The 144,179-nt window shown below is 43.6% G+C and overlaps 1 protein-coding gene across 1 annotated transcript; it reads right to left on the minus strand.

Annotated features, from left to right (window-relative positions):
* Positions 1-9,901: 9,901 nt before the first annotated feature.
* cab39l (calcium binding protein 39-like) lies at positions 9,902-104,802 on the minus strand. Its single transcript, XM_068040301.1, has 10 exons — positions 104,619-104,802; positions 97,632-97,759; positions 86,252-86,387; positions 62,274-62,438; positions 49,540-49,658; positions 41,366-41,534; positions 38,515-38,574; positions 38,316-38,381; positions 27,263-27,406; positions 9,902-11,432 (listed from the first exon to the last, which is right to left on the minus strand). The coding sequence occupies exons 3-10, from the start codon at positions 86,357-86,359 to the stop codon at positions 11,244-11,246; spliced, it is 1,020 nt and encodes a 339-aa protein (XP_067896402.1). The 5' UTR covers positions 86,360-86,387; positions 97,632-97,759; positions 104,619-104,802; the 3' UTR covers positions 9,902-11,243.
* Between the last annotated feature and the right edge of the window lie 39,377 nt (positions 104,803-144,179).

A 144,179-nucleotide genomic window follows, 5' to 3' on the forward strand; every position in this document is an offset into this window, starting at 1 on the left:
AAAGAAGAAACCATACCGGAGGTGGAGACTAAGGCTAGATTAAGAATAAAGCAGAAAAAGATCCATTTAGGGACTTCAAGACAAAGAAGCCATTGGTAATAAAAAGGTGTATACAGCCATTCATAATAATTGTTCTAAGTGTTACCATTGCTAATCTCATCAAAACCACCATTACTGTAAAGCAGCTGCACTGTTGTAGGAAATGCAGCAGCCAATTTGTGTCTTCTCATTATCTCAGTGCTATTGTGGGATTTTGCTGTGTGTATTTTGGTCACCAGGTTTCATGGAGGCACCCAAGATCACGTCGTTGGCACCAGCTAGACCTCATTGTCACAAGGCGAGCCGCCTTAAACAGTGTTCAAATCACACGCAGCTTCCACAGTGCGGACTGCGACACCGACCACTCCCTGGTGTGCAGCAAGGTTAGACTCAGACCAAAGAAGTTGCATCATTCCAAGCAGAAGGGCCACCCGCGCATCAACACGAGCAGAATTTCTCACCCACAGCTGTTACAAAAATTTCTAAATTCACTTGTAACAGCCCTTCAAAACACTCCCACAGGGGATGCTGAGACCAAGTGGGCCCACATCAGAGACGCCATCTATGAGTCAGCTTTGACCACCTACGGCAAAAGTGCGAAGAGAAATGCAGACTGGTTTCAATCTCATAATGAAGAGCTGGAACCTGTCATAGCCGCTAAGCGCATTGCACTTTTGAACTACAAGAAAGCCCCCAGCGATTTAACATCCGCAGCACTTAAAGCAGCCAGAAGTACTGCACAAAGAACAGCTAGGCGTTGCGCAAACGACTACTGGCAACACCTATGCAGTCATATTCAGCTGGCCTCAGACACCGGAAACATCAGAGGAATGTATGATGGCATGAAGAGAGCTCTTGGGCCAACCATCAAGAAGATCACCCCCCTCAAATCTAAATCGGGGGACATAATCACTGACCAACGCAAACAGATGGACCGCTGGGTTGAGCACTACCTAGAACTGTACTCCAGGGAGAATGCTGTCACTGAGACTGCCCTCAATGCAGCCCAGCCTCTATCAGTCATGGATGAGCTGGACATACAGCCAACCAAATCGGAACTCAGTGATGCCATTGATTCCCTAGCCAGCGGAAAAGCCCCTGGGAAGGACAGCATTACCCCTGAAATAATCAAGAGTGCCAAGCCTGCTATACTCTCAGCACTACATGAACTGCTATGCCTGTGCTGGGACGAGGGAGCAGTACCCCAGGACATGCGCGATGCCAACATCATCACCCTCTATAAAAACAAAGGTGACCGCGGTGACTGCAACAACTACCGTGGAATCTCCCTGCTCAGCATAGTGGGGAAAGTCTTTGCTCGAGTCGCTCTGAACAGGCTCCAGAAGCTGGCCGAGCGCGTCTACCCTGAGGCACAGTGTGGCTTTCGTGCAGAGAGATCGACTATTGACATGCTGTTCTCCCTTCGTCAGATACAGGAGAAATGCCGTGAACAACAGATGCCCCTCTACATTGCTTTCATTGATCTCACCAAAGCCTTTGACCTCGTCAGCAGACGTGGTCTCTTCAGACTACTAGAAAAGATCGGATGTCCACCAAAGCTACTAAGTATCATCACCTCATTCCATGACAATATGAAAGGCACAATTCAACATGGTGGCTCCTCATCAGAGCCCTTTCCTATCCTGAGTGGTGTGAAACAGGGCTGTGTTCTCGCACCCACACTTTTTGGGATTTTCTTCTCCCTGCTGCTTTCACATGCGTTCAAATCCTCTGAAGAAGGAATTTTCCTCCACACAAGATCAGGGGGCAGGTTGTTCAACCTTGCCCGTCTAAGAGCGAAGTCCAAAGTACGGAAAGTCCTCATCAGAGAACTCCTCTTTGCTGACGATGCTGCTTTAACATCTCACACTGAAGAATGCCTGCAGAGTCTCATCGACAGGTTTGCGTCTGCCTGCAATGAATTTGGCCTAACCATCAGCCTCAAGAAAACGAACATCATGGGGCAGGATGTCAGAAATGCTCCATCCATCAATATTGGCGACCACGCTCTGGAAGTGGTTCAAGAGTTCACCTACCTAGGCTCAACTATCACCAGTAACCTGTCTCTAGATGCAGAAATCAACAAGCGCATGGGTAAGGCTTCCACTGCTATGTCCAGACTGGCCAAGAGAGTGTGGGAAAATGGCGCACTGACACGGAACACAAAAGTCCGAGTGTATCAGGCCTGTGTCCTCAGTACCTTGCTCTACGGCAGCGAGGCCTGGACAACGTATGCCAGCCAAGAGCGACGTCTCAATTCATTCCATCTTCGCTGCCTTCGGAGAATACTTGGCATCAGGTGGCAGGACTATATCTCCAACACAGAAGTCCTTGAAGCGGCCAACATCCCCAGCTTATACACACTACTGAGTCAGCGGCGCTTGAGATGGCTTGGCCATGTGAGCCGCATGGAAGATGGCAGGATCCCCAAAGACACATTGTACAGCGAGCTCGCCACTGGTATCAGACCCACCGGCCGTCCATGTCTCCGTTATAAAGACGTCTGCAAACGCGACATGAAATCGTGTGACATTGATCACAAGTCGTGGGAGTCAGTTGCCAGCATTCGCCAGAGCTGGCGGGCAGCCATAAAGACAGGGCTAAATTGTGGCGAGTCGAAGAGACTTAGTAGTTGGCAGGAAAAAAGACAGAGGCGCAAGGGGAGAGCCAACTGTGCAACAGCCCCAACAAACAAATTTCTCTGCAGCACCTGTGGAAGAGCCTGTCACTCCAGAATTGGCCTTTATAGCCACTCCAGGCGCTGCTTCACAAACCACTGACCACCTCCAGGCGCGTATCCATTGTCTCTCGAGATAAGGAGGCCCAAAAGAAAAAGAAAGAAATTTTGGCCACCTCGTTTCCTACGTTACAACTGTGACCAACTACACTTCAAAGGAATTCATTGACTGTAAACTGCTTTGGGACGTCAAGTTGTGAAGGTGTTATATAAATGCAGGTTTGACTTTATTCATGATTTGTGCTGATCTAGTTAATCTCAATGAAGAGGGGAGAGGGTAGCAAAACAGTACAACAGGCCAGAGTGAATCTGAGCCGTCCACTTCCTCGTGAAATAAAAACAAGAAATGCTGGAACCACTCAGCAGGTCTGGCAGCATCTGTGGAAAGAGAAGCAGAGTTAACGTTTCGGATCACTGCCACGTTTCCTACATTATGAAAGTACATCATTGACTGTGTAGGGCTGTGGGATGTTCTGACGGAGTGAAAGTCACTAAATGCATTTTTTTTTAACTAGGGGTAAATGCACAAAGATGCTCTTTTAAATCAGTCTTTCAATAATACAGCATTCAATGCAGATTTCTTTCTAGTTCTCAGAGAAGCCACTAGAGGGAACTCCAGCAGCAGCAATATTCTATCACAAGCACAGAAATTTAGTAGAAATGTATACATTACCCCCAGAGTGGAAAATAGAAATAGGGCAGATGCACCTTGTGTGTGAGGTTATTGTATTTTGTGTATGAATGGCACACAGCAAGGAAGATTTTCCTATGAAATTGCACAAGTTTCCTGGCATACCTCAGGCAGGGGAAGGTAGAAAATTGCATGTTATTTCTGCAGGGAAGTGCCCAATACAAAATGGGACGGATGTAATGAAAGATGGTGTTAATGCCAAAGTGACACCACCTGTTGCACTTTCTATCGACATTGTCACTGGAAATACGTGGAATGAAGATGTGGAAATGCACTGAAGTCACAAGTAATTTAGCCCAACTAGTCCGTGTCGCATTAAACACACACTCAGTAACTGGAAAGTAATCAAGTCCCTCATGCACTGCCAGAATTTACCATGATGGGTATTTTTGTTTATTCATTCATGGGATGTGGGCATCACTGGCTAGGCCAGCAGTTATTGACCTTGAGAAGGTGATGGTGAACTGCCTTCTTGAACCACTACAGTCCTTGTGGTGTAGGTACACCCACAGTGCTGTTAGGAAGGGAGTTCCAGGATTTTGACCCAGCAACAGTGAAGGAACGGCGATATATAGTTCCAAGTCAAGATGGTGTGTGGCTTGGAGGAGAACTTGCAGGTGGTGTTCCCATGCATCTGCTGCCCTTGTCCTTCTAGGTGGTAGAGTCGCAGGTTTGCAAGGTGCTTTCGAAGGAGCCTTGGTGAGTTGCTGCAGTGCATCTTGTAGATGGTACACACTGCTGCCACTGTGTGCTGATGGTGGATGGGGTGCCAATCAAGCGGGCTGCTTTGTCCTGGATGGTGTTGAGCTTCTTGAGTATCGTTGGAGCTGCACCCATCCAGGCAAGTGGAGAGTATTCCATCACCCTCCTGACTTGTGCCTTGTAGATGGTGGATAGGCATTGGGAAGACAGGAGGTGAGTTACTTGCCACAGAATCCCCAGCCTCTGACCTGCTGTTGTAGCCACAGCATTTATATGGCCGGTCCAATTCAATGGTAACCCCAGGATGTTGCTAGTGTGGGATTCAGTAATGGTAATGCCATTGAACATCAAGGGGAGATGGTTAGATTCTCTGTAGTTTGAGATGGTCATTGCCTGGCACTTGTGTGGCGCAAATGTTATGTGCCGCTTGTCAGCCCAAGCCTGAATGTTGTCCAGATCTCGCTGCATTTAGACATGGGCTGCTTCAGTATCTGAGAAGTTGCGAATGGTACTGAACATTGTGCAATCAGCAGCAACCATCCCCACTACTGAGCTTATGATGGAGGGAAGGTCATTGATGAAGCAGCTGAAGATGGTTGGGCCTCGGACACTACCCTGAGGAACTCCTGCAGTGATATCCTGGGACTGATATGATTGACCGCAAATAACCACAACCATCTTCCTTTGTGCTAGTTATGACTCCAACCCGTGGAGAGTTTTCCCCCCAATTCCCATTGATTCCAGTTTTGCTTGAGCTCCTTGATGCCATACTTGGTCAAATGCTGCCTTGATTTCAAGGGCAGTCACTCTCACCTCACCTCTGGAGTTCAGCTCTTTTGTCCATATTTGGACAAAATATGGTATGGTCCTATATAGAGCACAGCCAATTTGTGCCAGCTCCAATATTGGTCAAAAACAATATGGGTTGGGTTCAATACGGGGCAGGGTCAATAAGAAAGACTTGCATTTATGTTATGCCTTTTACAAACAACCTCACAAGGTCTCAAAAGCAATGAAGTAACTTTGAAGTGTTATCAGTGTTGTAGGAAACACAGCAGCCAATTTGCACACAAGGTCTCACAAACAACAATATGATAATGGCCAGATAATCTGTTCCAATGAAAGTAATTGAGGGATAAATATTGGCCAGGACGCCAGGTGAGCTCACCTGCATTTCTTCAAATCCTTGGGATCTTTTACATCCACCAGAGAGTAGATATGGGGACTTGATTTACTGCATCTCATCTGAAAGACAGAACCCCACCCCCCCCCCCCCCCCCAAAAAAAGCATAGCACTCCCTCAATACTGTACCGTGAGCCTTGATTTTTGTGCTGAGGTCTCTGGAGTGCGTCTTGAACCTACAATTGTCTGAAACAGAGGGGAGAATGCTACCACTGAGCCATAGCTCACTGTTAATCAGGGTCAAGTCCAATCCCAGGCAGGGCCAATATGGGTCAGATCTGATATGGATCAGGGCCAATATGGATTAGGTCCAATATGAGTGAGGGCTGATATGGATCATGTCTGACATGGGCCAGGGCAGATATGAGGCATGTCTGATATGGGTTAGGGTGGATATGAGTCACATCTGATTTGAGTCAGGCCTAATGTGGATCAGGGCCATTATAGGTAAAGTCGAATATCAGTCATGTCAGCTATGGGTCAGGGCCAATATGGGTCATGTCTGTTACTGGTCAGATCGATATGGGCTTGCTATGAATAAATTATTAGATCCCACCTCAGGAAATCTAGTGAGTTCAGCCCTGTGCAGTATTGGTAAGTAATAAGCTCACTACTCCAGGCCCTTGCCGCTCCCACTCAATTTTCTCCCAGTCAAACCTCTATAAAAGAAGGGCTGCGATAGGTGCTCTGTGTGAAATAGTTTTTCATACTTACCAGCAGATATTACAAAGAACATTTTTGTCTTTCGTGCTTCCTTCACACAGTAATTTGAATGGAGGGAAAATCACAGGCCTGGAATTTAACTTGAATTCCTGATTCGTCCTCCCAGCAGGACAGCTGCATTGCTATAGATATTTTTAAAACCTTTATATTTCTAAACACTTGCAGAGAGGAGCTGTAAGGACTTGAACACTATCATTTTTAAAACAGCCAACTCAGTTTTGATATTGTCCATATTGCTAATCTTTGTGCTTTTGTACATTTCTTTTACCTGTAAATAAATACTGACCAAATAGTTTAGGTCTGTGTCCCTTGATCCAGAGGTATGGAATTTCTCACCTTCTGAAATGACAGAAGAACTTGGTGAGCAACCGACATATTCTCCAGAAAGCAATTCATCATGACCCTCAGTTATGGATTAGACCTGGCCTACGCTAACCCATATACACTGAAGACTATTAAAAAAAAATTCAGCCTGCTTATGTTGCCACAACATAAAACATGAAAAAATTGCTGGGAAAAAGCCCAAACTGTAATGCTCAGTTAAGAGTACAATCCTGTTGACCAGTCCAATTAAATGATTGGAAAAGTATTATCCAACCAACTCAATTGCAGAGGAATTCATATCACATGCAAATAAAAAAGCAGCTGATTCTAATCAAAACTTGGATGTATTCCCATAAGACAAGTTCTGACCTTATGTCACTAGCAATATCCCATCTAACTACTATTTTCCCATATAACAATATCAAAATGACAAAGATGGGTAACTGCTGGAAGGTTGCTATCTCTTATTTTTCAGATATCTTCTAGCCAACTGCCAACCAATGGCTTCCTTTCGCTCTTCAGTTTAAAAAAAAACATTTTCAGGCTTGGGACACCACTAGCAAGGCTAGCATTTATTGCCCATCTATTGCCACAACTGTGTGGCTTGCTGGGTCCCTTCCGAAGGGTCAACGACATTGGTGTGGAACTGGAGTCAAATGTAAACCAGATCAGGCAAAGACGCTAGGTTTCCATCCCAGAGGACATTAGGGAACCAGTTGGGTTTTTACTACAATCCAGAAGTTCCATGGCCATTTTTGCTAATAACAGATTTTTATTTCCAAATTCATAAACTGAATTCAATTTATCAAACTGCTGGGGGATGGAGAGTATAGAATCATTTTCCAGATCATCGGTGATTTCTCGTCCAGAAACACTGCTCTACTGCACCCACAGTAGATGGATCGGTGCAGCCAAATATATAGGTGAATTCCACATCAATGTGTACTTCAGAAATAATCAGAAACTGAAAGGCAGCTGGGAGATAAAGCTCTCTAGTTCATTCTTTGTACCTGCTTTTTGTTTTTCACTTTGTTGAAGTTAGGTGATCTCAGTGCGAGGAAAGAGAAGACTCTTTGCATTTTAATCACCCAGTGTCAGCACTGAGCACTCCTAGAGTAGAATCCGAAACAGCAATAAGCTCTCATCACTCTAACTCAATAAAGGTGGTTAAAGTACAAAGTTCAGAAAACCTGACCACCACATTACTGCAAATCTTTCTATTTTCTACATCAGCCATTCTTGTGAATGCCATTTTAGTACCAATTCGTAGACACATTTGTGCCATTGGTCCTCTCCCACTACAAATTGGGTTCAGATTGTCAAACTCATTTCACACAAGACATTTAAAAACCAGCTGACAGAGAAGATTTTCATCCCATTATTCTGGGTTGGATTCAAACTCAGGTCCCAGAGTTGAAAGGTGTTAACTCATTCTGCCACATAGTCCTCCTCTATAATTGCTTTGACCTTTTTATTTGAACCATATCATTTGCAACCATGGCATTACATTTGACCCAGAGCTGAGCTTCCAATCCCCTATCTTCTCCATCACCTAGAATGCTCCAAAACATTGGCAATCTCTACCCTGCCTCAGCTCATCTGCTACTATTCTAGTCTAGTCTGGAGGTAACCAAGACGTGGTTTGTTACCTCTAGGCTTGACTAGAATAGCTGAAATGCAAGAGAAAATTGGAAAAAGACACAAAGATAGGCACAAAGAAAAGAGATCATTCCTGAAAGTACTATCCAAGATACAGCAGATAGCTTTGAAGCAGGATTGTTACCACTGCAGAACACCAGCATGTCCAGCTTGAAGAAAACAATGCTGTAAAATGAAGTTTTCTTCTAGATACATAAAGCCCTATCTGCTGTCACAGTGCCATTTATTATAGGTGAGGTTGTCACGTCATGGTGCCCCACTCAGAAAAAGAAACTCAATCCACTGATCACTCATGCTTCAAGACTCAGTGCTGGAATTTCCTCACTGATGAATATTAAAAAATAAAAATAAATTGACACAGGTCAATCAGAACAGCTCAGTTGGTAAATGGACTGCAAAGGGGGAGGGGAATTGGAGATGGTGAGGCAGGGGGCGGAGAATAAATTGGGTGGAACAGACAGGGCTCCGACTGCTGATTACCATCCAGTGATCCCTGCTGGGATCACTGAGTGTGTTTTGTGAAGTGCACTTGCGTGGATATGATACCTTCCCTTGTTGAATAGGTTGTTTAAAAAGAATTTCCTAATATCACACCTTTAAGAATGGCTAAGTAAGGAAGGGCACTCAAGCACACATCACTATCTTCAGGGGAAGAGAAATCTTTTACCCTCTGCTCAAAAGCAAAGATCTTGGATCCTCAAAAGTTCAAAGAAATTTCATTTTTCCACATTAGGTTTTGAAAACAGAGCAAAGTCAGACTAGCAATTCAGTGTTGATGGATGGGCAGTTTTGAGTTTACTGATTTGCACCTACTGGGAACTGGGTTGGGGTCAATAACCTCATTGCACATGGAGCTTCACAAAAGACACTTCCTTCAACCCATAGGGCTGGACTATGTTTGAACTTTGGCCCAAAAAATGTGAAAGGGATCTAATCCACAGTAACGCCCAGTCTGAACACATTTGTAGTTTGCAACACATGTTAGTGACAAACTAGTATAAGCATTTTTGAATAGAATAGGATTTCTGAGGACCTTCACAACTAGTATGTTCATTATTTTCTCAGAATATTGCTGTTCGAGATTCACACATTTTGTTGCTGCGCTGCTCAGTTGCATTTCCTGGGATTTGGTCCATGGCAAAACACACTATTTTAAAAATAAACTTTGTGACATCTAGAGACTGATTATAAAAGAATGAATAGTTGTGTCATTCATTGGTGCCAGCTGTCAACAAGACAACTTGCTTACAGCGACTCTCCTTGAGGACTTTGCAATGTCTCAGTCACTAAAACTCAACCATAGTTGTACCAACACTTCCTTAGGAGTAGGTAGCACATAGTCGACACTGACCAGAAGATCCCAGGTTTAATTCATAGGCCATATCCAACTTAAAGAGTGTGATGGTAGGGATAACACAAAATCAGTTGAGGTTCCTGCTCCCCATTGCTATCTGGTTATCCTGGCTGGAAATACACACATGTGGACATCAGACCAGAACAGGATCCACTGATTCCCTCCATCCAAACAACCTGTATCATATAAGAAGTCACTTGAATGAGGCACTGGAGGATGGCTGCTACCCATGGAACTGTAACCTAACATAAGTCAGTGCCTTGAGAGGATAGCTGAATTTGTTTTTAAGACTGAGAGCAACTTGCCAATATACTTAGCTTCTGTGAGGAATGGGGTGGGGAAGGGGGATAAAACGAGGGGAACAAAGGAGTTGGAAAAGGATAAGTGACAAAAGATTAAGCAATGCCTTAAATTTAAAAGTGAAATACTACACTGCTTGCAGAATTACACATTCTCATACAACATAAACACACCATAATGGAACAGAACTGTAGTCTTAATAGGCAAGTTTTCTTTTTAATTTTTAACTATGTCCACACAAATGTTGTATAGCTATTCACTAGTGGAACAAACAATTTATCAATTTAATCTGAAGTATTCTCTAGATAATTTTCTTCAGTAATAATTGCCATTGCCTTAGTAAGGCTGGTACAATGTTTCACAACTTCATAGTTGCAGTACAGAAAGAATTCTCCCAATGATTGAAATGTAAAAAAAATTAACATGATTAGCAATTTATAGAATTAATGACCTCTCAAAATAATACAGAATCCATATTACATCTTTAAAAGTGAAATTGAGTGAAACAGTTTTGGCAAAAAATACAGCACAAATCATTTAAAACAAAAAAAGCAAATTAAGCTTTTTGTAAGTTCAATATCTTTATTTAAAAAGTACTCCAATTAGGTTATATCTGTGATTGTGAAAAGCTAACCATCAGAGCAGTTACTTCCAAATGCAGTCGTACAGTGTAACAAGTATTCATTGAATGCAACCACGTATGTACAATTACACATTTTGGAAAGAAAAACAATATGTGCAACCACAAAATTAAATTACCCCTTCCAAGTAATAAAAACAAAAATGACTGGGACATGGTTTCGCTTTTATGCGTAAAGAAAATATTCACCAATCATTCTTTATCTGCTTTATGCTGACCTGTTCACAATAAAAATTGTGTACCAATATAAATGAGTAGGTTTACATGGATAGACTTAGGGTGTCTGCTCTTGATATTTAGCAAGGTTAAATAACTCCGTCTCTAGTTAATCTAATGCAGGGCAACATGGTGGGTGCTTTTCAGTGGGATCATGCCAGGGAGACTCAGGAAACCCATTCTTAAAGCTAATTAGAATCATTTCAAAAGTAGCAAGTTCTGCGCACTCATCATTGTGAGCAGATAGTATTGCAGACTTTCCCTAATCCATAGTGATAAACATACTCAAAATAAAAAATAACCTAATTTACATAGTAGTACAGTAGCAAACAAGATTAAACCCAGAGGCCAAAGCCTACTCACCAACAGCACACTAACCCCAGCCATGGTTACTTAAAAATTTAAAACTAGCAGGGCAAAAAAAAAAACACTGCTACTGTACAAGTATGTAAACTCCTAAACCCACATACAACCGTAGATCTAGGAGGGGAAGAAACTAATATACAGGCATTCAGACAATATGCATGAATAAAATTAGTTTTATTATATATAAATATTAGAAGTGAGTTACTGTTACTACACAAGCCCTTCCCTACAAAGAAATGTAATCAAATTGTATACAGGTGCGGCAAATAGTTAAAGCTCCATCCATAGACTCGCTTCTAACCAAATATGTTAGGACTGTTGAGGCGCTGGTCTTTTCAAATCCCTGATTTGTTTGATCAAATAGGACTTTTCATCATTAAACTGGTCATCATCTGTTCTGTCTGCCTGAAACTGACTGAGGAACTCTATCAGTTTGGTCTGGTTTTTCAACAGGATGTCCAGGATGGGTTGTGTTTTATTGGGATTTGCCACAAAAACCTAGAGAGGGCAAAGAGAGAGAAATAAATGTGTAAGTTATTCATAAATTAGGCAAATGCAGCTTTCCCTGTGATGTCCAGATGTCATGTATACCATTTCAATATTCCTCTGCTGTGGCATCAAATCCATGCCCACTTTACCTCGCCTCACCAATTCAATTCTAAATTTTTTAATACACGTTTGACCAAATCTTGATTTGCTGTACTAACTGGGAATTTAATATGCTAAACATGGGGACTTACTTGTCTAGCTGCTTGCAGCTTCCTTAACTCATTACATCTCTAGCTCTCTTGTGGTTCAGCGCAAACTGTTCACAGTCACTTGGTTCATTTCCTTCATTACTTTAAAACTTTGGATGAGAATGGCAATGCAATAAAGCTCAAGGCTATAGGAAGACAAAGGAATTTTGTTTCCACTGGTAGGACACTGGGCCATGGATACATTCAGTAGAACTTTATACCAACATTTTAACCAGTGGACCAGTGCAGAAAATCAAACCCTCACATCACACTCTACAACACGCCAGGACTGCAGAATAAAGTTCCAGCTAGAAAGAGAATTACTTTCAGCTGTCTGGTTACCACAAGGGTTTCCTGCTTTGTTACAGCAGACTTGCAGTGGTATTTATGTGAGATCATAGTCAATTCTAATTAAAAGACAATTTTTTTCAGTTTCTCTGCTATAGTTATTTTTAATAAAGACACTTTGCAGTTCAGAATATAAAACTAAGCAAGATAGTTTAAGAAAAAATCTTACATTGACACTAACTGGTTGTTCTCAGCAGCTGAAATATCTGGATTGTAAATGTATTATCCTTTCACAAGATAGTTAGATTTCAGTTAGTTACGTCAAGCACAAAAAACTCAATTGTCTCGAGACACTATACCAGATGTTGTGGACCAGTCTCCAGTCACACTTCCTATCTCAGAGGGAAACAAAACTGGCAGATGCAGCATTTCTCCAAAGGAATGCACCTCCTTTGATGCCTCAGAGAATGCTGCACCGATGACACTAGCTCAGACCTCCTAATCCCGTTGTCAAACTGAGGCAATGGGTGACAAAACTTGGAGGGCGGGTGAGTGAGAAGCACAGGAGGAAAAAATAACTGAGGAATCTGTAAGTAATTACCTCTAACTAATTGGAGGGCCTTACAAAAATACTTCTGAAGTAACATACCAAATTATCAATAATTGGAATGAAAAGGCAAAAGATTTTCAAATGAGTGCAAGAGTTTCAAAAAGAACACAAAATGCCTTGAACTCCCAGGCAGTATACAGCCAAATCCTGATAGACAACTAATTTACCAGGAAGAGTCATTATGTAATGAGTGGGATTGGGATTTCTACAAGTTTTTGTTTTGTGCCTCAATGCTTAAAGAAATCATTTGCATTGCCATAGCACCATTTCACCACCTCAGGATGCCTGACAGCACTTTACAGTCAGTAAAGTACAAAGTTAGAAATTTATTGCACAATGAATCAATCACAAAAGACAACAGCCATGTATTAACTACAGTGAACAATTCATTGGTAGAAATTTCTATCAGGACCAGTATTATATATGTACAGTTATTTCTATATGAAGGAATAAATGAGAAATGGACTCGTATTAAAATTCTACAGTTAGTATAAAAGGTACAGAGATAACGGTACAGTGCTGCTAAATCAAGGCTTCCAATTTTAACTTTAAACATCAGCAGAAATAAACACCATCCTCTGAAGTACACATACAAGTTTCATATCCCACATTATCCTTCAATTTGTAATTTTAAATCCAAGAGCACACCTTGACTAGAATAACTGTGCAATTTTGTAGATGTATATTAAAATATGCATTAAGTTAGTTTAGCAGAGAGAATGACCTGACTTCCCAGCCAGGCATCAGCTTTGCTGCACTGCAGAAAGAAACAAAAATTCATACTGTCCACATCAATGGAATACAACTGCAAATTCTGTCATTTAGGGGACTACAGTGGGGCTTTGGCAGAACAGCCTTGGTAGGCCTTGCCTCTCACCACTAGAAGTTAAGAAAAGATTGTGCATGCTGCGTTTTAATTGAATTTTGATTGGGAGTGAGCGCAAATATTATGTTGCCCTCTTCCTTAAGCTCTCTGCTAGCATGGACTTGATTTACCATTTGTAGCCCGGTTGTACACAAAAATTTGGATTTATATAGCACCTTTAGTGTAATAAAAGCATCTCAAGGTGCTTCACAGAAGTGTTCTGACAAAATTTGACACTGAAAAACAGATATTAACACAGGTGACCAAAGGCTTAGTCAAAGAGATAGGTTTTAATGAATGACCTAAAGGAGAATAGTTTCAGAAGGGAGGTCCAGAGCTTCAAGATGGGGATTTGAACATAGGGATACTGGTCATCATCCATGATCGATTAAAATGTAAAACAATCTCAGGTAAGCTACGCCCACAATTCTCTTTGACCCGAGTCAATAGTGCTGTGGTGACTTGCTTAATTTCATCTCCCCACCATCCCCCGCAAACCCCAACTAGAGAACAGTTGATGTCATGGCCCCCTTTTGCTCGGGGTGAACAGTATCTGGAACACTGACCATCCACGCAAAAAGCAGATGGTTGGCAGCTACATGTCAGCTAACACAGCAGCCAATTTGTATACAAGCTCCCACAAACAGCAAATGCATGTCCGACTAGTGACCAGGTTAACTCCACCATAAAAATGCAAACAAAACACTGGGATTCATTTATAGAGGAATCCAAAACTGCGAGCCATAAATATAAGATAGTCACTACTAAATCTACTAAGTAATTTAGGAGAAGTTCTTTCCTCAGAGTGTGGTCAGAATGCGGAACTTGCTACCACATGCAAATTGGTTTTTTTTTTAAATTCACTGATGGGATGTGGGCATCACTGGCATGACCAGCATTTATTGCCCAGCCCCCACTGCCCTTGAGAAGGTGGTGGTGAGACACCTTCTTGAACTGCTGCAGTCCATGTGAAGGTTGTGGTGGTTTTGATGCAACTTAGTGACCTGCTAGGCCATTTCAAAGGGCAGTTAAGTGTTAACCACATTGCTGTGGGTCTGGAGTCACATATAGGCCAGATCGGGCAAGGATGGCAGATTTTCTTCTCAAGGACAGATTTTTTTTTTTAATGATAATCATAATTACTGATACTGACTTTTTATTCCAGATTTATTTAATTAACTGAATTTAATTCCCCCAGCTGCCACGATGGGATTTGAACTCAGGCCTCTGGATTATTAGTCCACAAACATCATTACTATGCTACCATATCCCTTATTTGAGACAAACAGCATAGATGTATTTAAGAGGAAACTAGATAAGCACATGAGGGAGAAAGGAAGAAGGATATGCTGAATGGGTTAGATGAAGTACAGTGGGGTGGGAAGAAGCTCATGTGGAACGTTAATTATGGCATGGACTTAAATAAAAACAGAAAATGCTGGCAACACACAGCAGGACTGGCAGCATCTGTGGAGAGAGAAACCAAGCTAATGTTTTAGGTCTGTGACCTTTCGTCATGGACTTGTTGGATGAATAGCCCATTTCAGTGCTGTAAATTCTATTGATGATCATCTGTTTGGTGACATTGGTTGAGGGATTGGGGGGTGGTGGGGGGGGGGGGGGGGGAGGGGGAGGTGTGGAGAAGAGGGAATTCCCTGTTCAATTTTGTCATGGGAGCATATACATCGTAAGGAGAGAGACATGGCCTTGACTGAAAATTTAATTCAAAATGTTGCATTTTAAAAAATTCAAATAAGAAAATGAAACGGGTGCTTTTGTTTTTTTTAAAAAAATGTACTTCTAAACAAAATTTTCAGGACATGGGCTACACCTTCAAGACTGAATTTATTGCCCATCCCCAGTTGCCCCGAGTTGGTGGTGGGCAAAACAATTGCTTTAAAACTTAGGCAATTGCTGGCCTACTTCAGAGGGCATTAAGAATAAACCACACACTGTGGACTAGTCATGTGTAGGCCAGACTGAGTAGGGCTGGTCAGTTACCTCCTTTATAGGTCACTTTGTTTTCCGATACAAGTGCAAGGAGAGAACCAACTGTGTAACAGCCCCGACAACCAATTTTATCTGCAGTGCCTGTGGAAGAGTCTGTCACTCTAGAATTGGCCTTTATAGCCACTCCAAATGATGCTCCACAAAGCACTGACCACCTCTAGGCCCTTACCCATTGTCTCTCAAGAAAAGGAGGCCAAAGTAAGAAAGAACGAAAGAAGGCAGACCAGCCAACAAACTGCCAAAATTATAATTTCAATTTCACAACTTACCGTGGTGGGATTTGAACTTGCACCCTAGGGTTGCTAGTCCAGTACCAAAGAACACCACAAAAAATGTCCGTGAAACTTTTAACAGGGAGTAGTTTTGCATTTTGCTAATTTTAAGAACGGCTTTTAAGAACTACCAAAATGTCATGACTTCCTCCTAAAATTTACTTCTACCATTCAACTAATGACTCAGCATGCTTGAGGAATGACTGCACTTCAGCATAAAACTGCAGCAATGGGCACATTAGACTCTCCAAATCACTTCCACAGCTTAACAGATTCCAAATGGCAATTGTACAACTCTAACGTATCTACATATCCTCCTCAGTATAAAGGAACTCATCACTGTATTCCAAATAAATCAGTTTTACTTATGACAGAAGATCATTGGGATTTGCAAACTCCTCAGCCTTAGATATAAATTTTTTTTAAAATCAGAAACTCAGTGCCTTAGCTCATTAAGATAAAAATCACACTGGTTCGTGCTTAGTGACAAACAAGGCTTGCCTCAGTCCACTGGCTGTTACATCATTTCCACTACATTCTGTAGAACTCATTCCAATCACTGATTAATTGCAAGATAGAAGAAAGGTTTCTTTCCAGTACAGTGCAGGTATACCACCACTTTCTATTTGCTGATTAAAAACAGAAACAGGAAGCAGCATCTTCATATAGCTCAGTTTTACCCCTGCAAAATAAACATTTGTGAAACCATTTTTACAAGTATTAATTATAATGAAGCAAGTGACTTTTTTTGCACTAACCGCTCCTACATGAACTGGGATGTTGGGTGCACTGACCCATTTAATGTGAGCAACACTGACAGAATTGACTCAGCCTCAACTGGATAAAGGATATGCAGACTTGTATTACACAAAAAAAGTGAACTAAATGAGAAACTCCTGAAAGATCATACGCTCAGAGATTTTATCTCTGTAAAGGAGATTGGGTGAAGAGGATTTTGTTGCTTGTTTTACCAATGCTTTGGTTTTAAATTTTGCAACTTTTCTCAGAAACCTTCGGGGCTTCAAAACAAAAATGTACCTAAATATAACTCCAATCGAGTTAGCTCCTGCATCAAAGTGGGGTTGTTTAAATAACGATCTGAAAAAAACTCCCATTGTAGGATTTTTACATGCTAATTAATGTAAAATGAACACAAAGTGACAAAATAATGAATGCACACTCTACCCTCATTGTGTAGACAACACACACATTACCACCCCCCACAACTATTGTTTGCTGCAAGCATTTAATACACTCAGGAACTGAACATTAAGCTGAGTGTGGAACTTTATTTAAATACAATTAAAGCTAGAGATTGATTATAGCTTAAATACGTTTATTCATACAGTAGAAAACTAGATTAATAAAAACTGATTGTCAGCATGTCCAGAAAACACGTCTTGATTCGCTAAAAGCCCCGTTTACCCATCACCCCGTGCTCACAGATCCATATTGACTCCTGGTCAAACGGCTCTATCTTGAATCCCTCCATGGCCTCACTCCTTCCTATCTCTAACCTCCTTCAGCCCTACAACTCTCATATCTGCGCTCCTCTAATTCTGGCCTCTTGAGCATCGCCAATTTTAATTCGCTCCACCAATGGCAGCTGTGCCTTCAGCTGCCAAGGTGCTAAGCTCTGGAATTCCCTCTTTAAACCACTTCATCTTGCTACCTTCTCTTTCCTCCTTTTAAGATGCTTCACAACACCTACTTCTGACCAAGCTTTTGGTCATTTGCCCCAATATTTCCGTATGCGGCTCAGTGTAGATTTTGTTGGATAACTCTCTTGAAGCACGCTGGGACATTTTACTGCATTGAGGATGCTATACAAATAAAAGCTGTTGTTTCTAGGTTTTAAAAAAATTCCAACTCACAAACATTGAAATAAACCCTAATATTACAGGTTAAAAAAAGTTCCATTGATGCCAACAAATAAAATAAGCAGCAAGACAATTCCATATGAAACACAAATTTCAAACAAAAGCAGCAGCTCTTCAGTCATACCTGACTTGAAACATCAATGCTGTTTCTCTTTCCACAGATGCTGCCAGACCGGCTGGGTATTTCCAGCACACTCTTTCAGATTTTCAGCATCCGCAATATTTTGCTTTTATTAAATTTCAAACATTTCACTCCTGATCATCCCATCTCCCCTTTGCCCTTTTCAAAAAAAAAAAATCCTATTTTATGCCTCCGTTTTTTTATAAATCTTAGGAAGGAAGCAGGGAAAAGATCTGCATTAGAAGAACTAGCTTCTGATTAGCAGAAATCCTGTTCTTCAGGTAATCTAGGCCCGAGTCATAATAAGCATAATCCAATAAACTTTTAAATACATTTCTAATGCAGAATGGGTTGTCTCATTAGGAGCACAAGCAGCCCAATCATATTCTGACAGTACAACTCTTCAATCGTACTATAGAGGTTACATCAGTGCTGCAAACAATGGGAAAACCCTGCTGTATGTATCTTGTCAGTATTAAATTCTGTTTGCCCAACATCTGGGTGAGTTCTGGTAGAGAATATGGGGAGAAAGAGATTTCATTGGCAGGAAGGTCAGTAGCCAGAGGACTCAGAGTTAAGATAACTGGCTAAGAATCCAAGGGGAAATTATGACTTCAATATAAATGTACGTACAACCTGAAAGGGTGGTGGAAGTAGATTCAAAAGTACTTTCAAAATGGAAATTGGATATATACTTGAAAGGAAACATTTGCAGGGCTCTGAGAAGAGAGCAGGGGTGTGGCAGTAATTGAATAACTTTCAAAAAGCTAGCACAATGGGCTATATGCTATGATTCTCTCTCATATCCTTGCTGAACTATCATGGTTCCCCAGTACCCAGTGCCTCATGTTTAAATCCCTCCACCCTACCACCACATTCTCCTCCGGCCCAATATCCTGACCCAAACATTCCAATCCTGACTCCAGCCTTTTGTGCATCACCACCATACATTTTCTCTGCCTGATCACTGGCAGCAAAGCCTTCAGTCACCTGTCTCCTACTCGCTGGAATTCCTACCTAAATCCCCCTGCCTCTCCACATTTTCTCCTTTTAAAAAAAAATCTCCTTGGGACCCATCTTTTTCATCAAACCACTGGTCACCTCTCTAATAAGTACAGAAATAGGAGAATAGTGCAGATCAATGTGTGGCTAGAGAAGGTGCAGGAAGGGGAGCTTTAGATTCCTGGGACATTGGGACCTGTACAAGCCAGGCAGGTTGCACCTCAAGAGCCGGGAGCAATATCCTGGCAGAGTCCTGCTAGTGCTGCTGGGGAGGGTTGAAACTAGTTTGGCAGGGGGATGGGAACCTGAGCCTACATTGAGAGAGAGCAACAAAGCTGGAAATGGAAGGCATTAAATTAAATGAGTATGGAAGGCAGAGAAAACAAAGGCTCGAAAATAGACAACAGAGGAGTAGTTCAATGATTAGTGGCATTTTTCTTTCTATCAAAATGCATGGAGTCTAGTGAATAAAATAGATGAACTGAGGGCACAGGTGGACACTCGGAAGTATATCACAGCTATTTTTGAAACATGGCTTAAAGGGCAGGAATGGCATCTCAATATTCCTGCTTAGAATTTTCTGATGGGATGGAGGGCAATAAAAAAAGAGGTAGGATCGCAATATTGGTTAAAGAAACAATCACAGCAGTAGAGAGATGATATTCTAGAGGGATCATCAAATGATGCCCTACGGGTTGAACTGAGGAACAGAAAAGCGACAATCATGCTGTGGGAGTACATTGTAGACCCACCAAAAAAAATCAAAGAGTCACAGAGAGATACAGCACTGAAACAGGCCCTTCGGCCCACCGAGTCTGTGCCGACCATCAACCACCTATTTATACTAATCCTACATTAATCCCATATTCCCTACCACATCTCCACCTCCCTCAAATCTCCTGCCACCTACCTACATTAGGGGCAAACTACAATGGACAATTTACCTATCAATCTGCAAGTCTCTGGCTGAGGGAGGAAACCGGAGCACCCGGCAGAAACCCACACGGTCACAGGGAGATCTTGCAAACTCCGCACAGGCAGTACCCAGAACCGAACCCAGGTCGCTGGAGCTGTGAGGCTGTGATGCTAACCACTGTGCCGCCCATAGGGAACAGAATGGGGATAGGAGGGAAAATATGGAGGCAAATGTTTAAGAAGTGCAGCGACAATAGGGCTGTGGGGAATTTCAATTAACTGGGATAAAATTAGTACAAGCGGTATAGAGGGTGCAGAATTCTTAAAATGCTTTCAGGAGAATTTGTAGCCAGTACGTAGCAAGCCCAAAAAGAGGACACTTAGTTTTAGGAAACAAAGCTGGGCAGGTGGAAGAGGTCTCAGTGGGAGAGCATTTTGGTGGTAGTGGTCATAATTCATTTAGATTTAGCATAATTATGGAAAAGGACAAAGACAGATCAAAAGCATATGTTCTAAATTGGAGAAAGGCCAACTTTGCTAAGCTTAGATGTGTACTGGAAACAGTTACTTGATGGCAAATCAGTGTCAGAGCAGTGGAAGGCATTAAATGACGAGACAGTGAGGGTTCAGACAATTAAAATTCCCAGAAAGGGAAAAAAGGGTGGGTCACCCAACTCTAGACGGCCTTGCATATCAAACAGCAAGCAGAGTAGGATAAGGCAAACAAAAGGGAACTTATATCGGACACTGAAAGCTCAATACTGCAGAAAGCCTAGAGGAACACAGAAAGTGCAAGGGTGGAATTAAAAAGGAAAGTTAGGAAAGCAAAAAGGCATGAAAAAAATATTGGCAAGTAAAATCAAAAGATGTTTTATAAATACATAGAAAGCAAGAGCTTAACTAAGGGAAGAGTTGGGCCAGTTACAGACCAAAGAGGTAACTTGTGCATGGAGGTATAACACGTGGGCATAGTTCTTAATACTTTGTTCCCCTCTTGTGAAGACATGCAATGTAAAACTTGCAGTTAAGGAGGAGTGTGTAATATTGGATGGAATAAACATCGTGATAGGGGAAGTATTAAGGGGTTTAAGCATCTTTGAAAGTTGATAAATCACCAGGCCCAGATGATAGGTTAATTGGCCATTATAAATTGCCCCTAGTATAGGTAGGTGGTAGGGAAATATATAGGGACAGGTGGGGATATGATAGGAATATGGGATTAGTGTAGGATTAGTATAAATGGGTGGTTGATGGTCGGCACAGACTCGGTGGGCCAAAGGGCCTGTTTCAGTGCTGTATCTCTAAACTAAACTAAACTAAGAAATGTATCCCAGGCAGTTAAGAGAAGCAAGGGAGGAAATAGCGGAAGCTCTGACCATCATTTTCCACTCCTCTCTAGCTACAGGCGTATTGCCAGAGAACTGCTAATGTACCATTGTTAAAAAGGGAGGAAGGGATGTTCCAAGCAACTGCAGGCCAGTCAGTCTAATCCAAGTAGTGGGCAAATTATTGGAGAAAATTCTAAGGGACAGTCTAAATCATTTAGAAAAGCATAACTTAATCAAGGTCAGTCAGTATGGATTTGTTAAGGAAAGGTTGTGCCTGACTAACGAGATTGAATATTTCTTGGAGGTAACAAGGAGGGCTGATGAGGGTAGCATGTTTGGTGTAGCCTATATGGATTTTAACAACGCTTTTGATAAGATCCCACATGGCAGACAGATAGACCCAGCAGAGGTGGCGGGACAGTGGTATACAGTCGGCAGGGAGTTGCCCTGGGAGTCCTCAACATCAACTCCGGACCCCATGAAGTCTCATGGCATCAGGTCAAACATGGGCAAGGAAACCTCCTGCTGATTACCACTTACTGCCCCTCTTCAGCTGATGTATCAGTACTCCATGTTGAACACCACTTGGAGGAAGTACTGAGGGTAGCAAGGGCACAGAATGTACTCTGGGTGGGGGACTTCAATGTCCATCCCCAAGAGTGGCTCAGTAGCACCACGACTGACTGAGCCCTAAAGGACATAGCTGCTAGACTGGGTCTGCAGCAGGTGGCGGGGAAAAAAAATACTTGACCTTGTCCTCACCAATCTGCCTGCCGCAGATGCATCTGTCCATGACACTATTGGTAGGAGTGACCAGCGCACCCCTGTGAGACCAAGTCCCATCTTCACATTGAGAATACCCTCCATAGTGTTGTGTGGCACTACCACTGGGATAGATTTAGAACAGATCCAGCAATGCAAAACTGGGCATCCATGAGGTGCTGTGGGCCATTAGCAGCAGCAGAGTTGTACTCAACTACTATTTGTAACCTCATGGCCCAGCATATTCTCCCACTCTACCATTACCATCAAGCAGGGGGATCAACCCTGGTTCAATGAAGAGAGCAGGAGGGCACGCCAGGAGCTGCACCAGGAATACCGAAAAAATAAGGTGTCAATCTGGTGAAGCTACAAGTCAGGACTATTTGCATGTCAAACAGTGGAAGGAGCATGCGATAGACAGAGCTAAGCGATCCCATAACCAACGGATCAGATCCAAGCTCTGCAGTCCTGCCACATCCAGTCGTGAACGGTGATGGACAATTAAACAACTAACTGGAGGAGGTGGCTCCACAAATATCCCCATCCTCAAATGATGAGGGAGCCCAGCACATCAGTGCAAAAGATAAGGCTGAAACGTTTGCAACAATCTTCAGCCAGAAGTGCCGAGTTGATGATCCATCTCGGCCTCCTCCTGAAGACCCCAGCATCACAGATGCCAGTCTTCAGCCAATTCGATTGACTCCACATGATATTAAGAAACGACTAAAGGCACTGGATACTGCAAAGGCTATAGGCCCTGACAATATTCCGGCAATAGTTGCGAAGACCTGTGCTCCAGAACTTGCCGCACCCCTAGCCAAGCTGTGCCAGTACAGCTACAACACTGGCATCTACCTGGCAATGTGGAAAATTGCCCAGATATGTCCTGTACACAAAAAGCAGGACAAATCCAACTTGTCCAATTACTGCCCCATCAGTCTACTCTCAGTCATCAGTAAAGTGATGGAAGGTGTCGTTGACAGTGCTATCAAGCGGCACTTGCTTAGCAATAACCTGCTCAGTGATGCTCAGTTTGGGTTCCGTCATGGCCACTCAGCTCCTGACCTCATTACAGCCTTGGTTCAAACATGGACAAATGAGCTGAACTCAAGAGGTGAAGTGAGAGTGACTGCCCTTGACACCAAGGCAGCATTTGACCGAGTATGGCATCAAGGAGCCCGAGCAAAACTGAGGTCAATGGGAATCAGGGGGAAAAGTCTCAGGTGGAGATCATACCTAGAGCAAAGGAAGATGGTTGTGGTTGTTGGAGGTCAATCAGGTCAGCTCCAGGACATCACTGCAGGAGTTCCTCAGGGTACAGTCCTAGGCCCAACCATCTTCAGCTGCTTCATCAATGACCTTCCTTCAATCATAAGATCAGAAGTGGGGATATTCTCTGACGATTGCACAATGTTTAGCACCATTCACGATTCCTCAGATACCGAAGCAGTCAATGTAGAAATGCAGCAAGTCCTGGACAACATTCAGGCTTGGGCTGATAAGCGGCAAGTAACATTCATACCACACAAGTGCCAGGCAATGACCATATCCAACAAGAGAGAATCTAACCATCTCCCCTTGACATTCAATGGTATTAACAATCACTGAATCCCCCACTATCAACATCTTGGGAGTTACTGTTGACCAGAAACTGAAATAGAGTAGCCATACAAATAACATGGCCACAAGAGCAGGTCAGAGGCTAGGAACCCTGCGGCCAGTAACTCACCTCCTGACTCCCCAAAGCAGGTCCACCATCTATAAGACACGTCAGGAGTGCGATAGAATACTCTCCACTTGCCTGGATGGCTGCAGCTCCAACACCACTCAAGAAGCATGGCACCATCCAGGACAAAGCAGCCCGCTTGATTGGTACCTCATCTACAAACATTCACTGCAGCCACACACCAAGGCTCCTTCGACAGCACCTTCTAAACCCACGACCTCTACCACCTAGAAGGAGAACGGCAGCAGATGCATTGTAATTGCTAACACCTCGAAAGAAAGGTTGTGTTTGACTAGATTGAATTTTTTGAGAAAGTAACAAAGATGATTGATGGGGGTGGTGCAGTTGATGAGGTCTACATGGATTTTAGCAAGGCTTTTGACGAGGTCCCACATGGTAGACCGGTTAAAAAAAAAGCCCAAGGGATCCAGGGGAATGTAGCAAGCTGCATACAAAATTGGCTCAGTGGCAGGAAACAAAGGATAATTATTGATGGTTGTTTTGCGACTGGAAGGCTGTTTCCAGTGGCGTTCTGCAGGGTTCAATACTGGACACTTGCGTTTTGCGGTAAATATTAACGATTTGGACGTAAGTGTAGGGGGAATGATCAAGAAGTTTGCAGACGACACAAAAATTGGCCGTGTAGTTGGCAGCGAGGAGGATAGCTATAGATTACAGCAAGATATCAATGGACTGGTCAGGTAGGCAGAAAAGTGGCAAATGGAATTTAACCCAGAGAAATGTGATGTGATATATTTGGGGAGGTCAAACAAGCAAAGGAATACACAATAAATGAGAGGATACGGAGAGGGGTAGAGGAAGTGATGGACCTTGGAGTGTGTGTCCATAGATCCCTGAAGGTAGGAGGACAGGTCAATAAGGTGGTTAAAAAGACATATGGAGTCCTTTACTTATTCACCGAGGCATAGAATACAAGAGTAGTGATGTTATGTTGGAACTATATAAAACACTAAATTAGGCCACAACCCGAGTAGTGCATGCAGTTCTGGTCACCTCATTACAAAAGGGATGAAACTGCATGAGAGAGGGTACAGAGGAGATTTACGAGGATGTTGCCAGGACTGGAAAATTGCTGCAATGAGGAAAGATTGGGCAGGCTGGGGTTGTCCTCCCTTGGAACAGAGGAGGCCGAGGGGAGATTTGATTGAGTTGCACAAAATTGTGTGGGGCCTGAATAGAGTGGATGGGAAGGGCCTATTTACCTTAGCAGAGGGGTCAGTGATGAGGGGGCATAGATTTAAAGTGATTGGGAGAAGGGTTAGAGGGAAGGGGGAGATGAGGAAACTTTATTTCACCAGAGGGTGGCGGGGGTCTGGAACTCACTGCCTGAAAGGATGGTCGAGGCAGAAAACCTCATCTCACTTAAAAGGTGCCTGGATATGCACCTGAAGTTCAGTAATTTGCAGGGTATTGGACCAAATGCTGGAAAGTGGGATTAGGCTGGGTGACTTTTTTTTTTCCAGCTGGTGCAGACATGATGGGCCAAGTGACCTCTTTCTGTGCTGTAAACTTTCTATGATTCTATGATAAAGGAAGCCCAAGTGGTTTGGCTATAACCAAACTTGCAGGCTCTGCATACTGAAAAAGAAAAATGACAATTAACCTTTTGATTCTGGATAAATTCTGCAGACTGAGAAAGCTCTGTGAGGAAGACCAGAAGATAACGACCAGCAGTGGCAGCATCAGGAGGGAGAGAGAGGGAACGTCAGCCCTCAGAACACTGATACAGTGAAAGGCCGTTAGACTTGAACCCGATTTGAAATTTGAAGTTTGTGGAGCAGGAAAAGACCGACAGGATCACCAGAGATTGCCTTATTCACAGAAGTCCAGGTCGAAAATGCTCAGAAGTAGTAGTCAGAAAGGATATTAACATTGAGGAGGTATGGAAGATCCAAACCATTGCAGCTGGGAGGTGTTTGGGACTTTTAGCTGCAAAGATTTTGCTTCAAGGAGGACTGTGCAACGTATAAATGTGGTGTGAAGTTTTCATAAGTGAAGGAAAAATATCTTTCTCTGTCATTTGGAGAATTAGCTACTTACAAAGTACTATTTAGTTAAAATGTGAAATCCTGTCATGTAATTCTTCCAATTGATCTGGGGAGTTCATATCCAGTGTTTTAACATTAACGGTCTCACGTATAAAACACAAGTTAGGCCACGGCTAGAGGACAGTTCTGGTCACTACATTACAGAACGATGTGATCGCACTAGAGACGTACAAAGGAGCTTTATGAGGATGTTGCCAGGAATAGGAAATTCGAGCTATGAGGAAAGATTCGACAGGCTGAGGTTTTCTTCTTTGGAAGAGAGGAAGCTGAGGAGAGATATAAATGAGGTGTATAAGATGAGGGATCTAGATAGAGTGGATAGGAAGGACCTATTTCCCTGAACAGAGAGGTCAGTAACCAGGTAGTAGGTGGCAAAAGGATGAGACGGGTGTTGAGGAAAGGGTGGTGGGATTCACCGCCTGAAAGGGTGGTAGAAGCAGAAAACCTCATTGCATTTAAAAAATTCTTTTTCAGCTTCAGACAGGGACCAAATGGCTACCTTCTGTGCCGTATATTCTACTTCTCTACTGCTTTCCCCTCTCCTGATTTGTTGCCCATTTCTCTGAGCGCATTCGTGAAGCATTTTAATGAGCTTTTTACATTAAAGCACAGTATAAATGGAAGAGCAGGAAGAAACTCACTCAATTCACGTACTAGCCAGCAGAATTGACAGTGTGAAAACCAAACCCCATTTCTCTAAGGATATTTGGAACAGCAGAGCTGGTCAAAGCTAAAACCTGTCAATAGTTTCTTTTTAAAACTGGTTTCAATTAAGGTATTGACTATTACTAGGGTGTGGCTCTAAAGCATCGTTCCAATGTCTCACCATTATGCATCCCAAGGCAATGAGTGTCAGCTGGTTACTTGACTTGGAGAAATAGCATACACATCACAGCCAAGTCCAATCTTGATGACACAATGTCCACAACTGCCTTTTCAGCTTCATACTCAGTGTAAACTCGGATTGCCCCCTCTGTTCCAGGCCACACGGACAATTGTAGACACCCTCCCCAATTTAAGGTGACTCAGCACTGACTGTGAATTAAGTCCTTGACTTTCTGGTCTGTATGACACAATGCAACATCAGACTATAGCTTTGTCTTTTACATCAGAAAATCCCAGTAATCCATTACCAGTCCACTTAACGACGTGTATTTATATTGTGCCTTTTATGTAGTAAAGCATCCAAAGGTGTTTCAGAGCAGCGTTATAAGACAAAAACTGACCATCAAAGGAGGAGACGTTAAGACAGGTGACTAGGCATTAAGACAGGTGACTAAACACTTGGTCAAAGAGGCTTTAGGAAGCAACTTAAAAGGAGGAGAGGGGTTAGCTGCAGGAATTTCAGAACTTCAGGCCTTGGCAACCATAAAGCAATTGGTTGGAATCATTACAAATGTTACTGGTGGCAAAACTACAATATCCTGTAACTAGTAACCCTCTGCGGCAGTTGCAAACCTAGAGTGGGTGGATAGTTGAATGCTCGTTACATCTCACCTGTATGAACATAATAGCATTCAAGTGATAGAGTCTCTGACTCAATTTAAAGCAAAAAAAACACAGGGATTTAGGTTAATTATTTATGACAACCTGCTCCAAAGTTATACTCAACTTGGATTGAAAGGGATGAATTTATCCAAGAGAGAGTTTTTAATACAACAAGTAATTATCAAATTAAAAATCTAAACTGGATTCATTTTTTGGCCAGCTTATCTTTAAGAAATAAATATCATAGCCACTCACCTTGAATACATGAAATGCCTCAAACTGGATATTCCTACTTTGGTCCCTTAAGAGATTCATCATGAGCTTGAGATTTTCAGGTTTACTGATGTACCTTGTCATAACTGTAAAATTGTGTCTGTCCAAAAGCAGCTCTCCCACAAGCTTGACAAGTAACAGATAAAACAAATGTCAAAGAACAAAAGTGCATTCAAAACAAATTCAAAAGTTTATAGAACCACAGTTTAACTTTCTCACTCTTTCTCTCCCGCACCCACCCCACCCCCCGCCCCCACAATAAAACATTTTTAGCAATAGTTCAGGCCAAATGATATGCGGGTGCCATTTGGGATTAAAAAAAGACAAGCGTCACAGCAAGTGATAAAAGTTTATACAAAGCAGTGGCCTGCTCCCTTGAGTTGTGCGCGCAGTTCTGGGCAGCATATCATATTTGGGGCGTGTAGGAGGGCTTCTTGGCCTTGGAGGGTCTACAAAGGAGCACAACTAAGTTTATGACTGGAATTGGTTACCTGTGCTATGAGAAAAGAATAAAAAAGGTACCAAGGATGTGGTTTATAGATGATCTTATTGAGACATTTAAACTCAAAGGCTGATGGTACAAGGACTAGGGGACACATTGGGCAAGAGATGCTGGGGCATGTGAGGAAGAACTTTCTGCGGTAATGACTTGAACTTGCTGCCTACAAAGGTGGTGGAGGAAGTGGAGACAATGAAACAAACTAGATTGCAGAGTTGTGCGCAATATGAAAAGAAGCTCTAGGCCAAAGGGTCATGAATTCATGTCAAGATGATAAAAGACAAACACAAACTAAGACATAACTAACTTCCTTACATAAAAGGGTGTTGATTTTGTGGAATAGCATCACCACGGAGACAGTGAGAGAAGTGGACGTTATAGATTACAAGATTACAAATGTGTACATTTTAGGCAGACAGGGCTGTTTTAGAGCATACTTGGTAAGAAGTCTGATTTTGAACCAATCTGACGGATGGAAGCAGTCTTTTTCAAGACCGTACGATTCTATGCTTTAGGGAGATTATGACAATGCATCAGTAATGAGGAAGAAAATATAGGTGTGGCTGACTGAATGCATCATGGGATCCTCGTAGCTTGCTTAACTGTCAGAAAGTCGGAGAATTTCCCAGAGTTTTTCCTGCAATTGCTCAGTTTCCTCCTTTGCCCCAGCAATTAGCATTAGTACCAGAGATGGTGGTCCAAGGGTAACAGATAGGGAGAGCATCTATAGGCCCAATGAATGATGTTCAGTCTTTTTGTGGGTAGTATAAATGCATGTTGATTCCTTCATGCATGTATTCAATGAATGAATGGAGAGAGTACCAGTTATTGTACGTGTAGCCTACAAACAGAATGGCACTTGGCTCTCAATACAATTCAGGCTCCTCAAATACCACCTTCTGTCAGTGGCTCAATGTCCCTCATCATCTCCAATCTGTACCTTTCATTTGCTGCTCCAGACAAAATTGACATTTCAGGTCTAGTAATGAATCTCTATTGTGGCAAGTTATTTGCCAGAACTCAGGGTTTCCACTACATCTAGCAGAAAGAATTTCACACACTGATTTCAGAAGGGAATTGGATGGGCACTTAAGGAAATTAATCTTGCAGGGCTACAGGGATTACAGTGGAGGAATGTGACTAATTGGAATTTTTTTTTTCATTCATGGAATGTGGGCGTCGCTGGCCAGGCCAGCATTTATTGCCCATCCCCAATTGCCCTCGAGAAGGTGGTGGTGACCTGCCTTCTTGAACCGCTGCAGTCCATGTGAGGTAGGTACACCCACAGTGCTGTTAGGAAGAGAGTTCCAGGATTTTGACCTAGCGACAGTGAAGGAACAGTGATATAGTTCCAAGTCAGGGTGGTGTGTGACTTGAAGGGGAACTTGGAGGTCAATGGACCAAATGGCCTCCTCCTATGCCATAATTTCTCATTGTGCTGAACGTTTGGGTCTCGCCAGGGGTGAGAACGGAGGCAGGTGGGGCTCCAAAATACTGGCACTGCCAGCATGCCTGATCCCAGTGTCAACCATGTTCACCTGTTTTTTTGGGGCGGGGGGGGCGGAAAGAGGGTGGTCGAGAGGGCAGCATCACGATCCCACCCAATCCCGGATTATGGCCAATTAGAACCATAGAATTAAGCCCGTTAATTAAGCCGGTTGAGGAGGTGATTAAGAGCTAAATGAACGAGAGGTTTAGATTTTCAAGGGGCACACTGGTTGCATGCGCTGTCATGTGAATGGAGGCGGGTAAACAGTGGGAGCTCCAGGAAATGATCTGGGCCCCATAGAAGCATGAACAGCACAAAGGTGGACTCGGCCATTGACAAATAGGTGCCCTGGGCGCAGCACAGGTGACAGGGAGAGTGGGCAGTCAGCACATGGACAGTGCCAGGAGCTGTCACCTTTCTGGCATCGCAGCCCCATAACAGTGGGGTAATGCTGCCAAGCATAATTGGGGGACCACCTGAGCACAAGGAAGGGAGCCAAACCTCTGGCTTTGCTGAGATATTGTGCAAATCAAGTGTTCTGAGATCTCTCATTCTGCAGGATCAGTCCTCAAACGGGAGCCACAGCAATGGCTGCCACAGTCAGTTTAAATCGGGCCCACACTTGGGTAGTCCTGTCTCTGTTCCTGCCCCTGCAGCTGTTAATTGGCTGCCAAACCCGTCTCCAAATCAATTAGCTGGTTGTCACTGTGAAACTCGAGGCTCATTTCTCTGTTTCCCTCCGGGGGCAGGTTTAGGACCCTGAAACACTCCCGACTTCTGTTTCCCACCCCGAAGCGAAAATCCAGCCCTATGACTAAGATATTGACAGAAGGATAGTGTAGCATTTACACAGACAGCTTCCTCTATAAATGTGGACACAGAAATTTATAATGGAATTATATAAACAAGGACAGAAGCCCGATTTTAAAATGGGAACTGAATTAAGCTGTGTGCCTTGATGTAATTATCCCATGGCCTGTAACCCTGCTTCATAGAATAAAATCATAAAATGGTATAGCATAGAAAAGGGCCATCTGGCCTATCGTGTCAGCTCTTTGAAAGAGCTATCCAACTAGTCCCATTCTCCTGTCCTTCCCCCATAGCCCTGAAAAATTTTCCTTTTTGCGTATTCATCCAATTTCCTTTTGAAATTTATTATTGAATCTACTTCTACCACCCTCTCAGGCAGCACATTCCAGATTACAACTCCACTGTGTAAATTGTTTTCCCTCGCAGATTGACACTGATGTTTTTTGCCTATTACCTGAAATCTGTGCTCTGGTTACAGACCTGTCTGCTGCTGGAAACAATTTCTTCTAATTTACCCATCAAACCCTTCATGATTTTGAACACCTCTATCAATCTCCTCAATCTTCTGTGCTCTAAGAAAAACAACCCCAATTTCTCTAGATGCTTAACTAAAGATGACACATGATCTTAACTTCTCATATGCAATGCCATACAAGCCATGACAGAGGATTGTCTAGAATCAAGTCACAATTTAGAGTACACAATCTAATTAACCCTACATAAACTCCAATTCATTCACACTCAGCTTAAAATCAAAAATCAGGGCAAAGACAAGGAAAAGTAATGCACCATGGCCACAGTCACGGAGGATATCACTGAATGACTTTGACAGGACTAGTCTCAACAGTCATCTGCACCCTATCCCTCACAAATCCCCATTCACGTATCATTGCTGCCTTTATCAACCTGCACTAGCTCATCATTTCTCTGCAAAACATCAATAACTTTGTCTACACATCCATCATTGACCTCACCCACCACTGCAATAGCCCTGAATTTCTGTTTGCACCCCATTTCTCATCAGGTTTCTAAATGATCAGCTTGCTCCAGTAGATAGCGCTCACCTTCAAGGCAGACGGATATGGATTCAAGCCATCTCTAATACTTATCCTAGGCTAACACTTCAATGCAGTATTGAGGGAGTGCTGCTTTGTCAGAGGCACCATCTTTAAAATAAGATGTTAAATAGAGGCCCAATCTGTTCGTTCCAGCAATTGTTAAAGATCCAATGACACCATTTGAAGAGAAACATGAAGTTCTCCGTGTCCTGGCCAACATTCATTCCTCAACCTCCAAACGTCAATCATTTCTTTTGCTGCAGATAAACAGGCAGCTGGCTTCCCTACAGAAGGGAGGAGAGCTGTTACATAATGCACATTCCAGCTTTCCCAATTTTGGTTTGCTGTGCTTTTCTCCCCATCTTCACTAGGTCATCAGTGCTCAAATTTTCATCTTGCCCTCACAATCAGAAACATTCACAGTAATCCTCACCACTTGCTACATTGATCACCACCTCCTCAAAACTTCTCTCTTTAATCACATTTTGTCAACCTACTCTTAGTAGCCCCTTGCTGCTGCTTGAGCCTGCCTCCAACAGTGGAACTTGTTTGTCAGTTGCTAAAGTTGCAATCCCACCTTTGCACGGAAATAAAAGGTACTGAATTGGGGGAAGGCCGACTTCAATATGATAAAACAGGATCTGGCCAAAGTGAACTGGGAGCAGCTACTTGTAGGAAAGTCTACATCAGACCAGTGGGAGTCAAAGAGGAAATAGTGAGTGTTCAGGGCCAACATGTTCCCATTAAAGTGAAGGGTAGGACCAACAAGTCCAGGGAACGCTGGATGTCAAGGGATATAGAGGATTGGATAAGGGGAAAAAAAAAGGAGGCTTATGGTAGATTCAGAGCGCTGAAAACAATGGAGGCACTAAGAATATAGAAAGTGTAGGGGGTACTTAAAATAATTAGGAGCGCGAAGAGGGGACATAAAAAACACTGGCAGGCAAGATAAAGGAAAATCCTACGGTGTTTTACAAGTATATTAAGGGCAAGAGGATAACCAGGGAAAGAGTAGGGACCAAAGTGGTAATCTTTGTGTGGAGCCAGAGGACATAGGCGAGGTATTAAATGATTACTTTTTATCTTTGTTCCCTATGGAAAAGGACGATGTAGGTGTAGAGATCAGGGAGGGTGATTGTGATATATTGAACAGATTAGCATTGAAAGGGAGGAAGTATTAGCTGTTTTAGCAGGCTTAAAAGTGGATAAATCCCCAGGCCCAGATAAGATGTATCCCAGGCTGTTATGTGAGGCAAGGGAGGAGATAGCAGAGGCTCTGATACAAATTTTCAAATCCTCTCTGGCCACAGGAGAGGTACCAGAGGACTGGAGGACAGCAAACATAGTACCATTATTCAAGAAGGGTAGCAGGGATAAACCAGGTAACTATATGCCCGTGAGTCAAATGTCAGTGGTAGGGGAACTACTGGAAAAGATTCTGAGGGAAAGGATTAATCTCCACTTGGAGAGGCAGGGATTAATCACAGATAGTCAGCATAGTTGTGTCAGGGGAAGATCGTGTCCAACTAACTTGATTGAATTTTTCAAGGAGGTGACTAGATGTGTAGATGAGGGTAAAGCAGTTGATGTAGTCTACATGGACTTCAGTAAGGCTTTTTATAAGGTCCCGCATGGGAGATTGGTTAAGGTGGAAAGAGCCCATGGGATCCAGAGCAATTTGGCAAACTGGATCCAAAATTGGCTTAGTGGCAGGAGGCAGAGGGTGATGGTCGAGGGTTGTTTTTACGATTGGAAGGCTGTAACCAGTGGTGTACCGCAGGGATCAGTGCTGGGACCCTTGCTGTTTGTAATGTACATTAATGATTTAGACGTGAATATAGGAGGTATGATCAGTAAGTTCGCAGATGACACGAAAATTGGCGATGTCGTAAATAGCGAGGAGGAAAGCCTTAGATTACAGGACGATATAGATGGGCTGGTAAGATGGGCGGAGCAGTGGCAAAATGGAATTTAATCCTGAGAAGTATGAGGTGATGCATCTTGGGAGGACTAACAAGACAAGGGAATATACAATGGATGGTAGGACCCTAGGAAGTAGAGAGGGTCAGAGGGACCTTGATGTACTTGTCCGTAGATCACTGAAGGCAGCAGCACAGGTAGATAAAGGTGGTTAGGAAGGCATATGGGATACTTGCCTTTATTAGCCGAGGCACAGAATAAGAGCAGGGAGGTTATGATGGAGCTGTACAAAACACTAGTTAGGCCACAGCTGGAGTACTGTGTACAGTTCTGGGCACTACACAAGGATGTGATTGCACTGGAGAGGGTGCAGAAGAGATTCACCAGGACATTGCCTAGTCTGGAGCATTTCAGCTATGAAGAGAGATTGGAAAGGCTAGGGTTGTTTTCCTTAGAGCAGAGAAGGCTGAGGGGGGACTGATTGAGGTGTACAAAATTATGAGGGGCATTGATGGGATAGATGGGAAGAAACCTTTTCCCTTAGTGGAGGGGTCAATAACCAGAGGGCATAGATTTAAGGTAAGGGGCAGGTGGATTTGAGGGAAATTTTTTCACCCAGAGGGTGGTTGAAATCTGGAATGCACTGCCTGAAGGGGTGGTAGAGGCAGGAACCCTCACGACATTTAAGAAGTATTTAGATGAGTACTTGAAACGGCATAGCATACAAGGCTACGGGCCAAGTGCTGGAAAATGGGATTAGAATAGATAGGTGCTTGATGGCCGGCACAGACACGATGGGCTGAAGGGCCTGTTTCTGTGCTATATAACACTATGACTTGTGGAAAATTCCTGCATATGCATTGGCACAGTAACCTGCATTTATTTATTTATTTTTTAAATTTTATTTAGAGATACAACACTGAAACAGGCCCTTCGGCCCACCAAGTCTGTGCCGACCATCAACCACCCATTTATACTAATCCTACATTAATCCCATATTACCTACCACACCCCACCTTCCCTCAATTCCCCTACCACCTACCTATACTAGAGGCAATTTACAATGGCCAATTTACCTATCAATCTGCAAGTCTTTGGTTGTGGGAGGAAACCGGAGCACCCGGCGGAAACCCACACGGTCAGAGGGAGAACTTGCAAACTCCACACAGGCAATACCCAGAATCGAACCCGGGTTGCTGGAGCTGTGAGGCTGCGGTGCTAACCACTACGCCACTGTGCCGCCCATCATTTGTATGACCCCTTAATATAATTACATATCCCAAGGTGCTTCATGTAGGGGAGCCACAAACTGAACGGTAGAGTTGGCTGATTGAATCCAAAAGGATATATGTGTTTAAAAAAACAGGGAAGGAAGTAGCTGCGGAATCCCAGAGAGTGGGGTCAAGACTGCTGCAAGCTTTGACATGAGGAAAGGAATTTCAGAAGTAGGGGATGGGCACAGATTCAGAGGACAATAGGAAATGGGCTGAAATGTAGAGCTGATGAAGACTGCAGAGAAGAATGGGAAAGAAGATGGAGATTGGTAAACAAACTACAATTGAGACTTGTATATAAAAAAGGGCATAAATTACTACAGAAAACAAGAGAAGGAATTCAGATTCTCTACATCTGGACTTCTTTAACAGCAATATGCTGGGAGGGAGTACTGCAAAATATCTTCAGATAACACACTTAAAAAGGTACAACATGTCAACTAAAATGCCCAACTGTGTACAGACAAAAAAGTCATCTTGAGAACAGGTTTAACCTTACAAAGACCATTACATCTTATTTTACCCCCAACTATTATTTTCATGATCTTATCGTATGCATTCTTCAGGAGAGTTTTCACCAGACATCTGCAATCTCCAAACGCACAGCAAGAAACAATGCTCAGCTATTATCCTACATGCTGCATTAGATAACATTATCTTCTAGTAACTCCTTAACATCCCTTCCCCCATCACATTCAGCTATTTATGCTAATGTCTTTATATTCTATTACTTATGGTTTTTTTAAAAATCCTTAATCAAACTGGATAAATATTTCAGTGCTCAGTGTCTTCTTTACACTGTAGCCTTTCTTTTGACCCAATTCAACTGGTGATAGCTCTGCTTAGATTTAACTTTCTACAGATCTCAATGCAAACTTGAAATCAATAAGAGTTTAAAACGTACCCTTTATTTTCTGAGGTACTTACAATTTTCTCCCTCCACCCCACTCATTACCACTTCAGTTTCCCACCAGGCAGCACTTTTGAAGGTGGCAACCAAGCAACTCATTCCAAAACATTCTGCAAAAAATCACTATCCTTAACAGTTTACAACCCCATCAAGAATGGGAGCTTCTCATTTGGTGAGCAGTACTATGGCTACGTCTGTAGGCTTCCACTATCTATTTCCTGTGTGCCTGACACTGAAGACCATAAGACTGAAGACGTAAATGAGCATTCACTGCCTCTGAACTACAGTGTGACTTTATATACAGAACTTGCATTTATACAAGTATCTCTGACATAGCACAACGTCCTGAGGCGCTTAACGTTATGAATAAAAGCATTTTTGACATTGAGCCACAGAAAAAGATATCAGGATAGGTAAGCAAAAGCTTGGTCAAAGAGATAGGTTTTAAGGAGCATCTTAAAAGGAAAGAGAAGTAAAAAGGTTTAAGGAGAGGAACCGGAGTTTAGGGCCAAAGCAGCCAATGGTGGGGTGTTTAAAATCAGGAGTGCTTCAGGCGTCAGAATTGGAGGAGCCCAGATATTGCAAAGGCTTGTAGGACAGGAGGAACAAAACTCGGAGAGAGTTAAGATACAACCAGCAGAGTTTTGGATGAGCACAGGTTTAGGTAGGGTGGAAGATGAGAGGCCAGTCAAAAGAGCACTGAAAGAGTCAAATCTTTGGATTGTGAATCTTTGGAATTCTCTATCCCAGAAGGTTGTGGATGCTCCATCATTGAATACATTTAAGGCTGGGATAGGCAGATTTTTGGTCTCTCAGGGAATCAAGGGATATGGCGAGTGGGCAGGAAAATGGAGTTGAAGCCCAAGATCAGCCGTGATCATACTGAATGGCACAGCAGGCTTGATGGGCCATATGGTCTACTCCTGCTCCTATTACTTGTGCGCTCTTGTGCGTGTGTTCAAAAGAGGCAGCAAAGGCATTGGTGAGGATTTCAGCGGATGAGCTGAGACAAGGTTGGAGTCGGACAATACTACGTACAGTATCTGGTCCAGAGATTGAACAGAAACCTTCATTTCTGTGGTTAATTTACTGCATTGTAGAATAACCATCAGATCATGGAACTTAGGCTATAAACTACAAGCCAGATTTATTTTTAATATAAAAAAAGACAGAAAATGAGTACAACAGATTTCACTTGATTACAAAATTTAGGTGCAACAGCAAGATCACAGAATTGTTACAGCACAGGAGGCCGCCATTCGGCCAGTCGTGTCTGTGCTGGCTCTCCAAAAGAGCAACTTACCTCGTGCCACTCCTCCACCTTCTTGTATCCCTGCACATTCTTCCTTTTTAGATAACAATCCAATTCACTCTTGAATGCCTCGATTGAATTTGCCTCCACCACACTCTCAGCTAGTCCAGACCCTAACCACTCGCTGGATGAACATGTCGCCATTGCTTCATTTGCCAATTACCTCAAATCTGTGCCTCTTGTTCTCGATCCCTCCACCAATGGGAACAGTTTTCCTTATCTACTCTATCCAGACCCCTCATGATTTTGAACACCTCTATCAAATCTCTTCTCAACCTGCTACACGGTTAACTCAGTAATACTAAATTGTAACAATGTGCAATTTTTCAGCCACCATGGAGACTCCAATGGATTAAGAACTGGAAAACTCACTAAGCAAGCCATACCTCTGATATCCTTTAATGCTTTATCTGGATAAAAGAAATCTAATGGCATCCTGCACAGTTGAATTAAGGCCATTAAGTTAAAATGATTCTTGAACCAAGACTTGCATATATTACTTAGCTCCTTTACATTAATTCTTTCCAGAACAAAGCAGGCACTGTGTTAACTGAAACTTAGCAGCATACAATGTGTTGTCTCTGAATGCTCTCATGAACATGGCATTTTCTAGGCATTCATTGATTCTACCTCCATCCCAGCAAAATTAAGTCTGAAGTACCCAGCCACATCTCTAATAGATATTAAAAATTGAAATTAGGTTTTAAAATGCATGTCTTGCCTATTGCAACCAAATCAGTGTCACTGTACAACAGTAGACCAATTCTCACAAAGAGTGGTGCTTTAGTGGTAACTGCTTTTAAGCATTACAGATGTGCAATAAAATGTTCAACTTCTGTAAGCAATATTTTATTGCAAACGTGGATACAGGTTTATTTTGAACCAACTAGATGAAGCTGATACTTTGACAGTTAGTAGACAATCAATTGTGCTGCTAGCTGTGGTCACATACTACAGAAGAATTGCTTGCTGACGTTGGACAGGGAAAGTTAATGTTTTCCTATTACATATAGTTTACAGCACAGAATCAGGCTACTTGGCTATGCTGGTGTGTATGCACCACACAAGCCTCCTCCTACTCAATTTAATTAATCTCAACCCTATCGACTTATCCTTCTCTTCTTTTCTCCCTCATGTATTTATCTAGCTTCCGCTTAAATGTATCTATGTTCATTGCCTCAACTGCTCCATGTGATAGTGAGCTTCACATTCTCACCACTGAGTGAATAAGTTCTCCTGAATGTTTTATTGGATTTATTAACGACTGTCTTATACTTATAGCCAATAGTTTTGGACTCCCCCACAAGCAGAAACATCTTCTCTACATCGGCCCCATCAAACCCCTTCATAATTTTAAAGACGTCCATCAGGTCCCCACTTAGACTTCTCATTTCCAGAGAAAAGAGGCTCTGTCAGTTTAGTCTTTCCAGTTATACCCTCAAATCTTTTTTTGCACTTTCTCCAGTCCTTCTATAAGCTTTTATAATATGAAGATCAGAACGCCACATAGTACTCCAAGTGTGGTCTCAAGTTCCTACCCAAGTTTAAAATAATTTCTGCTTTTGAATTCTATTCCTATGATAACTTATTCACATGTATCTTTTCAAACGAATATCCAGATAGTCTGCCAATTTAAAGGCAAAATATTCTGATTTCCTTTAAAAGGAAGGAAATCTAAATGAAGCAAGCAATTTGATAAACGTTGGCACTTGGTATACTTGTTGGTAAATATTAAGCGCAGTACAAAATTAAACAAAAATTACCTTCAAAGACTGCCTTTTTGTCACATAGTTTTCAGAATGCAACAACTTCTCATAGTCATTAAATACCTTGAAAGAAAAAATAAATTTGACCGAATCAGAAATTCAGTTCTTGTTTAGAAGTTCATTAAACACTTAAAGAAAACATTAAAATGCAGAAGAATTTCAAAGCCAAGTACCAGAATTGTTTTTGCTTACTTACCAGATCATAGTTCTGTTCTAAAAACTGTCCACACATTACTTTATGTCTGGTGAGTAAGTCCTGGAACAAAATATTGTACAAGTTAAATTTAAACCTGGGAGAAAATATAATTCAGTTCTGAAAAAGCGTATCCAACTGGTGGGTTACTGCTCTTCAATCCAAATTCTTTCAAAGATGAAGTCTCAGGATGTGTGGGGAATTTGGCTCTTAGTTGACATATTCAAGTACAGAACATTACTACAACTATAACAACTTGCATTTACATAGCACCTTGAATGCAGTAAAACATCCCAAGATTATGTTGTGACCAAGGCGGGAAAGGTGCACTGTTTATACTATTACCACTTCTCCACGGGTCACAACATATAATTAAATTTTTTTCCCACTTACCAATACGGTCAACCATAGACTCTATTTTTATCCCAAAATAAAACACACCAACCGAATTTCTTTAATAAACACGATAATTATCAGTTTATTATAAAACAAGTCTTAACCAGTAATGAAGTAAAGGATAAATACACAGATTGAAATATTAGAGTCCCTTTTTACCTTAACCGGTGTGTGTGTGGGGCTAACTGAAAAAAATAAAAGGGATCTTTGTTTTTAAAGCTCTATGACAGACAAAAAAACACTTGGGCTGAATACTTGCTCATTCTTGAAGAAACAGCAGTTGAGATGTTGTGTTCCAAAACTGGCATACAGTCTGGTCTCGGAGTACACAGACAGGTCACTGGGATCTTTTAGAACAGTTCTTTTCAGGTGGCATTGAGAATTAATTTAGAAGGCTTTTGTTCAAAGACAGGAGACGAAATGATTTGACACAGTGGACTTCTCAGGGTCTGTTAGAGGTGTGCTGGAAAGCTGAGCTGGGTTATGTTCTTCTCCCCTCTTCCCGGAAGTTCTCCCCTAACTCTAAACAATTCAAAGGCTAAACAAGTTCATTAGGGGTAGTTGAAACCTTCCATGATCATAATAGTTTTATTTTTACTCATTTCATATATTTCCTGACATTCTTCTCTCTATTTCCCTTCCGGTATTTGGTGGTCTTTACTACATCCAAATAGAGCAACTGATCCTTTCGGTGTTGGAGGAGAATGATGTGGTCAACTGTGTTAGAGGCTGCAGACAGGTCGAAAAGCAAGAGGAGGAACAGTTTATCTTTGTCACAATCACACGGTGTCATTTGTGACTTTGATAATAGCCGTTTTCTGTACTATGGCGCGTCAGAAACCTGATTAGAGGGACTCAAACATGGAGTTGCAGGGAAGATGGGCATGGGAAGCGACAATACGTTCAAGGACTTGACAGGAAAGGGAAGTTGGAGATGGGGTACTAGTCTGCAAAAGACATAGGTGGTCATCGATTGGTTTTTCAGGGAGAGGGGTGATGGCAGATTTGAAAGAGATGGGGGCACAGTACCCGAGGAGAGTGTAAACAGTTAACAATATCAGTGAGCATGGGACCCAGGAAAGAAAGTCGGACGGGTTGGTGGGGGGGGGGGGGGGATAAGCAGTTTAGTGTGAATAGGGTCAAGGGAGCAAGAGGTGGATCTCTTTACCAAGATGAGCCTAGTAGAGGGCATGAGGGGAGATAGGAGAGAAACTAAAAGAAGATGGGAGTTCAGGGTTAGGGCACTGTGGAATCTTTGAGGAAGTTTGGCCCAGTAGGCTAGGGGAAGAGGGGGAAGTAGCAAAGGCAGCTGATTGGATGGTCTAAATTTTAGTGACAATGTAGTCACACATGTTGTGGGGTGGAGGAGATGGCGACAGGGACTCACGAAGACAGTTTGCAGTAGAGAAAGGTGGTCAGGTATTATCTTTGCTTTCCAGATGATCCATCAGTCTTGGCAACTAATAAGTAAGCTAGCTGTCCACCATGTCCATTCAAGTCTGCATTGCTTGGACTTAAGGGAGCGGAGATGATGGTCATACAAGAGGAAGCAGCCAGGGTGAAAGAGTGTAACAGTTTTAATAGGAACTAGGGCACCGAAGGAGGTGGTGAGGGTGCGGTTGAGCAGATTGGTGGCTGCAGATGGTTGTGATGAAAGCTATTTCCACAGGCAGAGGAAGTAGGGTTAGGAGGGGGAATGTAAGGGAAAGCGAAACAAGGGAGTGATCTGAGATGGCTTAGAAGTCTAACACCAAAGAGTACTGACATGACATTCAGATCAAAGAATAGTTCACAATACACGATAATCCAGAGAATGAATGCTCAAATCTTAAACAGGATTTGAGAACTTGAATTCAGCCTAAAAAGTCTGAAAATAAAAAGTTGGTATCAGTAAAAATGACCACGAGGCTGTCGGATTATTGTAAAATTCCAAGTGGTTAACTCGGTCCTTGAAAAGAGGAAACCTAGTCTAGCCTATATACCACTCTAGTCCGAGACAATGTGGCTGACTCTTAACTGCCCTCTGAAGTAGCTGAGCTAGCTGCTTAATTGTAACAAATCACGACAAAGAATAACTGGAATAAAACTGGACAACTCCCAACAGCTTCAAGTGAATACTTCACCACACTAACTAGGTTGGTTCAAGAAAAAGACTCTTGGTCAAACTTTTTAAAAATTCCAACTCAGTAAATGAGCATTTTAGAGATGTACAAATCCAATTAGATGCCTCCATTCTACAAGGGTTACATTGTGATCACACTGAAATTTATTTCAACTATGCCAGAAGGCACAGAGAATCTAGCAACATAAATGGGAATTCATAATCCCATGCAAGTAGGAGCATGAAGGATAGATAGCATGCAAAACATCAGTGATGCATCAGAAAGCATATCTGCACTACAGAAGAATCTACAGTTAAAACACAACATGAATGAAGTCGTTAAGTGAAACAATTTACCTTAAATGTCGCAAAGGCATCTGAAGCAATGTCAAATGTTGACATTTCCACATATTTGAAGAAATCTCTAAAATGTTCTGAATAAAGGATTATTTTGGCAAGTGGTTCGTGTCTGATGCATTCTCTCAGCATGATTCCACAGTTCAAGGCAATCTCTGTTGTTTCATACCTGAAGAGAAAAATACTTAGGAAGATGCTCAAAGTGCAAACATCAAAGTCTATCATCATCATCAGCATCACAGACTAAAGCACAAACTTTTAACATTTAAAAACCAGGCTTGGAAGTCTATTCAACTTTCAGCAACAAACAGCACTCAATGACTATATCCCTTCCTGTCTAATTTTCCCTCGGGAACCATCCCTAATAATTTTCTCAAAATATACAGAGTAGCAGCAAACATCATTTATAGTAGGACTATTACAGATTTTTATGGCTTCCACAGAATAAAGCTTGCCCATAAGGCCTGAAGTAAAATGCACAGAACAGCTAACCTTACTCTGCATCTAACCATCTTAAGTTTTCTCCCATCAATAAGCTATAAATAATCCCCATTAGCACAGTAGTTTTCTCTCTATTACTATATTTCTCATTCTTCAAAGTACTGTATTAATACAGTATCTAGCAGTCACAGTTGTGTGTTCTAACAACTATTTTGACGAAAAAGAAATTAATCTTCATAACATTTTACGTCACTTTCCATCCCTCATTTTACTCCCCTGCCCTCTTTCACTTTGGTCAAGCCTGAAAAAAAAAGACTACTGATCTTTCCTTTCAAAACACTCAACATTTGCAGATTTTGACAGATCTGCTGTGTGTTTCCTGGACTTCGTTTTTACTTGCAGGTGGAAGCTATAGTACAAGAGTTGCAGGTTAGTATCTTGCATTATGTCAATCCTGTATTCATAGCACAAGAGCTATGAAACACTTATGTATTGCACCCAGAATGGGTCAGAAGATGAAATGAAGAAGAGTGAAGTGCAGTATCTGCTTGACAAGGTTAAAGATGCACACATTCAACAGAAGGACCATAGCCACAGATTTTAGTATGCTGAAAATATTTCTACACAAAACAAACTAAAAACCAAAGTTTTCTTTGGCCTCCTTATCTCGAGAGACAATGGGTAAGCGCCTGGAGGTGGTCAGTGGTGTGCGGAGCAGCGCCTGGAGTGGCTATAAATGCCAATTCTAGAGTGACAGGCTCTTCCACAGGTGCTGCAGAAAAATTTGTTTGTCGGGGCTGTTACACAGTTGGCTCTCCCCTTGCGCTTTTGTCTTTTTTCCTGCCAACTGCTAAGTCTCTTCGACTCGCCACACTTTAGCCCCGCCTTTATGACTGCCCGCCAGCTCTGGCGAACGCTGGCAACTGACTCCCACGACTTGTGATCAATGTCACAGGACTTCATGTCGCGTTTGCAGACGTCTTTAAAGCGGAGACATGGACGGCCGGTGGGTCTGATACCAGTGGCGAGCTCGCTGTACAATGTGTCTTTGGGGATCCTGCCATCTTCCATGCGGCTCACATGGCCAAGCCATCTCAAGCGCCGCTGACTCAGTAGTGTGTATAAGCTGGGGATGTTGGCTGCCTCGAAGACTTCTGTGTTGGAGATACGGTCCTGCCACCTGATGCCAAGGATTCTCCAGAGGCAGCGAAGATGGAATGAATTGAGATGTCACTCTTGGCTGATGTACGTTGTCCAGGCCTCGCTGCCATAGAGCAAGGTACTGAGGACACGGGCTTGATACACTCGGACTTGTGTGTTCCGTGTCAGTGCGCCATTTTCCCACACTCTCTTGGCCAGTCTGGACATAGCAGTGGAAGCCTTTCCCATGCGCTTGTTGATTTCTGCATCTAGAGACAGGTTACTGGTGATAGTTGAGCCTAGGTAGGTGAACTCTTGAACCACTTCCAGAGCGTGGTCGCCAATATTGATGGATGGAGCATTTCTGACGTCCTGCCCCATGATGTTCGTTTTCTTGAGGCTGATGGTTAGGCCAAATTCATTGCAGGCAGCCGCAAACCTGTCGATGAAACACTGCAGGCACTCTTCAGTGTGAGATGTTAAAGCAGCATCGTCAGCATCGTCCCTGATGAGGACTTTCCGTACTTTGGTCTTCGCTCTTAGACGGGCAAGGTTGAACAACCTGCCCCCTGATCCTGTGTGGAGGAAAATTCCTTCTTCAGAAGACTTGAACGCATGTGAAAGCAGCAGGGAGAAGAAAATCCCAAACAGTGTGGGTGCGAGAACACAGCCCTGTTTCACGCCACTCAGGATAGGAAAGAGGTCTGATGAGGTGCCGCCATGTTGAATTGCGCCTTTCATATTGTCATGGAATGAGGTGATGATACTTAGTAGCTTTGGTGGACATCCAATCTTTTCTAGTAGTCTGAAGTGACCACGTCTGCTGACGAGGTCAAAGGCTTTGGTGAGATCAATGAAAGCAATGTAGAGGGGCATCTGTTGTTCGCGGCCCCCCTCCCCCTCACAAAAACCACAGTACTGCAGTACTAATATTGCTACAATAGCAGGGATACAAACAATTAAAACTGGTTGGTGAGGTTCAGTGTTTGAAATGCTTGGAACAGTGTTCATCCACAGAATTTTTTTTCTTCTTGAATATATTTAATGACTTGTCCTCCACTGCCTTCTGCGGTAGAGAATTCCACAGGTTCACCACCCTCTGAGTGAAGAAATGTCTCTTCATCTGGTTTCTAAATGGCATACCCCATATCCTGAGACTGTGACCCCTGGTTCTGGACTCCCCAGCCATCGGGAACATCCTCCCTGCAACTAGCCTGTCTAGTTCTGTTAGAATTTTATAGGTTTCTAGGAGATCGCCTCTCATTCTTCTAAATTCGAGTGAATATAGGCCTAGTCGACCCAATCTCTCTTCATACATCAATCCTGCCATCCCAAGAATCAGCCTAGCAAATGTTTTGTGCACTCCCTCCACAGCAAGAATATCCTTCCTCAGATAAGGAGACCAAAACTGCACACAGTACTCCAGATGTGGTCTCACCAAGGCGCTGTACAACTGCAGTAAGACATCCTTGCTCCTGTACTCAAATCCTCTTGCCTTCCCAATTGCTTGCTGCACCTAAATGCTTGCTTTCAGCGACTGGTATACAACGACACCCAGGTCTCGTTGCACCTACTCCTTTCCCAATCTATCACCATTCAGATAATAATCTGCCTTTTTGTTTTTACAACCAAAGTGGATAACCTCATATTTATCCACATTATACTGCAGCTGCCATGCATTTGCCCACTCACCCAACTTGTCCGAATCACACTGGAGCCTCTTTGCATCCTCCTCACAGCTCACTTTCCTCCCCAGCTTTGTGTCATCTGTAAACTTGGAAGTGTTACATTTAGTTCCCTCACCCAAGTCATTAATATATATTGTGAATAGCTGGGGCCCCAAGCACTGATCCCTGTGGTACCCCACTAGTCACTGCCTGCCACCTGGAAAAAAAACCCATTTATTCCTACTCTGTTTCCCAATTGGTCTGTCAACCAATTCTCAATCCATGCCAGTATATTACACCCCCCACCTCCCCAATCCCATGTGCTTTAATTTTGTACACTACCCTCTTATGTGGGACCTTATGAGAAGCCTTCTGAAAATCCAAATACACCATATCCACTGGTTTTCCCTCATCTATTCTACTAGTTACATCCTCAAAAAACTCCAGGAGATTTGTCAAGCATGATTTCCCTTTCGTAAATCCAGCTTTGCCCGATCCCGTTTATGCTTTCCAGGTGTTCTACTATCACATCCTTTATAATAGATGCTAGTATTTTCCCCACTACTGATGTAAGGCTAACTGGTCTGTAATTGCCTGTTTTTTCTCTCCCTCCTTTTTTTTAAATAGTGGGGTTACATTTGTCACCCTCCAATCTGTAGGAACAGCTCCAGAGTCTATAGAATTTTGGAAGATGACCACCAATGCATCCATTATTTCCAGAGCCACTTCCTTTAGTATTCTGGGATGTAGATTATCAGGCCCTGGGGATTTGTCAGCCTTTAACCCCATTAATTTCCCTAGCACTATTTTTTTTTTACTAATACTGTTTTCCTTCAGTTCCTCCTCATTAGACCCTTGGTTCCCTAACATTTCTGGGAGGTTATTTGTGTCCTCCTTTGTGAAGACAGAACCGAAGGACATGTTTAATTGTTTTGCCATTTCTTTCTTCCCCCATTATAATTTCCCCCGTTTCTGACTGTAAGGGACCTACATTTGTCTTCACTAATCTTTTTCTCTTCACATATTTATAGAAGCTTTTACAGTCAGTTTTTATGTTCCCAAGTTTACTCACAGACTCTATTTTCCCCTGCTTAATCATCCTCTTTGGCCTCCTTTGCTGAATTCTAAACTGCTCCCAATCCTCAGACTTGCTGCTTTTCCTGGCAATTTTATATGCCTCACCTTTGGATCTAATACTATCCCTAATTTCATTTGTAAGCCACAGTTGAGTCACCTTTCCAGTTTTATTTTTGTGCCAGACAGGAATGAATAATTGTTGTAAATCATGCACACGTTCTTTAAAATGTTATCCATTGCCTATCCACCATCAACCCTTTTAGTAAAGTTCCCCAATCTACCATAGCCAATTCATGCCTCATACCTTCGTAATTTCCTTTATTTAGACTCAGGACCCTAGTTTTGGATTCAACTACTTCACTCTCCATCTTAATAAAGAATTCTATCATGTTATGGTTGCTCCTCCCCAAGGAACCCTGCACACGATTGTTAATTAATCCTTTCGCATTGCACAATACCCAGTCTAGGATAACCTGTTCTCTAGTTGGTTCCTCAACGTATTGGTCTAAACTGTCACGTACACACTCCAGGAAATCCTCCTCCACAATATTACTGCTAATTTGGTTTGACCAATCTATATTTAGATTAAAGTCACCCATTATTACATGCGTCTCTAATTTCCTGTTTAATGCCATCCCTTACATCTCCACTACTGTTTGGGGGCCTAGAGACAACCCCCACCAACGTTTCCTGCTCCTTGGTGTTTTTTAGCTCCACCCATACAGATTCCCCATCATGATTTTCCGAGCCAATATCCTTCCTCACTATTGCATTGACTTCCTCCTTTACCTTTTTGCCTGTCCTTCCTAAACTTTGAACACTCCTGGAAGTTCAGTTCCCATCCTTGGTCACCCTGCAGCCAGACGGTAGGGGAGTAAAATGAGGGATGGAAAGTGACTTAAAATGTTACGAAGATTAATTTTGTTTTAGTCAAAATACAAAGAATTTGAGCAAAATTCTAACCAACAATGGCTGATGTTTGGGCATCTATGGGCACAGTGCAAAGAAACTGGTTCAGTGATAACCAAAATATCACAACCAAAATTGTGTGCAAACCACGGGTCATGTAAAGAACCTTAAGATGGTGCAGTCTGGTGAAACAACTGAGAGCACAGCTGTTAGGGGCGGCACAGTGGCGCAGTGGTTAGCACCGCAGTCTCACAGCTCCAGCGACCCGGGTTCAATTCTGGGTACTGCCTGTGTGGAGTTTGCAAGTTCTCCCTGTGTCTGCATGGGTTTCCTCCGGGTGCTCCGGTTTCCTCCCACCACCAAAAGACTTGCAGGTTGATCGGTAAATTGGCCATTATAAATTGCCCCTAGTATAGGTAGGTGGTAGGAGAATATAGGGACAGGTGAGGATGTGGTAGGAATATGGGATTAGTGTAGCATTAGTATAAATGGGTGGTTGATGGTCAGCACAGACTCGGTGGGCCGAAGGGCCTGTTTCAGTGCTGTATCTCTAAATAAAAAAACAAAAAAAAAATTTTTTTAAATAGTCTATTTGCTAAACATTAAACAATGAAATACATAAATGAAATCAATAGGATACTGAAAATCCCATTCCTGTTGAAAATTAAGAGGTGGGGGTGAGACAAAGAGAGACACTCACACCCATCAGTATAAGAGAAACATTGAAAGATGCAGACCTGAATTAGGTGGCAAGAACCAGGTCAGACAAGTATCAATTTTTTTTTTTTTAATTGTTGAAGTTTAAAAAATGTGTCTCTGGTCTCATTACTTACATAATAAAGCAAGGACCTCTGCGATATTCTATTATAATGCACCAGATTACAATAGAAAGGTAAAACCTACAAGCACAAGATGCCACTGTTATTCCATTTACATTGTGTATTTAAAACGACTCACTATGGGGGCGAGACACTCTGCTATCAGCAGTTAATCTGCCTCAGTTCCATCCTAAAAAATCCAAATCAAAACTGAAATCCATGCCATGTATACTATTCTGCACACAACCATCTCCATGTTCAATCTTAAGTGGCTCTTCTCCACCTTCTCCATGATGCATGCCATGTATTCCATCTAACAAATGACCACCATGTTCCCCAATCTTGATGGACACTTGTACATCCACCCACCTTATGATCCATGCATTGATTGGAAAAATACTTGTCTCCATCTATAAATTCCTCCATGGACTTGCTCCTCCCCAACATCTAGAAAATCCTGCCCATCAAGCATTCCCTGGCTCTGCTCCACTATGTGTGGCTAGAGCTTTCAGTCATCTTGTCCCCACACTGGAATTTCCTTCGTAAACCCCTCCACCATCCTATATCTCTCTCCACCTTCAAATGCCAGAAATCTTTCCCTTTTTCCCTATTACTTGAACCCATGGCCCCATTTAGGTCCTGATCCCCAACTGTGAAGTGCCAAGGAACACTTACCATGTTGAAAAGCATTAAGTGAAATGCAAGCTATTGAATGTTGCCCAGAAAGTGTAGTATATTTTTCATGACCCACAGCCCTGAAATACATTGTGAGGATAATACATGTGAAATAAAAGGTTCTAGATTTATACTGAAGCTTACAGTCAAGTAAATGACACAAGGAAAGATGCTTGCTTGCTTAAAAATATAAACTTAAGGATTTAACTCTGATCAGAAATGGTGACCCAAGATCATCTGATACCTTTAGCATTACAGGCCCCTTTCACTTGTGCCCTCACTGCTTCTCTCAAACAGCAGCCTATAATTGGGCAAATGGCACTAACCAGTTGCCAATACATTAAGGGTAATTATAGAGGCGACACTTAAACGGTATCAAGCAGGTTGACTATTTTGGGCAGTTCAAGCAGATGTACGCACCTCATTGAAGCGTGATTACCTGTCATAAGGCATTTCTGGCAGGCCTACTGCTTCAGTCACCCCCCACCCCGAACCTTGCAGCCTCTAAGACTCCTGCAATTGTTGCTTACAAACAAGTGACGAAGGTGAAAGATTTCTGTCACATCTGCTGAACCTCCAACTGCATTTATCTGCTGAAAAGTTGGTGCAGAGTAGTTTCCTCTGCAATGTCATTTCAACCCTAAACTGGAGGTGAAAATGACTAGTCTGCTGTATATTTCAGCCCTGTTAAGTTCCTCTTGGTGGCTAAGCATTGCTCTTGCATCTCAACACTTAGGCTCTAGCACTTTCTTCTCGTCAGGTCAGTCATTTTCCATTTGAGTAACAAACTGGGGCATTTGTACACAGTGGGAAATGGAGATGGAGGATGAAGATTCCCTACGTATGATGTTAAATTTCCTTGGTTACACCAGGAAAATTGCATCGACACCAAAATGCCTATTTATAAGCAGTGAGGATTCACTTCGAGGTCAAAAGTCAAAGTATACAAATGTGTCATCATTTAGGAGACAATATTTGTGTGTTACAAAACAGAGCAGCACAAAAGCTGTGCCATAAACAATAGCAGTAGTTAAAAGGTTTTGACTCAGATGGAATATGGACTTGAATTCAATTATAAATGGTTGTTAAAGATACAAAAGTATGAATTTTCACTTCAAATGTTTTTTTAAAAAAATGATTAGACAGGTCATCCAGTATGATTTGATTCAAACAAGATTGCCACACAATACGAAACAAAGGATATTCCACATTCTGAAATGCAAGATCCGCAAGCACAATTCATCACTGACAAGACCTGCATCACCAGTACCTGCCAGTGAATTTTCCAGTAATATCAGGTAGCAGATTCAAACCTTACCTTCAAGGTTTCAAAATTCCACATTGAATTTCAAGACTACTTTACATATGATCTCTAACTTTGAAACATGTGGGTGCACCATTTATATTACATTAAATCTTTTTAGAAAGCTCTTGGATAAATACTTACCCCTTCAACAGCATGAACAAGATTTGCTCGTGAGAGGATATATATTCCACTGTTGGAGTGCGAGTACCAATCTGTCTCCGCAAAATGTTGTTGAAGATCTGGGTAACATCCTTTTTCCCCTATTGCATGAAATATGTAACAAAGTCAAAAGTCTGACATTAGTACAGGACTATTTTTAAAACAATAACTGCATAAAAAGATAGTCACTAGACTGGATAGCTCAAGATTTCAAAATAATCAACTGACTGGTCAAAACCAAGGAATTGGGGGGAGGGGGGGGGCAAGGGGTGGGAAAAAAGAGAGAGAGAAGTGGGGGAGGGAAGCGCAGGAAAAAGAGACCAACTCACCCAGGACAAAAAACATTCTAACAGCTAGTCTTCCATCCAAGCCAGGAAGCACATGCCCTGCTGAAAAATCCAACAATCCAAAAATCTACATCGTAAAGCAATGAGAGCTTGAAGTAACCCACTGTCTTCAATAGGACCTTCAATCAAGAGAGAAATTGACACAGATCTCAGGCCTGCATCCATCTCAAACTTGATTCTCAAGAGAGTTCAACAGATTTATCATAACCTTTCCCACCAATGAAAACCACCTTCCTTTTCCCCTTCTTTGTTTATTCTTGTGTGAGTGAGTGGATGCGGTTGTGACAATCTTGGGATAAGGCGAATTGGTCAATAAACAATTGATTTTCTGTTTTTTAAAAACCTACAAGTAAACCAGTTGTTGTTTGTTTATTTGAAAAATAAAACACCAAAGGGGCTAAGCTCTATTACAAATACACTCGCTGTGGTCAGGTAGGAAGTTGAACAGGGGGAAACATCCATGTCACACCATGTGGTTAACACATGCCTAAACTTCCAATATCATCTTGGAAGCTCGATCAACTGTGATATATATAATGGATCCACCGTATCAACACAAAACCTACTAACTGAATGTGGAAAAGCAAATTGTATTGCAGTCTTAACACTTTGAGTTCAACAATCAAAAACTTGTGAAGAACCAGATTAAAATCCCAGGTGCATGAAACTAATTAGACAAATGTTTTAAATTTTCTAAATGCATTTCAGAAGTTTGGATATGAGGTATTGAACTGAATTTTCCAAAAAGATATGGCTGACAAGCTGCTACATTAGCCATAAATCTTAAAGTAACAATGACAGTGAATAAGTGAGGACTGCCAGGATGCAGCAACACTAAGTTCGTTCCCACCTACAACTGTAAACTTTCCATGATGCCAATTATCAACTGCAACTAAAGCCAGAAACTGTTGCATAACTGAGCCAGTCCTCTCAAGAGCCATGCTGACAAATAAAAGTTTTTGTTGGACTCGTGCCAGATCTAATCCACTGCTTACAAGAGATCCCATTCACAAGGAATCACTAAGGACCTGTTAAGTTCCAACACTGCATTCACTTCTACCAATATGCAGTTACAAAATCAATGTTGCCTCCCTTACCGAATTCTTTGAATAAGGAAGTTTTAGCTGCAGCAACTTCATTCTTTAATCTGTAACCACAAATATGGTCACTTCCCATTCATCCCAGGACCTACCTGTCCTGGAACAAACGGCCTCCATAGTGGTATTGAACATAGCGGTCAGGACTAGATGAAGTGCGGCCTTTGGAGAATTTTAAGGAACTCAAACAAGCATGTCTTTTGAACATAATCGACATGACGGATTGACAGCGCAGATGACTGCTCAACAGTCTCCTAGGCTTTCTGCACTACAAGAGTTTTAAGAATTTAGTCTCCCACGCGTAAAAATGTTTGGGACAAAAAAAGTGAAAATAAAATCCTAAGTTACCCTGGCCAAATAGAACCTTTCCTTCTCATTACTCCACTCATCCCCGACCCATTCTCCCTCCACCCACCATAAGGCAAGCTCATGTTTGATGACAGTTTCGTCCTTAGTGTGTGCACGTGCATCACAGCAGAGTCAGCCCGTTTACAACTTATGCGTAGCACCAGTAAGGGTATCACAATCAATAATTGGAGTCCTGGCTTTGTGTCTCCCTCACCCCTAGGACACCAACGACAAATGCAGCATCCTCAATACCACCATCCTTGAAACTGGCTAACTCTGCAGAGAAAAAGGAATCAAACATGGGGCCTTTTTGGCTTACATAACCTAATAGTGACCAATTCAAGGAAACTTTTATGACAAGAATTTAAGCTTCTCCACCTCTGGTACCAAGATAACCTCTGAGGCACTCTGCTTTGAGAATGTTAGAATTACATTGAATATACAGCACAGAATCCAAACCATTCAACCCAACTCGTCTGTGCTAGTGTTTAAATCCCACATTAGCCTCTTCCCATTCCATCTACCACATCTCAGCCTTTCAGCATATCTTTTCTCTCATGTGCTCATCTAGTTTCCTTTTGAAGCCAAAGCTATTTGCCTCACCCACTTACTGTGGTAGCGAGTTCCATATTCTAACCACTGAGTAAAGAATTTTCTCATTTTCCTATTGGATTTATTAGTGACTGTCTTGCATTTATGACCTAGTTTTGGATGCTCCCACATGTAATCATTCTCTCCACATCTACCCTGCCAAACCCATTCATAATTTTAAAAGATCTCTAAGATCACCTCCGAGTCTCCTCTTCTCCAAAAAGTTAAAAGCCCCAAAATGTTCAATCTTTCCTGATGGCCGTAGTCTCTCAGTTCTGGTACCATCCTTGTAAATCTTTTTTTTGCACTTTCTTCAGAGCTTCCATGTCTTTATTAGTACGGAGACCAGATCTGTGCACAGTGCTAAACGTGCAGCTGACTAGGGTCCTATACAAGTTTAACATAACTTCACTATTTTTGAATTCTATATCCCCAGAATTAAACCCCAGTGCTTTGTCAGCATTTTTAATGCTTTGCTGACCTGTGATGTTGCTTTTAATGATTCGTTCTCCCCGTTATGACCGAGGTGGGAGGAGTGCACTGTTAATTCAGTCCCACTTCTCCATGGGTCACAGCATACTGTCACGGGAATATTTTTTTTTATCCTGTAAAAACTAAGGGCGGCTGTGTACCTTTAAGACTGAGAGAAGCTTTTATATTCTCTGAGCAGAGTGTGTGCAAGCAGCAAGCCTATTTCCTAGGTAACGACAGCTGAGATGAGGTCACATGCCATAATGCATCAGTTGAATGTGGGTAAAGACTGGCTAGAACCGGTCTGATCTGGTAGGCCAGTGAAGCATGCACTCCATGAAGGAAAGATTTGTCTTTCAGCAGAAAATCTACATTGGCCTACCGGCTGTGTTTAGTTTAGTTTAGTTTTATGGCTGAAGAGGAAATAAAACCCTTGAAAAGGAATCTTTGCATTGTTGGAAGTAACATATTCCTTTTTTACTTCCAATCTCCAAGAAGTGTCTGCTTCAGGAGTGCCTTTCTGCTGCCTTTTTCTGTTTCTGGGAGTTCTGGAATTCTCAGTAAAGTTTCTACTGATAGAATGCCAATTTAAAAATCCAAATAGACCTGTTGCTATACTCTTTGCTGAAAGAACTGTGTGATGCCTGCTGCAGCTGAAGTACTTTGAATGCCTATCCATTATTGACAGTGCATAAAATTCACCTGGCGATTGAGTGGCATCTGACTATTCAACTCTGGGACACCTCACCAATTTTGGAATGTAAATCACCAGGATTTACAACCCAGCTACTTAGTTATTCCTAAGAAACAGCTCTAATTTAAAACATCATTTTGAGATTGGTTAAACAGTTGGTTTTTGAATGCATGTGTGTGCGCATGAGGGTTAGGAGGAATAAGAAGTTATAAGGTCTTTAGACATAGATTTATCTCAATATTGTTTAAGATTTAGTTTATTAATAAATAGTTAATTTGTTATTGTTTAAAGATACCTGGTTTGGTGCATTTTATTCTGGGGGTTAGTAAAGTGTTTAATTTGGCTAATTTCCAGATGGTGGGAAACTTTAGTATGCTGTGTCCTGTGGAGTAATGGGACTGAATTGGCCGCTACTGGGTTCACTCGTCTGAGGAGTTTTTCAGCGCCCATTAGCCTGTGGGGTATCACTAGACACTGGAAAAACCCATCCAGTGTGACAAAAGCTGATATTTCTTTAGTTCAGGGGGTTAAAGGAACTTGCCAGTACCCCTTTAACAAATCTATCTAAGAAAGATGGCACTGCCCACTCTGTCAAAACAGTCTTCCAAGCGAGGAATTGGGTAGGAGTCTGCCTTTGTTACTGCATTGACTTTTCTGTAGTCTATGTAAAATCTGGTTGACATATCGGTTTAGGCACTAATACTATTGGTGAACTCCAACTACTTTGACTAGGTTCAATTAAGTTGTTTTCCAGTATGTATTGGATTTCTGCTTTTATCTGGACTTAAGAGGCAAGGATGCTGCTTTATAGGAACAGATTCCCCTACATCCACATCATGTGTGGCTAAGGTTGTACATCCTGGCTTATCCCTACAGATTCTTTAAATGCTGTGAGTAGTCTTGCTAGGTCTTCTAGTTGTTCTTCAGCTAAATACGAAAGCATGGTGTCCAATATTCCGAGTCATTCTGTATTAGCTAACCTTCCAGCACCTGGTCTATAGCCTTACAGGTTACAGCACATCAGATGCAGGTCCAGGTACCTTTTAAATCAGTTGAGGGTTTCTGCCACCACTACCAAATCTGGGCAGCGAATTCCAGACACCCACCACCCTCTGGGTCAAAAGGTTTTGCCTCAGATCCCCTCTGATCCTTCTAACAATCACCTGAAATCTGTGCCCCCTGGTAATTGACCCCTCTGCTAGAGAAAATAGGTCCTTCCTGTCTACTCTATCGAGGCCCCTCATAATTTTGTACACCTCAATCAAGTCACCCCTGAGCCTCCTCTGTTCTATGGACAACATCCTTGGCCTATCCATTCTTTCCTCATAGATGCAATTTTCAAGCCCTGGCAACATTCTTGTAAATCTCCACTGCACCCTCTCCAAAGCAATTATATCCTTCCTGTAATGTGGTGACCAGAATTGTACGCAATACTCCAGCTGTGGCCTAACCAGCTTTTGATACAGTTCCAGCATTACATCCCTGCTTTTGTATTCTATAGCTCGGCCAATAAGCATTCCATATGCCTTCTTCACCACTTCATCTACCTGTCCTGCCAACTTCAGGGACCTGCGGACTTGCACTCCGAGGTCTCTCACTTCCTCGTCTCTCAATATTCTCCTGTTTATTGTGTATTCCTTTGCTTTGTTTGCCCTCCCCAAATGCATTACCTCACACTTCTCCGGATTGAATTCCATTTGCTACTTCTCCGCCCACTCAACCAAACCATTGAAATCATTCTGGAGTCTACAGCTATCCTCTTCACTATCAACTACATGGCCAATTTATTTTACTTTTATTGATCTGTTTGTTGCTACCAACAACAGTTTGTTCTGTTCTACAAACTGATTGGTTTACTCGGTGAAGTCAATGCTGAAGTCCAATTATCAGCCCTAAATGGAGAAGACATAATGCAAAGCACTGTATTCTGGATTTATTCAGCACAGCTGCATTTCATTTTCTGTCACCAAGCTCTCTCTCTCATTTCACCTATACACATCTGTTAAATCTGGTCCACCACAGCCAGTATAAATCCTGTACATGCATTACTCTGCAGTACTTATCTGCCTCTGTCACACTCCAACTCTCTGCTAGAATGGTCAACATGAGACAGAGACTCAATCAACATTACTCCCGTTTATTCCCCTGGGTTAGTGTATTTAAATTTAGTGGGGGGGGGGGGGGGGGCCCAGACACATACGGTGTTTGGCCTCAGCAGGCATTCAGTAGAATCCTGCACTAGTTCTGCAGACAAAAAAAAAAAGTTCATCTCCGCATATTTCAGGCTATCTCTGAATTCTCCATTACTTCTGATTCTTATCCCCGCCGAAATGGTCTCAGCAGAAATATATGCAAGTGCAGACAGAGGACCACCTTCCTTCTCTTCTGCCCCTGCCCAAGAGTAAAAACAGATGACCTCGGTTAAGTGTCCAAACTGAAACTGCAGTTAGAAAATGTGGCCCATTGCTTAGGCCTTCAAATCCTAATTTACGAACTGCAGCAAATAAATGACTGTAGTGCAGCAGGCTATATCCCAGTCTTCAGACACACTGGAGAGTGTGAATTGTTAAATTTTCATCCCTAAAGCATTGCAATAAGAAACACAAACTTCATGTTCAGAATAGGTGCAAAAATAGGATGCAAATTCACTCATTTTGTACAGATATGAAATCATACCAAATTTATGAGCAAAATAATAATGGAATAAATAGCTCAGTGGGTTATAACAAGGTCACTTTATTCCTGGAGGCATGAGCTAAAATCTGCTGTAGAATGATGGAATGAAAATTTCTTTTCTGCTAGCTTTAAAAGGGACCCAAGTTAAAATGAAAACACACACCAGCAATTAGATTATTATTCTACAGCACAAAACTATTCACACCATAACTCATACTAGCTTACACTCTCCCTCAGACCACAGGGACAAGTTAACATGAGAGATGGAAATGGCACATTATCACAGTTGGGGATTGTTCTCGGGTGTAGGCTTCCAAAGCTGAGGCAGAGCTTTACATGTGGCACGCCACATACATGGGAGTGCTCAATGTTGATAAATGGAGAAAGTTCTCTATTCCCAACAAACATCTGGAATAAAAATCTGAATTTCTCAGCTTTACAAAGAAACTTTCTGAAGCTTTACATTAAAAGTACTCCTCCCTTCAGCAGGGTAATCTGCCACTTGAAGGTCCCAGACTTTATCCAGTTTGTAAAGACCCCAGTCCTCACCTTAGCTTGTTCATAAGTCCAGCCCCTCCACTCACAATCTAGAAGCAAACTGAAGTTGACAACAAACTTGGGCTTTATCTTCAAAGGTCACAAAGATATGCTTGGGTTACTTAGGAAACCAAAGCACTATTTAAAAAAACTAAATATCTATAAACTGGGATTATTTGACACAGTATAAGCCCCAAAACAAGGAGGTGCCCTATACATATCCAAAACATCTCATTGTCCATCATGTTTTTTCTTTTATCTTTTCACTTGTGAGGGCACAAGTCTGCGGCAGGTCAAGATGACTAAACTGTCCGGTCAAGGAGGCAGTCAGTACAATGAACAATGTGCAAATGATAACACAGATACTAGAGGTACAAATTTTCAGAGAAATAATCTGGTGTTTTAGGGTAATCAAACTTCAGAAGGAACAAAGTAACTGGTGTGTGAAATAAAATAAAATATGAAACAAAATTCAGCAGGAGCAGCAATATCCTTATTTTATCTTAATTGTTACAAACTACATCTAGAGCTCTTTCAGCAAGTTATGCTCATCTGACTGAATTTTTTCACTTATTCACTCACTGGTGTTAAACATAGGCCTTGCAATTTAAACTGAGACGTCCTAAACATAAACCCAAATTTTAAGCATTTTCCCCTCCATCTCAAATAAAATCCAATGTCTAAGACAATGAAAACTGTAAATTAATTTTGCCTTAAAGTGGGTGCAGGAGCAGAGGGACCTGGGTTCATATGTCATTGAAGGTGGCAGGACAGGTTGCGAGAGCAGTTAATAAAGCATACAGTATCCTGGGCTTTATTAATAGGGGCATAGAGTACCAGAGTGAGTAAGTAAGTTACATTGAACGTGTAAAAGACACTAGTTCAGCCTCAGCTGGAGTATTGCGTCCAATTTTGGGCGCCGCACTTGAGGAAAGACGTGAGGGCATTGGAGAGAGTACAGAGGAGATTCACAAGAATGGTTCCAGGGTGAGGAATTTCAGTTATGAAGATAGATTGGAGAAATTAGGATGGTTTTCCTTGGAAAAGAGAAGGCTGAGAGGTGATTTGATAGAGGTATTTAAAATCATGAGGGGTTTGGACAGAGTAGAGAGAAACTGTTCCCACTCGTGAAAGGATCGAGAATGAGACTGCACAGATTTAAAGTATTTGGTAACAGAAGCAAAAATGACATGAGAAAAAACTTTTTCATGCAGTGAGTGGTTAAGGTCTGGAATGCGCTGCCTGAGAGCGTGATAGAGGCAGGTTCAATTGAATATTCAAAAGGGAAGACAGTATATGAAAAGGAAGAATGTGCAGGGTTATGGGGAGAAGGCAGGGGAATGGGACTGGGGGAATTTCTCTTCCAGAGAGCCAGTGCAGACATGGGCCGAATGGCCTCCTTCTGTGTTGTAACTATTCTGTCTTCTTCCGCCTCCCTGTCTCGGGAGACAATGGGTAAGCGCCTGGAGGTGGTCAGTGGAGCAGCGCCTGGAGTGCCTATAAAAGGCCAATACTAGAGTGACAGACTCTTCCACAGGTGCTGCAGATAAAATTGGTTGTCAGGGCTGTTTCGCAGTTGGATCTCCCCTTGCGCTTCTGCCTTTTTTCCTGCCAACTGCTAAGTCTCTTCGACTCGCCACACTTTAGCCCCGCCTTTATGGCTGCCCGCCAGCTCTGGCAATCGCTGGCGACTGACTCCCATGACTTGTGATCAATGTCACAGGACTTCATGTCGCGTTTACAGACGTCTTTAAAGCAGAGACATGGACGCCGGTGGGTCTGATACCAGTGACAAGCTCGCTGTACAATGTGTCTTTGGGGATCCTGCCATCTTCCATGCGGCTCACATGGCCAAGCCATCTCAAGCGCCGCTGACTCAGTAGTGTGTATAAGCTGGGGATGTTGGCCGCCTCGAGGACCTCTGCGTTGGAGATATGGTCCTGCCACCTGATGCCAAGGATTCTCCGGAGGCAGCGAAGATGGAATGAATTGAGACGTCGCTCTTGGCTGACATACGTTGTCCAGGCCTCACTGCCGTACAGCAAGGTACTGAGGACACGGGCTTGATACACTCGGACGTTTGTGTTCCGTGTCAGTGCACCATTTTCCCACACTCTCTTGGCCAGTCTGGACATAGCAGTGGAAGCCTTTCCCATGCGCTTGTTGATTTCTGCATCGAGAGACAGGTTACTGGTGATAGTTGAGCCTAGGTAGGTGAACTCTTGAACCACTTCCAGAGCGTGGTCGCCGATATTGATGGATGGAGCATTTCGGACGTCCTGTCCCATGATGTTCATTTTCTTGAGGCTGATGGTTCGGCCAAATTCAGTGCAGGCAGCCGCAAACCTGTCGATGAGATTCTGCAGACACTCATCAGTGTGAGATGTTAATGCAGCACCGTCAGCAAAGAGAAGTCCCCTGATGAGGACTTTCCATACTTTGGTCTTCGCTCTAAGACGGACAAGGTTGAACAACCTGCCACCTGATCCTGTGTGGAGGAAAAATCCTTCTTCTGAAGACTTGAATGCATGTGAGAGCAGCAGGGAGAAGAAAATCCCAAACAGTGTATGTGCGAGAACACAGCCCTGTTTCACGCCACTCAGGATAGGAAAGGGGTCTGATGAGGCACCGCTATGCTGAATTGTGCCTTTCATATTGGCATGGAATGCGGTGATGATACTTAGTAGCTTTGGTGGACATCCGATCTTTTCTAGTAGTCTGAAGAGACCACATCTGCTGACGCGGTCAAAGGCTTTGGTGAGATCAATGAAAGCAATGTAGAGGGGCATCTGTCGTTCGCGGCATTTCTCCTGTAGCTGGCGAAGGGAGAACAGCATGTCAATGGTCGATCTCTGCTCGAAAGCCACACTGTGCCTCAGGGTAGACACGCTCGGCCAGTTTCTGGAGCCTGTTTAAAGCGACTGAGCGAAGACTTTCCCCACTATTCTGAGCAGGGAGATTCCACAGTTGCTGTTGCAGTCACCGCGGTCACCTTTGTTTTTGTAGAGGGTGATGATATTGGCATCGCGCATGTCCTGTGGTCCTGCTCCCTCATCCCAGCACAGGCAAAGCAGTTCATAGAGTGCTGAGTGTATAGCAGGCTTAAGCACTCAATTATTTCAGGGGTAATGCTGTCCTTCCCAGGGGCTTTTCCGCTGGCTAGAGAATCAATGGCATTACTGAGTTCCGAATTTGTTGGCTGTACGTCCAGCTCATCCATGACTGGCAGACGCTGGGCTGCATTGAGGGCAGTATCAGTGACAACATTCTCCCTGGAGTACAGTTCTAGGTAGTGCTCAACCCAGCGGTCCATTTGCTTGCGTTGGTCAGTGATTGTGTCCCCTGATTTAGATTTGAGGGGGGCGATCTTCTTGATGGTTGGCCTAAAAGCTCTCTTAATGCCATCATACATTTCTCTGATGTTTCCGGTGTCTGAGGCCAGCTGAATACGACTGCATAGGTGTTGCCAGTAGTCATTTGCACAGCGCCTGGCTGTTCTTTGTGCAGCGCTTCTGGCTGTTTTAAGTGCTACGGATGTTAACTCGCTGGGGGCTTTCTTGTAGTTCAGCAGTGCAATGCACTTAGCGGCTCTGACAGGTTCCAGCTCTTCAAAGTGAGATTGAAACCAGTCTGCATTCCGCTTCACGTGTTTGCCATAGGTGGTCATAGCTGACTCATAGATGGCGTCTCTGACGTGGGCCCACTTGGTCTCTGCATCCCCTGTGGGAGTGTTTTGAAGGGCTTTTTCAAGTGAATTTTGAAATTTTTGTAACAGTTGTGGATAAGAAATTCTGCTCGTGTTGATGCGCGGTTGGCCCTTCTGCTTGGAGTGATGCAGCTTCTTTGGTTTGAGTCTAACCTTGCTACACACCAGGGAGTGGTCACTGTCACAGTCTGCACTGTGGAAGCTGCATGTGGTTTGAACACTGTTTAAAGAGGCTTGCCTTGTAACGATGAGGTCCAGCTGGTGCCAACGACGTGATCTTGGGTGCCTCCAAGAAACCTGGCTTATTGTGAAAGAACGAGTTGGTGATGCATAGGTTATGATAGGTACACAACTCAAGTAGTCTCTGTCCATTCTCATTCATCCTTCCAATGCCATAGTGCCCAAGGCAGGAGGGCCATGAGTCATGGTCGGCCCCAACCCTGGCATTAGAGTCCCCCAGCAGAAACAGATGTTCGGTATTGGGGATGCTACTAGTATTATGGAGTTCTGCGTAGAGCTAGTCTTTAACTTCAGGTGGGGAGCAAAGTGTTGGAGCATAGATGCTGTGTAGGTGTACTGGACCAGAGGCGGTGAGCAGTCGGATGGACAGTATGCATTCTGAGCCATTTGAAGGTGGCTCTATCATGCTGATGGCGAAGCCTACTCCATGCTGTATTGGTTCTTCAGGATCCCTACCCTGCCAGAAGAAGGCGTAGTCTTGCTCTCTTAGAGATCCGCTCGCAGGGAGGCGTGTCTCCTGAAGTGCTGCAATGTCCACATTGAGTCTACGGAGCTCGTTGTTAATGATGGCGGTCTTCTGAGAATCGTTGATTTGTGTAAGGTCTTCCGACAGGCCAGGACACATAGTTCTGACGTTCCAGCTTGCAAAACGAAGGGCTGGTACCTTCTTTCCTTTTTTTATCGTGCTGTTTGGTGCGGTGTTGCAGTCCGCTTTTCGGGCAATGGCCCTGAGCTCCAAGTACCCATTGAAGCTGGTGGACTGTGGCGGGACAGAACCTTATTGACCGGGGGCTGCCCAGTTTGAGGCGGGCGGTAGCTGTCCAGTGAGGTGCGATGACCTCTCCCACCGACAAAGGCAACCTGTGACGCCCAATCTCTACGCCAATTGAGCTGGACTTATAACCCGTAACTGCTGCCTTCCGCTGTGAGGCGACTATGGAGTGACCTCTCCATGGCGCGTGCCTGGGCAAATGTATGGGAGTTGTGAGTTGCTGAAGCATCAAAACCCCCCCCCTCGGCTTTCTGGTGGGGTCCAAAGGAGTGTAGAGCACGACGTTTGGCAGCGGTATGGCTGCAGGAACTGCCGGAAACATGCCAAAGGTGACACATGACCGCCTACGGGGTTCTGCTCTGGGTTTTCTGTTAGGGTTTACTCCCTTAGCCTTGGACTCTTGAGACGCCCACAGGGCAGTGGGGTTGTTAGGGCCCCTGCTCAGGCATAGGTGGATGCCGATGGGAGGAGGAGGTGCAAGGGGGAGGGGTGGAGGGAAGGGGGTGCAAGGGGGAGCTGGGAAGGGGGCTGCAGGGGGAAGGGGTCGCAGGTAATAATACATTTCATCAGTTCCCACCATCCCAGAAGACCTCGCTGTGCCTGGTGTGTTGGTTGCTGCTGTGTTGAACAGGATTCCTCATAAGGATTACTAATGGAGATGACAAAGGGGAATGGTTCATAACCCAGCACAAAACCACTGCCGCACATCAATCATCAGCCTGGGAGAATGTTACCAGTGGAGTCCCACAGGGGTCTGTTTTGCAACCTGTTTCATATCTTCATAAAAGCTTTGCAGTTAGGAGTCACAGCTCATCTGCGTCCTCCGGGAGGTGGGCGACAGTATCAGCAGAAATTTGCCGACATTGCGCTGCTGATGCACTACGAGCCGCACATCTCCCGCGGGCGCTTTGAAGTTGTGGCCGAGGAGCCGTTCCGCGATGGAGTCAACTGGGGCCGGGTCGTGGCTTTTTACGTGTTCGGGGGCACCTTTTTCTCAATGCTTCCCCTCTGTATTAGGTCTTATTACCCTAGGGTTCCGCTGCTCCTGCCTCTCTGCACTGGACTTACCGCACACCGTGGCCGCGGACGCTCTGGACGATGAAGACTATTCTGTAATTCTGTGATAAATAGCAAAACAACAGACTAGCCTTTTAAACTTCAGCTACCTGAAACATCTCTTTCATTGCAGCACAGCTATCATAGGGGCAAAATACACTGCTGCTCCAGGATTACTTACCTCAAAGTCTATCAGTTGCAAATGCGCAATTAACGAGATCAGCAATCCACTGTTGTACAGTTCCTGTGCCAACTGTGCAACTGTTTCAGTCTGAGGCTCCTTATCATTTGTACCACATAGTATCTCTTTCATGGTTAGCAGACATTTTGACACTTCTTCGGAGGCCTAAGGTCAAAGGAAGAAGAAAGATAAAGATAAATTAAGCTGGTTTCCAAAGTACAACTGGGGGAGAAGAGTAAAGGTAGCAACATATGGATAGAGATCAATTAGGTCAAAATATAAAAATCAGCAAAACATCAAATTAGGAAACTGGTGGAGAACTCTCTGGTAATGCATCTATCCTAATGTGCAGCTGTAAGATTAATTTCAGACAATAAATCACGAAAATCATGAAGTTAAGTGACTAATTTAGGATATAAAATGTATTGCAGTATCACTTCCAAATATTTAATATTGACACCATACTGTCAAGCTTACTCAAGTATTGAAGTATTATATTGGAAATACTTATATTGTATGGGATACAAAAGTCCAAGTGTATCAAGCCCGTGTCCTCAGTACCTTGCTCTATGGCAGCGAGGCCTGGACAACGTACATCAGCCAAGAGCAACGTCTCAATTCATTCCATCTTCGCTGCCTCCGGAGAATACTTGGCATCAGGTGGCAGGACTGTATCGCCAACACAGAAGTCCTCGAGGCGGCCAACATCCCCAGCTTATACACACTACTGAGTCAGCGGCGCTTGAGATGGCTTGGCCATGTGAGCCGCATGGAAGATGGCAGGATCCCCAAAGACACATTGTACAGCGAGCTCGCCACTGGTATCAGACCCACCGGCCGTCCATGTCTCCACTTCAAAGACGTCTGCAAACGCGACATGAAGTCCTGTGACATTGATCACAAGTCATGAGAGAGTCAGTTGCCAGTGATCGCCAGAGCTGGTGGGCAGCCATAAAGGCGGGGCTAAAGTGTGGCGAGTCGAAGAGACTTAGCAGTTGGCAGGAAAAAAGACAGAGGCGCAAGGGGAGAACCAACTGTAACAGCCCCGACAAACAAATTTTATCTGCAGCACCTGTGGAAGAGTCTGTCACTCTAGAATTGGCGTTGATAGCCACTCCAGGCGCTGCTCCACACACCACTGACCACCTCCAGGCGCTTACCCATTGTCTCTCGAGATAAGGAGGCCAAAGAATGGGATACCCTCACCAAATGAGCTGGAAAAGTGATCAGCTGCCAAGCCTTTGTGAACGTTACTCTCGATGCTTTAGATGCAGTGTGGCACGATTCCACTTCTAGTGGGAGAAGGCATCTCATCTCTGCCAGGTGCAACAAAAAGATCTAGTTTGTATTGTCTCTATATCAATGGCATGTACCTTCCCCATTCCACAGGAGAATCAGCTTGCTTAAAAGGATAAGGAAATCATGCACATTGCATGCAAAGAAAAACACAGTGATGTTGAATTTAGGTGCTGTCACATGGTCCAATCATACGCCACCAGTGCTTTGTCCTGAAATTAGCTACCACTTGACATTTGCACCACCCTCTTCAAAAAGAAAAACGTAACCACCTAATCCTCCACATACTACAGAAACATACCAAAGTCATACATATTTAGGAGGAAGTGGTGGGTAGCGTTTTTGCAGGGCCCAAAACAACCAAATCTGCCAAAGAGGAGGTCTTATGCAGCAATTAAATCTAGATAGTAACGCTTAATAAACAAGACAATTTCTTGTAGTGGTCTTGATTATGTTTTCAATATTATGACAATATGAATGATTCATTTTCCTCAGGCAAAGGCCCCTTCTCTTTCAAAATTGCTGCTTCTCAAACTACCGACCCATCTCCAAACTCTCTTTCAAAGTTTCTGAACATTTCGTTGCTTCACAAATCTGTACCCATTTCATCCACAACTCCATGTTGAAGGTCTACCATCAGATTTCTGCATTGCCATATCATTGAAATGGTTTTCACTAAAATGCAAACCACATTCTCAGTGACTGTGTCCAGGCTGCATTATCCCTCCTGAAGCTATCTGCATCTTTTGGCATGATCAACCACATCCACAAGATGCACTGCAGCAACGCACCAAGGCTCCTTAGACAGCACCTTCCAAACCTGCGACCTCCAGCACCTAGAAGAACAAGGGCAGCAAATGTATGGGAACACCACCGCCTGCAAGTTCCACTCCAAGCCACACACCATCCTGACTTGGAACTATATCACCGTTCTTCACCATCACTGGGTCAAAATCCTGGAACTCCCTTCCTAACAGCACTGTAGGTGTACCTATCCCACATGGACTGCAGCAGTTCAAGAAGACAGCTCACCACCACCTTCTCAAAGGCAATTAGGGATGGGCAATAAATGCTGGCCTGGTCAGCAATGCCCACATCCCATGAATGAATAAAAAAACCCTCCAAAACCTTTCTTTCGAGGTCGAGTTTGGTGGGACTGGGCACACTTGGTTCCACTATTACCAATCGAATCACAGACAGAGCATCTCCAGCAATGGCTTCTCCTTGCCCCTCCAGAGTCCTTCACATCCTTGGACCCCCCCCTCCCCCCACACTTACTCACCCACATGTGGGTAGTTGCAACATCTATAAGCACGGGATCAGCTTCCGGATGCTCAAGAAGGGCCACCCTCCCTTCCCCAGCTTGGCCACTCCACCACCTTTGCTTCTATGTGGTCAGATTACTCCTCTAATATGCCAATCTGGATGGAGGTTCAACTTCCTTCAGCTAAGCATCAAGACTGAAGCCCCTGTCACAAACTCTGTACCCTTGCCGCCAACCCCATTCCCCACACCAACTATCATCTCAGCCAACTGTTCAGAATCAAGGCATCCTATACAACTCTTAATAACTCTTAGGACTTCAGTAAAGCCTTTGACAAGGTCCCTCATGGCAGACTGGTACAAAAGGTGAAGTCAAACGGGATCAGAGGTGAGCTGGCAAGATGGATACAGAACTGGATTGGTCATAGAAGACAGAGGGTAGCAGTGGAAGGGTGCTTTTCTGAACGGAGGGATGTGACTAGTGGTGTTCCGCAGGGATCAGTGCTGGGACCTTTGCGGTTTGTAGTATAAATAAATGATTTGGAGGAAAATGTAGCTGGTCTGATTAGTAAGTTTGCAGACGACACAAAGGTTGGTGGAGTTGCGGACAGTGATGAGGATTGTCAGAGGATACAGCAGGATATAGATTGGTTGGAGACTTGGGCGGAGAAATGGCAGATGGAGTTTAATCTGGACAAATGTGAGGGAATGCATTTTGGAAGATCTAATGCAGGTGGGAAGTATACAGTAAATGGCAGAACCCTTAGGAGTATTGACAGGCAGAGAGATCTGGGCATACAGGTCCACAGGTCACTGAAAGTGGCAACGCAGGTGGATAAGGTAGTCAAGAAGGCATACGGCATGCTTGCCTTTATCGGTCGGGGCATAGAGTATAAAAATTGGCAAGTTATGCTGCAACTGTACAGAACTTTACTTAGGCCACACTTAGAATATTGCATGCAATTCTGGTCGCCACACTACCAGAGGACGTGGAGGCTTTGGTGAGGGTACAGAAGAGGTTTACCAGAATGTTGCCTGGTCTGGAGGGCATTAGCTATGAGGAGAGGTTGGATAAACTCGGATTGTTTTCACTGGAACAACGGAGGTGGAGGGGCGACATGAAAGAGGTTTACAAAGTTATGAGCGGCATGGACAGAGTGAATAGTCAGAAGCTTTTTCCCAGGGTGGAAGAGTCAGTTACTAGGGGACATAGGTTTAAAGTGAGAGGGGCAAAGTTTAGAGGGGATGTGCAAGGCAAGTTCTTTACACAGAGGGTGGCGAGTGCCTGGAACTTGCTGCCGGGGGAGGTGGTGAAAGCAGGTACGATAGCGACGTTTAAGAGGTATCTTGACAAATACATGAATAGGATGGGAATAGAGGGATACGGTCCCCGGAAGTGCAGGTGGTTTTAGTTTAGGCAGGCATCAAGATCAGCGCAGGCTTGGAGGGCCGAATGGCCTGTTCCTGTGCTGTTCTTTGTTCTTAATCTAAGCTCATGACTCCATATGCTCCCCATCACAAAGACTGCCCACCTCTACCTCCGAAACATCCATCTGCTGCCAAAATCTTCAGTCTTGACTGTTCCAATGCTGGTCTCCCATCCTCTGTAAATGACAGCTCATTGTAAAATCCACTGCTCGCACCTACCCTATCCCAAATCCTTGTAAGTTATCACTCATCCTTACTGACTTACATTGGCTCCCAGTCCCTCTTAAATTGAAAAATTTCACCATCTTTTTTAAATCTCTTCCTAGCCTTGCCCCTCTAAGAATGCTTTACAGTACAAGAGACAGGCACTCAGCCAGTCAAGTTTGTGCTGGCTCTCTGCATGAGCTATCTAGCTAGTCCAACTCCCCTGCCCTTTCCTTGTAACCCTGCAAATGTTTTCTGTTCTAGGACTTGTCTAATTCCCCTTCAAAAGCAAAGATTGAAACTGCCCCCGCCACCCTTTCAGACAGTGCATTCCAGATTATAACCACTCACTACAAAAAAAAGGTTTTTCCTCACGTCACCTTGGATTGTTTTGCCAATCGCCTTAAATCGGTGTTCTCTGGTTCTCAACCCTCCCACCAATGGAAACAGTTTATCTCCATCTACTCTGTCTAGACCCATGATTTTGAACACCTCTATCAAATCTACTCTCAACCAACTCTGCTCCCAGAACCACCACCTCCGCTGCTCCAATCTAACCACATAACTGATGTCTCATTCCAGGAAACGTCTTTTCTGCCCCCTCTTTAAAGCCTTCACATCCTTCCTAAGTGCAGTGCCCAGAATTGGACAATACTCCAATTATAGCTGAATCAGTGCTTTATAAAGGTTCATCATAAATTCCTTGTTTTTGTACTCTATGCCTCCACTTATAAAGCCCAGGATCCCACATGCCTTTTAAATCACTTCTCCAACCTGCCCTGCCACCTTCAACGATTTGTGTAGATATTGCCCCAGGGTCCCTCTGCTCCAGCACCTCCTTTAGAATTGTACCCTTTAACTTGTATTGCCTCTCTTCAATCTTCCTCCCAAAACGCATCACTTTGCACTTCTCTGCAACAGCTTTCATCTGCCACGTGTCCACCCATTCGACTAGCCTATGCCCTTTTAGCATCTAATCACTATCCACCTCACTGTTCACTACACTTCCAAGTTTTGTCATCTGCAAATTTTGAAATTGTGCCCTGTAACTCAAGTTCAAGTGATTAATATACATCACAAAAAGCAGTAGTCCTAGTACCAACCCCTGGGAACCCCAGTGTATACTTTCCTCCAATCCGAAAAACAACTATTTGCCACTACTCTGTTTCCTCTCTTTTAGCCAGCTGCATATCTATGCTGCCACTGCTCCTTTTATTCTAGGGGGTTCAACTTCGTTGACAAGCCTATTATGTGGCACTTTATCAAATACCTTTTGGTAGTCCAGGTACACCACATCAATCACATTACCCTCATCAACCCCCTCTGTTACCTCATCAAAAAACTCAATCAAGTTAGTTAAACACGACTTGCCTTTAACAAATTCAAGCTGGCTTTCCTTCATTAATCCACACTTTTGTCCCAGATTATCATTTCTAAAAGTTTTCCCAGCACTGAGGTTAAACTGACTGGCCTGTAATTGCTGGGTTTTTTGAACAAGGGTGTAAACATTTGCAATTTTCCAGTCCTTTGGTACCACACTGATATCTAGAGGACAGGAAAATTATGGCCATTACCTCCTCAATTTCCATCCTTACTTCTCTCAGAAACCTTGGATGCATCACATCCAGACCTGGTGACTTAACTTTAAGTACAACCAGCTTTCCCAGTACCTCCCCTTTATTAATTTTTAGCCCATCCAGTGTCTCATCTCCCTCCTCTTTTACTGTGACTTTTGCAGGGTCTTCTTCCTTGGTGAAAACCAATGTAAAGTACTCATTTAGTTATTTAGCCATGCCCTCTGCTTCCATGCATAGGTCTCCTTTTTGGGCCCTAATTAGCCCCACCCTCCTCTTAATTATATTTATATGCCAAGAGAAGATTTTTCCACTTTTTTTGTTGGCTGCTAGTCTCTTATACTCTCTCATTGCCCATCTTATTTTCCTTTTCACTTCCCCTCTGAACGGTCTATATTCAGCCTGGTTCAACCTGACTGACATTTGTCATTCATCTCCTTTTTCTGCTTCATCTTACTCTCACTTTTGTCAGAAGCAATCCTGGTTTTAGTTGTCCTATCGTTCCTCCTCGTGGGAATGTACTTGGACTGTACCTGAACCATCTCCTCTGTAAAGGCTGCCCATCGTTTGACTATATTTTTGCCTGCCAACCTTTGATTCTAATGCACCCAGAAAAAATCTGTTCTCACTCCACTGAAATTGGCCCTCCCCAATTACTTATTTTTACTCTAGATTGCTCCTTGTCCTTTGCCATAGCTAATCAAAGCTGATGATCACTGTTCCCCAAATGTTTCCCTACTGACACTTGCTCCACTTGACTCACCTCATTCCCACAGCCAGATTCAGCAAAGCCTTCTACCTTGTTGGGCCAGAAATATACTGATCAAGAAAGCTCTTCTGAACGCTTCAGAAATTCTTGCCCCCCACCGCCCCCCCTGCCCTTTGCACTATTGTCCCAGTCTATATTAGGATAATTGAAGTCCCCCATTATCACTCCTCTATAGTTCTTGCAACTCTCTAATCTCCTGCAAATTTACTCCGCCAGATCCTTTCCACTAGTTAATGACCTAAGGGATACACCCAGTAGTGCAACATCACCTCTTTTGTTCCTTAACTCTAACCAAATAGATTCTGTCCTTGACTGCTACAGGATGTCCGCTCCCTCCAGCGCACACTACAATATTCTCCCTGATTAATATTGCCTCCCCCCTCCTTTCTTTCCTGAACACCTTGTATCCAGGAATATTTAGTATGCAATTTTTGGAGCCAGGCCTCCATTATTACCACATCATATTCCCATGTGGCTATTAGCACCGACAGCTCACCAACCTTATTTACCATGCTTTGCACATTTATACATGCGCTGCAAACCCATCTAACCTTCCTATGTTCTCTTTTAGTCTGATCCTACCCAATACCATACTACTTCCTACTTTAGTCCCATGTCTCTCCAAATCCTTTGTGCACCTGTTTTGCCTTTCTAACGCTACATCCTGATGCTCACCCCCCTGCCAAATTAGTTTAAACCCTTGCCCACAGCACTAATCAACCTATCCACAAAGGACACGGGTGCCAGCTCAGAGTTGCAACCCACCTGGCCTGTACAGGCCCCACTTGCCCCAGAACCTAAAACCTTCCTCCCTGCTAATCTTTATAACTTCATCCAGCTCTACAAGACCCCTCCTTGAACACTGCATCCCTCAGACTTTGATTCCATGTGCATGCTCCTCCCTTCACCCCACCACTGCGGGCAGGTTGTGGAGGGGTGGGGGGGGGGCGTGGCAGGGACAATCGTGTCTTTAGTCATTTAGCCCAATGTTCTGGAAATCCCTCCTGAAGTTCCTCTGCCCTTCCACCTCCCTTATGACTGTTTATATAACTCATCTGACACTTTTGGTCACCGCCCCCCTCCCCCCCAATATTTATGGCTTGGCATAATTTCCCCACCACCACCACTCCCATCCCAATTTTGGCAAGGGAATGATTTTCTACATTGGGCACTGTATAAACGAAAGTAATAGCTGTTGATATCTGTGATACAACCATGGAACAGATTGAATGACATTAACCTGCTACTTATGAAATGGTGGCAGTGTAGGTTGCATTCAGGCAATGTAATCTGCTGCAGCATTCAGTTTGGTATTGGTCAATGTACCACTGGGAATCAAATGGTGAGACTGCCTAAAATTGTTGTGCGTGATACACAAAATAATTCTGCGGTCTGCAGGAACAATGCTGCACTAACTTATGACAGATATAATGACGAGACAATATCTTCACCCAAAAGAACTAGAAGGCGACTTTGGGCTCATTACACTGCAAACTGAAATTAAACAGCAGTGCTTTCTAGGTAAAAATGTAACTCATATGACTATGATGGGTATTTTAATGTGAAGAATTAACCTGAAATTCCAGTTGGAAACCAGTCAACACAGCTGAGAACAATTTCAAAATAGTATACATTCAAAAAGAATACCAACTGGTGGTCCAAACAGAAGTGTGTACTGAAAAACTTAAGTAGCCCAAACCTGGTGAGAAGAACAGAACTCAGTTTTAACCATATGATCAAAAGATGTTGAAGATACTCCAGAAGATGTCATTTTTTTTCTTCTTCGTAAATGATTTAGGAATGAGTTGTTTCACAAAAAAGCAAAATTGCAGAGATTTTTTAAAAGCCACAGGTTGCAGGCATTGTATATGTGTATTAAAGCTGGACAAGGCAATTAGTGGAATGTCACACATCAGTTAATTTCAAAACAGGGATAGCGTGACTCAATTAAATTTGTTGCAGTCTCAAAGCCGCAATCTGCCCTGTTTGTTATTGCACCAAATTAACTGCACCGATAGCAGCTTTGAACGCAACTGGCCACTTCACTTTTTCTCAAGAAAAGTAAGAGATCAAGTGAAGAGCGACTCAAGTTCGGCTGTGACAACCATATCGTCAAATAGCTTGCGAACACTCAGTCTTGGCTCACAGATGATGAACAATGGTCACTTTGGTGAGGTGCTATGGAGAGCTGCCAATGCTGTGAAACTATACCTAAATAGGGATCAGTGCTTGCAGGAGAGGAGGGGGAATCAAACAGTTACATCAAAAATATTCTCAGGGTACTTTGTTAGACTCACCACTTTCACTATAGTCAGCATCACAGTTATAAGGAGGAAACCTTGTTGCTCTATAAATTTCATTTTAAATGTGGGTGGAGTGCATAGAGTTTTATTGCTTAGACTTGAGCTTGTTCAAAGTTTAAAATGTGAAAATTTAATATAGATTATCACCCATGTTTCTCCTCATTCTCGCCCCCCAAATGTCACTGAACATCGTTATCATTTGGGATTAATTAATAGTCAGCTTCCCATGGCACCAAAAATTCATTCTGCAATGTTTTATCAGGCAGCTGTAAATTAGTATGTGATACAGCACACTCATGCTATTTTAAACAAGATTATGCAAAGACGACTGGAGTAGATGAGACACACCCTAAATAGAAGGCATTTTAGGCTAACAATATAAAGCTGACCAACCCTCCTTCAGTTTTGCTGCAACATTACAGCTAAAAAAGAAATTAGAAAAAAATTTCTCCGACAATTAAACATTGAATTGTAAAATAAACTAATCGGTGCAGCTTGTATCAGAGGTACCATGATCTTATATATGTTTCTACCAGCACCAGTTTCTCTGGTTAGTCAGTGTTTGACAACCAGAAACTTCACAAAACTGCTAGGAAATCCACACAGGTAGATTGTGCAAAAAAAAAACCTACACAATTTTTCTACAGAAACTCCCTTTCTACAGCATCTGAAATAATTCAATATCTCCCTTTACAGAGACGACTCCACCCAGATAAACTTTCCGTGCCCAAACCACTTTCTTGGCTCATTGCCGTACCACTCAGAAAGCCCTCTGGCAATTTTCTGGTCAAATCTCTTTCCCATTCTCCTCCTCTAGCAGCCTGCACATAGAATGACTCATCCACAGACTTCACCCTACAAATTCCTACTCCCCTCCCCCCACCACTTCTTTGATTTCAACACCCTGATTCAACCCCCCACCCTAACCAGATTAAACCATTAGTAACAAGACCACATCCAATCATTTCCTTGCCTCCTTCACCAACAATTTCCTGTCTGTCTCCAATCTCTATTCTCACCATCTGTTCTGGCAGGGGAGGGGAGGGGGGGGGGGGGGGGGGGAAAAGAGAAACCTGCACACATCCGACCTCCCACAAGCACTGCCTCTAATGTCCAACTCTATCTGTCCCACCACAACATTGTTGATTCCATTGCTCTGCTAAACAGCTGCCTTGCTTCACCTTTCGAAGCCTTCGTCGCTGCTAGAACCCTCACAGCCTCTCAACCCTGCCATTAACCTTTGTGACATCAAGCCACAGCCTAGGCTTGAGCACGCAAGTTTCTTAACCCACCAGCAAAATATTGTGGATGCTGGAAAGCTGAAATATTAAACAGAAAATGCTGGAAATACTCAGCCAGCATCTGTGGATACAGAAACACTCCTCTCTCCACACATGCTGTCTGACCCAGAGTATTTCCAGCATTTTCTGTTTATTTTCTGTAATCTACCACCTGGCAGGTCCAACCTCACTTCAAGCATGATCAGCTCTCGCCTTCTGCTGCCAAGTTAATACAAGACTCCAGGATCAGATAAAGACAATCCTAAGCTTCTCTTCATCAACTGCATCCTGCTTCTCTCTCCTTACCTCTAAGGTCCTATGGGAGGAGTTCATCGAATATTTTGTTCCCAAAACTAGACCAAAATGGCTGGGTCAATCCTTCTTCCCACTATCTTCCCATCTCACCCCTTTCTAGGCATCGTGTCTCTACGATTCAACTTCCCCAACCTCAGCTTTACTCATTTCAAAGCCATTGTAATCACCCATCTCCAAAAATAACCTCAACCCCCAATTTACAAACCATCTCCTACTTCAATTTTCTCTTCAAGATCCTTGAAATGAGTCAGCCAACTCCAACTGGTTTAAATTCCCTCATCCTGGTTTCCATCCCACCATCTGAGATCATATTCAAAATCATCAATGATATCCTTGTAAGCGTGACATGCTACTGCTCCTTGACCTCTCTGCAATCTTTTGACATGGTTGATTTGTTCATCCTCCACCACCTCTCATCAGTAATCCACCAATGTGGACCACAGGTTGTTGCTTCCATCCCTATCTGTCCTAACATAGCCAGCTCAACATTTGCAATAGCTTTTGCGCCTTTGCAGTTTTCTCCCAGTTTCCTCAAGCTTCCATATTCCTCATTTATGTGCTGCCTTTTGTCATTATCATCTGTAAATACAGGATCAACTTGCAAATATATACTGGCAACACCCAACCTGTCAACATTCTCAACTCTAAAGTTGTTGCTATGCAGGGAAACATTGTTAACTGCACCCATTCCTCAGGCATGGATTCCTCTCCCTGCCCAATGGCTAAATGGGTATGTACGCCATGTACAATGACATCAACCACACTTAATTAGAATCAGAGAAAGTTTAAGGTACAGAAAGAGGCCACTTGGCCCATTGTGCCTGTGTCAGCCAAAAAACAATCCACCCATTCTAATCCCACATTCCAGAATTTGGTCTGTAACCCTGCAGATTACAGCACTTGAGGTGCATATCCAGACTAGTTTTGAATGAGTTGAGGGTTTCTGCCTCAACAACCCTTTCAGGCAGTGAGCTCACCCTTTGGGTGAAAAAGTTCTTCATCTCCCCTCTAATTTTTCTACCAATCACTTTAAATCTATGCCCCCTTGTCACTGACCTCTCTGCGAAGACAAACCGGTCTTTCGCCTCCACTCTATCCAGGTCACTCACAATTTTGTACATTTCAACCAAATCTCCCCTCAGCTTTCTCTGTTCCAAGGAAAACAACCCCAGCCGATCCAATCTTTCCTCATAGCTGCATTTCTCCAGTCCTGACAACACCCTCGTAAATCTCCTCTGTACCCTCTCTAGTGCAATTACATCCTTTCTGTAATGAGGTGACCAGAATGGCACACAGTACTCAAGTTGTGGGCTAATCAAAGAGTTATACAGTTCCAGCATAACTACCCTGCTCTTAGATTCTACACGTCAGCTAGTAAAGGAAAGGATTCCATATGCTTTCTTAACCACCTGCTACCTTCAGGGATCTGTGGACATTCACTCAACTTCCTCTACTCTTCAGCATTTTCCCATTAATCGTGTATTCCTTTGCCTTGTTGGACTTCCCCAAATGCATCACCTCACACTTCTCAAGGCTGAATTCCATTTGCCACTTTTCTGCCCATCTGACCAGACCATCAATATCTTCTTGTAGCCTACAGCTATCCTCCTCGCTATCTACCACACGGCCAATCTGTGTCGTCTGATAACTTCTTGATCATGCCCCCTACATTTATGTCCAAATCGTTAATATATACCACAAAAAGCAGGGGACCCAGTACTGAGCCCTGCGGAATGCCACTGGAAACAGCCCTCCAGTCGCAAAAACACCAGTCAACAATTACCCTTTGTTTTCTGTCACAGTCAATTTTATATCCAACTTGTTGCATTTCCCTGCCATGTGGGACCTTGTCCAAAGCCTTGCTAAAATCCATGTAGACCACATCAACTGCACTATAGTCATCTATTTTCCTTGTTGCTTCTTCAAAAAATTCAATCAAGTCAGTCAAACAAGATCTTCCCTTAACAAATCCATGCTGACTATCCTTAATTAACCTGTGCCTTTCTAAGTGACAGTTTATCCTGTCTCTTAGAATAGATTCCAATAATTTGCCCACTACGAAGGTTAGACTGACTGGCCTGTAATTATTTGGTCTATCCCTCGCTCACTTTTTAAACAGAGGTACAATGTTAGCAGTTCTCCAATCCTCTGGCACCACACCTGTATCCAGTGAGGACAGGAAAATGATGGTCAGACCTTCTGCTATTTCCTCTCTTGCTTCTTTTCAGACTGGGGTAGATTTCATCTGGCCCTGGTGATTTATCAACTTTCAAGCATGCTAATCTCATTCATACTTCCTCTCTCCCTATGTTTATAACATCCAATACTTCACACTCCTCCTCAACTACAATATCTGCATCACCCCCCTCTTTTGTGAAGACTGACGCAAAGTATTTATTAAGAACCATACCAACATCTTCCACCCCTACACATAGGTTACCTTTTTGGTCTTTTATGGGCCCTACTCTTTCCTTAGTTATCCTCTTACTCTTAATGTATTGATAAATCATTGTGTTCATCTTGATTTTGCTTGCCAATATTCTTTCATGCCCTCTCTTAGTTTTCCTAATTTCCTTTTTGACTTCACCCCTCCACTTTCTATACTCCTCTCAGCTTACTGTATTGTGTTCTCGGTGTCGGACATAAGCTTTCCCTTTCTGCCCTATCTTACCCTGTAAGCACCTTGACGTCCACGGAGCTCTAGATTTGGCCGTCTCACCCTTTTCCTTTGTGGGAACGTTTACTCTGAACCCCTGAATCTCCCCTTTAAATGCCTCCCGCTGCTCGAACACTGATTTACTTACCTTCAAGTAGCTTCCAGTCCACTTTTGCTAAATCACTCCTCAGCTTAGCAGAATTGGCCTACCAATTGAGAACTCAAACTCCTGTTCTCTCGCTGTCCTTTTCCATAATTATGTTAAAACTGACTGAATTATGATCACTACCACCAAAATGCGCTCTCACTGCACTCCTTCGACCTATGCAGCTTCATTTCCTAAAATTTAGTCCAAAACTGCTCCCTCTCTTGTTGGACTTGCTACATACTGGGCGAAAAAGTTCTCCTGAATGCACTTCAAGAATTCTGCTCCCTCAATTCCTTTCACACTAAAACAACCCAGTTAATATTGAATTAGTTAAAATCCCCCATTACTGCCCTACTGTTCTTGCACTTCTCAGAGATTTGCAGACATCTGCTCTTGGATCTCATTCTGACTGTTTGGGAGTCTATAGTACACTGCCAGCAGTGTGATCGCCCCTTAGCTCAATCCATATGGCCTCATTTGATGAACCTTCCAACACAACATTCCTCCTCACAACTTTAATAGTTTCCTTGACCAAAACTGCCACTCTCCCCTTCTTATCCCCCTCCCTATCGCGTCTGAAAACCCTGCAACCAGGAACGTTGAGCTGCCATTCCTGTCCCTCCTTAAGCCATGTTTCTGGAATAGGTATAATATCATACTGCCATGTGTCTATCTATGCCCTCAGCTCATCTGCTTTATTGGTTCTACGCCATGCATTGAAGTACATTGAGCACTGCCAAACTCTCAAAATTTTCGAAACCTCGTTTCCTCTGTCTTCCAAACTCATCCATTAATTTTCTGCCATCCATCATCATTTCTGATTTTGTCCCAATTGAGTCTATCCTCAGGTCCCCACCCCCCCTGCAAAACTGGTTTAAACCCTCCCAAACAGCACTAGCAAAACGTCCCACAAGGAACTCAGTCCCAGCTCTGTTCAGTTGCAACTGTCCGGCCTGTACAGGTCCCATCTCCCCCAGATCCGAACCTAATGTCCTAAGAATCTAAAGTCCTCCCTCTTGCACCATCTTTCATCTGTCTTATCTATTTCTATACTCACTTGCGCATGGCACTGGGAGTAATCTGGAGATGACTACTTTTGAGGTCCTGCTTGCAAATTTCATACCTAGCTCCCCAAATTCTGACTGCAGGACCACATCCCTCTTTCTACACATGTCATTGGTTCCGATGTGGACCATGACTGCTGGCTGTTCACCCTCCCCCTTCAGGATGCTCTGCACCAGTGACATCCTTGACCCTGGCACCAGGGAGGCAACACAACATACTGGATTCACGTCTGCGGCCACAGAAATGCCCATTTGTTCCTTGACTATTGAATCACCTATCACTATGCCTCTTCCAGTGTTCCCTGTACCCCACTATGCAGCTGAGCCACCCGTGGTGCCATGGACTTAGCTCTGGCTGTACTCCCCTGGTGGAACATCACTTTCCTCAGGTATTCAGAACTGAAAATTAATCCCACTCTACTGATGGCATTGAGAGAGCTTTTAGGCCAACCATCAAGATCGCCCCCCTCAAATCTAAATCAGGGAACACAATCACTGACCAACGCAAGCAAATGGACCACTGGGTGGGGCACTACCTAGAACTGTACTCCAGGGAAAATGTTGTCACTGAGACCACCCTCAGTGCAGCCCAGTCTCTGCCAGTCATGGATGAGCTGGACGAACAGCCAACAAAATCGGAACTCAGTAATGCCATTGATTCTCTAGCCAGCAGAAAAGCCCCCGGGAAGGACGGCATTACCCCTGAAATAATCAGGAGTGCCTAGCCTGCTATACTTTCAGCACTCTACGAACTGCTTTGCCTGTGCTGGGATGAGGGAGCAGTGCCACAGGACATGCGCGATGCCAATATCATCTCCTTCTACAAGAACAAGGGTGACCGCGGTGACTGCAACAGCTACCGTGGAATCTCCCTGCTCAGCATAGTGGGGAAAGTCTTCGCTCGAGTCATTTTAAACAGGCTCCAGAAGCTGACTGAGCGTGTCTACCCTGAGGCAGAGTGTGGCTTTTGAGCAGAGAGATCCACCAATGACATGATGTTCTCCCTTCGCCAGCTACAGGAGAAATGCAGCGAACAACAGATGCCGCTCTACGTTGCTTTCATTGATCTCACCAAAGCCTTTGACCTAGTCAGCAGACGTGGTCTCTTCAGACTACTAGAAAAGATTGGCTGTCCACCAAAGCTACTAAGCATCATCACCTCATTCTATGACAATATGAAAGGCACAATTCTGTATAGCGGAGCCTCATCAGACCCCTTTCCTATCCTGAGTGGCGTGAAACAGGGCTGTGTTCTCGCACCTACACTGTTTGGGATCTTCATCTCCCTGCTGCTCTCACATGCGTTCAAGTCTTCAGAAGAAGGAATTTTCCTCCACACAAGATCAGGTGGTAGGTTGTTCAACCTTGCCCGTCCAAGAGCGAAGTCCAAAGTACGGAAAGTCCTCATCATGGAACTCCTCTTTGCTGATGATGCTGCATTAACATCTCACACTGAAGAGTGTCTGCAGAGACTCATCGACAGGATTGCAGCTGCCTGCAACGCATTTGGCCTAATCATCAGCCTCAAGAAAACGATCATGGGGCAGGACGTCAGAAATGCTCCATCCATCAATATTGGCGACCACGCTCTGGAAGTGGTTCAAGAGTTCACCTACCTAGGCTCAACTATCGCCAGTAACCTGTCTCTCAATGCAGAAATCAACAAGCGCATGGGAAAGGCTTCCACTGCTATGTCCAGACTGGCCAAGAGAGTGTGGGAAAATGGTGCACTGACACGGAACACAAAAGTCCAAGTGCATCAAGCCCGTGTCCTCAGTACCTTGCTCTACGGCATCGAGGCCTGGACAACGTATGTCAGCCAAGAGCGACGTCTCAATTCATTCCACCTTTGCTGTCTCTGGAGAATCCTTGGCATCAGGTGGCAGGACTGTATCGCCAACACAGCAGTCCTCGAGGTGGCCAACATCCCCAGCATATACACCCTACTGAGCCAGTGGCGCTTGAGATGGCTTGGCCATGTGAGCTGCATGGAAGATGGCAGGATACCCAAGGACACATTGTACAGCAAGCTCGTCACTGGTATCAGACCCACCGGCCGTCCATGTCTCCGCTTTAAAGACGTCTGCAAACGTGACATGAAGTCCTGTGACATTGATCACAAGTCATGGGAGTCAGTTGCCAGTGATCGCCAGAGCTGGCAGGCAGCCATAAAGGCAGGGCTAAAGTGTGGCGAGTCTAAGAGACTTAGCAGTTGGCAGGAAAAAAGACAGAAGCGCAAGGGGAGAGCCAACTGTCTAACAGCCCCGACAACCAATTTTATCTGCAGCATCTGTGGAAGAGCCTGTCACTCTAGAACTGGCCTTTATAGCCACTCCAGGCGCTGCTTCACAAACCACTGACCACCTCCAGGCGCTTACCCATTGTCTCTCGAGACAAGGAGGTCAAAGAAGAAGAAGACTGCTCTTTCCTCATAACCTTGCAATTCTTTTCAAGTAAATCCCCAATTTCTCTTTGAAAGTTATTTTTGAATCTGCTTCCACTAACCTCTAAGGCATTGCATTCCAGATCATCATAACTCACTTGTCTAAACAATGCTCTCATCTCCCCTCTGGTTCTTCTGCCAATTACCTTAAATCTGTGTACTCTGCTTACTAATCCTTCTATCAATAGAAACATTATCCCTATGTACACAACAAAACTCTTCATAATTCTGAAGACCTCTATCAATTCTTCTCTCCATCATGTCTAAAGCAACCCCAACTTCTCTAGTCTTTTCATATAACTCAAGTCTTTCATCCTTGGTACCATTCTAATAAATCTCCTATGTACCCTCGCCAAAGCTTTGACATGCTTCCTAGAGTATGATGCCCAGAATCGAATACAATAGTCCAACTGAGGTCTGACCAGTGTTTATAAAGGTTTAGCATAACTTCCTTGTTTTTCTACTCCATGCCTCTATTTATAAAGCTCAGGATTCTGTATGCTTTTACTTTTAAAAACAGCCTTATGAACTTGTCCTGCCACCTTCAAAGATTTGCGTGTGCGAACTCCCAGGTCTCTGTTCCTGCACCCCTTGAAAATTGTACCATTTAGTTTATATCACCTCTCCTCAACCTCCCTTCCAAAATGCATCATTTCACACTTCTCTTCATTAAATTGAATCTGCCACGTGTCTGTCCATTTCATCAACCTATGTCCTCCTCAAGTCCGCTCCTGTCCTCTTCACTGTTTACTACATTTCCAAGTTTTGTCATTTGCAAACTGTGAAATTGAGGTGATTTAGTTAACCTAGGCTAGGAGAAGGGAAAGGAGGTGGCAACGGAAAATGTCTTGAATATGATGCCATCCAGCAAACCTGCTGGAAGTACACACATCAGGACAGGACAGAATTCAGAAACTCATCACTGTATCTAAGCTCACAGAAAGAATGGTTGCATGGGCAAGATACCAGTACTTTTTCAATTGCACCCCAGTAGTCAGCACCTGCACAAAATCAGGGTGGGGAGAGAAAGTTGACAATATAACAGCACTGAATAAAAGAAGCCCATCAAGCTTACAGACCTCTTAACTTACCAAGTGAATGTCACATCAATAATTCCATATGCAGCATCATCTCTTAATAGATCAAACCAATATTTTTTTTTATAGAGTATTGTTAAAAAGAGTGCAGTTTCATGAATCCTGTTTTCCACACATGCAAGGTAAGCATGTGTCACATGCTGTTGTGGGCCACATACACAATGTAAACAATTTTATCAACACTCAGCAAATACAAAATCCCCTGTTCAGACTCTGCAGCCCTCTTCATTCAGGAAAAAGTACATTAGTTAAGCAGTACAGTTAGAGCAATTAACTTTCATTTGCCAGACCCCAATGATTTAGGAAAGTATTCCCAAGTTTTGCATTAAAGCTTCTAGCAACCAACCTTTCTAGACACAAAGTGTATTATTGTACGTTCAGTCAGCAACCCATTTAAAAATAGATTACAAAGTTCTTTAACATCGTTTCAATTAAATCTGAAAGCTTTACTTAACTGCAGTTAAGTAATTCTACTCATTCACCTTTTATACTCAGTTCCCACATATTCCCCATCTTTCTAGAAGAAAATATTCTCTTTCAACAACCTACAACCATGATTTTAATCTTCCAGTGTAACTTCTATTCATTCTAGCTTTTTTTTTTCAAAATCCAAATAGCTTCAAGAACATACTTGGCCAATTGTTATATTACTCAGATTCCAGTGTTGATCATATTCTTTAAATGGGTGACAAATTATCTATTGAACAGCTAGGTCGGCCATAACTTGGTCCCAGGGTGTGAAATTTGCTTACCATTTACTTTTCCCCCATCCAGTCTTAAAATTACAAAGCTGAATAATTAAATTTACTTCTTAAAATGAATTTGTTTTCATGTTTCATTATGGCAGGATTTGTGAACAGTAGAACCAACAGCAAACAGCCTACCCCTTCTGAAGGAGGGACAGTTTCTTACTGCATTCTCAGGATGTGGGTGTTGCTGCCAGCATCTGTTGCACATCCCTAGTTGCCCTGATGAGGTAGTGCTGGACCTTCTCTTTGAACCACTGTGTAGCAGTCTAATGCAATTGAGTGGCTTGCTAGGCCCAAAGGGCAGTTAAGAGTTAACCATGGTGTCAGACTGGAGTCCATAAGCCAGACCAGTTAAGGACGGCAGCTTTCCCTCCTTAAAAAGGACATTAGTGAACAAGTCGCCTTTTATCGACAACTTCACAGTCACTTCTACTGATGAGTTTTTCTTTGAATTCAAATTCTCAAATTGGCAAGGTGGGGTTGGAACTGACTTTCTATGGATTATTAGTTCAGGATGTCTTCATACTTGATCTATACCAGCCAGAAGGCACCCTTTATGTACTGTATAAATGAGCCCTTCCAACTCAATTTCTCATTCTAAAAGGTTGGAGGAACTGCTCTTCAGAAAGGAGCCTCAAGTAAAAATTCCATCGGTCTCAGGTGTAGACACTAGGTGAGGTCAGACCCAAGCTGATTAAATAGCCATTAATATTCACTATTCAGACAAAAAGATAAAGAACGAGCATTTTAGCGAAGAGCTACTGCCACCCAGAGAATTTTACTCAAGAATTCTGAACTTGCTGGAGGAGGGATGGTGAAAAAGAAAAGGAGAGAGTTGAGAGCAGAGCACGCAAGCAGATGTTTGAACTATGTGCATGCTGCTTGCACTAGCAAAATCATTCCAAAATTTCCTGATTGCAAAGTGGTTTATTTTGAAAATTTTCAGAGAATTATTATTCATTGTACGAATCCATTGTCCAGAGTTTTAGGCATCTAGATCAAAAGCAGCTCCAAAACTCCACCCATAGATTTACTGCCTGGCTTTGAATTCGAATTATATACAGTGCAGCAACGGCGAGTCTGTCATGATAGAACAGTGAAGAATACCAAAAAAATCTTGTGGATTTTGTTGTAAAGTAATATTTTCTTAAAAGAACGAAACGAGTTGTAACATGGTCTGCAACTTCCAAGTGGTGTACAGTATATGTATTCAATTTACTAATGCAAGTAATAAGGATATATAGAATTTAATAAATTTACAACAAAGCAATTTAGTACAGAAAAATATTCAATACTGCAGGAGAGTTCCCTAGCCCCGTGAGTTTGTAATTAAACATTCCCACATTGTAAGAGTCAGAAAAGATCCACATTATGCATAAATGCAAATTCTTGGATTTATCAAGTGATACCGTAACTTTGTGCCTTCTTATTTTTTCAACTAACGGGATGCCGAATTGCATTCTTTCCAGTTTCTGTTAAATTTCAGACATATTTGGTTGCAAATGTTTGAGATTATATATACACAGGTCCCCAATAAAAATACCTGCAGTTTACACGTAGATAACGTTGAAGCCAAGGATTTATTTTTTTGAAAACTAATTTTTAAACTGCTTTTTGTTAGTGGATTATATCCCAAATTGAATTCATCAGGACTGCAGCAAGCCATTCTGCAATCCATTACTTTCCAGGCTGTTGTATTCTGATATTTACAAACTAACTTTTTCACTTTAATTTATAAGGTCGAACCGATTGGAAACATACTCTGACAATTAAATCAATTTGATATACCTGACCCCTTGCCATGTTAAATTTTTCTTTTCCACCACCACCCCACCTTCAATACTGTCTTGCATCTGTGGAGAGAAGGGTTATCAACCTGAAACAAATATTCTGTTCGTCTCTCCATAAGTGCTGCCACACCTGAGTATTTCCAGCATTTTCTGTTTTTATTTCAGATTTCCAGCATCCGCAGTATTTTGCTAATTTTAGAACTCTTGTCTCAGCACAAGAATTGAGGGCTACATTGTAAGGATGAAAAATTTCACATTTTAATTAATTTTCTTTGTGGAAACTTTTGCACACCGACAGACTGCAAAACACCTTTTCTTATTATGCAGAATTATAGAAGTCACTAACAAAAAGCCATTAAATTTCTCTTCCGCCAATTTAGTTAATTTATTCACATCAGCAGTTCTAGAAAGGAACTATTCAGCTAACTGCACTCATCCTTCTTTTGGTTCATTTACGCTCTTGACACTACATTAATTTTAAAAGCAGTTAAATGGCCTAGAAACACAGTCCCGCCAGGCTTAAAACATCCCATAGCATCAGCATTAAAAAGGCCAGTAGCAAAAGCAGTTGATTGAAGGAAAGCTAACAGCTGGCCAGGTGACTCAATGCAAAAGAGATAGAAATACATCAGCCCAGAAGTCTGGGAAATTTAGGAGCTGCTCCTTAGCCTCAAAATGACAGCAGATTATAGATATTAATATTCTTTAATTACTCCTTCTCCCTCATCTCCCCCAATATAGAGAAAAACTTTATTTCACCATTTTAAGTTTCCCCGATACCAAACACAATTGCTTGAGCAAAATGGCAGATTGAGAGGTCTACACCAAGCTCTCTTTCAAATGCTGTTCCTGATCCAGCTGCTGGGTGCTACACAAGTTCAATCAACTTTTCCTTCACCCTCTGAGCAAGCCTTTCATCCAGACTGCCCTGTTGAGATTAGGAACTCAGCACATGAGGACTAAATTTACATCCTATCACTCTTGGTCTGTTAATACACCAGTCTCAAAACACAAATTACAAGGAACAAAGTCACTGCTTTACAGCCTTCTTGGGGAAAGGAGAGAACCTCATAGGTCAATCTCCGAAACATCACTGGGGAATAAAAAAATTCCCCAAATTTCCCCATGTAATAAAAAAAAATTGACAATTAAGTCTTCAAGCATTTATCTGTACACATAGTATCAATACAACATGCAAATAATAAATAAGTGGCATAGTTTCAAATGTCTTGGTAAATGAGGGCAGTATTTAGTTACCAGATCAACTGCAAGCTGATGTGTGATGTTTGTACCAATTTACCATATGCATCAACCGTAGACATTCTTTTGGCAATACAACCATGTTCACACATACAATTCTGGGCGAATGGCAAGTACAACACTTTCTAGTAGCCTTTACAAATAACAACTGTTATACTGTCTCATTGTGTCTCAAATTTTCCCAAGCATACCTTATACAAATGAGTTACATGGTTTTTTAAAAAATTCTTTTATGGGATGTGGGCTTCACTGACAAGGTCAGCATTTGTTGCCTATCCCTAATTGGTCTTGACAACTGAATGGCTTGCAATGCCATTTCAAAGGACAGTTAAGAGTCAACCACATTGCTGTGGGTCGGGAGTCACATGTAGGCCAGACCAGGTGAGGATGGTTGCTTTCCTTCCCTAAAAGGAAATTAGTGAACCAGATGGATTTTTATGACAATCGATGATAGTATTGGTGCCATGAAACTGAGACTAGCTTTCAATTCCAGATTTTATTAATTGGAAATTCCACCAGCTGCTGTGGTAGGATTTGAACCAGTGTCCCCGGGACATTACCTGGGCCTCTGGATTACTAGTTCAGTGACATTACCAGTAAATCACCGTCTCCCTCATCTGTTACGAGTAAACAAGCCAGCCATCTTGTACACAAACATTGAGATAAATGACCAGTTATTCTGGCTATGTTGGTTAAAAGGTTGATTACTGGTCAGGACACAAGGAGATTTCCCTGTTCTTTCTTGAATGGATGCTTTAACAACCACCAGAGCAGAGGGAGCCTGATTTAACAGCTCAGTTAAGGGAAGGCGCCACCTGGCAATGTAGAACTTGCTATTGGTGTTAGTCTAGAAAGCGCTGCAGTGCAGCGTGAACCCACTATCTTTTGACTAAAAAAGGTAAAAATGCCATTGAGCCAAGCTGACACAGACAAAACAATGATGAACTGAAGATACCCACGGCAGTGTTTTCATCAAGTAGTTTTATTTAATTTCACTCTAATTGAAAAAGTTTACAAACTTGCACGCAGGTAAAAGAATTCAATAATATCCCCATATCCTCTAAAATCTACTAAAAATGTGCACAAAACCAGACCAAGCATCGAAATAAATGCGTACTTCAGTGAAAGCACTTTGATATTAAATATGCTGACACAGCTTGAAGAGACTGCAAAGATTAATACCAGAAAATGTACTTATGTCTTGCTCCGAGCGCTTGTATTTTGTATGGTAGCACTTCTGTATTAAAGGATTGGCTGTTTCCCTTCTGGAATGTACAGAGCAACATTCTTAAACACACAGTAACTAGTTGTTACATTCAATAACATGCTCTGTTCCATGACACTTTATGAAGAAACCTAATTGAAAACAGGACTGTTTTGTGAATTGGCAATCCCTAAACACATTACGCCTTATGAAGATGAAACTTTTTTTTAAATGAACGGACCACAGAATACATAGCTGGCACCAAACTAACAAATCATGGTAAAGCAACTCCAATCCTTCTGTCACGCATTAATGTTTAAAGTCCAGCTCAAATCCAGGACCTTGACTGCACTATGCAAATATTAGCACACAAATGACATGTGCACATCCAATTATTTTGTTTATTATTTTAATTGGAGATGTGAGCCCATTAAAATAAATGAATTAATGCCTTGTTAAAATAGCTGTTTCTAGTATTCATACAACTGAATTTCAAACCTTTCGCATCTCTTTCTTGAGCCTTGAACACCATCCAAGTATTTGCATTTCAAAAACCACGAGTCTGGCTCAGTGGTAGCACTCTCACTTGCCAGTCAGAAGGTAATGGTTTCAAGCCCTACTTCAGAAGCTGAGTATATAATCTGTGCAGCACTGAGGGACTGCTGTGTTGTCAGAGATTTAACCTCTCAAATATGCCTTTGAACCAAGGTTGTCCATTCAGCTGGACATGAAGGATCCTGCAGCACTACTCCAATAGAGGAGTTCTCCTGGTGTAACAACTAAGCACTAAACCTAAGGGAACACTACCAAACAGAATAACTGGCCATTTATCACCTTGCTGTGCATAGATTGGCTGCCTCATTTGCTTACACATCAAAAGCAACTCATCAGCTGAAAACCACTACACAAATGCAAGTTCTTTCCTTCCATAAAAGCCAAACAAAATATTTTAAAAGCTGACATAAAAGCATAATTAATTATTCAATTGCAGAACATTGGCAATTTGATTATAACATGACAAAGATACTGGAAAATTTATTTCGTCAGCTTTCAATTACACTCAACTGCTTTTTCACTCATGCGTTGAACAAGATTACTCCCACATGACAACACCTTTTCAAGCACCATTACATACCTTTTCAGCCTTTTTGTCTGAAATATCCTGCTTTTCCAGCATTGCCATGTTCTCTTTGAGATTTTTGACGATGTCTGCTGGACTTTTGTGAGATTTGAACAGCGGCATTTTTGTTGGATTTATTTCACCAATTTACCTGCAAAAAAGTTTCATAATGTCATGTGGTTTTTAAACAAACATTTTATCATAATTAGTTACCATAAACTTCAGATTGCTATTACGGTCACGCACTTTTAGCATAAGCTTCAAAATTATTTGGCATGGCTGGTATATTAGTCATTTGCCCCTCTTCTGCACTTGGCTAAGTTGCATGCCATATTCACTGCCAGAATAGTGTCTCCAAACAAACCCATGAGTTGGGTAACCAAAAACACATCATTCTTTGGTCCTGGCCAACCACTTCATCCATCCAATCATCATGGAGATTATGCAAGTACGCGGAAAGTACCAGAAATATGCCAATACAAGGGTTAAGTCCACTGAAGAGAGGTCTGCTTGACGCCTGCATACCCTCAATATTCCAGCGCACTGTTGTGGTTTCTGTCCATAATGGGGCTGCTAAGCCCCATAACTACCCAGGAATCAACTGTTAGTAACTTGTCCTCAGGCTGTTGCAACATGTATTATTAATGGTCTGAAAGCAAGAGTAGCAGTCAGAAAAGAACAGCTGCGATTTTGTTCTAGTGAGGAAGGTATACGGCAGGTTGCAGCTTTATTCCAGATTGCAAAATGTCTCGAGGCTCAGATGAACCCACTTGAAATATTCTTAAATCACTCTTATTTTATTTAGAGATACAGCACTGAAACAGGCCCTTCGGCCCACCGAGTCTGTGCCGACCAAGACCCATCCATTTACACTAACCCTACAGCAATCCCATACTCCCTACCTACACTAGGGGCAATTTACAATTGCCAATTTACCTATCACCTGCAAGTCTTCGGCGGTGGGAGGAAACCGGAGCACCCGGTTTCTAATAGATGCCCATATCAATTCAAAGAAGGAAAAAAAAATTCAGTTCATCTTCAGAGACAGTAAATTCCAAATGCAAGTTAAGTTTGAGACAAAATGCATACAACAAGTGGTCCTTCCAGATTTAGAATTCTGGGCATGCAGCAGGCAGGCAGGCAAGAGTGAATGTGTTTTGGCCTATACAGATGTGTTACCAATTACCAATGGGAATTAACCTCATGCCAAAACACCTTAGAGGAGGATTTGGATTAAGCAATTGGCCTTATGAGTCAGCACAGCACTTCTCTTGGGACATCTATTCAGACTGGAAGGTAGTTGTTCCCCAAAGGTCAGTTTGGGGTCCAATACTGTTTGCAATTTTCATACAATGACCTCGACTCAAGTGTAGCGAGCAGCATTATGAAGTGTGCAGATGATTATTACTTTGCAAAGTAATAGACAGTGATGAGGATAGTTCCAGACTTCAGGATAAGATGGTGAAATGAGAAGAAGGAGCACAATGTGGAGAAGTGTGAAGTGATACATTTTGGGAGGTCTAATATGGAAGGACAGTATACCATAAATGGCACAATTTTGAAACATGTAGATGAGTAGAGACACCTTGGTCTCCATAAACGCAAATCCTTAAAGATAGCAAGTTGATAAGAACATAAGAAATAGGAGCAAAAGCAGACCAAACAGTCCTCGAACCTGCTCCGCCATACAACATAATCATGGCTAATCCAACTTTCCCGCCCACTCCCCATATCCCAGTTCCCTGAGACACCAAAAATCACTCTTTCACAGCCTTGAATATATTGAACAATGGAGCATCCATTGCCCTCTGGGGTAAACAATTCCAAAGATTCACAACCCATTGCATGAAGATATTTCTCATCTCAATCCTAAATGATTGACCCCTTATCCTGAAACTGTGTCCCCTGTTTTAGATTTCCCAGCCAAGAGAGACAACTTCCTAGTGTTTACCCTATCAAGCCCCTTCAGAATCTTCTATGTTTCAATGAGATCAGCTTTCATTGTTCTAAACTCCAGAAAGTATAGGCCCAATTTACTCAGGCTATCATAGGGCAACCCTCTCATCCCAGGAACCAATCTAGCAAGGCTTTGCTGTACCACCTCCAATGCAAGTATATCCTTCCTTAGATATGGAGACCAAAACTGCACACAGTACTCCAGGTGTGGTCTCACCAAAGCCCAATAAAATTGTAGCAAAACTTTCTTATTCTTGTACTCCAATCCCCTTGCAATAAAGGCCAACATGCCATTTGTTTTCCTAATTGCTGCATACTAACTTTGTGTAGCTTGTATGAGTACACCCAAGTCTCTCTGAACAGCAATCAAAAGTTTAACACCGTTCAAAAATATTCTGCTTTTCTATTCTTACTACCAAAGTGAATAAACATAATTCCCCACATTATACTCCATCCGTCACCTTGTTGCCCACTCACTTAGCCTGTCCATATCTCTTTGCAGCCCGTGTCCACCTAAAAGCTTACATTCCCACCTCACTTTGTATCATCAGCAAATGTTAATATTGATTGCAAATAGCGGAGGCCCCTGCACTGGCCCTTGCGACACTCCACCAGTTACAGCCTGCCAACTTAGAGACCCCACATATCCCAACCCTCGGCTTTCTGTCTGTTAACCAATCCTCCATCCATGCTAATACATTACCCCCTATCCATGAGCCCTTGTCTTGTATATTAATCTTTTGTGTGGCACCTTTTTGAATGCCTTTTGGAAATCCAAGCACATTACTTCTACTGTCTTCCCTTTATCTAGGCTACTAGTTACATCCTCAAAAAACTCTAATAAATTTGTCAGGTGGTGAAAAAAACATAGGTTACTTGGCTTTATAAATAGAGAAATAGAATAAAACCAAAGAAATCATGCTAGAATGTTTTAAAATCACAGGTCAGGCCTCAGCTGGAGTATTGTGGAGAATTCTAGGCCCCACACTTCAGGAAAAATGTAAAGGCTTTATAAAGGGTACAGAGGTGGGTTTACCAAAGATGAGGCACATCAGCGACCGAGAGAGGTTGGAAAAGTTAGGACTGTTCACCTTGGAACAGAGAAGGTTAAGAGGTGACCTCACAAATTTAAGATGAGAGGTTTTGCTAGAATAGGTCAAGAACAACTATTCCCTCTGGCGAGTGAGTCAATAACTAGAGGTCATAGGTTTAAAATCATTGGTAAAAGATCTGGACAAGAGAGGAGGAGAATGTTTTGTTCCACTCAGCTGTCAGGATCAGGAATGCTCTACCTGAATAGGTGTTGGAAATTGGTTCCATAAATAATTTTAAAAAGGGAGTTGGACAGGTACTTGAGGACAAGGAACGCAAGAGTTACAGACAAAAAGCAGGGATGTGGGACTAAGTACGCCTTCTCTATCAAAACGCAGCAAAGGCACAACAGGTCAAATGGTCTCCTTCAGTGCTCTAAGTTTCTACAATCTTAGAACTCTATCTATAACATCAAGCTGACTGTCAGGATACAAGCTGCTTTCTGCTGCGTCAGCCACGGCTCAGTTGGCTCAAGGCCCACTCCAGGACTTCAGCACAAAAATTAAGGCTGACTCTCCAGTGCAGTATCAAGAGAGTGTTGCACTGTTGGAGGTGTTATCTTTCAGATAAAATGTTAAACAGAGGTCCCTTCTGCCCTCTCAGGTGGACTGAAAAGATTCCATAACACTATTTCGAAGAGCATGGGTTTTATCCCTGGTGTCCTAGCCAATATTTATCCTCAATCGACATCATGTTGCTGTTTGAGGTAGCTTGGCTGTCATGTTTTCTACATTACAACAGCAACAACACTTCAAAAGTACTTCACTGGCTGTAAAGCACTTTGGGACGTCCTGTGGTTGTGAAAGGTGCTATATAAACACAAGTCTTCGTTTTCCTTTTTCTGACATGCGATAAACAGATGTCTTCCACACAGCTGATGAGGAAACTCAGATTTGAGACACTGGAAGGTGTTATTTTGAGGCCAGGTGGACACGTCCAGAGTTCGATGTCTACCACAAATGCATTAGAGAGGCGTAAGCAACTAGCGCTGAAATTCTGTAAGAAACCCCAACTGGTGAAACTATTATTCAATGGGAAATCCATGCTGTACTCTGGAGGATCAAGGCAATAGCTCACATTTTATAGCAAGCTGTATTGCTCACCATGACTCTCAAAAAGCTCCTAGAACTGCTATTCACTTAGTAAAACAATGATTTTCGACTATTATTGTCCATCTGCAAGGAAAAGGTTAAAATCAGATAGTCCTGAAGTTTACTAATTTTACACTGCTATTAAATTCTCTTTATACTTTTGTAATATTAACCTTTAGCTTTTGCCTGTTAAATGAGGACGTACAAGTCAACTGTTCAGTAGGCACTGTATCTAAATTGAATTAAGGCTGACCTTAAAGCAGTAGCCAGTTTAGTACCTAATTAAAGGACATTCAAAAGCATGCATTACAGAGAACTTTAATTAACTGAAATTCTGCAGATGGAAACATCATTCCTTTTCAAAGTGGGAGATTAGTATGAAAGTACAGATTTATAATGAAAAGTCCCAATTGGTGGAATAGAATAAGAGTGAAACCTTGATAAGTTAACAAGTAGACTGGTACAATTCCCCAATGTAAAAAAAGTACATTTAAGTAAAGTTATTGATAAAGGGAAAAGTTCATTAAAACTCACATTTTATGGACTTGTATAAGGCAATGCAGAAATGTGCGTATTTTCACGTAGAACAAAATGGTATAAAAAGTGGAAGCCAGAGAGTGCATGAGCCGGCCAGTGAGGAGAGTAAAAAGTAAACAGGTTTTTTTTTAATAATTATATAAATGATCATTCAGATTTACAGCCATTACATCATAACTATGCATCAACTCATTTATAGCAGAAAATAAAAGCTGATGGTGTAGGGGTAACATATTGGCATGGATCCGAAGATTGGCTAGTTAACAGGAAACAGAGGAGATGTATAATTGGGTGATTTTCTGGTTAGCAAGATGTAATGAGTGCTGTGCCATAGGGATCAGTGCTGGGGCCTCAACCCTTCACAATTTATATAAATGACTTGGATGAAGGGACCAAAGGTATGGCTGCTAAATAGGTAGGAAAATAAGTTGTGAAGAGGACATAAGGTGGCTACAAAGGAGTATAGATATGTTAAGTGAGTGGACAAAGAGCTGGCAAATGGAATATAATGTGGGAATATGTGAAATTGTCCATTTTGGCAGGAAGAATAAAAAAAGCATAGTATCTAAGTGGTGAGAGTTTGCAGAATCACAGACTTGTTATAGCACAGGAGGAGGATATCATTCAGCCCATCATGTCAAAGCTCGGAGATGCAGAGGGACCTGGGTGTCCTAGTGCATGAATCACAAAAGGTTCGTATGCAGGCAAAGCAAGTAATTAGGAAAACCAATAGAATGTTACAGTTTATTGCGAGGGGGATTGAATGCAAAGGTAGGGAGGTTATGCTTCAGCTATACAGGGCATTGGTGAGACCACATCTGGAGTAGTGTACAGTATTGATCTCCTTATTTAAGGAAGGATGCAAATGCGTTGGAAGCAGTTCAGAGAAGGTTTACTAGACTAACACCTGGAATGGGCGGGCTGTCTTATGAGGAAAGACAGGCTTGGTTTGTATCCGCTGAAGTTTAGAAGAGTAAGAGGCAATTTGATTAAAACATATAAGATCCTGAGGGGTCTTGACAGGGTGGATGTGGAAAGGATGTTTCTCCTTGTGGGAGAATCTAGAACTAGGGGTCACTGTTTAAAAATAAGGGGTTGCCCATTTAAGACAGATGCCAGGAATTTTTTTCTCTCTGAAGGTCATTAGTCTTTGGAAATCTCTTCCTCAAAAGGCAGCGGAAGCAGAGTCTTTGAATATTTTTAAGGTAGATAGATTCTTGATAAGCAAGGGGGGTGAAAGGTTATCGGGGATAGGCAGGAATGTGGAGTTGAGATTACAATCTGATTAGCCATGATCTTGTTAAACGGCAGAGAAGGCTTGAGGGGCCGAGTGGCCTACTCCTGCTCCAAACGCATATGTTCGTATGAAACACACCAGCTACAGCCTGTCCGCCAGGTTATCCACCTTGAGCTAAATAAAAAAAAAGTAAACTGCAACATTAGTGGAACAGATTAATTAATATGAAAAGTACTGATGAGAGCAATTGTTGCAGCGAAGAACACTGCAAGGGAATCTTTCACTCAGATTGCAGTCCAGAAATAACTGCCAGATATTCATTCTCCATACAAAAATGTATTTTTAATGACATTTCTCCTGAAAATGCATATAAACTCACAGCTGAATCATTTGTAAAATCAAAAGAAGCTTGTTTTTCTGTAGATGAGAAGTTTTGTTTGTACAGTTACACACCTGGACTTTCAATGCCTCAAACAGTTTGCAATCCATTGCTTGAAACTTTGCACTGCAAGCCAGAGTTCAGTTATTTCTCCATAAATGAGTGAAAGTTAACTTCACCTGGCTTTATATTTTTCTTTTCATGTGGATTGTAATGTACATGAGTCAGTGCTTATCCTGGACTGACAAGCCTACCACTGAGTTTTGGAAAATAAATTTACCCAGAGGCTGGCTGCCTATAAAACAAATTAAAAATCTTGCCATCTCAATTGCCAATTCTTTCTGTTGATGTCCATCCATATTCTCCTACACCCTCCCAGCCCCATTTCTTTTTGTTTCTACCCCTGGAAAAAACTTAAGTCAAATACCACTGCACTAATTCCCAACTATTTTGCCTTTGACCCACAATTCAGCATGACATTTCTGCAGCTACTGATCTGCTAAATCACATCTCCACCACCTCTGATGCCCATCCCCAGTAAAAACTGTCCCTCCGTCCCTCTCACCCAAGTCGCTTGCCTTGGTATACCTCTCATCTCCACCCCCTTAAGCCCAAGTGACAGATTTGAATATCTGGTGAACAACTGTTTCAACCATCTATCGGAAGAACTGGACCACAAAACATTATCAAGCCCTACTCTCCACTGCTAAAAGTACTCATTATTCAAAGATCATCCAGGAAAGCAAAGATAACCCCTGGGTTCTGAAGCCATCTTATTAAACCACCCTCCCTGGTTTCCTCCATCCTCCAACAAGTGCAATGAGCTCATGGATGTTTTCTGGTCATTTTAATTCCTCTGCCACTTCCCTCCCTTCCCCTAGCCCATCTGGCCAGACTTCCCCCAATAGTGTCTGCTGTCCAAGTCCTGAACTCATGTCTTCCTCTAGATTCTATCCCATCGCCAACTTTGCTCTCCCCAAGCTCATTCTGTCCTCAACACTCACCTCCTGCTCCCTCAATCATATTCTGACCAAACCTTTGACCTTCCCTTCCTGACTCCCATGTTAGCTGATATTATAAATGGCTTTTTTTTTTTAACCTCAGGTACTGTCCTTCAAACTCCTTCAAATCTGCAATCACCAGCCCACTCCTCAAAAAAAACCATCCTTGACCCCTCTGTCCTTGCAAACAACTGCCCATCTCCAAAATCATTTTCCTCCCCAAAGGCCTTGAACGTGCGGTCACCTTCCAAATCCATGCCCATCACTTTGCCAATTCCATATTTGATTCCCACTCATCAGGTTTCCAGCCTGACCACAGTACTGAAACTACACTTATCAAAGCCACAAATGGCATTCTTTGTGACTACATCTAATTATCCCTTCACATCCTTCTCGAACTATCGGCAGCCTTCAACATAGTTGACTATGCCATCCTCCTCCAACAATACTCTCTGTCATCCAGCTGCGTGGAACTGACCTTTCTTGGCTCCATTCTTATCTAGTAAATCATAGCCAGAGAATCACCTGCAATGGCTTCTCTTCTGAATCCTGTTACCACTGGTGTGCCCTAAGGGTACACCCTTGGCTCCTTCCTATTTCTCGTCTACCTTTTGCCCCTTGGCGACATCATCCAAAATCACATACGTCGAAAACCCAGCTCTACTTCATCACCACTTCTCTTGACCCCTCCACTGTCTTTAAATTAATAGACTGTTGTCCGACATCCAATGCTTGATGAGCAGAAATGTCCTTCAACTAAATAGAGGGAAAACTGAAGCCACTGTCTTTAGTTCCTGCCACAGACTCTGCTCCCTACTTAGCAACTCCATCCCTCTCCCTGGCAACTGCCCAAGGCTGAACCAGACTGTTCGCAACTTTGGTGTCATATATGATACAGATGAGCTTCCTACCACCTACCCGTGCCATCACTAGGGGCACCTATTCCCACTTACGCAACATTACCCGATTCCACCCCTCCCTCAGCTCATCTGCTGCTGAAACTCTCATCCATACCTTCTGTTATCCCAAGACTTGGCAATCCAACACTCTCCTAACCAGCCTCCCATATTCTACCCTCCTTACATTGATGTAATCCAAAACTCTGCTCCATGTCCTTAATCGCAACAAGTCTTGTTCACCTGTCACCCCTATCCTCGCTGACTGCACTGGCTTCCAGTTAAGCAAAGCCTTGATTTTAAAATTCTCATCCTCGTTTTCAAATCCCTCCATGGTCTCAATCTTTGTAATCTCCTCCAGCCCTACGACCTTCATTCTGGCTTCTTGAGGAACCCTGATTTTAATTGTCCCACCTTTAGCTGCCAAGGCCCGAAACTCTGGAAATTCCCCCCCCCCCCCCCCTCCCCTCCACTTTTCTTTCCTCCCATAAGATGCTCTATAAAACCTACCTCTTCATCTGCCCTAATATCTCCTTATGTGGTTTGGTGTCAAATTTTGTTTGACAACATTTGGGATGTTTTATGTTAAAGGTGTTAAATAAACGCAATTTGTTGCTGTTGTAAAATAAAGTAGCTTTCAACTAAGGGAAGCTAGAGAAGAAAGGAGGGGTGGAAAAATGCAGGAAAAGTTGAGGAAGTTTATTCAAAGTAAATTTTTATCTGCAATTAGGGCGGCACAGTGGCGCAGTGGTTAGCACCGCAGCCTCACAGCTCCAGCGACCCGGGTTCAATTCTGGGTACTGCTTGTGCGGAGTTTGTGGTTTCCTCCCACAGCCAAAGACTTGCAGGTTGATAGGTAAATTGGCCATTATAAATTGCCCCTAGTATAGGTAGGTGGTAGGGGAATTGTGGGGATGTGGTAGGAATATGGGATTAATGTAGGATTAGTATAAATGGGTGGTTGATGGTCGGCACAGACTCGGTGGCCCGAAGGGCCTGTTTCAGTGCTGTATCTCTAAATAAAATAAAATCTCATCAGGCTTTACAATGCATGAAAGGCAATAATCAATTTAAATAAAAATAATTTAATAGGTTTGTGCCTGTAATTTCCCTCACGGCAAGTCTTGACCTTGGCCTTTGCTAGAACAGTGAAATGCAGAACAGAAGTAGTGCAATTCCTTTGTAAAACACAAAGATTTTCAAGTCAAGGGATGAGTCAACCCATTCTTGCTCATCACTTAATAACTAGCTACAGAATGCTATAGAGACCAACTACCTTCCCCCTCACCTGGAGTGCAGTGCATAACAGACAGAGAGAAGATTGTGAAGTGGAGAAAATCTAGAAGCACATACTAAAATACAAAATGCTCTAATTTCTGGAATCTAATGACTGTATAATTGATTTACCTATGGTTTATTATCTGCAGTTATCCTCGTGTCAAATAGTATACTAACACAGCTCTCAAGAATGTGCAACGGTACTGCTGTTCCAAGGCAGAGGTTAAAACATACTGTTGGGAAACAACAGAGGATGCTATGCTCTGTATCGCTGTACTTCAACAGAGTAGAATAATTTGATATTAACAATAGGCACCAAAGTTGGAAACGTGTTCCAACCCACAGCTTAACATATGCATGAGAAATTGACTAATATGCCAAGCACACTTTATAAACTCCATGTATCTGAAAATAGGGGATTTTTACAAAATATAAAAGTAATTCATAAACTGTGTAGTTCATTTTTAACAGTGAATTGCCCAATATCCAATGTGGGAAATCTTAAAATAATTTCATCAACCAGCGACTCAACCCTTAAATAAACCACAGTGAATCTCCCCCAAATATAATAGTAGAAAAGTCTGAAAACCATGAAAGCAGTAGAAATTGCAACAAGGAGTCAATTAAATAAAAAGAAATTATACAGTTCAAGTACCAGACATACTGCAGTATCTCATCATTGCTGAGCTAAGATGGTCTGGGCTGACAGGATAGTCTAGTCTCGGCTGGGAGGAAGAGGCGAGTGAGAAATCATAACAATCTGGCAGCTTCCATGGTCCCTTTTCTCTGGTGCCAGCACACAAATTACCCGTTATCAAATTTAATTTCACAATTTGAACAGTCTCTGGACCAAAACCATCACGGTTCCCCATTATGTATATGTAACTCTATTATCAATCTTCAAAACATGCAGTAGGTATGAGGATCTCCGTTACTATACATAATGAAACCAGGTCTGTTAAAATTAAGTACAACACAGTTTCTAATGATGTGTGATTTGGAATTATCAAAGATATTTCACCACTTGTTAGAACTCAGAGTTCACAACTACTTAATTCTTCATAGGACAGTTCAGCATTCTGCTTTCAATAAAAGACATTTATAGTGCTGCTACCTATATGGCACTGAAATGATCTGAATAGTAATAATGCCAAGCATCCCTTAGGACGATTAGTGACTAACTTGCAGTTCAACCTATAGGCATTTATTTGGTAACAGACAAATGCAACAGGTTCAACTATTGAATAGGATCATCACCGGTATAATGCTTCAAATTAAAAGACAACTTCAGAATATTAGCTGCTTTATTTTAAATTCAAGGTTGCAAAGATCAAAGATAGCTGTAGTCTCTGTACAAAAGTTAGTTCCTCACAGATGTGCCATTTGCTATTACACTGAACAGAATCTATGTGATAAAGCAGCAAACTGGATCATGACTCTGAACCTCAATAAGATTTTTTTTTTTTAAAAAGCTTCTTACGATAAACTCAGTAGTTCAAATAGTATGTAAATTAACACTAAGCCACTGCATGGTAATATCTTGATCTTCAATCATAACTTGCCACAGCTTGTTTCCTAACTCAGCCTAGAAGAAAAAGATGCTTCTTCATAAAGTGTTAAACAAATGGAACTCAAGTAAACCCTGTACCATTCTTGGGCTCATCTTTAGAGCGTGGTACTGGTAGAGTCATTTACTTGTCTTCAATGGCAAAGAACTGTCCTTGGCATTTGGGTGGGGTAGAGGGACATAAAGATCATAGTGGGACAGAAAAAAGAAATTCTACAAAGACTCCCAATGAATCATCAATAATTCACAGGAAGACTAGAAAGTAGGCTCTTCCCATCCCAAAAAGTAAAAACACCCCCTTTGCAGTTCTGCCCAAAAAGTAGTGCAAATTTAATCCACCAAGAACACGTTAGTCTCTTACCTCTTTGGTAGATTGTGGGTAAGGCACACAAAGAAACAAAATATGTCCTTTTAGCAAGAAATCTTCAGCAAACAAGATGTGTCAACAGCCTTTTAGTTCAACAGGACTTCTAGGTTTCTGTACTTCACCTAAAATAAAAATAATTCAGAGTTAAACAGTTGAGCTAAAAATGGAACCAATTTAAACATGGACTGTTTCTTTGTTTAAGTCCAAACTACATATGCATATAAACCAATCTCAACACTTCAATTAATATAGACATGGTGTTGGAGTTTGCAAGTTCTCCCTGTGACCGCGTGGGTTTTCGCCGGGTGCTCCGGTTTCCTCCCACAGCCAAAGACTTGCAGGTTGATAGGTAAATTGGCCATTGTAAATTGCCCCTAGTATAGGTAGGTGGTAGGGAAGGTGGGGATGTGGTAGGAATATGGGATTATTGTAGGATTAGTATAAATGGGTGGTTGATGGTCGGCACAGACTCGATGGGCCGAAGGGCCTGCTTCAGTGCTTTATCTCTAAATAAATAAATCACCCATATGATTCATTCTGAAACTTGATGTATTATAGCCTACATATATTCACAGTAAAGATGCAAATATTTAGCTTTGTTGAGATGAGCATTAAATGAGATCCATTCTGAATAGACTGCTATCGGATCACTTTACTACCCCGTAACAGGAAATTAGATAACTCAAATAAAAAAGCATATACTATACTGATGTAACAGATTCAGATGGCAGTTTGTTGAACACTGATTTACAAATCTAAACCAACCTATAAAATAAAAATTATAAAATGTTATTAGCTAACTCGAATTTCTCAACAAGCAGATTAAATCAAGTATGTTAAAAATAACCGAAAGGTTACGAACATCGAACCTAGAGAAGGGCAAAATGACTTAGCATTGAAGGAAACTAGTTTGATTATTTTTAGCCTTATACTACTGTAATATATATAGCTAGCCGAGTAAGGCAAGCAACAGTTAATTGTGACAATAGACACATTCATTTCACAAAATATCACATGGGCTAGCATATGTCAAAACACATACAGCACAGGTTACTCCACTTGCTGTTCTGCTTCAGTATTAGCAAGCAGGTGTCAGCCATGGCTCAGTTGGTAGCACGCTTGCCCGAGTTACAAGGTTCTGGGCTCAAGTCCCACCCCAGGATGAGCACAAAAATCAAGGCTAACATTCCAGTGCAGTACAGAGGGAGTGCTGCACTGTCAGAGGTGCTGTCTTTTGGATATTAAACCAAAGCCCTGCCTTCCCCCCTCAGTTGGATGTAAAAGATCCCATGCGTTATGAGGGTTTCCATTTTTTGTTAAAACTTGAGAATCTATATTTTAAAACTGAAGAGGCTGAATTTGTGGTTGTTTTTCAAAGAAGTTACCAGAAGGTTTGGACTGAATGTAAACAAGTTTTACTGGAAAGCACCTGTTTGCAAAGAACCCATCAGGGGGCTGTGTTTTGACCCGAAGAGCTATTTTCTTATTTGACAAGTCAGGATTTATGGTGGTCAATGACTTGTTTCTGGAAAAAGTTGATTTCATTTTCAACTGTTAAAAAAGCCAGTTTGGCCAAGAACAGGAAAGAAGTTCGCTTCCTGACCTGCCAGTGGAAGGCAGCTGATCTCTCTCTTTGAAGAATCCCTGCATCAAGTTGTACTGTTGCCTCCTGTATTTGAAGAAATCCTGCATGTTTGCAGAAACCTTGCATCTTTGAAGGGACTTTGCATCAAATTCGAGAGAATTTAAACTTTTATTGCTGCACACCTAATGTAACACTGCCTGGAAAGAACTGTTCTAGGAAGATTCTTAGTGGTAGCCACCTATTCGCCTTCGGGACACCTCGCCAAAACAAAGGCCATCCATAATAAAATAAAAGCAAAATACTACAGACATTGGAAACCTGAAATAAAAACAAAGTGCTGAAAATACTCTGCAAGTCAGGCAGCATCTGTGGAGAGAGAAGCAGAGTTAACAATTCAGGTCTGTGACCTTTCATCAGAACTGGCAAAGGTTAGAAAAGAATTAGGTTTAAAGCAAGAGGTGTGGGTTGGGCGGGGGGGGTTGGTGGGGAAGAGAACAAAAGGGAAGGTGCGTGAGAGGGCAGAGAGCAGGAGAGAATAACAAAGCTGTCCTGGGACAAAGGCAAAGAGTATGTTAATGCTTGTGGTGAAAGACAAAGCATTAGTCCAGAGAGAGAGTGTTAATAGCAGAATAATGAGCAGCTCTGTCTACATGAAAAGCAGGCACATGGTAAAAAAATATAAAAATATTAAAAAAGAGGCCAGTCCTGCTCTGAAATTATTGAACTCAACATTCAGTCCGCAAGGCTGTAGAGTGCCTAACCGAAAGATCAGGTGCTGTTCTTCAAGCTTGCGTTGATGTTCACTGGAACATTGGAGCAGGCCAAGGAGACATGTGGGCATGACAGCAGGTGGGGCGGGGGGGGGTTTGAAATGGCAAGCAACCGGAAGCTCAGGGTCATGTGCGCAGATTTACAAGAAAAATCGCTGCTTCACCTGAAAGGAGTGTTTGGGGCCTTGGATGGTGAGGAGAGAGGAGATATAAAGGCAGGTATTACACCTCCTGCGATTGCATGTGAAGGTGGCGTGGGAGGACGACAAGGTGTTGGGGGTGATGGAGGAGTGGACCAGGATGTTGCAGAGGGAATGAACCCTTCAGCATGTTGACAGGCGAGGGGAAAGGAAGATGCTTTTGGTGGTGGCAGAAATGGCGGAGGATGATCGTTTGGATGTAGGGGCTGGTGGGGTGGAAAGTGAGGACAAGGGAAACCCTGTTGCGGTCCTGGGAGGGAGGGGAAGGGGTGAGGTCAGAAGCGTGGGAAAAAGGTGAGACACAGTTGAGGGCCCTGTCAACCTGGGGGGGGGGGGGGGGTGGGGAGATCCTCGATTGAGGAAAAAGGAAGACATGTCAGAAGCGCTGTTGTGGAAGGTTACATCATCAGAGCAGATGCGCCAGAGATGGAGAAACTAGGAGAATGGGATGGAGTCCTTACAGGAAACAGGGCGTGAGGAAGTGTAGTTAAGGTAGCCGGGGGAGTCGGTGGGCTTATAATGAATATTAGTACACAGCCTATCCCCAGAAATGGAGACAGAAGTCAAGGAAAGGAAGTGTCGGAAATAGACCATGTACACGTGAGAGAAGCATGGAAATTGGAAGCAAAGTTGATGACATTTTCCAGTTTGGGGAGACAGCAGGAAGCTGCACCCAAGACTTCCATACCTGCTCTTCAGTCTATGTTTTTTTTTTATTCCTCCTATTTCTTTCTAACAGTTGTAAACAAAAATCTTTTTTTTTCCCCTGGTTAACCAGTTGCGTATGTAGGAGGCTAGGATAAAAATAAGGGGCTTTAATATTTCAATTCACATGTATGTTTACTTCATTATTGGTTAAAACTTGGTTTATAATAAATGGATCATTTTTGTTGTTTATTAAAGAAACCTGGTTGGTGTGCTTTATTTTGGGGGGAAAAATAACAGTATATGATTGACAGCTTTGGTAAGTGGGAAAGTTTAAATATATGTTGCCACCAGTGGAGAAGGAGGACTGAATTAACTGTGCACGCCTCCCGCCTCAGTTGTAACACATGGCACTATTTCAAAGAAGAGTGGGGGAGTTATCCCTGATGTCCTGGCCAATATTTATCCTTCAATCAAAATGACAAAAACAAATTATCAGGTCATTACCACGTAACTCTTTGTGGGAGCTGGCTGTGCACAAATTGGCTGCTGCGTTTCCTACATTACAACAGGACTTCATTGGCTGTAAAGTGCTTTGAGACATCCAGAGGTTGTGCAAGTCTTTCTTCTTTCCCCAATTATACTGCCACTTCTGCCTACAGCAATACAATGCAAAACTAACATTACAACCTGGTAGTTGGGCAACAGCTGCACTCTGGAATAAAGCACTGCAAGAACCACACCTCGAAAAACAATGTAATCTTACCACCAGATTGACATCACGGACAATAACTTCATTATGACATCAAACTGCATTTACAAAGTGCTTAAGGAGTCTGTTGGACCTCCTGAATACTTCATAAGCTTCCCGAGCATCAAGAGTACAGAGAATGGATCCAGCATGTAGATTTTGTAGGTTGGCCACTTCAATTACTCTCCATATTAGCCCTGGCCTCAATCAAAAGACTGTAGATTCAAATTCTACATTTGAGCAGTTATACTGTCGCTATAGTGCAGTACTATTAGAGGTGACAAGCTTCAGAGGAGACTTTATCCAAGGTCCAGTCTGCCCATCACATGGATAGTAAAGCACCCATGGCACAATTAGAAGGTGGGGGGGGGTGCCACTCAGTGTGCAAGGCAACAATTACACCACCAAAAACAGAAATTATTTGGTCATTTATCTCATTGCTGTACAAAAATTGGTTGCTGCACTTTTCTACATCACAAAATCAGTGATGACACTACAGAAGTACTTCATTGGCTATGAAGCACTTTGGGATGTCCTGAGGTCACAAAAGCAGCAATATTTCTTCATTTTAACAACTTGCAGTTGCAGATCAGCTTTATAGCAGTCAAACGCCCAAAGGCACTTCACAGAAGCATAACCAAAAATTAACACCAAGCTGAAGATATATTAGGATGGGGGACTAAAAACTTGGTCAGGAGTTAATTTTAATCAATATCTTAAAAGCAGAGGCAGGGGGAGTGACTCAAGGAGGGAATTCCAGATAATAGGGCAAAAGGCCAGGGCAGCTTAACAGATGGTCTCAATCTTAATGACATGGCTCAAGTCCATGAGCTGCTTGCCTTTGTTGGACACACGGATAGAAGGGGCAGAGGAGAGGAATTTAAAGAGATGCCTAGTAGTAAAGATTAGCTGGGGTTATCTTATCTCTCCAAGACAATCATGGTGCAGTGAGACCTTCAGGCAGAGGACCTCAACCTCTTGCTCCAAAACTGAGAACACCAATCGGCTTCATATACTGTCACAGGGCAAAGTTCCAACCAGCAGTCGTGTGTCGTGCATAATGGCCGGATCCATACAAATTCAAAAGCAGTGAAGAGGTGCACTAATATTCATAATTTATGTACGGCAGTCTACCGTGTTAGAGCAAAAGATGGGACCTCCAACAGTGCAGCACTCATTCAGTACTGCATTGAAGTGCCAGTCTAGATTATGTGCTCAAATCTCTGGTGTGAGGCTTGAACCAATGTAGTCATATTAGCAGTTACAATACAAGGCCAATTCTCAACTTGAAACTCTTGGCTGTGCTGCAATAGGGAGGCACCAGCTGGAACAGGGAAAGCCGTTCTTTGCCTGCTGTCACTCCTCCTGGCATAAATACTGGCAAAGGCCTAGGACATTCCCTTGCTGCTGCAAACAACACCTAGTCCAAATGTCTAGTTAAAAAAGTGTTGGAATATTTTGAATTTTAATAACATTTATCTTAATTGTAGTTTCTAACAGCACAAGCAAAACTCATTTTAATCAGTTGCCATTTTCATAGAATTAACAAAGCAGTCAGTTTGCAGGAGGACTTCCTAAAATGAAGAAAATTTCAAATGTCCCTCCACTTAGAATTTCTTACAAAAAAAAATACACATACTGTGCTGTGTTCATATCTTGTCCATCGAAGCATGTTTGGTTTCATTCAGTTCTCAACCAGAGAATACAAAATATATTTGGTACCTTTTTTAAAACAAGGTCTAAGTTCATTCTCTGGTAAGATCTCTCTCACTCGGTACTAAAAGACATGAAATCATTTTTTGGAGATATGAAATGCAGTAAACAGGTCAATCCCAAAATGTAATGTTCCTCTCCAGGTTGCTCATTTCAAATGCTTAGATGTCAGGGCCAATGACAACAGTCACTCCTGTCTCGTGGTCCATCACCTTCTGTTTGTACGTTGAGAGTGGCAGCTGCAGCAGCAGGTTTACATTGGCAATCCACAGAACTAAATAAACTAATAGTCAGGCATACTAACAATCCACAAGTCATGAAACTGGTTTAAAAAAATTAATCCTACATCATCTGCATTGTTTATCTTTCAGCAGGAAACCAAAAACATCAATATGAAACAGACCACTCATTAGACTATCAAAGCCTCTAAAATGAATCTGAAGGCATTATTATTAATCTCTATATTCAATGTTCCTAAAGTGATCAAGCTATACCGATTACCAGAATCACTTGACTGGATTACTTACTTCTAATTCACTTATAACTTTCCATTATCCATTGGTGACTATTAAAAATTGCACAATATTTTAAATTCCATGGAAATATAAACACTGAATGATACTACGAATCAGTTCAAAAGACGCAAAAAATTATATTTCACTAAATCGAGAAAGCGAATATTTGCATACTTTTGTTCTTTTATGGATACAAGACAGGCGCTGAAATGTATATCGCACCGCTGGAACACTGCAAAAGGTGGGATGATGGGTCAGATTTTGTGTCTTTACATAAAACTCCAATGAATATCCAAACGCTGACGTTCAGAAAACTCACGCCGGCCTCAGATAATCACGTCCGGCTTCACAGTTAAACCCTGAGCTTCTCTAGCAGCTGGAAGTCAAGCACTCAAAAATCAAAAGAAAAGTAACCCGATCATAAAGCAAATTTTCAGAAATAGAAGAGTCCAGGAAAGTAACTGAACTTGAAAGGAGTTAATAATTTCAAGAACATTCTTAAGAAGTGCCATACATTATAATTCAGGTCAATCAATTACACAGAAAACAGGCAAAGGTTGCAAGCGAAGGAGCAGCTGTCTCTGCAACGGTAGCACAATTACAGTGACTCCAACCCAAAAGCCATACAATAGCTTTGGGGACCTGGACACAGCACTGAACGAGCAACACTGCACAAACTCTTATCGTTTCCGCTGATTGACAGGTACATGGCGAGCATGCGCAATGACCATCCCCGCTGATGCCAGGCAGACGGCCGTCACTTTTCTGTGGAAATAAAACCCTCTTCACCCCGGACACCAACCTGCTCTCCGCTTTTTTTTCCCCCTTTGGCAGGAACAACGCAACAACCACACTGCCGACACGTTCCCTTCGCTGAGTTACACGGCGCACCGGCAAAAGGAGAACGGAATAGTCAGTCACACTGCTAACAGCTTCCTCATTTCCGGCTCTTTCTATTGTGAAGAGCTACAGATGCACTCGGACCGCCCCCTTCCGACGTCAACGGAGGGAAACTGAGCTGCACGTCACCCAATCCTGCGTACGTTGTACGTCACCGAATCACGTGCACACGTCGCGCGCGCGCGCGCGCGGTGCTTCTGGGCACGTGATCTGTGCGAGTCGGAGCGCGAGCGGGAAAAGTGGAAGTGCTGTTTAACCCTAAATGTGTCGGAACCATGAAAACCTGTTGCCGAAACCATAAATTAAAGCATCTAAGCAAATAGAGGCCGAACATTTTCAGTCGGGTTGGCAGTTCTAGTTGGCCCTATTCCTGGAAATCAGATGATGAGATTCTGAGAACGTGACACATGGTCACATGACACTTGCAAATGTTATTGTAAAGGTTGCTTTGGTTGCAATTGAGTGCCTTTGAACATTGTTTTGGGTATTGTCTCTTCCCACATCCAACTGAACTCACCCCCACCCCGCACCCCTAAACATCACTAAAGCACTTTCCAATACCAAACAAAGCTGCAGTGGTGATGCCGGCTACATACAGCGCCCAGCCCCATTCCGAGTACAGTAGCCAGCAAAGCATCTTGCAAAACTCAGAAAATTGCTTTTTTGTTTAGCTTTGTGGTGTTCTTTTCACATTTTTATCCATTCATTTTTGAGGTTTTCAGCCAAAACTTTTGGCTGTCAAAATTAGTTCCTGCAAAATAATTTTGAAAATGTATATTCCAATGGAGATTCCAGACCTTTTGTGTTATTTGGTTGGGAATGAAAAAGATGCAAAGCAAATCAGACTGCCCCAGGGGTGGACTGCACTTAACACAAAGCAGTATCTACAAGCAGAGGTGTATGTACCTTGGAATAATGAAGGCAAAGGTGCCTTCATAAGCTCCACTTCAATAGGGAGACAACAATAAAATTGTATCTGCCCCCATAATCTGAACTCCAGCTGCGCTCCACCAAATGATGGTGCTGCCAGTGGCAGTCAAGGTTATAGAATCATAGAAAGTTTATGGCACAGTAAGAGGCCACTTGCCCCGTTGTGTCTGCTGGCTGAAAAATGATCCACCCATTCTAATCCCACCTTCCAGCATTTGGTCTGTAGCCCTGCAGATTACTGACATGTTATGACATACATGAACTTTAACGCACCTGCCTCTTTTCAAACTGCTATTGGGATCAGTACTATCAATGAATCTGCAGATGTGATAGGGCAAACAATTTCGTTACTCTTCCCAATGGGCAACTGGAAGTCAAATGGAAAGGTTGTTGAATTTATGTTGCAGATTACCCAAAGTCAGGCAACATTGATAGCACCTATGTGGCTGTACAAGCTTTTGCACTTAATCCCTCATGACCATCAAAACAGAATTGTGCAAGTGAATGATCAGTTCTCCGGTAGCAGTGACAACATCTTCATTTTAGGGCACGTCATAGTGCCATCATTATCTGAAGAGGAATGCAAGTACAGCTCTTTAAGAGGTCACAGAGTCATACAGCACAAAAACAGGCCCTTCGGCCCATCGTGTCTGTACCAGCCATCAAGCACCTACCTATTCTAATACCATTTTCCAGCACCTGGCCCGTAGCCTTGTATGCTATGGTGTTTCAAGTGCTCATCTAAATACTTCTTAAATGTTGTGATGGTTCCTGGCTCTACCACCTCTTCAGGCAGTGCGTTCCAGATTCCAACCACCCACTGGGTGAATTTTTTTTCCCAATAACCCTTCTGCCCCTTACCTTAAATCTATGCCCCCTGGTTATTGACCCCTCTGCTAAAGGAAAAAGTTTCTTCCTATCTAATCTGTCAATGCCCCTCATAATTTTGTATACCTCAATCATGTCCCCCCTCAGCCTTCTCTGCTCCAAGGAAAACAACCCTAACCTTTTCAGTCTCTCTTCATAGCTGAAACGCTCCAGCCCAGGCAACATCCTGGTGAATCTCCTCTGCACCCTCTCCAGTGCAATCACATCCTTCCGATAGCGTGGTGCCCAGAACTGTACACAGTACTCCAGCTGTGGCCTAACTAGCATTTTATACAGCTCCATCATAACCTCCCTGCTCTTATATTCTATGCATCAGCTAATAAAAGCAAGGATCCCATATGCCTTCCTAACCACCTTATCTACCTGTGGTGCTGCCTTCAGTGACCTATGGACTAGTACACCAAGGTCCCTCTGACCTTCTGTACTTCCTAGGATTCTACCATCCATTGTATATTCCCTTGCCTTGTTAGTCCTCCCAAAATGCATCATCTCACACTTCTCAGGATTAAATTCCATCTGCCACTGCTCTGCCCATCTTACCAGCCCATCTATATCGTCCTGTAATCTAAGGCTTTCCTCCTCACTATTTACGACACCACCAATTTTCAAGTTATCCGCATACTTACTGATCATACCTCCTATATTCACGTCTCAATCATTAATGTACACTACAAACAGTCCCAGTACCGATCCCTGCGGTACACCACTGGTCACAGGCTTCCACTCGCAGAAACAACCCTCAACTATCACCCTCTGCCTCCTGCCACTATGCCAATTTTGGATCCAATTTGCCAAATTGCTCCCGGATCCCATGGGCTCTTACCTTCTTAACCAATCTCCCATGCGGGACCTTATCAAAAGCCTTACTGAAGTCCATGTAGACTATATCAACTGCTTTACCCTCATCAACACATCTAGAAGACTGTTGTCTTCAACCCTGGCTTCTAACACTTTTGGAGCAGATACACAGAGCTATTCAGCCAACAGGATCAATATCAAATATACTGGAGAAGTCTTGAAGCAGTTCTTCAAGTACCTGGCGTAATTGGAGATAAAGGCCTGTTCAGGTCAGGGGGAAAAAACCCGACTCAGATCCGACAGAACCACATCGAACTCGAGCCCAACCCGGCCCGTGTCCCTCCATTTTTTCCTGCGCCTGACTCGACCCGAGCCCAACCCGACCACCGGAATGTTCCCTTTACCTACCTTGCGACTCCAAATCTGCAGGAAGCTGCAGCATGAGTGTGATGACGTCACAGAGACGCTCACTCACTCATTGCGCAGACTCAGAGTTTCCCTCCTTGACATCCCGGACTCCCAGTTCAGGTAGGTTTTTTACTTTTAACACTTATCAGCAATACTTACTTGGTGTGTCCGACCTGGACCCGGCCCGACCTCTTGGAGATTGGAACCCAAGGCTTCAATGGTAACTGAGTATTTATGAAGGATACACCAGCTGAGCTTAGAAACTCAGTTACTGGAAGCTGTGCTGCAGAAAGTCCTGGTACTATACATCCTTCATGCTAGACTGCAGTTCTGTTAAACTGCATAGATGTAGGTGGTGGACTGCTCTGTTGTCACTTCCAGACTGTTCGGGCAGCTTGACGCACCCTCTAATGACTGGATAAATCATTGTTACTCAGATAACATCCTTCTTTTAAATACAGGCCCCATACAATTCAGGTGCCAGGACAATCTAGCTGATGAAGAACATGAGCTGGCTCTGCAGACAGCAGGTTCCTATCCCTCCTGTGCTTCCAATGCCTGCTCTATGATTCACCACATGTACACACCTCATACTAACTACCTAAATCCCCCATAATAAAAACAAAAAGTGCTGGAATTACTCAGCAGGTCTGGCAGCATCTGTGGAGAGAGAAGCAAAGTTAATGTTTCAGGTCTGTGACCTATCGTCAGAACTGGCAAATGTTCGAAAATAATTACGTTTTAAGCAAGTGGAGGGGAGGGGGGTTGGAGGGGAGAACAAAGGGGAAGGTGTCTGATAGGGCAGAGGGAGATTAAATAACAAAGCTGGCCTGGGACAAAGGCAAAGTGTGTGTTCACGTTTGTGGTGAAAGACACAGCATTAGTCCAGAGAGAATGTTAATAGCAGAATAATGAGCAGCTCTGACTACACGAAAAGCAGGCACATGGTTAAAAATAAAATATTTTAAAAAGACCAGTCATTCTCTGAAGTTATTGAACTCAACGTTCAGGCTGCAAGGCTGCAGAGTACCTAATCGAAAGATCAGGTGCTGCTCCTCGAGATTGCATTGCTGTTCACTGGAGCAGGCCAAAGACAGAAATGTTGGCATGAGAGCAGGGGGGTGTGTTGAAATGGCAAGCAATCGGAAGCTTGGGGTCATGCTTTCAGACTGAGCGGAGGTGTTCCGCAAAGCGGTTACCCAATCTGCGTTTGGTCTCGCCAATGTAGAGGAGACCGCATTGTGAGCAGCGAATACAGTACACTAAATTGAAAGAAGTACAAGTAAATTGCTGCTTCACCTGAAAGGAGTGTTTGGGACCTTGGATAGTAAGGAGAGAGGAGGTGAAAGGGCAGGTATTACACCTCCTGCGATTGCATGGGAAGGTGCTGTGGAAAGGGGACGAGGTGTCAGGGGTAATGGAGGAATGGACCAGGGTGTCGCGGAGGGAACGATCCCTTCGGAAAGCATAGGGGAGGGGAAGATGCATGATGTATTCGCTGCTCACAATGTGGTCTCTTCTACATTGGGGAGACCAAACGCAGATTGGGTGACCACTTTGCGGAACACCTCCATTTCAACACTCCCCCCTGCTCTCATGCCAACATTTCGGTCTTTGGCCTGCTCCAGTGATGTTCCAGTGAACATCAATGCAAGCTCGAGGAGCGGCACCTGATCTTTCGATTAGGCACTCTACAGCCTTGCTGACTGAACACTGAGTTCAATAACTTCACAGCATGACTGGCCTTTTTTTAACATTTTATTTTTTAACCATGTGCCTGCATTTCATGTAGCCAGAGCTGCTCATTATTCTGCTATTAACACTGTCTCTGGACTAATGCTTTGTCTTTCACCACAAGCATTAACACACTCTTTGCCTTTGTTCCAGGGCAGCTTTGTTATTTAATCTCCCTCTGCCCTATCAAACACTCTCCCCCACCCCCCTCCCTTTCACTTGCTTAAAACCTAATTCTTTTCTAATCTTTTCCAGTTCTGATGAAAGGTCACAGACCTGAAACATTAACTTTGCTTCTCTCTCCACAGATGCTGCCAGCTCTGCTGAGTAATTCCAGTACTTTTTGTTTTTATTTCAGATTTCCAGCATCTGCAGTATTTTGCTTTTACCTAATTCCCCTGGCTGGGATGCATCTGTGCTCGAGCTTTTAGATGGAGTAAGTGACATTGAGTGCCATGAGGTGCTGAGTTTGTGAATGGTACTTTTTTGGGGATGTCATTCGAAACAGAAGGTCTAATAGCATGATAACACAAATATGCCCTTTGAACCAGAGCTTACATAGTTACATTTCTCAGCAGGAATCAGCTGGGCATTGTTCTCTGATCACAATTAGCCCACATTATGTGACATTTCAAAATGCTTCATGATATCATTAAGTTAAGTGACACTGAGAGAGAAAGGGAATTATTCCAAAATTGAATCAGCTTTCCAAAGAGGCTCTATGATCACATTGAGCTAAGTGTAACAAAAGCTTTCCTACACTCTTCACAAATGACACTATTTTGGAGAACTTTGCAATGATGCATTCAGTGTTTCATTTGATAGATTGAACATAGTTATCCTCGTCAAGAATGTTCAGGTTTCATTCTTCCAGCCTTTGGGCTACTCACTCAGAATGCATTAAAATTACTCAAAACATTTCCTTGTATTCTGAAGGTTGGATTGGAAGAGTTCCTGTTTCATATTTCTCAGGTGTGGCTGCAGCAGGTATTCTCTGGAGAATTTTCTGATCCCTTCTTCTTGAAATGTAAATTTTAGAAGCATTAAATGGTTTGAAGTAATTGTGCCTGACAGTACAACAATAGGATTTAAGTGATTAAGTTTCTAGGAAAGCTACACTGACATAATGAAAATCACAACTTTTCATCAGGATTTTTACAAGTACTTTAATTTTTAAAAAATTATTTCTATGTATTAAACATAGAATTTGTGAGCGTACGACATGTATAACAGTATAACAGTCCCAGTGTGCCGAATAATTCCCAAATAATAAGCAATAAAGATAATGCACCATACAGAAATTCAATTGAACAAATCTACATAAACTAAAATAATATTGTTACTCTTAACATATTGGATCTTGTTATCAATAGGTTTTTGGAATTCTTTTCGAACAACTCATCCATTTCCTGTGGTATTGACTTACACTGAGTCAGAGCACGTACTATTTTATGATGATTGTCTGTTATACCATGTACCTTTCTCTCTTTGACCTCCTTGTCTCGAGAGACAATGGGTAAGCGCCTGGAGGTGGTCAATGGTTTGTGAAGCAGAGCCTGGAGTGGCTAAAAAGGCCAATTCTAGAGTGACAGACTCTTCCACAGGCGCTGCAGATAAAATTGGTTGTCGGGGCTGTTACACAGTTGGCTCTCTCCTTGCGCTTCTGTCTTTTTTCCTGCCAACTGCTAAGTCTGTTCAACTCGCCACTCTTTAGCCCCGCCTTTATGGCTGTCCGCCAGCTCTGGCGATCACTGGCAACTGACTCCCATGACTTGTGATCAATGTCACAGGACTTCATGTCACGTTTGCAGACGTCTTTAAAGCAGAGGCAAGGACGGCTGGTGGGTCTGATACCAGTGGCGAGCTCGCTGTACAATGTGTCTTTGGGGATCCTGCCATCTTCCATGCGGCTCACATGGCCAAGCTATCTCAGGCGCCGCTGGCTTAGTAGGGTGTATATGCTGGGGATGTTGGCCGCCTCGAGGACTTCTGTGTTGGAGATACGGTCCTGCCACCTGATGCCAAGGATTCTCCGGAGGCAGCGATAATGGAATGAATTGAGACGTCGCTCTTGCTGACATACGTTGTCCAGGCCTCACTGCCGTAGAGTAAGGTACTGAGGACACAGGCTTGATACACTTGGACTTTTGTGTTCTGTGTCAGTGCGCCATTTTCCCACACTCTCTTGGCCAGTCTGGACATAGCAGTGGAAGCCTTTCCCATGCGCTTGTTGATTTCTGCATCGAGAGACAGGTTACTAGTGATAGTTGAGCCTAGGTAGGTGAACTCTTGAACCACTTCCAGAGTGTGGTCGCCGATATTGATGGATGGGGCATTTCTGACGTCCTGTCCCATGATGTTCGTTTTCTTGAGGCTGATGGTTAGGCCAAATTCAGTGCAGGCAGCCGCAAGCCTGTCGATGAGTCTCTGCAGACACTCTTCAGTGTGAGATGTTAATGCAGCATCGTCAGCAAAGAGGAGTTCCCTGATGAGGACTTTCCGTACTTTGGTCTTCACTCTTAGACAGGCAAGGTTGAACAACCTGCCACCTGATCTTGTGTGGAGGAAAATTCCTTCTTCTGAAGACTTGAACGCATGTGAGAGCAGCAGGGAGAAGATCCCAAACAGTGTGGATGTGAGAACACAGTCCTGTTTCATGCCACTCAGGATAGGAAAGGGATCTGATGAGGCGCCGTTATGCTGAATTGTGCCTTTCATATTGTCATGGAATGAGGTGATGATACTTAGTAGCTGTGGTGGACATCCAATCTTTTCTAGTAGTCTGAAGAGACCACGTCTGCTGACGAGGTCATGTAACACTATATTGTTACTACAGGGGGGGTATTATACCATGTAACATACTATGACTGTGAAATTGGCCTCCATAGCACCACTGATGCTAGCGTTACAGAAGCCCTGATGTAAAATAACGGTGTCTGAACGTTTTCAGCCACCTCTGGCACGGCCCATGCAATGCATCCTGACAGACAGTGCACTTGTGCCGGTGGCCATACGTGTGCCAGAAGCATGCAGAGTGAGCAGATCGTGACACCAATCAACCTCTAATGTTGATATGGCACATGATCTGCTAATTTGGAAGACACAGGTCCAGTTAATACCCTCTCCTAATTACTGCCAGCTAAACATGCACTCAGCTGCACAAGGGCACCCCCACCCCATCCCTCCCACCCCAGGTGTGCTATTTAAAGAGATAACCATCCAACTTTCCAGGTGAGATGCTTTTGACATACTTTTGCTGGTGCAAAGCTTGTGGAAGTACTGTGCTGTATCGTTGGAGGAGTTTTGCTAATTTTTTGGATTTTTAAGGCAAGCGTGCTGCATCCTGACAGGAGGTGATACGAGTTTTCTGCTGTCTCAAGGCAAAGCCTACTTTGGTTATGGGGCCTATAGTTTCAGTCCCTCCTGGGCTGCAGTATGATATGGAAATGAGCTCAGGCAGCAGAGACGGGAAAGCAGTGTGCAAAGGAAGGAGGTAGAGGGCTCTTAATACAAGGCCCAACCCATCTCAGGTCTTTAGGAAGCACTTTTGCAACCTCCACCTCAGCCAGGAGCAGCCTGTCAGGCAGCTGGATTTCAAGGCTGGTGACTGAACTGAGCCACCTCCTGCAACCCAACCTGCACAGCAGGGTGGAGTCAGCACTGCTGGTGACCATTAGGGTCACTGTTCTCCTCAATTTTTACACAAGTGCAGGTAGCTGCAGCAACCTCCTGCAGTTCGATATCCATCGCTGCAAAGGGCATGGTGGTAATATCACTGGACTATTAATCCATAGGCCTAGGCTAATGCTCTGGGGACATGGGTTTGAATTCCACCAAGGCAGATGGTGAAATTTGAATTCAATTCAATTAATAAATCTGGAATTAAAAGCTAGTCTAATGGTTATCATGAAACCATGATCGATTGTTGTAAAAATCCATCTGGTTCACTAATGTCCTTTAGGGAAGGAAATCTGCTGTCCTTATCTGGTCTGGCCTACATGTGACTCCAGACCCACAGCAATATGGTTGACTCTTAACTGTCCTCTGAAATGCCCTCTGAAAGTTGTATCAATCCGCTACAAAGTGTTAGAAAAGGAATGAAACCAAATGGACGACCTGGCACCAATCTAGGCACTGGAAACAATAATGGCAAACCCAGCCCTGATGACCCTCCAAAGTCCTCCTTACTAACATCTGGGGGCTTGTGCCAAAATTGGGAGAACTGACCCACAGACTAGTCAAGCAACAGCCTAACATAGTCATACTCACGGAATCATACATTACAGACAATGTCCCTGACACCACTATCACCATCCCTGGGTATGTCTTGTTCCACTGGCAGGACAGACCCACCAGAGGTGGCGGCACATTGGTATATAGTTGGGAGGGAGTTTCCCTGGGAGTCCTCAACATGGACTCCAGACCCCATGAAATCTGATGGCATGAGGTCAAACATGGGCAAGGAAAGTTCCTGCTGATTACCACCTATTGCCCACACCCACCACCCCATCCCCCTGCCACCTCAGCTGATGAAACAATGCTTCTCCATGTTAAACACCAATTGGAAGAAGCACTAAGGGCAGCAAGGGCACAGTATGTAATCTGGCTGGGGGACTTCAATGTCCATCACCAAGAGTGGCTCGGTAGCACCACTACTGGCCGAGTACTAAAGGACATAGCAGCTAGACTGGGTCTGCGGCAGGTGGTGAGGGAACCAAAAAGAGGGAAAAACTTACTTGACCTTGACTTCACCAATCTGCCTGTCGCAGATGCATCTGTCCGTGACAGTATTGGTAGGAGTGACTGCCGCACAGTCCTTGTGGAGACGAAGTCCCGCCTTCACATTGAGGATACCGTCCATCGTATTGTGTGGCACTATCACCGTGCTAAATGGGATAGATTTCAAACAGATCTAGCAGCTCAAAACTGGGTATCCATGAGGCACTGTGGACCATCAGCAGCAGCAGAATTGTATTCAACCACAATCTGTAACCTCATGGCCCGGCATATCCCCCACTCTACCATTAAATTCAAGCCGGGAGACCAACCCTGGTTCAATGAAGAGTGCAGGAGGGACTGACAGGAGCAGCACCAGGCATACTTCAAAATGAGGTGTCAACCTGGTGAAGCTACAACACAGGACTACTTGCATGCCAAACAGCGCAAGCAACATGCGATAGATAGAGCTAAGTGATCCCACAACCAATGGATCAGATCTAAGCTCTGCAGTCTTGCCACATCCAGTCGTAAATAGTAGTGGACAATTAAACAACTAACTGGAAGAGGTGGCTCCACCAATATCCCCATCCTCAATGATGGGGGTGCCCAGCACATCAGTGCAAAAGATATGACTGAAATGTTTGCAACAATCTTCAGCCAGAAGTGCCGAGTTGATGATCCATCTTGGCCTCCTCCTGAAGTCCCCAGCATCACAGATGCCAGACTTCAGCCAATTCGATTCACTCCATATGATATCAAGAAACGACTGAAGGCCCTGGATACGGCAAAGGCGACGGGCCCTGACAACATTCCGGCAATAGTACTGAAGTGCTCCAGAACTTGCCACACCCCTAGCCAAGCTGTTCTAGTACAGCTACAATACTGGCATCTACCTGGCAATGTGGAAAATTCTTCAGGTATGTCCTGCACACAAAAAGCAGGACACATCCAACCTGGCCAATTACCGCCCCATCAGTCTACTCTCAATCATCAGTAAAATGATGGAAGGTGTCATCAACAGTGCTATCAAGCGGCACTTGCTTAGCAATAACCTGCTCAATGCCGCTCAGTTTGGTTTCTGCCAGGGCCATTCACTGACCTCATTGTGCCCTTGGTTCAAACATGGACAAAAGAGCTGAACTCAAGAGCTGAGGTGAGAGTGACTGCCCTTGACATCAAGGCAGCATTTGACCGAGTATGGCATCAAGGAGCCCGAGCAAAACTGGAGTCAATGGGAATCAGGGAGAAAACCCTCCGCTGGTTGGAGTCTTACCTAGCACAAAGGAAGATGGTTGTGGTTGTTGGAGGTCAATCATCTTAGTCCCAGAACATCACTACAGGAGTTCCTCAGGGTAGTGACCTGGGCCCAACTACCTTCAGCTGCTTCATCAATGACCTTCCTTCAATCATAAGGTCAGAAGTGGGGATGTTCACGGCTGATTGCACAATGTTCAGCACCATTCGCGACTCCTCAAATACTGAAGCAGTCCATGTTAAAATGCAGCAAGTCCTGGACAATATCCAGGCTTGGGCTGATAAGTGGCAAGTAACATTCGCGCCACACAAGTGCCAGGCAATGACCATCTCCAATAATAGAGAATCTAACCATCTTCCCATGACATGCAATGTCATTACGATCGCTGAATCCTCCAGTATCATCATCCTGGAGGTTACCATTGACCAGAAACTGAACTGGAGTAGCCTTATAAATACCGTGGCTACAAGAGCAGGTCAGAGGCTATGAATCCTGCGGCAAGTAACTCACCTCCTGACTCCCCAAAGCCTGTTCACCATCTACAAGGCACAAGTCAGGAGTGTGATGGAATACTCTCCGCTTGCCTGGATGGGTGCAGCTCCAACAACACTCAAGAAGCTCAATGCCATCCAGGATAAAGCAGCCCACTTGATTGACACTCCATCCACAAGCATTCACTCCCTCCACCACCAATGCACAGTGGCAGCAGTGTGTGCCATCTACAATAGGGTTCTCCAACCTTTTCGGGCAGAGGGCCGCATTACGATTTTTGCTGGGCCCGGGGGGCTGGTGAGCAAATTTCGAAAGATAATGGCATTAAAAATTTATCTTCCTAATAAAAATAACAACAAATGTGCATTTTTGTGAAGAGGCTTTCAATAAAAAGACTAATTCATTGACTTACTTTCTCGTCATTATATTGAAAACTGATTTAGTGACATACCTGGCATTGTTTTTGTTTGCATCAGTAGTCAATCTGTGCCCATACACTTGATGTAGTGATGCAGAGTATTCTGGATAGATATCCATCTGTCTTGATCTCTCTCTCTGTCTCTCTCTGTGTTCCCCCTCTGTGTTGTTCCCCCTACCCCTCTGCCCCTCTCTCTCTCTCTGATCCCCCGCCCCTCTCTCTCTGTCCCCCCTCTCTCTCTGTCCCCCCTCTCTCACTGTTACCCTCTCTCTCTGTTTCCCCCTCTCTGTTTCTCCCCATCTCTGTTTCTCCCCATCTCTGTTTCCCCTCTCCCTCTCTCTCTCTCTGGTTCCCCCCTCTCCCTCCCTCTCTCTGGCTCCCCCCGCTCCCCCTCTCTCTCTGGTTCCCCCCTCTCTCTCCCTCTGTTGTCCCCTCTCCCTGTTTTCCTCCCTCTCTCTCTCTGTTTCCCCCTCTCTCTTTCTGTTCCCCCCTCTCTCTCTCTCTCTCTCTCCCTTTTCCCTCTCTCTCTCTGTCTTCCCCCGCTCTCTCTCTCTCCGTCTTCCCCCTATCTCTCTTGCTGTCTCCCCCTCCCTCTCCCTCTGTCCCCCTCACTCTCTGTCCCCCTCTCGCTCTGTCCCCCCCCCCTCACTCTCTCTGTCCCCATCCCCACCCCCCACTCTTTCCTGACAGTTACAATGAGTGGGAGCGCTCAGCACAGCAGCTTTGTGGTTGTTCAGTTTGTTTAAAAACATTTGGCTGAGTTTCACAGCTGACAGCTGCTGAAGCAGGAACGCACCTTCCAACATCAGACAGATTCGGGATTTTCCAGCAGGCTTTTAAAAAAAGTCAGAAAATTCCCTATCTGTCCAATGTTGGGAAGCGCATTCCTGTTTCAGCAGCTGAGCTGTGAAACTGACCTACGATGTTTTTTAAAAACGCCAATCTGCAAGAAGAAGACAATGGGAAATTTCTTATCTTCAGTCACGGAGCCCTGGCGAGAATGAGGAATGGCCCCTGGTACAGTTTACATGCACAGGTCGGATGTAAACCTTTGGTGGGCCAGATCCTAGCCCACCGGCTGTATGTTGGACAACCATGAGCTACAGGATGCACTGCAGCAACACACCAAGGCTCCTTAGACAGCACCTTCTAAACCCATGACCTCTACCACCTAGAAGGACAAGTGCAGAACCACCTGCAAGTTCCCCTCCAAGCCACGCAACATCCTGACTTGGAACTATATCGCCATTCCTTCACTGTCACTGGGTCAAAATCCTAGAACTCCCTTCCTAACAGCACTGTGGGTATACCTACCCCACATGGACTGCAGCGGGTCAAGAAGGCAGCTCACCTTCTCAAGGGCAATTGGGATGGGCAATAAATGCTGACATAGCCAGCGACGCCCACATCCCATGAATGAATTTTTTAAAATGCTGCATCAGGGGTTGTCCGCAAGTGTTGTCATGTAGTTAGCCACCACTTCCACGTTGGAAAGGATGGGCTCCAAGCTCTGCGTGAAGCCCTCTGCCAAGTTGGAGTTGGGCTCCTCCGTGCTCCTTGACAGTGACAGGAGGCTGTCTGGTGGGCCTGCCAATGTACCAAGAATTTTGTTGTGTATGCTCATCAGCATTGTCCTGTACGCTGTCCCATCACAGTCCTCATCAGTGTCGTCTGCAGCAAAACCCATCTGCAACCTCGCCCTCAGGTGAGCTGACACAAGAACTGTCTTTTTCCCCTGGACTGGCTGCAGCCCACTCGTGCCCGGTGGCTCACCATATGCAGATACCGACTCTATCTGCCCTCTAAGGTACATGCTGTGCCAGTATCTGAGCTGGTGGCTACGATTGTGAGATCAAGTGATGGTGCTTCTTCATCAGAATCCAGGGTGGCTGTTGCTCTTCATCATGAGGCCGCAGTGGCTGGCCAGGCAGCAGTTCTTGGTTATCTGAAAGCAGAATTGCAGAAGGGGAGGGTTGGGGTGAGTGAAAGGAGGTGGAGTGGAAGGCAGAAGTTCATGGGCACACCATTTGCAGCTTGCACTTCATGCCAGATAGCAGGATGAGGCTGAGGTGGGATTTGAGAAGGGGAATTAGGGGCATACCACCATCCTGAATGTTCTCAGCGACGCCAGATGCAATGGCTTCATTCACGTTTGGCCCCATGATGTGGAGCACTGTTTCCTCCAGAGGGCTCAGGCGATGCAGGCGTGCCTGTCCCCTTCCAGTTCTGCGCTGCTCCCTCTGTTATGGGTCACCTTGTCCTGCAACAGAGAGCACGAATACCAGTGCATGTGTTGCAATGTGTTTGGGTGATGTGCCTGCCATAGCTGAATAGCTGGAGCTGCATGGAAGGAGCGAGAGGTGTTTGTGAGGCTGGAAGCATCAGTATGTGTGTGATGGTGAGGAAGACTATCGGAATGTTAAACATGAATCCTGATTGCTACAGATTACTGATGATGGGGTTATGGTGCATTGAGCAGAATGAGAGGCTGACAGTGCGGTGGGTAGGAGATCTCATGTGAAGATGTATTCAGTGACCTTGACCATCCATTTGAAGTCATTGAACTTCTTCTGGCACTGCAGACAGCACCTCGTGGCCAGACTCTAAGAATTAACCTCGCTGGCCACCTGCTCCCTTTCCCTTCGCAGGGTGTGCCTTGAGGGCCTCCTGGCCCCAAATGGAACCAGGATGTCTCTCCTCCCTTTGACCGAATGGACTAATGTCTCTAGTGCCACATCGGAAAACCTCGGAGTTCTCTCTCTTGCCTGTTGTTCCATTTGGAATGCTTCTCCTTCCATCCAACAGACAAACTTGCAGTAGCTTATGTATAATAATTGCAGCTTCCCTTTAAGAATGGCAGGCTGCGCTAAAGAAGTGCAGACTAGACGTGTGTCATGTTAGCCACGCATGTTGTTTGTCCCCCTGTTGAGCGTGCAGCCAGTCAGCAACTCGTTCTGTGCTGGACTGCAGGCTGAAATCATTGAAATAAGAAGGCAACATGAAGGTTGCATGCTGCCCGCCTCAATGGCACCCAGCGTGGGTAGATCACGCTTTGCACTCCCCACACCTGAAAACGGGCCTTAATGAATTTTCCTCCAATATATTAAATAATATGGGGGCATTATAACATGTAACACAAAAAATGTTATATAATACAGGGAGTATTATACAATGTAGCACACTATGTACTATATAGTCTAGGAAGCATAATATCATATAGCACACAATGTATTAAATAATATAGGGACATACTATGTAATACACAATGCATTATTATATACTACAGGAAAGTTATACCATGTAACTATTATTATATATTACGATGTCATAACATGTCACACATAATGTCGGTGACAATTAACATAATCTATGGAAAATTGGAGGAGTTCTTGCCTGGGACTACTCAAAGGCAATGAGATTTGGTCCGGAGTTTGGGAGAATTCAGTGGAATTGGGCCTTGGGAAGAGGATGGGGAATCAGGGCCTTGGTTCCATTGGAGGGGAGATATGGTTTTGGACTATTTGACAGACTGACATTAGGGAGAGCTCAGATGTGGGCCTGCCATTCTCAGCAGCAGAGGTGAGTTTGTTTGCCAGCACTAGAATGGACATGCTGAGTTGTGAGCTGCACTAGGAATTCCTCTCTTTGGTCGAGCTGCGATCGGGCTAAGACATTGATCTTCTTCCTCTTTTGGGTTTTGCAATGTCTTGCTGCTAGGTGAATGTTGATCACCGATTTAACAAGTCGATGATCTGTCCAGCAGGCATCAGTTCACCGCATGGATTGAGTGATAAAGACATCACTTAGATTGACTCAAATAATGACATAATCCAGGAGGTGCCATTGCTTTGATCTAGGATGCCTCCATGTGGTTTTGTATTTGCCCTTCTGGCAGAAGAGGGTGTTTGTTATAATGAGGCCACGCTGAGTACACCTTATCAGCAGGAGGACACCATTTGCACTGGCTTCTCCCACCCAGTTTTTCCCAATGGTTCCTCTCCAGACATCGGAATCAAGACCAAACCTGGCAATAAAGTCCCCCAGAAGGATGATCTTCTCTTCTTTTGGGATGGCAGTGAGGACTTCATCAAGGTCAGAACAGAACTTTTCCTTCACATCTTCGTCAGAGTCAAAGGTCAAGGCATAGGCACTGATGACGGTAGCATATTGATTACGGCTAAGCTGTAGGTGAAATGACATAAGTCTTTCATTTATGTAATGGGGAGTTCTGGCAATGCATCCAAGATCCTATTCCGGATGGCAAAACCAACCTCGTGAACACAAGGGTCGCTGTTAGCCTTTCCTTTCCAGTAGAAGGTGTATCACCCTGCTTGTCCCTTCAGCTGCCCCTCCCCAGGAAGGCTGATCTCACTGAGAAAGGCGATGTCAATTTGGAGTCTTGATAGCTCATGTGATACGATTGCAGTTCTTCTTTCCGGACAGTTACTTCTGAGATTATCCACGAGTGTTCGAACATTCCAAGTTGCAAAATTTAAAGTTTTCTTTCTTTGACCACAAAGATGGTGATCCCGCAGGGTGTGGCTCCCCAGCCAGGAGAAAGTGCGACAACCTTTTTTAGGGCACCTTTTCCAGCCCCCTCCCCATGTGGAGTGAGCAGAGGGTAACCTGAAGAGGACTGCTCAGTCACAGGTGCTGCTGCCCAAAGACACCTTTATCCCAACACAGGTGTCCAGCGACGGTCATGCATATGTGATCCGTGTGTAGATTCTTGACTAGGGCCTCCCAGATTCACAGCCCTGTCCCCATCACCAATTCTCCATCACCACAGGACCTGGCAAATGGACCCTGGTAGAAGCCTGCGCGTAACTTTGCTTAATTTGGGGCAGTGAGGCCCCGTCATTGTCCACACGATCTTGACGGATTGGTGGTCAGATTGTGGTGATGCGTTGAACGACCTTGCCGCTACAGCCTTCTTCCGCCTTCGCAGCCGGTGAGACGCACAGTCTTCCTTCACCTGTTCTGCCGTTGAGGACTTTTTGGACTACACTTTGTCTGGCACCTCCCCCTCACCTAACCACTACCAAGGGAAAGGAGCTCCCGATGGCATCACTCAAAGGATCTTCAGAACAGACAAGATTCTCCACCACGTCAAGATGGTGATCCGCCCAATCCGGAAAATCTTCACGCATCGAACTCGATTTCAGAACAGTGGGAACAAATGAAGTAAGCTGTACTAGACTCCTTTGTCCAGACCATTGGGTTCAAGCATCGTTATCACCAGGACTGGTTCGACGAAAAAGATGCTGAAATATGTGACTGCCTGGAACTAAAACGAGCAGCCTTCATTGCCTGGCAGAACAACCCAAGGTGGCAAGTCAAGAAGGTAGCATTCCAACAGCTTGAGGCTGACACCCAAAGACAAGTCTGGAAGATAAAGGACAAGTGGGGGGAAGAGAAAGCCTAAGAGATCCAACAATACGCTGACCATCATGACATGCAAAGCTTTTTTGAAGCCACCAAGGCCATCTAAAGACCAAGGTCAAATTACAAAATCCCCTTCGCTCACAGGATGGTGTCTCTCTTCTTAAGGATGACAATGCCATCCGTCAACACTGGAAAGAACATTTTCAACAACTCCTCAACCGTGAATGCATAGTGGCAGCTGATACTTTCCAGGTATCCCCCAGCACTCTGTGGTAGAATCCATGGGTGAACCATCATCGATGGAAGAACTGCAACAAGCAATCAAACAACAAAGCCTGCAGCCCCAATGGTATTCCAGCTGAGGTCTTCAAAGATGGTGGGCTTTTGCTCACATCAAGACTCCATAAACCCAACCTATGGATTTGGGAGGAAAAAGAACTCCACCGCACTCTCCCCACCCAACTTCAGGAATATGACAATTGTCACTATCTTCAAGAAGGGAGATAAATCATGCTGTGGAAACTATCAAGGTATTTCCCTCTTGTCGATAGCAGGGAAAATCCTCACATGTATTCTCCTGAATTGCCTACTTCCTGTGGCTGAGGAAATCCTCCCAGAGACACTATGTGGCTTTAGACCTTCCAGAGGAAACTCTGATGTGGTCTTTGTTGCCTGACAAATCCAAGAAAAATGTCGAGAAGAACACCAGGAATTCTTCATTTCATTCATCGATCTGACCAAAGCATTTGACTCAGTAAATCACAAGGCTCTGAGGATTGTGCTCCAAAGATTTGGATGTCCAAGAAACTTCATCACAATCTTGCAATTACTGCATGATGATATGACTGCAACTAAACAGATGCCCTCAAAATCCGGACTGGGATTAAGCATGGCTGTGTGATAGCCCCCATACTATTTACAATCTACCTGACAGTGGCTATTCACCTCATGAAAGATCAGCTGCCCTCTGGTGTGAGTATTAAATACTGCCTAGATGGAAAACCCTTTAACCTCAGTCACCTCCATGCCAAAACTAAACTGACCACTATAGACATACATGATCTATAGTTTGCAGATGACTGCAGTGTTATTGCACCCAGATTTGCAAGCCACTCTCAATCTCTTCAATTCTGTATACAAAAGACTCGGCCTATCCTTGAATGTTGCCAAAACAAAACTCATATATCAACCCACAACTGATCAACTAAATATTCCACCTCCCATATATGTTGAAGGAGAGACTTTGGAATATATTGAGCACCTTGGCAGCCACCTCTTTCAAAAGGCCACCATTGATGAGGAGATCCAACACCAGATCAGCTGCACCACCTCAGCCTTCTACAAACTATGGCAGCGAATGTTTGACAATGAAGACCTCCACAAGTCAACAAAAGTCCTAGTGTACAGAGCAGTTGTTGCCACCACACTCCTGTACTGCAGTGAGACGTGGACTGTGTATCAGCAACACATAAGAGCACTAGAGAAATCCCATCAGCAAAAACTCTGCCACATCCTCCAGATTCAATGGGAGGACTGTCGAACAAATGCTAGTGTTCTTCTTGAAGCCAGCTCCACAAACATTCAGGTAAAACTCCGACAAAACCAATGGACTGGACAATGGGTCCGGATGGCCAAAAACCATTTCCACACCAGATCCTGTTTTCTCAACTCTCAAATGACCAGCGTTCCAGGAGAAGACAAAGAAATGGCAGCATTAACCTTGATGACTGGGAACAGCGTACAACCAATCGTTCAAAATGGCGACAACTTGTCCATCAAGCTGCGTCATGTTTTAAGTCCAAACGTCTTAATGTTGAGGCAGAGCAGTGGCAGAGAAGGAAAGAAAAGGAAGCAAATACTGCACTCCGGATCCCACTACCTCGTGGGACGTTTTGCCCCATGTGCCCAAGGATCTGCAGGTTGAGAATTGGCCTGTTCAGTCACACGAAGACCCATGGCAGAAACTCGCGACCTTTAGTCGACGTCATCCTCGAATCGAGGGGCAGCTGACAATGACGGAGGTGCTGAGGCTTAGAAGCATTTGGGAGCAGGTAAGAGTAACTCAGGAAAATTGTGAGCGCTAGAGTGGGGAGGATAACAACTTTTGTTTTACATTTCAAATTCTGAAGATGCTTTTCATTTAATAATAATGATGTTTAAAATTATATTGTGCATTTCACATCAAAACATCTCACCGTTTATTCCATAATGATTTTGCTGTAACTACCACTGTTACAACACTGGTACAAAAGGTCTTAAAGCTAGTAGACAGGTACAAAAAGTCAACAATAAAGCTCATGGAATGTTGGTTTTTATCTCAAGAGGCTTTGCATTCAAAGGGGAGGAAGTAATATTTCAGTTATGTAGAGCCTTGGTCAGACCCCATCTGGAGCTCTGTGTTCAGTTCTGGGCACCATTGGTCTTGGACGGGGAGCAGTACAGATTTTCCAGAATGTTACAGACACTTTAAGGGTTAAAATATGAGGACAGGTTAGATAAACTTGGCTTGCATTCTTTGGAGTTTAGAATTTGAAGGGTGATCTAACTGAGCTGTTTAAAATGATAAAATGATTCGATAGAGTAGATACAGAGATACAGTAGATACAGAGAAGTTATTTCCTCTGGTGAAGGAATCCAGAACACCAAGGGTATAATCTTAAAATTAGAGCAAGACCATTCAGGAGTGAAATCAGGAAGCTGTTTTTCACAAAATGTGGAGTAGAAATCTGGAACTCTTTTGCCAAAAAGACTGTCGATGCTAGGCTAATTAAAGTTTTCAAGACTGAGATTGATAGATTTTTATCCAGTAAGGGTAGCAGGAGATAGGGATCAAAGGCAGATAAATGGAGTTGAGGTACTGAATGACAAAACAGACTCAAGGGGCTGAATCACTTACTCCTGTTCCTATGTTACACAAGCAAGAGTGGAGCACATTCTGTAACAACAATGTCCCATTCAATAAGTCAAGTGGCTATTTAAGCCATTAATAACAACATTGGTTGAGGGTGGAATGTTGACCAACACACCTGGAGAACTCCCTTCTTTCCTTTAAATAGTGCCTTGGGGTTTTTAACAACTACCTGCACTTCTAGTGCAGGCAGGGTACATTCATAAATACGTACCAATACATGTACTGCATTATTGTAAGTTAGATGCTTAGCACAGTAAGTTGGTATGCCAGAAGGCAAGTTTTGATGGGTTTGTAGTCTTTTCTTATCCTTCAGCTATTCTTATGTTCTTTAGTAACATGATTATGACTTGGTCTTCAATGTAAATGAAAGGCATGCATTACCGAGTTGAAAAAATATGCAGTGCAATGCGATTGTAATCTGATCCTCTCAATTAGAACACATAAAAATGCAAGGATCTGTTTTGGGGCCACTGCTGTTTGTCATTTTTATAAATGACCTGTAAGAGGGTGTAGAAGGGTGGGTTAGTAAATTTGCGGATGACACGAAGGTCGGTGGAGTTGTGGATAGTGCCGAAGGATGTTGTAGGGTACAGAGGGACATAGATAGTCTGCAGAGCTGGGCTGAGAGATGGCAAATGGAGTTTAATGCGGAAAAGTGTGAGGTGATTCACTTTGGAAGGAGTAACAGGAATGCAGAGTACTGGGCTAATGGGAAGATTCTTGGTAGTGTAGATGAACAGAGAGATCTTGGTGTCCAGGTACATAAATCCCTGAAACTTGCTACCCAGGTTAATAGGGCTGTTAAGAAGGCATATGGTGTGTTAGCTTTTATTAGTAGGGGGATCGAGTTTCGGAGCCACGAGGTCATGCTGCAGCTGTACAAAACTCTGGTGAGGCCGCACCTGGAGTATTGCGTGCAGTTCTGGTCACCGCATTATAGGAAGGATGTGGAAGCTTTGGAAAGGGTGCAGAGGAGATTTACTAGGATGTTGCTTGGTATGGAGGGAAGGTCTTACAAGGAAAGGCTGAGGGACTTGAGGTTGTTTTCGTTGGAGAGAAGGAGGAGGAGAGGTGACTTAATAGAGACATATAAGATAATCAGAGGGTTAGATAGAGTGGATAGTGAGAGTCTTTTTCCTCGGATGGTGATGGCAAACACGAGGGGACATAGCTTTAAGTTGAGGGGTGATAGATATAGGACAGATGTCAGAGGTAGTTTCTTTACTCAGAGAGTAGTAGGAGCGTGGAACGCCCTGCCTGCAACAGTAGTAGACTCGCCAACTTTAAGGGCATTTAAGTGGTCATTGGATAGACATATGGATGAAAATGGAATAGTGTAGGTCAGATGGTTTCACAGGTCGGCGCAACATCGAAGGCCGAAGGGCCTGTATTGCGCTGTAATGTTCTAATTCTAATTCTAATTCTAAACAAATGGTTTGCAAGGGCAAAGCTTAAGCAGTTTAAATGCATTATTTGAACATTTCAAGTCAGGTGTTCCCTTGAAAGTATCACTTCAATCAGGTTTTTGACAATGATACAATCTTTAAAAAAAACTGCAGCAACTATAATGTTTGCTATGAGAGGCAGAGTGAGGTGGAAGCTCTTAGGAGACTAGGTGCTGCAGTGGGTTGGCACTGATTTCAGGCAATCTGATCGGGAAAAAACGTACCCAATGTTGCCCTCATCCTGACGGCCACCTTTGTGTGCGGCTGGATCAAGCTTTGTGTAGCCCCTCAGTATGCAAACACCAAGTGTCACTATGTTCTGAGGTTCTATCTGTCCCGGGTGTTGTGAAGAATATGGCTGGCCACATTGCCACAGAATGCTCCATTTAGTTGGACTGTGCCATACCACCTGTCCCTCGTGGAAAGATTTGTACAGAAAAACTTATTTGACCACAAGTTCATCAGACACATAACGTACTTGAGGCCCTGTGGCTAAAGGAGATAGTGGATCCTGTCAGATGGTTCCCTGAGAAGACTTTCAAACTCATTTGGCAGAATACCTTATCGCCAGAACTTTCAAACAAGCACCAAGACATAGCTTGGCTGGTGGTGAGAAGGGCCCTCCCCGTCAGATCCTTCCTGAATGCCCGGAGTCTCACTGCCTCCACACGCTGCCCTTGAGGCGGCTGCAGTTGGGAAGAGACCAGCTCCTTCTGGAATGTAGTTTCACAAAGTAGGTCTGGAAAGAAATGCAGTGTTTTTTGTCGAGCTTCACCTGTACAATTCAGTGCTCTACAGGCTGTTCCCAGGGAAACAGACCGAGATAGACATCAACTGCTGCTGGAGGACCATCAACTCGGTGAAAGGCGCACTTTGGTCTGTCCGAAACCTGCTGGTCTTCCAGTGCAAATAGGTGTCGACAACTGAGTGTTGCAGACTGGCACATTCCAAGGTCCAGGTCCTCGTGTTGAGGGATGCACTAAAGCTTGGGGTAGCCACTGCAAAGGCTCAATAGGAAAGGCCACTGTGTAAGGCCCTCCCACTATAGTATCCCGAAGGGCTGGAAACATGTAAAACCCCTCAAGCTGAATGCAGCAGAGAATGGTTGACATGTCATGTAAATGTACATTATAAATATAACCTGCAATGGCAAGTGTAGTGAGGCAACTCATGTACTGTATTGAAAGAAACTGATCTGCATAGCACTTTATGTAATGTCAAATTTGAACTGTTATGTAATATATTTTTACAAATTTTATGAATAAAGTATATTTTTGGAAAAATAGTTGGGTGGAACTTGCTTCTTGGCCTTTGGCTAAGATTAAGTATAAGTTCCGATTTGCTAGTCTTTTAGTTTTTTGCTTTTAGGTGGATCACAATGCTGGCTTCAGCCTAATGCCACAACGACATTTGAGCTCTCCTATGATTGGTGGATCTTCATGCTGGCTCAAGCCTAACGCCAAGAGAGTGAAGACTCGATGTTCCAGAATGGCCGGAGCCAAAGGGTGCGTAGCCCTGTTAGGGCTACAGTGAAGAAGACGGAGCAAGGCATGCCAGTGGACTGCACCTTCGAGAATCTTATTCGACTGCTGTGGATTTCAAGTTGCGGACATCATTTGCCTGCAAGATTTCCCAGCGGTGGATATTTCGATGTCATGTTCAAAAATGTTGCAGGATGCCTAAAGTTTCAGCAGGCATTTAAAGGGAAAGGAAAAGCGGTCCTACTGTTGATCCTCACTGCGGAGTATCAGACAGGCCCCCACCTGGCAAGAATGAGGCATATTAATTTTGCCACATGGACATTAAATTCAAATTGTTGCTGAGAAGAAGAGAAGGTCTGTTACAAGGAGTTGCCAGGCCCCTGGCTGGAAAGACATTTTTGCATATTAACCGACAGTGCTTGTAGACAAAGGAGCTACTCCCTGCTCCAATTCAAGCCACAAACAGACATGGTCAGACCAGTTAGTTACATGGATAATTGGCTGTTGCAGAGTTTGAACTGAGAGTTTTAAATTGGACAGACAGTGGTTGAACAGGCAGAAAGCAGAATGCTCCTGGACTGAAGAAGACCACCTGCCTGCCTGCCTGCTCCCATCACTTTCTCATGGAACTCCAAAAACTGACTGAAGACATATGAACCCCAAGGGAGAAAAGTCTCCAACAGTGAACAAGGTTTAAGAAGAATACTGGGCCCCAACAAAAAGCAAGATCCACCTACAAACAAGGACCCGACCTGTAACAAATACTCTTCAGATATTGCCTCAAACCTTTCCACTTTAATTTTTCTTCTGCTCTTTTCTGTCTCTATTTGCATATCTGTATCACGTGTGCATGCTAGCGTGGGCGCATCGTATGATCTGGCAGGGGTGAAGGTGTTAGCCTCCCCCGTAGTGAAGGAAAGACCACAGGAGGTGAGAGACAGGGTAGTGGCAGGAGACGGTTCCCTGCAGCTTCCCTGAATGTGTAGTGGATCAAGCCATGATCAAACCAGCTCCCCCAGAGGAGACTGCATTGGCACTGCAGGCAGATGACCATGAGGTCTGCCTATCCGAGACTTACTTTGGAAAGTTAGAAGACCCAGGGAATGAACTAAATAGATCTTCCCTAGCTGAGGCTCAGCGAGCTGACCCAGTATTGAGAGAGTTAGCACAGGCTGCCCAGTCTGAAAGTGAAGCAGAGGGAGTCTCTGATTGCTACTATTTAAAGAATGAGGTACTGATGAGGAAATGGAGTTCTCCTCACAGACCTGAGAGCAAGGAGTGGACAGTGGTCACCAGTTAGTGGTGCCGCAGAGGTACCAGAGAGAAATATTAAGAAGGGCCCATGAGACTACAGTGGCTGTACATGCCGGTATACAAAAGACCAAAGCCCGCATAAGACAGCAGTTTGACTGGCCAAAACTCCACAGAGATGTGGTGGAGTACTGCAGGAGTTGCCACATGTGCCAGGTTGAGGGGAAACCCCAACCTACAGTGAAACTTTCACCCCTAAGTCCTACACTGGTGTTAGGAGGACCCTCCAGCAGAGGGCTGGTGAACTACAAGGGACCCCCACCGAGAACAAAAACAGACAGGCAGGCACACGGCTGGCAAAGGGTTAGACAGAGAAGGGGAAAAAGTCACCAAGAGGGCAGGTTAAAGGAAGACCGGGAGGAATCCCGGATGTAAACCCCTCCTGTCTGGTCAGCCAAATTTGAAAAGTTAGACCCCACTTCCTCCTACGTAAATGCAAAATGCAAATATTGTGAGGGGAATTGAATACAAAAGTAGGGAGGTTGTGCTTCAGCTATACAGGGCATTGGTGAGACTACATCTGGAGTACTGTGTACAGTACTGGTCTCTTTATTTAAGGAAGGATGTAAATGTGTTGGAGGCAGTACAGAAAAGGTTTACTGCACGAATACCTGGAATGGACAGGATGTCTTACAAGGAAAGATTGGACAGGCTAGGCTTGTATCTGCTGGAATTTTGAAGAGTAAGAGGCGACTTGATTGAAACATATAAGATCCTGAGGGGTCTTGACAGGGTGGATGTGGAAAGGATGTTTCCCCTTATGGGAGAATCTAGAACTAGGATCACTGTTTAAAAATAAGGGGTCGCCTATTTAAGAGATGAGAAGAAATTATTTCTCTCAGACGCTTGTGAGTCTTTGGAATTCTCTTCCTGAAAAGGTGGTGGAAGCAGAGTCTTTGAATATTTTTAAGGCAGAGGTAGATAGATTCTTGATAAACAAGGGGGTGGAAGGTTATCGGGGGTAAGTGGAAATGTGGAGTGATCAGTTCAGCCATAAACCTATTGAATGGCGGAGCAGGCTCGAAGGGCCGAGTGGCCTACTCCTGCTCCTGATTCATATGTTTATACTGTTATGATCCTGTAGTTTTTTTCTTTTCCAGGAAGTTTGCAGGGTGCCTTTCAAGCTGTAACAGGATCAATACTGCTTTAAGGCAGCAAGCTCCAGGGACTGAGTCAAAGGATGCATTCTGATTGCCGTACGATACAGCCAGCTTCAAATATGCATTCTCGTTGACATAGGATACAGCTACACAGGATCAAGGACACAAGATACAATGTTGCCGATTGACATTTTAAACTAGCTGAAAAACTAGCTTTTGAGACACAATTAACAGATACACACTCAGACTGTCTGTCAGCATATACTGAAGGACAAGATAGCTCCCTCTCAGTTTATTTAAACCCTATTTATTATACTCTCAGAATTCTGACGTCAAGCCAGATTAATTTCTTAAAAGAAATTAACCAAATTCCTTTAACTACTGAACTGTAATTACTGAAATTCATCGCTGGAAGAGCATCAATTCAACTGCTGAATTAGACTACGGACTGTTCTACTGTTGAAGAACCTTTTTTTCCCATCAGACAGCTGTGAGGACTTCAAGCAACCTTAGACTGTTCCACGTTGGAAGAGTCCACTTCAGCAGGAGCGTAAATCTGCAAGGACGCAAATTGTTTTCTATTTTAAAAGTTGTTTATATCTTAGTAGCATTTAAGAATTTAGTTTTTCCAATTAAGCAGTTAATTTGTTGATCTAAAGACACCTGGTTTGGTTCTCCTCATTCAGGAGTTAATAGATGGTCAATTTGGCTGTGGGTTTCATTAATTTGTAAAGTTTAAAATTATATGTTAGGCTATCTGTGGAGTGGCGGGACTGAATTAACAGTGCCTTTCTCCCACCACAATCAGGATCATATATTTTGATTGGGGGCTTAGTCTTGAGCGGTCGGTCCTAACAGTATGTATGCTTGTATGTTTGTATGAAACCCCGAAATAATGCAAAAGCAGCTGGCATTGACGAGATGAAGGACAAAAGACCATTTCTCTCCCAGACGGACAGCAGTGGCTGCAGCTCATCAGATGACAAGGAACAGGACAAAACAACCCAGTACCATCAACAAAACAAATGGCAAAACGCCAAGAAAGATAGGGACACAAAAAGGCCGCCTCAGTTTCGGAACATTGGGAGTGGCAACCTGTCCATCACACCCCAGCTCCAGGAAACTCGGAGCAATGTAGCACCCAGCGCACACAGCTCCAGGAAGCCAGGAGCAGCAAAGCCCTAGAAAAGGAACTGAGGGACAAGACAGCATCAACGGAGGACAGTCCAAGCCTCCCTGCTTAAGCAACCACCCCCCACCGATGTTTCCCTTGTGGAACAACCCTCCCATGGGTGACAAGGATGGTTTTCTTGGCCTGGGGTTAGTTGAACAGTTCATGAACACTATGGGTATGCAGGAACCGACCCAAGGGCTGGGACCAGCATAGACAATGGCACTGGTGAATTATACATAGTTTAAATGGGTTTTGAGATTGCCTCTATTAATGTGCTTGGTGTTAAGGCCACTCTGCAATGTGTTTCTACCTTGGGGTACCTCAAAGGCCAAGGTCAAAGCTGACCTGCTGTTTCTGCAGGAGTGTAGAGTACTGCACCTCAGCGTCTACAGGCAATGGTCGCAATGGTAGTCCCACAGGCAATTGATCTGGTCAGGAGGAAACGATTTCTGTTCCTCTGGCCTGGGTATTCTGCTGCAAGGAGGCAACTTCGCCATCATCGAAGAGGTCGCCTCCTCGTAGCAGACATAATGTACAAAAAATACTCCACTCCAGTTAATCAACGTGTACGTCCTGGCTTAAAACAGTGAGTGGCTGATCATACTCCAACAACTCCCACTGCTGCTGGTGACATCCAGGCTGGCCATTCTAGGTGGTGACTTCAAATATATCACCAATGCGGCTGGACAATCCTGTAGGGCTGACAGGAGTTCAGACTTCTGATGGGTACTGTAAAAGACGCCAAGCTGTACGTCATCTTCAGCAATCCTCAGACAGAGCGCCATGTAGATACACCTGGTTGAGGCTGGACGGGTCCGTCTGTTCCAGGATAGACTTCCTGCTTGTGTCCTGAATGCTCATGGACAGATCCACTGATGTCAAGCCAGTGTCCTTCTCCAACCACTGCCTCCTACTGGCCGACTGTCACCTACAGGAAGACCAGAGGGTTGGCAGGGGGACATGCAAGCTGAACGTGAAACTGTTGACCTCAGAAAACATTGAGGAACTCAAATGGGATCTCAAAGGTTGGAGAGCCATGAAACCCCTCTGAAGCCCCAAACGCACTGGTGGGAAGCAATCAAGATGAACATCAAGAGGTTCTTCATAGAACCATAGAACAATTACGGCAAAGAAGGAGGCCATTCAGCCTGTCATGTCCATGCCGGCCAATAAAAAACTAGCCGCACAATCTAGTCCCACCTTCCAGCACCTGGTCCATAGCCTTGCAGGTTACAGCACTTCAGGTACATGTCCAGGTACCTTTTAAAAGAATTGAGGGTTTCTCCCTCCACCACCATTCTTGGCAGCAAATTCCAGACACCCAACACCCTCTAGGTAAAAGTTTTTCCTCTTGTCCCCTTTAATCCTTCTACTACTCACCTTAAATCTGTGTCCCCTGGTAATTGACACCCTGCCAGGGGAAACAGGTCCTTCTTGTCCACTCTATCTAGGCCCCTCATAATTTTGTACACTTCAATTAAGTCACCTCTCAGCCTCCTTAGTTCCTCCTTAGGGAAAACAACCCGAGCCTATCATCCTCAAAGGTGTTCAGAAGGCAAGACAGAGAGACAGAGGCAAATGTACCGACTCCAGAAAAGCATGCAGAATCTGCTCCTGCTGCAGTCAACGGGGGTTGATGTCAAGGAGGATCTCCAAGAGGTAAAGAGCCAGCAGATCTCATTCTTCACCTCAGACTCCTCCAAGATCATCTTCCAGTCCAGGGTTGGCTCAATGGAGCAGGATGAGACGTGTTTGTATTTCTTCTTCCAAAAGGTACACACAGAGAGCTCTATGATCAGCAGTCTGAAGGAAGAAGACGGCTCGGTAACATTACCCCAGCCTGACATACTAAGGATCAGCGAATCCTTTTATGCCGGGCTGTATGATGTGAAGCCCACAGACAGCACAGCCTCCCAGTCCTTCCTGTTCTCTATCACGGACATCTTAAACGATAGTAAGCGGGAGAATCTGGACAAATTGCTAACTCTGGACGAGATGACAAAGGCCGTCAGGTCCTTCGAGATGAGTAAAGCCCCTGTAAGTGAGAGCTTACCAGCCGACACTGTGAGACTGGATTGGCAGCATACAAGAGTATGTTTCTGGCCGGCAACATGTCAGAAGCCACAAAGAAAGGCATCATCACTGTCACCTACAAGCAGAAGGGGGAGAGAGAGGAAATCAGAAATTGGCGGCACGTTTCACTGCTTAATGTGGAGTACAGAATTCTGTCCAAGGTCATTATCAATCGGTCAAGTCTGGTCTGGAGTTGGTGATCCATCCTGATCAGACCTGCACTGTACCCCGCAGAAATATCTCTGATAGCCTTATGTTACCCAGGAATATGAGTGGACACCTGCCTTATTAGCTTGGACCAGGAGAAGGCCTTTGACAGGATATCGCACACCTACATGATGGATGTGCTCTCCAAAATGGGGTCTGGGGATAAATCTGCAATTGGATCCAACTGCTCTCCACCAACATCAGGAGCGCAGTCTCAACCAATGGGTGGGAACTGGAAAGCTTTCCGATAAAATATGGAGTCAAGCAAGCTGCCCTCTCTCTTCTATCTTGTTTGTGTTCTGTATCGAACCTTTTGCTGAGTCCATCAAGAAGGTTGCAGGCATAAGAGAGATGATCCCAGAAGCATTTAGGTCAAAGCCTCCCTGTACACAGATCACGTCGCCGTCTTCTGCTCAGATCTACTGTCAGTTCAGAGACTGATGAGCATCTGCAACCAGTTCACAAAGTAAATCACAGCAAAAGCGAGGCCATGTTTTTTGGGAACTGGGCTGACCAATCCTTTGTCCCCTTCACAATCAGGTCAGACTATCTGAAGGTGCTGGGGATATGGTTCGGAGGGGCCAGGGCGTGCGCCAAAAACTGGGAGGAGCATATAGCCAAGGCCAAACAAAAACTGTGCATGCGGGAGTGATGCTCCCTCTCCATTGCGGGTAAGAACCTGGTCATCAGGTGCGATTCACTGTCAGTGTTGCTGTACGTGGTGCAGGTCTTGGCCCATACTACTGTACCACCGTGGTCACCCGAGACATATTCTCAATTATCTGGAGATCGAACATGGACTGTGTCCACAGGGATTCAATGTACAAACCTCGAGATAAAGGGGGAGAAAACGTATCCAATGTTGCCCTCATCCTGATGGCCACCTTTGTGTGCTGCTCCTTCAAGCTGTGTGTAGACCCTCGCTAAGCAAACAGCAAGTGCCACTACATGCTAAGGTTCTATCTGTCCCCGGTGTTGCAAAGGATGGGTATGGCCATGTTGCCGCGAAACGCTACATTCAATTGAACCATGCTGTACCACCTGTCTGTTGTGGTAAAGTTTGTACAGGAAAACACCTTTGACCACAAGTCCAATGGTCCACATGTAGCGTCCTCGAGGCCCTGCAGGAAAAGGAGATGGGGCATCCTGTCAGACGGTTGTACATGTGCTGTGTGACACTACACCGTATTGGGGCGGTCCTTACCAGGCAGCATGGAAGCTGAATGAAATAAACCAGGAGCTCCAGCCTTTCTAAGTCTAAAGTGTGATTATTTCTAACTTAGATTGGGGAAAAAAATTGACCAAATTCGTGCCAGATAGAGAGAGAGAAACTGAGTGAATCATATGAAAATGAAATGACCACTGGCATAGCACTGAATGCACAGCTTCAGCCCATAATGAATTGGGAAGCTGATGATGTCTTGGAGGCATTTGAGAAGTTTAAACCAAAGTGCAGATTGACATTCAGTAGTTTTCTAAAAGGCAGTAGTGAAGGGTCAGCTATATCCATCTGTGGGCAGGGGATAAAGGGTTAAATTTGTTTAGTAGCTGGGAGCTGAGTGAAGAAGACAGCAGAAACGCAGACAAAACTTTTGGAAGATTCAGCACCCATCTCCAGCCAAAATCAAATCATCGGATCTATCGATATGAATTTCAAGGCCTCAGAGAGGAATTAGGTGAACCTACTGACAATTTTGTAACAAATTTGAAAAATACAGCTGGAAAATGCAACTTTATAACACAGATGAAAGTCTGATAGATTAGCTAATTTGGGGTTCTGCACACCCTAAAGTACAAAAAGCTCTAATTGGAAAGGACAAGCTCACAATTTTGCAGGCAGTAGACACTGCCAGAGCACATGAAGCCACGAGCAGACAGACGAAGACACAGGGTTGATGTAGTGAAACAGAAACAAAATAATGTACACCAAACAGAGAGAAAGACGTGCAGGAACTGTGGACGACCATATGAATTCACAGACAGAAGGAAATGTCTCGCTTATGGATCAATCTGCAGAGCTTGTGGAAAGGCCAATCACTGGGAAAAGATGTGCAGAACAAAGGAAGAAGGTGGTAGATGAGTCACTAGAGTCAAAGCAACAGGGCAAATGAGTAGGAAAAGAAACTAAAATAACCGTACCCTAGAAGATGACCATGAGTTTGAGAACACGAGAGACAAAGGAACCATACAACTGCATGAAATGTTTGGACGCGACAGTTCCTAGAGAAAAGAAATTCACACAACTATTCAGATCAGGAGGAGGGTAAGAAATAAACCCACAATGATAAATCTGAAGGTGCAGATTGATACCGGAGCACAGAGTAACATCATCCTGCTCAGACTATACTTGAAAATCTTTCCTGAGAATTAGGAAGAAATGGTTATCCAAGGAAAGGTGAACAATGTCATGCTAATGGCATACAGAGGAACTGAGATTCAACAGCTAGGAACGGCACAAATCAGAGGGACACACAAAGGAAAAGATATTAACTGTATATTCCACATCACTGAAACAGATGGTCCTGCTATACTGGGGTTGAACAGTTGCGAACAGCTGCAGATTATCTCAGTAAACCATGAGGTGAAGGAGGTGACACTGAGGGTTGAAGCCAGCACACCCATTGAAAAGCGCCCTCCGATCAGAAACAAAGAAGATCTGGTACAAAGGTACCCAGAGTGTTTTGTTGAGACAGTTGAATGCTTTGAAGATTTTGGGTATCACATCATTATTGACCCAGTGATGAAAGCAGTGAATCATCCTCCACGTAAAGTACCTATAGAATGACAAGGAAAACTTGAAAGAGAGCTCCAAGAAATGCAAAAAAAGGTGATCGCCAGAGTCACAGATCCGATAGATTGGGTAAATTCCATCCTGGTGAGAAAGAATTTGCCTGGATCCCAAAGATCTTAACCAAGCAATAAAGAGGAATCACTACCCTATTCCAACACTAGAAGAGATCACACCAGCACTGGCAGAGGCAAAGGTTTTCAGCAAGCTTGATGCCAGAAATGGCTACTGCAAAATGAAGCTGGATGAGGAAACTTCGCTGTTGACAACATTCAACATACCCTCTGGGTGGTACAAATTCCTGCATCCACCTTTTCGCCTTAAAGTGAGCCAGGATGTAGAGTCATAGAGAGATACAGCACTAAAACAGGCCTTTCGGTCCAACGAGTCTGTGCCGACCATCAACCACCCATTTATACTAATCCTACATTAATCCCATATTTTCTACCACATCCCCACAATTCTCCTACCACCTACCTACACCAGGGGCAATTTACAATGGCCAATTTACCTATCAACCTGCAAGTTTTTTGCTGTGGGAGGAAACCAGAGCACCCAGCGGAAACCCACGTGGTCACAGGGAGAACTTGCAAACTCTGCACAGGCTATACCCAGAACTGAACCCGGGTTGCTGGAGCTGTGAGGCTGCAGTGCTAACCGCTGCACCACTGAGTTCCAGCAGAAAGTAGACAAGACATACTATATGGAGTAGAGGGGAAAGATAATGACTACTGTCTATATCAGGGATGTCCAACTTTTTTGCTTGGGGGGACAAATTAGAATTTTTGTGAGCAAATCTAGGAAAGATAATGGCATTAAAAATTTATCTTACTATCAAAACAACAAACAAGCATTTTCGTGAAGAAGCTTTAAATAAGATGAATTTATTGACTTACTTTCTCGTCACTATATTGAATACTGATTTAGTGATATACCTGCCATTACTTTTGCTTGCATAAGTAGTCAGTCTCTGTCGGCACACTTGATGAAGCAATGCGGAGTATTCTGGATAGAGGTCCGTCTGTCAGGAGTAATCTTGATCTCTTTCTGTCCTCTCTCTCTCTCTCCCTCCCCTCTCTCTATGTCTCTCTCTCTCTTCCTTCCTCTCCTCTCTCCCCTCCCTCTCCCTTCTCCCTCCCTCCACCTCCCCCCTCCCTCTCTGTCTCCCTCCCCACTCCTTCGGTCTCTCTCTCTCTCTCTCTCTCTCTCTCTCCCTCTCTGTATCTCTGTCTCTCTCTCCCCCCTCTCTGTCTCTCTCCCCCCTCTCTGTGTCTCTCTCCCTCCTCTTTCCCCCCCTGTCTCCCCCTCTCTCTCTCTGTCTCTCTCTCTCCCCGCTCTCTTTCTGTGTGTGTCTCACTTCCCACCCCACATTTGCCACTCTCCTCTCCCTGCTTCCTGCTTTCCACTGCCCACTGCCCGCTCTCCACTGTCTGCTCTCTGTCAGTGTATTCACCATAACTGCGGATATTAGAGACAGGCTGTGAACGCTGCCTCGCCGGTGGGTGCAGCCATGTCAGGTGGGAGCAGGGTCCTAACAAACCTATAGCTGCCCACCAAGGTGCCTGACAGTTTACACCCATGGGCTGGATGGAAACTCTTGGAGGGCCGGATTCTGGCCCGCAGGCCGTACGTTGGACAACCATGATTTACATGAAGCCATGGACAGAATAAGGAAAGCTGGGATCAAGCTAAATACAGACAAATGCATTGTGAAGGTGACAGAATGCCAGTTCTTCGAAATGGTGTACACACCTGACGGAGTCAAGTCGAGTCCTGAAAGAATCTCAGCTATCTCTGGGATGGCCCAAGGGACAAGAGAGAGTTAAGAAGTTTCCTTGGCATGATCCAATATTTGAGTTCCTTCATGCTGCATGTGTCAGAGAGAGTGATCATCGTCCACTGGAGCAGATATACAAGATAAATTTATGCAAAGCACCAGCAAGACTGCAAAAGTTACTCTTGCAGCTTCAGAGCTACAATTTCACTCTGAAGTACAAGCCAGGAAGAGAAATGGTGCTGGCAGATACCCTATTGCAGTTAGCAACAGCAAGCACGACTCCTACAACACCAGGAGCAACACGCAAAACAACGCCTGTACAGCATGTCAACTCACCACTGAGAGCAACGAATACCAAATCTACAAGATGGAGGCACAACATCTTACCATCTAAGCAATACTGTGAATAATATTTTTAGGGAAAAAAGTTAACAATTGGAACAATTCTATTGATTTAGAGGAATTATGTTTTTAAGAGGGATGTTATATATTGTTATATTATACTCCAGGGGGGCCACATTCACTGCTGCACTGCAGTCATATGATGTGTAACACTTGGCCACCCTGGGACCATCCTTACCAGGCAGCATTGTTACGAATGCTTCCTTTTTTTGTTAAATATTGAGAATTTGTGTTTTAAAACTGAAAAGGAATCCATGGATTTTTTTTTACAAGGGTGACTGAGAGGTTTGAATTGTACACAGTTACTGGAAGGCACCTATCTTCAAATAATTACCCAGCAGGGGTTATTTTTGACTTGGGGAGATGTTTACAAAGAAGTGACAGATCAAGATTTATAGAGGTCAGGAGGCTTGACTTCTGGAATGTTTTGGTTTCACTTTGAATTGTTACAAAAGGCAGTTGGGGATGGACAATGATTTGAAAAAGGAGTTGGTGAAAACTTGCCAAGGAGATCAAACCACCCCAACTCAGTCTGTTCCAGCAGTTTGGAAAAAGCCTGCCAGTTTTCCATCTCTCGAGGAGCTGAAAAGCAAGTGTAAGAAGCAGACTGAAACTGTTGCTGCATTCCTCTTGAAAGACCTGTGTCTGAAACTCTGTTGCTGTATTTCCTGGAAGCCTACACAAACTGATCTTCAACGACGCCTGAAAATAACTGTTCTAGGAAGATCCCAGTGACAGCCATCTATATGCATTTGGGATGCCAAACCAAAACAAATCTTTCCATATCTTCTCTTTTTTCTTCTAGAGTTAGCAAGTATTTAACCCAAGTGTTTTTTTCTGTTATTTTGTAATAGAGCTCTAAAACACAAATCCTTTTATTTTTCCAGTTAACCGGTGTATTTGTGTGTGTGAGTGTGAGGGGCTAAGGTAAAAAGGGAACTTTAATATTTCATCTGTGTGTTTATGTACTCCATTTCTGGTTAAGACTTGTTTTATAATAAACTGATAATTTTGTTGTTTATTAAAAAACCTAGTTGGTGTGTTTTATTTTGGGATAAAAATAGAGTCTATGATTGACCATATCAGTGAGTGGAAAAAAAATTAAATATATGTTGTGTCCTGTGGAGAAGTGGAACTAGAATAAACAGTGCACTCCTCCTGCCTCGGTCGTAACAGCATGGAAGATGAATGAAATAAACAAAGAGCTCTAACCTTTCCGAGTCTTAAGTGTGATTATTTCTAACTTATAGGAACCAGAAGACATAACAAGTGTGATTTTCTGGTTTTAAGGATTGTATGTAAAATGAATTTTCACGATCTCCATCCACGCATAGAATTTACAAATCCACAACATTGAACTGCATTAATGTAAAACTGGGGTGAAATTAGTAATCTCACTCAGAGAATTCATTAAGTAATATAAAATTTCACACTGGAATTATAAGGGGCAGTCTTCAAAGGGTTGGATTTTGTTCACAACTATTTATGCTGCAGATCATCTAAAGAGGGCCTTTGATCATAAACTCAGTTTTCTTCATCTGCTTTGCCAGAAGCACAGTAAACTTTTCACAGAGCTGAAACTTTAAATTAACCACAACTTCAAGCTCCTTTTCCAAAGAGATTATAAAATAGGCCTGCAAACTGGTTTCCCAGACAAAGAGGAAGACTTGCGTAGTACCAGAGGCTATGAAGGCACAGTTAGAGAACAATTATTGGCAACATGAAATGTTGGACAATTGTACTCTTCACCTATTACAATCTCTCACTTATCCACATTGCCCTAGGTGTAGATTTCTCGGAAAGAAAGGGAGATTTTCATTTCTATGGTGCATTTCATCCCTTGGGATATCCCAAAACATTTTGCAGCCAGTGAAATACCTTTTAAAGTGTAGTCACTGTTATAATGTAGGAAATGCAGCAGCCAATTTACACCTACGCTCACAGGACACTGGGAAAAATTCCCTTGGAATCTTTCACACCTACCTAAAAGCGCAGACAGAACCCCAGTTTAATGTCTCATCTGAAAAACTGTACCTTTAGCATTGTACTCTTCATTCAGCACTGCTCTGGGATGATGACCTTGTTATGCCCAGTAAAGACATATCATATTCCTAACTTTTAATATATGAACTATATTCAATGTGGACTTTTTGAAATCAACTTTTCCTTTTAAAAAAAGTGGACAATGTGCTGCAAAGATGGCCACCGAAGTCAGATGACCTGGCCTGTGTATTCAAAAACAAAGTGACTCCTGACAACGCAGTGGCTCGCCGTCGTCATCAGAGTGTTCCAAGCTGCGCACATGCGCAAACGGTCTCCTGCTCTCAGTGAGATGCTGCGCATGTGCAGCCTACATCTTGCCAGGACTAATTGGCACAAGTGCGGGTAACGCCAATGTCATCGCATAATGCCAACGTCATCACATATCTGCGCCTCCCACTTGGCTCCCCTCAGTAGTGTCTCCATTCACCCAAACAGAACCCCGCTCCCTCCCACCATCCCTGTTCCAATTGCCGCTTCATCCCGCTCGATTGCCACCACATTGCTGCCTTCCCTCAGCCACTTGGTCCCTCCGCCCGTCTCAACTACTTGCTCCAGCTCCACCAGCCGATCTCCCCCTCGGCAGCTCGCTTCCCCTCCTCAGCCATTCGTTCCCGCCCTCGACGCTTCCCCCCGCCCGCTTCCTCCCCACAGGTCGCTTCCTCCCCTCAGCCGCTCACTCCAGACCTCACCACTGCTGCCCCCTTACTCCCCTCAGCTGATTATTCCCCGCTCCTCGCTTCCTGCGTCACACCTCCCCCACCGCCATCCTGCTCTCCGGCCGCTCACTTCCCGCTTCCCCTCCCCTCCAGCTGCTAGCTCTCGGCCTTGCTGCTTCCCTTCGCACGGCCATGCACTCCCACGTAGCCCCATCACCCCTCACTGCCAGCCTTGTTTCTTCGGGGGGCGCACAGAGAACGATCAAACATGGGAGCAAGTGGCTTAGAAGAGGGAAGTGGCATGGCCTGGAGCTAGCGTCTGGAGGAGTGAGGGGTGTGGGGGTGGAAGCAGGGAGCGAGCGGCTGGAAAGCGGGGTGGTGGGGGGTGCAAGCGAGGAGCGGGGAACAATTGGCCAAGGGGAAGGGTGGGGGAGCAGTGACAAGGTCTGGAGCGAGTGGCTGAGGGGGGGGGGGGGGGGAGACGGTGGGAACAGCAAGGCTGGAGCAAATGCTTAAGGGAAGGCAGCGGGAAGCCAGCAGCGAGAAGACGGGCACAGGAGGGACAGAAACAAAGAGGCGCAATGGCAGGGGGGAGCGGGGGACTGTTGGGGGTGGGATGGAGGTGGCGATGGCAGCCATTGAGGGGATTTTCGCATTGAATTTGTTTTTCTGTGATAAATTGAGCAGCGCCATCTTTAATCCTGGCAGCTGCCTGAGACATTGCAGTGACATTCCAGTGGAAGAGACTACATTTGCGCATGCGCTAGTACTGCGCCACCTAGTGGTTGCATTGTCAGCAAATGCAGCCATTCCAAAACTGACTCACTGACTCAAAAGAACAAAACGATACATTCCAGACTAAGAGGTGTAAACTACATAATCCTGATACCATCAAGAGACATTCTTGAATTGAATGAGTTTCTTCTGAGACAAAGATTTGAAGTAGCCACATCATAACAGAATAGTACCCATTCAAACATCAATAGATAGCCACGGATTCCACATTCTGTGCATTGTGTAGTTACACCAGGGGAGAAGGCCATGTGTCAACTAACAGAAATGCTAATGCGATGGATTTTGACCGCTGGAGGAGAGGAGAAATCACAACAACATCAAGTAACTGACCAGTCCAATCTGGTTGCTGCAGTTTCAGCTTCAAAAAGTATAAATACAGAGATCAGGGTGCAGCCTGGAAACAGAGTCCAGATTGCAAGCTGAGTGTGGAGATATGAGTTTGGTGAGTGGCGAGTGAAGGAGGGAGGAGGTTCTACTTTTTGCTACTTTTCTCACCCTCCTGTATTTGGTTCTTGCTTCAGTGCAGCGAAAGGAGCTGGTTGGTGAGTAACTGGTAAGCTATTCTACTTATTATAAATAATCTGTACTGTTAAGGTATGGTAGGGCAGCTCAGCCAAGTGGAATGTACAGTCTGTGCCATGTGGGAAGTCATGGATGCACTTGTGTCCTAGACAATCACACCTGCAGGAAATGTCACTGGCTGCGGAAGCCTGGGTTTTGGGTTTCGGAACTCAAGCGGCTGCTGGAGTCACTGTGGTGCATCCGTGAGGCTGAGAACTACGTGGATAGCATTTTTAGGGTGGTGGTCATACCGTAGGTTAGGAGCATACAGACAGATAGGGAATGGGTGACCGCCAGGCAGTCAAAGAGAACCAGGAAGATAGTGCAGGAGTTCCCTGAGATAATCGCTTGATAATTGGTTTTCCATTTTGGATACTGGTGAGGGTGATGGTTCCTCAGAGGAGTGCAGTCAGATGCAAGTTTGTGGCACCACAGCTGGCTCAGCTGCACAGGAAGGGAGGAGGAAGAGTGGATGAACAGCAGTGATAGGGGATTCAATAGTTAGGGGATCAGACAGGCGTTCCTGCCGCTGTAAACATGACTCCAGGAAGGTGTGTTGCCTCCCTGGTGCCAGGACCAAGGATATCATGCAACAGCTACAGGGCATTCTTCTGGGGGAGGGTGAACAGTCAGAGGTTGTGGTCCACGTTGGCACCAATGACATAGGTAGGAAGGGGGATGAGGTCCTGAAAGCAGAATTTAGGGAGCTATGAAGGAGTTTAAAAAGCAGGACCTCAAAAGCAGTAATCTCAGGATTACTCCCAGTCCCACGTACTAGTGAGTATATGAATAGGAGAATTAAGCAATTGAACACGTGGCTGGAAAACTGGTGTAGGAGGCAGGGCATCAGATTTCTGATGCATTGGGACCAGTTCTGGGGCAGTACCTGTACAAGATGGATGGGTTGCATCTTAACAGGACTGGGACTAATATCCTTGCAGGAGATTTGCTACTGATGTTGGGGTGGGTTTCAATTCGATTGGCAGCAGGATGGGAACCTGAGAGGGAGCTGAGATTGGAGGGAAGCAAAACTGGTAACTTTTCAGGGGTATGGGAACCAGGAACAAATATCAGAGAGGAATACCAAGGTGCACAGAATACTGGGGGAGATAGACAGTACTAGAGTAGGGAATAGTAAGTTATTTGGTGGGGTCAGAGTAAGGGAGAAAGTAATAAAGTCTAAATCAGAGTTAATGTGCATGTATGTAAATGCACAGGGTGTGGTTAACAAGATTTGTGAGATACAGGCACAGATTGTCATGTATAAATATGATGTTGTGGCTATAACAGAGACCTGGCTCAAAGAACGGCAGGACTAGGTGGTAAATATTCATGGAAACAAGGTGTTCAGAAAAGATAGGAAAAGGAAAAAAGGGGGAGGGGTGGCGGTATTGATTAAGGAGAGCATTGCAGTGCTGGAGAAAAAGGATGTCCGATAGGGGTCGAGGACCGAATCAATTTGGCTAGAGCTAAAGAACAAAAAAGGTGCAGTTAGATTGCTCAGTGTTGTCTATAGGCCACCAGTTAACGGGAAGGATATGGAGGAACAAATTTGCAAGGAAATTACAAAGAGGTGCAAAGATTATAGGGTAATTATAATGGGGGACTTTAATTACCCAAACATAGACTGGGATAGTAGTAGTGTAAAGGGCAGTGAGGGGAAAGAGTTCCCAGAGTGTGTTCAGGAAAATTTTCTACAGCAGTATGTTGCT

The sequence above is a fragment of the Heterodontus francisci genome, chromosome 10, assembly GCF_036365525.1.
Source record: "Heterodontus francisci isolate sHetFra1 chromosome 10, sHetFra1.hap1, whole genome shotgun sequence".
NCBI classification, from domain to species: Eukaryota; Metazoa; Chordata; class Chondrichthyes; order Heterodontiformes; family Heterodontidae; genus Heterodontus; species Heterodontus francisci.

Coding starts and splice junctions, on each gene's coding strand:
- cab39l (XM_068040301.1), bottom strand. CDS start 86,359: ATGCCGCTGTTCAAATCTCACAAAAGTCCAGCAGACATCGTCAAAAAT. Junction 49,659..62,273: donor TGCAACTGATAGACTTTGAG/GTAAGTAATCCT, acceptor TTCATGCAATAG/GGGAAAAAGGATGTTACCCA. Junction 11,433..27,262: donor AGGCATTTCATGTATTCAAG/GTGAGTGGCTAT, acceptor TGCCCTCTCTAG/GTTTTTGTGGCAAATCCCAA.